This window comes from Gopherus flavomarginatus, chromosome 8 (assembly GCF_025201925.1).
Source record: "Gopherus flavomarginatus isolate rGopFla2 chromosome 8, rGopFla2.mat.asm, whole genome shotgun sequence".
NCBI classification, from domain to species: Eukaryota; Metazoa; Chordata; order Testudines; family Testudinidae; genus Gopherus; species Gopherus flavomarginatus.
The window spans coordinates 59,309,749-59,413,762 of NC_066624.1; the positions used below are offsets into that span (position 1 = coordinate 59,309,749).

The window sequence follows — 104,014 nt, forward strand, 5'->3', positions numbered from 1 at the left end:
TGGGGGGACTGCATGGTCACCTGTGCTACTGAGCTCGCCACGCTGACCAAACAGGAAATGAAATTCAAAAGTTCCTGGGGCTTTTCTTGTGTACTTGCTAGTGTATCGGAGTTGAAAGTACTGTCCAGAGTGGTCACATTGGAGCACTCCAATAATGTCCATTTGCATCTACACTACCCCAAATTTGACCCAGCAAGATCGATTTTAGCACTACTCCCCTCACTGGGGAGGAGTAAAGAAGTCGATTTTAAGAGCTCTTTAGGTCAGCGGAACAGGGTTGCTTGTGTAGGTGCATTCATTATAAAATTGACCTAACAGCTAAATTCGACCTAACCCTGTAGTGTAGTCCAGTCTATCTTGTCACCAGACAAACTGAACTTTGTGATAAAAGGTTGCTTAAACCTAAAATCGCACCACATCGTTTCTCCTAGTCCCAAGAGACCAGTCACTTACTCCGAATCAATTGGTACTCCAGATCTTACATCAAAGACAACTTGGCAGCCAATTCTATAGTAAATTAACTATAGGATTATTAGCTAAGAAAAAAGAATGAGAGTTATTGAGAGGTTAAATCATGTAAAATATAACAGGTAAATCACAGTTTGTAACGCCAAATGGCGGTAGTGATGTAATGAACTGCCGATTTCCCAAAAGTCCTTTGGGGCTATCCAGAATAATTCTGGAGTTCTCCGTCTTCTCATTCAGTTATTAGAATGCAAACAGGCCTGAAATATAGGATCTTTCAAGCTGACTCTCTCTAGCCATGTGGGCTTTTCTTTTGGTTACAGGTAGTTTGGAATGCACTTAGAGTCTTTAACCTCAAATATCACACACAATGATCACTTACTTTGAAAGTAGCATTTTCTGTTAAAGTCCTTAAATACTTGATTAACATTTCATAAGATTTCTTTGCTGGGTAATTTAGTTACAGGGTTATAATCAAATGTAAATGTTTGCTTCTCTATTACAACAGGAATAGATAAGCAAGAACAATACAACTAAGGACCCAGTCGTTTTCATGAAGTGGTTCTTTCTCACATGCTCAGGTTCCAATTGATCATCGTAAGTGGGGTTGTGAAGGAATTTTTCCCCAGGTTAGATTGGCAGTGACCTTGGTGTTTTTTTTTTTAAATGTGCCTTCCTCCGCAGCATGGCTCCAGGTCGTTTGCCAGGATCACTGGGGTCTCTCTCTATCATTTCCCTACCCTTGCGCACTGGTGCACCTCCTCCCTTCTATTCTCTGCTTGTGGCACATAATAGTTTAGTCTCCTGTGGGCTGTAATACTTTGGCCTGATTTGGTTATTGGGTTTAGTGTGCAGTCAGTAGTGTTGGGGACCTGTAATATACAGAAGCTCAGACCACATGAAAGAAAATTAAACCCACTAGTAAAATATTCTTAGCCCAGGTGTGGCAAACTAAGGCCCATGGGCTGGATCTGACTGGTCAGGGCTTTGGATCTAGTCTGCGAGATTGCCACCCCTAGCCCCATGTGGCTCCTGGAAGCGGCCAGCAACACGTCCCTGTGGCCCCTGGGGAAGGGGGTGCAGATGGTTCCGCATGCTGCCCTCGCCTGCAGGCACCGCCCCCTGCAGCTCCCATTGGCCAGGAATGGGGAACTGTGGCCAATGAGAGCTTTGGGGGAGGTACCCACAGGTGAGGGCAGTGTGTGGAGCCCTCTGCCCCCTCTCCCCCAGGGGCTACAGCGATGTGGTGCTGGTTGCTTCCAGCAGTGGCATGGGGCCAGGGCAGGCAGAGAGCCACTCCAGGTAAGTGGTGCCGAACTGGAGCCTGCACCCAGAATCGCAGCTCCCTGCCCTGAGCCCTCTGCCGTACCCCTCCTGCACCTCAACCGCCTGCTGTGAGCCCCTTGCCACACCCCTCCTGTTCTGAGCCGCAAACTCCTTGCCCTGAGCCTCTTCCTGTACACTGCACCCCCTCCCACACTCCAACCCCCTGCCCCAGCCCTACATTCATGGCTCTGCATGCAATTTCCCCACCCAGATGTGGCCCTCGGGCCAAAACATTTGCCTACCCCTGCTTTAGCCATATAAATAAAAAGAAAACAAGGAATGAAGAAATGGGATCTCTAATAACTGTGGTTGGGGTGGAGTATAAAGATAATCCAGGGATGGTCTAATACCTAAATGAATATTTTGTCTCAGTTTATAATAAGAGTAATGACTAGCTTGGGAACAGTGGCAGGATGGCCAATAGGAACAAGGACATAGAAGCTAAAATTACATCTGTGGTGGAAGTGAAACTCAAACATATCCAGGGGCCCTGGATTATCTCCATCCAAGAATATTAAAGGAACTGGCACATGAAATTGCAAGCCCAAGAGCAAGGATTTTCAATGCATCCATAAACTCAGGGGTCATATCCCCTGACTGGAGAATTGCAAATGTAGTATTTATATTTAAGAAAGGTTAAAAAAGTGATGTGAGAAACTACATGGCTATTAGTTTGACCTCAATTGTATGCAATTTTAAAAGAGAATGTAATTAAGGACATAAAAGGTAAACAGTAATATGGGATAAAATACAATATGGTTTTACAAAAGGTAGATTGTGCCAGACCAACCTGATCTTTGAGAAGATAACTGGTTTTCTAGACAAATGCAGTAGAACTAATCTGCCTGGATTTCAGTAAGGCATTTGATATGGTTACACAGTGGAAATTATTAGTTAAACTGGTGAAGATGGGGGTTAATATGAGAATCAAAAGCTTGGTAAGGAACTAGTTAAAGGGGAGACAACAACAGGTCATACTGAAAGGTGAACTGTCAGAGTGGAGGCAGGTTACTAGTGGAGTTCCTCAAGGATTGATCTTGGGACCAGTCTTATATCACATTTTCATTACTGACTTTGGCACAAAAAGTGGAAGTGTGCTAATAAAATTTGTGAATGACACAAAATTGGGAGGGATTGCCAATATGGAGGAGGACTGGAATATTGTACGAGAAGCGATGGAAACTGGAGTAATAGAAATGGGATGAAATTTAATAGTGCAAAGTCATGAGTTAGGGACTAACAAGAATTTTTATAAACTGGACGCGTATCCGTTGGAAGTGACAGAGGACGAGCAAAACCTGGCTGTACTGGTTGATCAAAGGATGACTATGAGCCACCAATCTGAGGCAGCTGTGAAAAATGCTAGTGTGGTCCTGGGGTGCATCGGACAAGCTATTTCCAGTAAAGATATGGAAGTGTTGTAACCATGATACACTGGTGAGACCTCATCTGGAATAGTGTGTGCAATTCTGGTCACCCATGTTTAAGACAGATGAATTCAAACTGGAACAAAGGTACAGAGAATGGCTACTAGGATGATTAGAGGAATGGAGAACCTACCATACAAGAGGAGACTTAAGGAGGTTGGCTTGTTTAACTGAATCAAATGAAGTCTGAGGGGAGATATGACTATACTCTATAAATATATCACAGGGGTAAATACCAGGAAGGGAGAGGAGTTATTTAAGTTAAAGGCCAATGTGGAAACAATAATAAATGGATATAAACTGGTCATCAATAAATTTAGGCTAGAAATTAGACAAAGGTTTCCAACCATCGGAGGAGTGAAGTTCCGGAACAGCCTTCCCAGGGGAGCAGTGGGACAAAAAAAACCCCACAACTTGTTTCAAGACTGAGTTTGCTAAGTTTATGGAGGGGATAGAATCATAGAATATCAGGGTTGGAAGAGACCTCAGGAGGTCATCTAGTCCAACTCCCTGCTCAAAGCAGGACCTAATCCCCAACTAGTATGAGGCGAGTGCCTGTAATGGCATACAGCCCATCCATGATGTCTTTTACCAAATATCTCTAGTGACCAAAGATCATACACTAGATGGGGAGGGCTTGGAGTTACTGGAAAAGCCCAGATATCTGGCTGGTGGGTCTCATCTACATGGTCAGGGTCTAACTGATTTGGGGTCGGAAAGGAAATTTCCCCTCAGATCAGATCAGCAGAGGCCCTGGTGGTTTTTTTTTGTTTTGTTTTGTTTTGTCTTCCTCTGTTGTGTGGAGCAGGGTCACTTGCTGGTTTTAACTAGCGTAAATGGTGGATTCTGTGTAACTTGAAATCTTTAAATGAAGAGTTGGGGACTTCAGTAACTCAGCCAGAGGTTATGGGTCTATTACAGGATGGGGTGGGTGAGGTTCTGTGGCTCAGCATGTTCAGGAGGTCAGACTAGATGATTGTGATGGTCCCTTCTGGCCTTAAACTCTGACTCAATTTTGCTTTTAAAAAACTGGCAAGAACCTGAGAAGAAAATGTATGGAGCTGAGAGGATCTGAAGGTGAAGAAGAATCAACTAGGGTTGGAGGCACAAAACTCAAGTGAAGAGAAGTGAAATCTTTTTAAAGAGGAAGAAAGTGTTTCTGAAAGAAACATGAACAAAAAATTTAAGAAGCTACCTTAGTTACAGAATTTTCTCCAAACTTGTTCTGTGGTGCAGGATTCAAAGATAGCAAACCTGGGTGGAGGGGGAGTGAAGGGAATTAGAGGGGCAGACAAAGCAGTATAAAGGGGAATAAAGAAGATAATAATAGAGAAGCAGAGACTATGGCCTTATCTACATAGGGGAAATTGACTGGTTTATTTATGACAGAATAAGCTGTTTTGCAAGGTATTTCAGAATAGCTCCCCACGTGGACAAGGCCATAATCTCTGCTTCTGTACTTTTCCAAGTGGTCATTTTATTCCTGAATTAGTGTCTGCATGTGGAGTTATTCTGGAATAGTTATGCTGGTCAATTTCCATGTGTATTAAAGGCATATGCTGTCAAAAGAGAGGTGGGGGGTAGAGGAGTCAAGGAAACAGCTGAGAGCAACAGAAGTTGGAAATTTTAATAGAGAGATTGCTTCTGACCTTGTGGATAGGTTTTAAAGTCTGCTACTTCTCCAAGGCTGTGTGGAACAAAGTTGTCTGATGGGTGGGAGAAGTTGGTGTTTCAGATTTTGAAGGAAAATCAGCTGTTGCATGAAACCTAGGGTGAAAGGAGAGCTTAGCAGAAGGGAGAGGTCAGGACATGTGGATGAGCTGGGAGGTCAACTGAAAGATTAAATCTGTGGTAGACAGCTTCTGGAGAAGCCATGGAGACTAAGCATGCTGTTCTCAGCTTCTCTTATTGCTGCACAACCTCCTCCTTCAATTTTGGCTGCACTTTTCCCTGCATCTCCTTATTTATGCACACCCTATCTGTGGCCCCATGAAGTTGCAAAACTGCCTCATCAGCCTCCTTCTGATGCTGGCCACGGTGGCCATCCATCATACAAGAGGAGAATGCTGGACAGGGAGATATTTTGCAATTGTGGGGCCTATTTCCATTTCTCCCTTTGCTCACGTATCTGGGTAGAGGGCCTCTGGGCTGCATCCACTGGCTCCCTAGACAACCTTCCTGGAGCAGTGGGCACTGTCCGGGATTCTCTGTTTGATGTCCCCCTCTGACTCCCTGTTCATGACCCTGTGACTCTCACTCCTGTTCCTGTTTTATAATTTGTAGCTCCTCCCCTTAGGTTGTGGGAGGGGCCTTCTGATATGTATGGGCTTGCACCCCTAGGGACTTCAATAGGTACTTTTACTGTTGCAGAACCTTCTCCTTCAGTTCTAGCTGCACTTTTCCCTGCACCTCTTTATTTACACACACCCTATCTGTGGCCCCACAGGGTGTGTGAGACTGCCTTATCAACCTCCTCCTGGTGCTGGCCAAGACAGCTGGTCACTACACCAGGGGAGGAAGTTGGATGGAGTAGGGGTTGCTCTGCGACTGTGGGGCCTACTTCAGATCCTCCCTTAAGTCATGTCTGAGGGAAGAGTTCTTCTGGGCAGTGTCCACTGGCTCCCTGGACATCTATGAGGAGCAATTAGTGCTGTCTGGGGGCGGGGGGGGGGGGCGGGGCGGTGTCTCTGCTTGGTGTCCCTCTCTGCATCCCTGATTTTGAACCTGTGTTTAGTTAATGTCTGGGTGTACCGGCTGCTCCCTGTAGGCTGAGAAGGGCCTTTAGATGTGGGCATGACCACATGAACCCATCCTGAGTGCTTCAAGGGGTGTTCTTACTGCTACTGCTATTGGCACCCCTGTGTTAGGAGAGCGGCACACACCAGTGAATGGTGGAGGATGGCAATAGTGGAAGCTGCTGCCATTTGTTCCCCCTAACTACCAGTTTGTTTTGATGGTGGAGTGAGGAAAAGCTGTGCAAACTACGAGCTGCAGAGACTGGTGGTGCCTAAGGAATGTAGAATTCTGCTCAAACAATTTGTCTTCAGTGGTGTCGACACAAGCATTAGTTCCCCCTCCCCCAAACACCTTAAGGGAAGAGGAAGGATGAGTAAAGTATATTTGTAGGGATGTGAGATGCAGCCACCTGGTGCTGCCAGACATCCTTTCATAACTTTGTCACAAACAGAATAAACTAACATTTTTTTTGTATTTCAGAGACAATGTGGATTTCAAGGAGACAATTTGTGTCCTCTGTCTCCAATTGCAATAAAGAAGCAGGATACCCACTCCTGCACTCATGGTAAATACATTTTATTCAGTACTCTAAGAAGTATTGAGGAAATATATCAAATTTCAGAAGAAAGGAAGACAGAGCTGAAGTGTGAATTAGCGATAGACAAAAATGTAGATGACCAGAACTTATACTCCATCTCTCTGTTTTAGAAAGCAACCAGCTCTCAATCTGTGTTTTGCCACATAGAGTAATGGTGCTATAGAATAATTAGAGAATGTTTGGATACTACTCAGGAAATATATTACTTAGGGAATTTTGCATTTTGAAGTAGTTAATTTCACAAATAACAGCCATCTGTAGGGACTGTAGGCAACTATCCAGAGGTGCCACAGGACTCCTCCTTGTTTTTATCCAGAGGCTTGTCTGTTGCTGCCTGTTTGGCTCCCATCCATATATGTCTATCAGTCTTCTGTCAGATTTCTCAGGCCCTCAGGACTTTTGAGGGTGAAGCAGCATTTCAGTGCCCCCTGGCTATTGGGGTTGCCATTTTAAAGTAACAGGAAATCAAAGAGCACAAAGATACGCAGTCCAACTGCAAGTTGGGGCTGCTGCCAAGAGCACACACTTGCACCTGGGCAGGATAGTATTTATCAAAAAAGTCTTTTTGCCTTAAAGGGAGAAAGAATTGCACAGCTCAGAGGAGAGGACTTCAGGCTTTTCCATAGTCTATGTGCCCACAATGAGAAATTAAAAAGCCTGCAATTGTAGTCTGACTGAGGTATGTATTAATACATGGGTTTTGTTTTAAATGAGGGAAATAATCCCCTCGTGGTAAGTGAATCCTATCCGTGGTGGCGGAGGGGGGCAAAGCTCTGTTTTTAGCTGCCTGGACAAGGGTGACCAATTGGGTGCTGCTTTAATGCCTGTGGGCAGGGTTGAAAGTAATTTAAAGGATTTACCGGTAGGCAGGAGTCCTGAGCAGGGGTGTGGCCTCAACTGGAAGAGGCAGGGCCTTTCAAGATTTAATGGACTTCAGGCTGTGGCTGGGAACCCCAGGGCCTTTAAATCACCCCAGAACTAACAGCTGCAGAGGTGGCTGGGAACCTCGGAGCTCAGTGAATTAAAGGGCCTAGGCCCTTTAAATCACCATGGAAACCCAGGTGCCTGAGCTCCGGCCGTGCTTTAAGGGGCCCCAGGATCCCCACAGCGGCCGGAGCACGGGGAGCTCTAAACTCCCTCTTGAGCCCAGCTGCGAGAGCTCCGGTGGGGATTTAAAGGGCCAGGGCTCCCCAGAGTGGCAGGAGCACTGGGACCTTGAAATCTTCGCTGCAGACGCCAGTCCAGTTCGGCACGGTGTACTGGCTCTTGCCGGTACCCTGTATCTGACCGTACCGGCTTCCTTGCACCTCTGCCTTTGGCTCTTTAGACAGGAACACGGAGATCGCTGAGGATCTTAGGCTCTGAATGGCCGCATAGAGAACACAGCCCCCCCGCGGAGGCCAGCATTTAAGACAAATGACGTACGGCTTATGGGGGTGGGGGGGGGTTGCGGGACCGCTCCGCTTCTGCCTGTGTCCCACGCTGGGAATCGGGGCCGGGCAGGTGCGGATTAGCTCCGCGCAACGTCGGCGGCCCGTGTCCGGGCAGCCCGGCCGCGCTGATGCATCGTGGGAACTGTAGTCCTCAATCGAAGCGCCTCCCCGCCTCTTCTCCCCCCGCATTGCCGCTGTGTCATGGGAACTGTAGTCCCCAAGCCCTGCGCGTGAACATCTGCGCGAGGGGCGGCCCCTCCCCCTTCCCCTCCTGGGCTGTGGCCACGCGCGGCGGTTCCGCTTCCCCCTCCGGCTGCCGCCGCCTCGGTGGGTCCCACTGCCGCCATTGCAGGAGGCTCTGTGCGGTGGCCGCGCCGTGCGATCGAGAGGTCCCGCCCGCAGCCCCCTCGGCGGCCGGCTCCTTTCCGGAGCAGCGGGCAACCGCGTCCGCCGCCGGTGAGTTCAGCGCCCGCTGCGCGCCGGGGCGGGGACCGGCTAAGGGGGCAGCGGGTGGCCGTTCCCTGCGCCGCGCACGCCGTACATGGCCCGGCCCGGCTAGCGGCTCGGAGTCTCCCACCTACCGAGGGGCGGAATCCTGGCCCTCAGGCTGGCGGATGGCGGCGCCTCCCCACCGCTTCCTCCTGAGTCGCTTCCTTGTTGGGGATCGCTGAGGTGTAGGCAGCGCCCTCTGTGCCCAGCCCCGCCGGGTGGAGAGCGCCGGTCCGCTCGGCACGAACCTGGTAGGATGGAGACCTGCGGCTCAGGCACCCGCCGCCAGGCTCCTGCAATTCCCCCAGCTGCGAAACTCCGCAGGAGGGTGCACTCCTCCCTGGCGGGGGTGGCGTGGGCTGGGTGGCGCGGTGGGGTCAGGGTTTTGGGACACCTGTGTGGGGTGGCGGGGGGACCCCGTGCGGACCTTACACTGCAGCCTTAAGGCTGTTAGGGTTTGGTGTCATAGGCCTGGTCAATACCTGGCTGCAGCTCAGAACTATGAAAAACTTTCCGTCCTATATGACATGGTGTTTGATCTAGTTACCGTCTCTCCGGGTGAATTTACTACAGCCATGGGAAAACACCTTCTGTAGTAAATTTCTATGCTACAGTGATACAGCTATAGATGCTTTTGGGATGGCTGCATAATAGTACTTGCACAAACATACTCGCAACAACTTTGTGCCCCACCATCTTGTAATCACTCGAAGAAGTAGCGCAGAAATAAGACAGAAGTAGACTTAAATGAGCCAAGATAGTCATGTTACTTCTCTTTAATACTGGTTTTAAAGTTGTAACAGATTTCTTAGTAAAGTTTTGCCCAAACTTAAAGTTTTTGTAAGTACTTTTCCAACAGAAATATTTCTGCTAAATAGCTGTGTTCTATTGGATTTCTTTTTCTGTAACATTCTCCTGTAGTGTAAGCAACTCAAATATTGCAGCATTCCATTAGTGTTGTTTTTTTTTGTTGGAGAATTCCTTGGAGGATCAGCACCCCATGTTTATTTATGCTTTGTCTCAATATTGTTGCCATTGTCTCTCTTTTTGTTTTGTCTGTTGATGTCACTTTCTGTCTTCTGGCTTGTTTTCTTCTTTTTAATGTCCTATTTTTGTTCTTATTTTTTTTTCTTTCTGCTCCCCTCCCCCCAGCCCAGCTCATGAGAAAGCTATAGAGTTTAAGGCCAGAAGGGATCGTTAGATTGTGTAGTCTTACAGGCCATTAAATTTCAGCCAAATACCCCTGTGTTGAGTCCAGTTACTTTAGATAAATAAAGCATTTATTTCTTAGGAGACTAAACTATTGTTTGCCACAGACAGAGAACGGGAGAGACAGGTGCCACCGAAGTCCTTGCAGTGGCAGGAAACTGATGAGGTGAGATGTGCTTAGATGATCTCAGCAGGCATTCTGTATCCCATACTGAGGAGGAAGGTGAAAATCCCTGCAAATCTGACCTGGGGGGAAATTCTTCCTTATCTATATCTGGCAATCAATTAGACCCTGAGCATGTGATCAAGACACACCTCTAAGACAGAGAATTTGGAAGCAAATACAAGAGGGTGTCTCTCTCTAACTGGGTCTCTGACTTACCCCATTGAGAGGGCTACCTTTAGTTCAGTACTTATCCTCTCCTGTCCTGTTTTTTCTTCTTTTGCTTCTCTCAAATTCTTTTTGGGTTGGAATTTCAACTCCTAAAGTGTTGTCTGAGAGCTGGCCTGAGCTTCCAGTGCCAGTATACTCTTGCTGCAGATTAGCAGATCATTAATTGAGGGGTGTCTGCTGTCGCCACAATGAAGATATAGTGGTTTTCAGAACAAGTCTCCTAGCTGTGTTTAAAGGGCTTATTGTTTTTCAATGGTTTATTTTGATGCCATCATTAAACCACATCAGTATCAAAGGGTCTGGCCCTAAGTTCCTTCTAAGTTGCACAGCCACACAGCAGGCTAGCAAGGGCTGTGCAGGTGCGCAGCCTGGAAAGGCACTTCTCGCCCCGGCCCTGGAGCTGCCACGGCTGTGGAAAGGCCCTTGTTCCCAGGTCCCAGAGCTATTGTGACGAGAGGGGGCTGAGGGGAGTCCTCTCTTCTGACCCCACCCCAGAGTCCCACCACCAGCCAGAGCCCTCACACCCAGCACCCCAGTCCTGAGCCCCCTCCAGCACTTCAAACCCCTCAGCCCCATCCCTGCCAGTCATCACCTCCATATTGGTGCACATAACAAAATTCATTCCGCACATGGATGGATGTAAAAAATTAGAGGGAACATTGGTCTGGCCTAGTAGTGGCATGAGTGAAGATGCTAATGCTGGAGTCTTGGGCTGGGACCCAAGCAGCATTTCGTAAACTGACGAGTTTGAACAAAATGTACAGGTCAGGAGAAAAGGAAGGAGGATAGGAGAGGCATGGAATTGGAAAGAACTGAGTTAGATGGGGAAAGTACCTGACTACGAAAAATGATTTGCTGAAGATCCCCTCAGTTATTAACAGCACGGACATATGTGGTGGGCTATGGAAGTTCTATTTAAGTACTTTAAACTTAAGCATTTAAAGTAATCTAAAGCAGTTTTTACCAGTGCCATTTTGTAAAATGACTTAAATGTTTTGAGCAGTAGTGGTTGAGCAGGTAGATAATTTATAGTATATAATTTGTAGGCTTGAAACTAACTTCAGCCAATCAGATGATCTCTCTTCTTCCAAGCTATTTTATAACTCCTCAAGGTATAAAATCAAATAGCTACAGGTATTTGTAACTTGTACAGGGCTGAAACAAATTATAAATGTAACTTTAATGATGTATATTGTTGGCAGTTCAAGCAGAGGAGAACCAAATTGTCAGCCAGGTGGTTGTAAAGCTTTCCATTAAAGAGATTATTCCAGAAACGTAATTACAATTATCAGTTTCACTGCTCTTTTTCTCTTTATGAAAGCAGAAACCAGCTGGAGCAGTAAGAAGGTGCAAAAAGAATACTAGCTTGCTATATATTCCTTTGAACCTCTCATGTTAACTAGGCAGTGTTTTCTTGGAAATATTGTAAGTGACTCTCAAATATAAGTCTGCAATTGCCAAGCAGAGCCTGGAAAATATTACCATGCCATAAATAAGAATTATGCATAAATTACAATTGAACATCACTAGAACAAGCATTGAGTCAGACCAAGGATTCTTGAGATGCTTTTCTGTTTAGGGGTAGGGTTCTTTATATCACTGTAATGTAGGATGAAAAGAAACTATGCTTAATATTCGTATTATGCATTTTGATGAAAGTATGAAGTGTTAAATGTTTGGCATTAAAATGTTAGTTGAGATAGTGAACTAGTAGTTTTGGGGCTTGGATCATTGTGTTATAAGTGGAAATAGCTAGCCTTGTACTTGAAGGCTTTACATTGAACAAGATTGAAATCTTCAAGCAAGATTTCATAGAAAGTCAGTTATGTTAGCTTACTTGGGTATTGGTGTGGTCTAGAGGGTAGAGCCTGGTACTGGGAGTTTGGAGACATTGTTTTTGTTCCTAACTCTGCATCCTTAGACAAGTCACTTCTTTTCTGTTTTCTCAGCTACGGTATGGGGGAATCAGGCCTTCGAAATTTCACACCTGTTAGCCAGAGTTAGCTATGAAGGTAGGCATAGCCCTCAGCAAAGTCCAAGGGCAGTGAGGCCCTCCTTATCTTTCCCAGCTATTGGAAAGGGAGCAGTTACTGGGTCTTTTTCCTGAAGCCTGATTGGAGATGTCATATTTTGTATCAGCTTCTTGCAAGTAGTTATCAGATAAATGTGAAACTGCTCTCACTGAGGAAGACACTTCCTGTCTCATCACCACCTTCAGAGCATCCTCACTGTTGCATGTGGGTTTCTGCTTCTCTACCCTTCCCATAGGGACTCTTTGGGTGAAGGGGGAGGGGTAAAGTCTTCATCACTCCTTCCCCAGTCAACCCTCTGCTTGGTTCCTCTTCCACTATGACTAGCTGCAATGCTTGCATTCTCAAACAGTAGTAGTGTATGATTGACAGTTTCACAGCTGCCCACTGGGTTCTGAATAACTGCAATAAATCTGACCAAAATGTTTTAAATTTCACTCTGCTGCTGCTTGGATAAGCCATGGCCAGCAGCAATACTGGAGCTGTCTGCAGATTCATTAAAACAGTACATGAGTTTTGGCTCTTCCAGAGGTCATTTCTTCAGCTGTTAGGACTAGAAATTTTTTCTTTTTTTTTAAATGAAACATTTCTGCAGAAATTGTTGGTTAGGTCTCATTTTAACTTGACAGTTCAGGCTATCTGCTTACCCAAAGCAAGTAGAGGTTTTTTAAAGCTCTCAGGTTAATGATCCTTCACCACCTTTTTTGAAGCACTTTGGAATTTGTGAATGAAAAGCATTATGTCAAGTACAAGTTATGTAATAGTGTTTAGAACCATTTTGACTAGCTTGCCTTGTTCATCTCTGGAGAGAAATTTTGTGTCGTTCTCAAACAAAAGATCCTCACTAGGTGCTTTACAGAATAACTAGAAAGACAGGCTCTTTTCCCAAAGATCTAAATCTAACTTCAGAGATGGCAGAATAGGTTGAGGATAACAAATAGGGAAGAAAAATGATGTAGTCCACAGTTGGATACTGAGTTTAATCAGGAGCATATCTAGATGCTCAGTTTTTAAAGAATGATTGACTCAGTATTTGTGGGCATCATTACAGACATATGCCTTAAAAATGGTTTTGAATGAAGAGAGGTTAATAGGTTGGCAGTCCTCTGTAGTTCCTTGTCATAAAATTTCAATACTGTTTAGAGCATGCTTGTCCTAGATATATTGGTAGGATAGGCAAAATGTTGAATGGGAGCTAGACATCCATTCTAGAATATTCTTGATAGACTCTGCTTGATTGCACATACAAAAACTACCAACTCAGATTTGCCCAAGGTTGCTTGTTTCACTTTAAGTCGATTACTTGTTACTGAAATATTTTATTCTTTTTCCAGAAAATTCGCTGTTACCTGTTGCCATCAAACAGCTGCTATATTTGAATCTTGCATCAGAGTAGTTGTCTCTGAGCTAGTGAAGTTGGTGGTTTTCTTTCCCTGCATACACTGTTGTGGTAAGACACATTTACTCTAACCTTCTACTGTAACTCCTCACTTAACGTTGTAGTTATGTTCCTGAAAATGCGACTTTAAGCAAAACGATGCTAAGTGAATCCAATTTCTCCAAAAGATTTAATGTAAATGAGGGGGTTAGGTTCCAGGGAAATTTTTTTCATCAGACAAGACTACATATATACACACATACACTGTGTGTATATACATATACACACACATAAACATACAAATATAGACACATACAGCATAAGTTTTAAACAAACGATTTAATACTGGTACACAGCGATGATGATTGTGAAGCTGGGTTGAGGTGGTGAAGTCAGAGGGTGGGATATTTCACAGGGAATGCCTTACTGCTAAATGATGAACTAGCATTTGGCTGAGCCCTCAAGGGTTAATTGGTTGTTAAAGTAGCATCGCTCTACAAGGCACCAGACATAGAGGGAGGGGAGAGAACATAGCAGACAGAGACACACACTGTGTGTCTGAGATGCACATTTCCCCTTTAAATAACTAACCCCTGTTCTAAGTATACTGCCTTGTTAATTAGATCAGCTTGCTGAGACCGCAGCTGCTGCCTTGAAGCTCCCTCCCTCCTGAACCCTGTTGTGTGTACCTCTTGCTCTATGGAAATGGGGTGCAGGAGCAGGGGGGAGGGGGACACCCTGACATTAGGCCCCCCCCCACCCTCCCATATAGAAAGCAGGAGTCTCTGGGAGCAGCTCCAAGGCAGAGGGCAGTGGGGGAGGGACAGCTCAATGCTGGCAATTGCTAGCCTGCTGGGCAGCTGCAGCACAGGCAACTTAGGGGAGCTGATAGGGGGCTGCCAGTCCACCCTGATTACAAGCCCTCACCAGCTAGTTCCAACGGGCTGCCCTTCCTGCAAGCAGTGGACAAAGCAGGCGGCTGCCAAACAACCTTAGAAGGGAGCATTGCACAACTTTAAATGAGCATGTTCGCTAATTGATCAGCAACATAACAATGAAACAGTATTAACCAGGATGACTTTAAGTGAGGAGTTACTGTACTTTTGTAGCTTTTTAATATCTCAATTTAATACAGGTACAGGGGTTGGGAAATCTGGTGTATTAGACTGTAGAATGATAGTTTTTATCAAATCTGAATTAGGAATGATGGCAGTTAACATAAAAATAGTCTTGAGTTTTATGGAAGCCAGTGTGACCCACTGGGTAATACTCAGGAATCCTGGCTCTACCACTGATCTGCTGTATGACATGGGCATTGCTCTGCCTCTGTTTCCCTTCTCACTATAGTCTTGTCTTTGTGATTGTAAGCTTTTGGGATGTGGATGTTACTGTGTGTTTGTACAGTGCCTAGCATAATGAACCCTTGTCTTGGTTGTAGTGACTGTGTTACACTATAGCGTCATAGACTTTAAGGTCAGAAGGGACTATTATGATCATCCAGTCTGAACTCCTGCATAAAGCAGGCCACAGAATCTCACCCACCCACTTCTGTAATAAACCCCAATCTATGTCTGAGCCATTTAAGTCCTCAAATCATGATTTAAAGACTTCAAGGTGCAGAGAATCCTCCAGGAAGTGACCTGTGCCCCACACCGCAAAGGAAGGCAAAAAACCCCCAGGGCTTCTGCCAATCTGCCCTGGAGGAAAATTCCTCCTGACCCCAAATATGTTGATCAGCTAAACCCTGAGCAAGTGGGCAAGACTCACCAGCTAGACACCCAGGAAAGAATTTTCTGTGGTAATTCAGATCCCACCCCATCTAACATCCCATCACAGGCCACTGGGCATATTTACCGCTAATAGTCAAAGATCAATTAATTGCCAAAATTAGGCTATCCCATCATGCCATCTAAACTTCCTGATGGTCAGTTTATATTCAGTATCATTTATATTATGGTAGTTCTTCCTTTGGTCACAAAATTGAATAAAAGAGCAGTGGTTAAACACACTTCCACAATCTGAAGAGTTGTCCCCCTCTGGAAAGAGAATAGTGTAAATTGAAAGTGTTTACATCTTTGCAACAAGTCAGAAAATTTCAGTTAAGCTTTCCTATGTGGTGTATAGGGGTGTTCCAGCTACTGATTTGAGATTTGATTTATTGATTGGAGTTACGGTTTTAGTTGTGACCCATGAGCTGACAATTGATTAAAAACAGTATCATGTTAACATTCTACAGTTATTTATCATAAGGTTTTCCATAGCTTCCATCTCTATAGTATCTAAATACACCTCTGCGCTGATATAACGCTGTCCTCGAGAGCCAAAAAATCTTACCACGTTGTAGGTGAAATCGCGTTATATCGAACTTGCTTTAATCTGCCGGAATGCGCATCCCTGCCCCCACTGGAGCACTGCTTTACTTCGTTATATCCGAATTCATGTTATATTGGGTCATGTTATATTGGGGTAGAGATGCAGTAACAAGTAGATGCAGGCATATTTAATATTTAATTGCATGATCAATTGAGAACTTTACCTGGACAGTTTATGTCTGTCACTTTGAAGAATTATGTCTGAAGGTAGGCAACCAGTAAGTAGTTATGACAGATTTAAATATAACTTAAAATGTGATATATTCTTTTCATAATAGGGTTTGGCATAATATGCGCTCTCTTCCTTTTGTACTGAACATTAGCTTGAACAAGAATGAGGACAGCTGGCAGATGCTCTAGTGCAGGAGATGCGACTGGGCTAACAAGGCCTTTATTATGCAGCTTCTGACTGCTTCTCTGAAATTTTCTCCTTCCTGTTAAGGTGAAGATAGTTACTTCACCTCTGACTCATCACATACCCACAAAAGTTCACAACTATCAGCATATGCTCATGCTTTCAGAACTTCTTTAATGTGATTCAGCCCTTTGGTCCAATATATGATGGTTTATTTCACAAATTTATTTGAGGGACATCACCTCATCAGTATTTTCTACCTTAGGGCAGATTAGTCCCTTCCCTGCAGTCTTTTGCTTCCTAAAAACCCAAATCATTTTTTCAATAGGCACCACATTTAAGGTGACACTGAAAAGGGGCTGTTTCTGGAATGATGCAGTTCACTCCCCCAAACCAAATTGTTTTGTCCTCAGAAATACTATTCTTATCATGTGTTATGGTAGCTGATGAGTCTCAAAAGTTTTATAGAAAGGACTCTCTGCTTGTCCTGGTGCTGATGCCTGATGCAGAATTCCAGGTTGAAATGTTACCCTCTATTAAAGACGCACTGTGAGGAACTGCCAGATGATATTCCACTTACTTGAGATCAGAGTTCTTCAGATGCTGAGGGTAGCATTTCTGGTGGTCTGGCACTTCGGTGGTGCCATGTGGTACCAAGGATTTTCTGACAAGGATCTTGATGTCAGCTCCAGCTGGAACCCAGTGAGGTTGGATTTCCTCGATCTTAAGGGTCCTGAAAAGTATAGGCCGCCTCCTGATTTGGCCTGGCAACCTCAGTTGTCAGCCTTAGGGTGCCAGTTGGGTATGTCTGGATAAAGCACAGGGGTCAACACCCTTTGAAGGTTTGGAAGGACTGGATGTCATAGCACTTGGAACATCAAAATCATCAGTGCAGAACCCCAAATACCACTCTGTAGCATCTGTTGGATTATTGGTTTAGGCAAGATTTTCTTCAGAACAGCCTTCCCTTAGCACTTTGTGGATGAGCTCTTGATCCAGTGGGAGATGGATCTGAATTCAGTGCTGTGGACTTCTCTGAACTGAAAAAAACAGGTGTCTTGCAATTCTCCTTCAGTTCTACATCTAGTTTGGGCCCATGAATATCATTTGTGCTTCAGTTTTCAGTTTGGACAGCTCTCAAGTTTAAATCTGTCAGACTTTTTTCCATCTGGTTACTGTGCACCTTTGGATTTTTGGCCTTATGGTACTCCAGCTCCTGTGTCAGTAGTCTCTGTAGGCTTGTCCACATGAACAATTAGACTGTGGTGAGCTGGGGTGTGACTCTACCCCATGCTAGCCTGCAGCAGGGGAACTATCTGTATGCACCCTGCTGACCTGACTTTGATCTAGTCCCATTTAAAAAAGATGTCTAGTTCAAAATGCTCTAACCAACGTCGTCTCCTATTTTTAGGAAGTCTCCAAGGAAGAGGTGAAGGCTGCTGTGGGCGTAGCTTTACCTTTTCTGCTGGAGTTCCATAGAGTTAGATCTGGTCAGAACTAGGTATGTTAGCCCTTAGTAGCCAGCTACTAGTATATCCACACTAATACAATCATGTAAACTGTCAAAGGCACAGTTTGCAGTGGTGGAGCTTGCACATGTTTGAACTTGTAGTAAGCTTCACTGGTGCAAATCCTAACTTAGAGAGACCACTTCCTCTCCCTAAGCAAAGTCAGACAGTACCTTAGGCTAATAGTGGATAGTGGCCATTGTCAGTACAAGGTACTACTTTAGGGTATGTCTTCACTGCACAGATAACCTGGTGATTGGCACCTAGGTTAGCCTAGCATGGGTACAAGCATCCCCCTGGCAAAGCCCCAGCTGTGTTACTATGGTCTTTACAGTTTCTGCATTATCCTGTGTATTCTTTGTGCTGAAACACCCTGTCAGTTGCTGGAGAATGTTTGTTCTTTGGGGAGAATTGTGGGAAGGGCACTGGAAGACTGATTAGTCAAATGATTTAGCCTTTCGCCTGCATCCTTACAGCAAAGGGGACCGGTTCCAGCCCATGTTAGAGCAGAGCTCAGATTCTGTACCCTCCCTCCAGCTCAACGCTAAACTGAGTAAGCTAGCCTGGACATAAAGTACCTCCAAACATGGGTCAGAGGTTTTACTTTGTGGATGATGTGGGGGTTGGGCTAAAACCTGGGAAAGAGCCTAGGTTAACTGTGCAGTGAAGACATACCCTTGCTCTCTGGATTGTTAGCAGCCTGAGTGTTATTTACAAAGTTCTTGATGGTCACAGACAGCTCTTCTACCCAAGGGATTGTGTATGTTGTATCTATATCTGAGTCAATGGCTAATAACAGCCCCATCTCAGTGAGGTAATTCACACCCTTTGGGTATCTAGGTCAGTCCAAGAGAGTGAACCAATAATCCATGTTCTCGACTCTGTCCACCAATCTCAAACCCTGCTTCAAACTCACCCTCTGCTGGCATCCGCAACCAAGATAGCCACATCAGTCTGTGCAGCTCCTGTGATCATATTTGGGATGAAAACTTTATGGCCCAGAGCATCCATCAACGTAATAACTTTAGTCTGTCTCAAATTTGTACGTATCCACATCCATTGTTACTCCTCTTTCTCTTCCCCAGTTTCATCCAGGACCCATAAGCAAATGAAGCTTTGCCAGTCTTTTTGGATTCCTGGTCGTATTTGTGCATAGTTTGTTTGTTCACATTGCCCAGAAGGTAGAGTAAATGACCATTAGAATGTTTTACCTGCATCAACGTGTCCTATTACCACTATCCCCGCACAGGGTCACACTTCACTGTGGTTCCCCTGTATTGCACTGAAACACTAGCTTGTCTGCTTCAGAATAAATTCACAGATGCAATCCAGGCAGTGGATTGCATCCTATTCTTCTTCAGGGCAGAGGGCCAGTGACATTTCATCTGAATGCTTCAAGTTGTAATGTTGGGCTATAACCTGGCTAGATGAGTAGTTCTGTCCTTGTGTCTGAACTGTGAATAAGACATCTGGCTAGGTAGCACTTCTGCAGAAAAGAACCTAGGAGTTACAGTGGTCTAGAAGCTGGATATGAGTCGACAGTGTGCCCTTGTTGCTAAGAATGCTAAAAGCATTTTGGGCTGTGTAAGTAGGAGCATTGCCAGCAGATCAAGGGATGTGATCATTCCCCTCTATTCGGCGTTGGTGAGGCCTCATCTGGAGTACTGTGTCCAGTTTTGGGCCCCACACTACAAGAAGGATGTGGAAAAATTGGAAAGAGTCCAGTGGAGGGCAACAAAAATGATTAGGGGGCTGAAGCACATGACTTACGAGGAGAGGCTGAGGGAACTGGGATTGTTTAGTTTGCAGAAGAGAAGAATGAAGGGGGTTTGATAGCTGCTTTCAATTACTTGAAAGGGGGTTCCTAAAAGGATGGATCTAGACTGTTCTCAGTGGTACTAGATGACAGAACAAGGAGTAATGGTCTCAAGTTGCAGTGGGAGAGGTTTAGGTTGGATATTAGGAAACACTTTTTCACTAGGAGGGTGGTGACGCACTGGAATGGGTTACCTAGGGAGGTGGTGGAATCTCCTTCCTTAGAGGTTTTTAAGGTCAGGCTTGACAAAGCCCTGGCTGGGATGATTTACTTGGGGATTAGGTTCTGCTTTGAACAGGGAGTTGGACTAGGTGACCTCCTGAGGTCCCTTTCAACCTTGAGATTCTAAATGGAAATGAAACTCTAAATGATTTTTTTTAAAATCGGATGGGGAATTTACGTAGCCTACAGTCACTTCATTTGTTCCCTTTTACTTTTCTGTCAGGCTGGATCATAGTGATCATCCCTCCTGAAGGAGATGGACAGCTCTCCCTCCAGGGCTAGCCACTGGGAGCTAGAAAACTGTTGCTCTCCTCACCTGAGATGAGCATGCTGCCTTCAGTATTTCCTGCCTCTGACAGCTAATTACCTCTGGATTACCAGACTAGCTGGTGTGATTTAAAATGAGGGCTTTGGAGCGGAGCCCGGAGCAGGTCCAGAGAAGTGAAGCTGCAGGTTTTTTGCTGGAGCGGAGCCGGAGCAAAGGTCCAAAGCCCTGCTTAAAACACTGTAATTTCAAATATTTTATTCATTGTAATTATATACTGGCATTCATTATGTTCAGAACTTGAAAAATCTGCTTAATATCAATTTAGCTGATGAGTAAGCCTACTTGCCAGGGTGATTAATATACTTGTCATTATGCCCTGTGCAGACACACCCCAAAAGTTTGAATTCTTTACTGGAGACTTGCTAGCAGCAGGGAGAAGCTACTGATGGAAAGGAAGACAACCACAGGTGAAGTGCAGAGACAGTGCTCAAAGCCCCCCGTTCCCTCCTCTTTCTGAGCACTGAGCGAGGATATTGTGTTCTTTATGAGAATGCTGTCCCTGGTCTCTGCTTAGAACTTGTTCTTTTAAAAAAATTTTTGTCTTAGCCTCTGGCTTCTGGGTGTTTGTACTTGAAGTAACATCTTCCTCTAGCTAAGGGGAGGAAGAGTTTTGTCTCTTGATGACTCTCTCAGGAGGTCTGGCAAAGTAGGGGATTGAATCCAACGTCTTGAATATCCAAGTACAGTGTTCACTGCCTTGACCCTGGTCACTGGGCAGAGGGGTCGACCTAAGGTACGCAACTTCATCTACACGAATAGCGTAGCTGAAGTCGCCGTATCTTAGGTCGACTTACCTGGTTGTGAGGACGGCAGTGAGTCGACCGCTGCCGCTCCCCCGTCAACTCCACTTCTGCCTCTCATGAGCTGGAGTTCCGGAGTCGAAGGGGAGTGCGTTCAGGGATCGATTTATCTGTGTCTAGATGAGACGTGGTAAATCGATCCCTGATAGATCGATCTCTACCCACCAATCCAGCTGGTAGTGAAGACCTGCCCTTAACAAACAAGACCATCCTTCCGACATTTTGTTGCTTTGGATCTGCAGGGCATCTTGGTAAGAGAATAAATAAATAAAGATAGGGAGGTGGTAGTGTTTATGCATTCCTTGGTAATTTAATGCAATAGACTGTTAAACCTCCTAGGTAGACACAAATGCATTTAAAATGCTCTAATTAATCTGCATTATAGAAGGTAGCTCCTTCTTGCCTCATTTACTGATCGCTTATCTGTGGTACACTGAAGGTGTGGTGCCTACTATCATAGCATATCAGGGTTGGAAGGGACCTCAGGAGGTCATCTAGTCCAACCCTCTGCTCAAAGGAGGACCTAATCCCCAACTAAATCATCTCAGCCAAGGCTTTGTCAAGCCTGATCTTAAAAACCTCTTAAGGAAGGAGATTCCACCACCTCCCTAGATAACCCATTCCAGTGCTAGCTGTGGAGGGTCCTTCAGACCCTGGCTGGGTTACACCAACACAGCCTTTGTGGTGAGAAATTTGTGATGTGGAATTCTAGGGGAAAAGAGAAATCCCGGAGGATATTCGCCCCTCACTAACAAACAATCTATTGGCTAAAGTGTTAAAATCCTGGGTTCCTTAACGGAATGGATTAAACTGATTTATGAGGAAATCTATGTAAAGAGAACTACTATCTCCAGCTATTGATATTGAAGTGATAGGCTACAGTTTTGAAACTAGTGTGCTTAAAATTAGGAACTTAAGCCTATTTTGGCACCAACCTAAGTGGCTTGATTTTCAGAGCTGCTCACCACCTGCAGCTTCCACTGAATTCATTTGGATGTGTCACTCAGGACATCTGAAAATCAGAGCCATTTTATTTAGGTTTCTGAATATGCTCTTAGGTGTCTAATTTTAAGCACCCTGATTTGAGAATTTTAACCACAGTCATTTACCAGGAGGAGAGGTTCATTTCTGTGCAGGTCCATTTCATATTGAATATATGTAAACTTTTGTACCTCTTGACTGTTGTTCTAATCACCTTTTTTGGCCAGTTTCAGCTCAGTGTTTCCAAATTGTTGAGTTGGAAATATTATTTCAGCCAACAGTTCAAACATAAAATAAACAAACTGGTATTAACAGTTGTAATTCATTTCAACAATATATTACTACATTTTTCCATGGTACTCCTTTACATAGGAAATAAGTACATGTTAATACTAAATGATTCATTACTTTGAGAGAGGCCCACTTTTCTAATGTGTGAAATAGCATTGAGTGTTTGGTACTCACAGTAACAAAAGCAAATTATCCTAAATTTCTACCGTAATACCCAGCTTCTAAAATCAAAATACTGAGTATGGAAATGCAGTGAGTAAAAGTATTTTGTGTGCTTGTTCCTTCTTCATGCCAAGATATAACTCAGTTGCAGGATTCTCAAGAATTTATCAGACCACAGCGCTGAATTAAAATTGGTTCCTGACATAGTTTTCATAGATTAATAGATTCCGAGGCCAGAAGGGGCCATTGTGTTTATCTAGTCTGAACTCTTATATAACACAAACTATAGAATGTCCCCCAAAATAATTCCTAGAGCAGATCTTTTGGAAAAACATCCAGTCTTGATTTAAAAATTGCCAGTGATGTCATGACCCTTGATAAATTGTTCTTATGGTTAATTACCTTCACTGTTAAAAATGTGCACCTTATTTGCGATCTGAATTTGTCTAGCTTCAACTTCTTGCTATTGGATTGTGGAGTGTGTTGATTCATGTGTCCAAACTTATTCTAGAGGGCCAGAAATAATTCTCTCTATTAAACAGAATCCTAACCAATATAATCAGGGAGTTGATAAGAGTATGAGTATGTCTCCTGGTTGTCATTTATTCAATGCTCTTCCGGTGCAGTTTCAGAGGGAATAGGATAGAAATTAGATATATCTGATCTGCTTCTCTTAGGAGCATATCTGCTTTTAGAAAAGGATTTAGAAAGGAATTGCCTCCTGTATGTCTTTGTCTACAGAGAATTTTAAGACTGTCTCTTCCAAAACAGCTTCTCACTATCCATTCACAAAATCTATGCTTTTTTTTATAGCAAATGAGGCAACTCTAATAGGAGTAGAGAAGGGATGGCAAGATCTTAACTAACATCAAAATACTAATTGGCATTAGGTAATACTACAGTATTATTAAAGCAGCTGTATTGAAAATTAAAGGTGATTTAACATTGTCTCCCTGGAAGTGTATATAAAACTGTTTTATGTTGTAGGCCAGGATTCAGACTTGAATATAGGTTAAGCAACATACATCGCCGTTTTAATAACCACCACCCCAAATTGTCCTACAACTGGATGTGTATAGGATGTAGGTTGTGTACAGAGGTGAGGGGTTGAATGCATTTCTGGAGATGGTAATTCAAATTTGTTCCCAAATTAATGTCTGGTTTATTAGTCCTTGTTCTGTCACAATACCATCATGCTATTTGACATAAATCTGCATGTTTGTCAATCTCTGTTCCATAGACTCTTGTGACTGGAATAGCATAATAGGGATTGAGGTCTATAAGATGGAAGCTTGTGCCAGAGTTTGTCTTAGCTGCTGTGTCAAGGCAATGCTACTAACTTCTCACTTTCATGAATGCTAATTCTTTCACATGTTTAGATTCTTCCACACTGTGTATGTATGGTTTGAGGAGGGTTGGAGAGAAGGCCTCTTTGTCTTTGTGACACGAGGGTTTATCCCTGAACTCTCCAGACCACAGGGGTTATCCTTCTACCCAGCAGGTGGAAATAGAAGAAAAAAATCTTTGTGTAGTCTACTATAAATCTTTACTGTTTCTTTTTCTGTTGCAAATAGGTCATGGAATCTGGGTCTGTCATACTCTTTTGAATTGACCTGTACTTCCTTCTGAATATTCTACCTTTAAAGGGTCAGTTCTGCCTCTGCTTCAGAATCCTGTGTGTGTCTTGCTCTCAAAGATGTATCATAGCTTCCATCCCTGTGGATGCGGATTAGATGGGGGCTCCCTTTGCAGTTTGTGGTTGGAATAAACCCCACGACTTGTTTTGTGTATGACACAGCCAGACTGGCTTGGTAAACTCTTATAGGCTATTGATGCTATAGGACAGGCCTGCACAACGTATGGCCTGCGGGCTGCATGCGGCCTGTGGAGCCTCACTGTGCGGCCCACGGGGGGGATTCTGAATCCTCGCACACACCGCTCTGCGGGCAGCCCAGAGCCCTTTGAATCCCGGCAGCGGCAGAGAATCAAAGGGCTCTGCGCTGCCTGCAGCCACGGGGAGCCCAGAGCCCTTTAAATCCCAGCCGTGGCAGGGAGTCAAAGGGCTCTGGGCTGCCTGCAGAGATTCCCAGCCGCGGCTGGGATTTAAAGGGCTCAGGGCTGCCCGCAGCGACTGGCAGCCCAGAGCCCTTTGAATCTTGGCGGCGGCTGGGGTTTAAAGGGCTCTGGGCTCCCCATGGCTGTGGGCACCCCAGAGCCCTTTGAATCCTGGCCGCGGCCACTGATTGCCCCTTCCCCACACCCCTGCCCCAACTGCCTCCCAGCACCCCAACCCCCTATCTAAATGCCACTGCTCCTTGCCCTCCGATTGCCCCCTCCTGAGACCCCTGCCCCTAACTGCCCCTTGGGACCCCAGCCCCAATCTAAGCCTACCTTCTCCTTGTCCCCAACTGCCCCCTCCTGAGACATCCCCCAACTTCCCCCCAGGACCCCACCCTCTACCTGTCCCCTGATAAACCCCTGGGACTCCCATGCCTATCCAACTGCTGCCTGTCCCCTGACTGCCCCTCTGAACCTCTGCCCTATCCAACCTCCCCTGCTCCCTGTCCCTTGACTGCCCCCCTGGAACTCCCTACCCCTTCTCCAACCCCCAGCCCCCTTACCGTGCCACTCAGACCAACGTGTCTGGCTCTGTGCAGCTCCAGACACGTTGCTGCCATGCTCCCCCGCAGAGCCCACAGTCTTCCCCCTTCCCCCCACCCCCAGTATCTGCCTTCCAGATTTGAACACCTCAAAATTCAGGAGTGCTCAAGCTCTGTTTGGGCAGCTGTTACTTCATTTCTCCCAAATCAAATATATTGATCCACTGTAACTTGCTGTAGAAAAAGTAGGATAAAATTGAGCAAGAAATGCTTATTAGGACTTGAATTGCTATTTTCAACCGCCATTGCCTTTTTGTTTGTTTGAAAGGAAGACAGTGATATTGCATTGACAAATTCCCCATAGAGAGAAAGAGTGGAACAAAAGAATAGTAAAGGCACCTCAACTTTTCCTCATTTATGGAGGACAGTCTTATAATATGCATCCAGATATCTTCCAATCACACAAGCTGAAAATTGTTCCACTTTACTGCAGCTCTATAACCATATGGTAACCAATCCTGTCTGTGTTTTGTGCACATCCAAAATTCCTGCTGAATGACCTGCCCTGGGAGTGAGTTACCAGTGACCCAGGGCTGGGGCGGCAGGAGGTGTGGGGGGGAGCCAAAGGCTGGGGCAGCAGCGGGGTGGGGGGAGGGCACTGGTGGGGAAGAAAGGGGGAAGCCCAGCGCTGGGCAGCAGGGGGTGTGTGTGGGTGGGTGGGGGGAGAGCCCAGGACTGGGGCAGCAGGGGGGTACAGAGGGGAGCCCAGGGCTGAGACGGGGGGCAGCCAAATTTTTTTTTGCTTGGGGCAGCAAAAAACCTAGAGCCGGCCCTGCCGGGTTCCCCCAGCCGCTGGAGCCCCGGGCCCTTTAATTTGCCCCTGAGGGCTCCCAGCCACCTCTTCAGCTGGGAGCCCCTGGTTGATTTAAAATAAAGTACCACCTCCCCACCCCCAACCTTCCTTTTTGGCCCACAGCTGTTTTGGTGGGGTGACACTGGGGAAGGAGGGTTTGTTTTCGCAGGGCTGGGCGGCCCTGGGGCGGGGTGTTTCTGTGGGGCCAGGAGGTTTCGGCCCTCAGCTGTTTTCTTTGGAGTAATGTGGCCTTTGCCGCTTTACGAGTTGTGCAGGCCTGCTAAAGGAGAAAGCTGTGAAACAAACTATATAGTCACGCTGTCACTAGATGAAATTGTGGAACCTATCAGAGCTCTCGGAACCCCAGTTATTATGTTTTGGTCTAATTTTTAAGATAATTTCTCAAGGAAAGCAAGAAAAGAAGCATTGATTGGAAGGAAGAAGAATGAGAGAGAAACAAAGAATAGACAACTTAAACTTTTTCTATATCCATTTAAAGCTAGTCTTATTTCCCTGGAATAACAAGTTACTCACTGACTTTGAAATGTGCTCTATCAGGATTCTCAGTCTTTCGCTACTCTTGATATTCAGTCATGTCTGAACACATTTTCTAGAATTTGTTACTGGCATATTTACTTTTTTCTAAGGTGGATTTGATTTACATGAAATTGATTTAAATCATGATTTGGTAGGGTCCTAAGCATGTTCCATGTGCTTAAGTCTGTCTTCTGTGTGTTTAGTCTCCCCTGTTGATAAACCTTCTCCAGTACCTGACAATTTCATTATTCTAGTGGAATCTAGCTCTTCTGGGATGTCATAGAGGGAGAAATGATCTCATGTATGGTAGGTAGGCCCAGTACAACACTTAATGGAGGCAAGACAGCAAGGCAGAACTGGAGACCAGAGCTAGTAACTTTTTCTATATTGCATTATTAGTTATGCCATCAGTGTAATGATATTTAAAAGAAACACCCCCCCATACCATTTCGTTTCTTCCACAATTGACTGAAAGAACTAACCATGCTCCTTTGATGATTTTTCAATTCACTCTGTATCAAACTGATGTGTGAGTATTATAGGCAGACCTGGCAGTATTGCTGTTTATTAAGGTTGCCCAACATTTCCCATTGTGACACCCTGTTTTCAGTTGATTGCAACATTGTCAGAATTTTGAGCCAAAATTTTCCGTATTGGGTGTCTGTCTTGAGGCTGAATGTTTTTAAAAGTTTCAGCCAAAATGGTTCTCAGCTGTTTCCAAGAGTGAGCTTAGGGGACTTGTTGTTTTACCATGTTTAAAATAAATAAATAAATACATCTTATTACCATTTCATGCTTTTAGGGATCTAATGAAGAGCCATTGGAGGACAAGATGGGCAGAGGAGCCAGTTTTTCATTTTTAGCCCACTCATTGTCTGAATTGTTGTGTAAGAACCTGTAAAAATTACTTTTCATGTAACAAAGAATAAATTACAGATGCCATGAGTTGTCCTCTGATGCAAAATGAGCAGAATTGGTTAGCAGAAGGTCAACCATGACTCACTGGTGTAGGAAGTCCTACTGAATGAAGCAGTGCACTAACTAGGATAAACAGTAAGGATCATAGTTCCTTACTATCGGAGTATAGTATTCACCAACTGTACCTTTCCCCTTGCGTATCCTTTAGCATGTGTCTGATTAGCTTTTTCTATACCACTCAACAAATTAAGTGCGTGAACCTTCTGAATATACCCAGAAGCTTAGTGCTAATATTTTTCAACCTGGGAACGTGGATATGTACTATATTATAAGTAGAACACCAACTAAACTTATTCTGATATGGTTTCTAGACTTTGACTTTAATGAATTGTAATTCAAGGAGTCATTCATTCATCCTTTCCCTCCCCTACCCCCCAATCCCTCCAAAAAAACCCCAAAACTTATTTGAGTAATTAGGTTGTGGGAGAAACTAACCCACATCAGTCTAAAATATATCTACTAATTTGTGTATGTGGGGACAGTTTTCCTTGGAGAGTTTAAATTGATTCTCCCTTTTTAAAAAAAAAAAAACTGTCTTAATTTACTTTTATTGCATACAGATTGACTGTGCTTTTCTGTAAACATAATTACACTGGTCCAAGCTTCAAACTTTGTTAAACCATAGAATAGAATTGCATCAGATCTCCTGCCTTCCTTGTACACAGATATTCTTTAAAGAAAAATAAAGCTTTAACTATCAGTGTGCAGTGTAGTTAGTGGAACTTCTTCGATCTTATTAGAAACAATATGAATAGCAAACTTATCAGAGTTGAGGACAGCATGTCCTAAGTGTCTAGCTTACATTCTTTCAAATGTAGTAATTTTCTGCACATTATCCATTTTTATTTACTATTACCATGCTTTGTACAGATTTTAACCAACACCTCTATACGTAGTCCAATTGTTTTATGTGCATGAGAAACTTTAAAAAACTTAGAGCAGTAGAAATTAATTTTGATTTGTCAGATTCAAAAATTGCCCTTTGTGCATGTGGAATAGTTTCTTAATGATCCATCAAAATTCAGAAGAGCATAATGTATGGCAAACTAGAATATTTTAAAATACATTCAAGTTTTGTGCATTGAATGAGACACAAGGGAGCTCTGTGGAAGACCTGCCTCATTTATGCAGCAGTAACATACTATATGCTATAAAAGAGTAGGTTTCATCATTGTTAAGCCTGAGGATTAATGTTAGTATAACTTACATGTCCTATTTTAATGTTTAGGTAGCTGTGCGTAAGTTGCACCCCTTCTATCCTTTGTCTGCTTGTTCATCTTTCTTTAGCTTGTGAGCATCCTAGGACAGGAATTATAATTCCTTTTGTTAGGTAAGTGCCTACCATGTAAGTGCTGTTTGAAAGAAAGAATAATGAATAGGTCAGGGTTAAGGTTGTACACCAATAATTTAACATTTCATGACTGAATGCTTATCCCTACAACCTTGGCTTTCTGAACAATGTCTTTTGTTTAGGCAGCAGCATAGTCAGTGGATGGGGCACTGGATCTGGATTCAGTAGACCTGACTTCTGTTTCTCCAACTGCTACTGACCTTCTGACCGTGGGCATGGTTATTTGCTTCTGTATGCTTGTTTCCCCAGCTGTAAAATCAGGATAATACTCATTGCTGTAGAACAGGGGTTCTCAAACTTCATTGCACTGCGACCCCCCCCCCCATGACAATAAAAATTACTTCACAATCCCAGGAGGGGCGGCTAAAGTCTGAGCCCCCCCTGAGCCCTGCTGCCTGGGTTGGGGGCCAAAGCCCAAGGGCTTCAGACCCAAGCATGGAGCCTGTAACCTGAGCCCTGAAGCCCTTCGACTTCAGCCCCAGGCAGTAGGGCTTGGGCTTCAGCCCCGGGATCCCAGCAAGTCTAAAACAGCCCTGGCGACCCCATTAAAATTGAATTGTGACCCACCCTGGGGTCCCAACCCCCAGTTTGAGAACCTCTGGTGTAGAACTTTTAGATATACAGATCAGTGTTGTTTAAGAAATTATTAAATATTGCAGCAAAATAAGTAGTCTTATATAAAAAAGTCACAATTTTCATTCTTTTGTAAGACATTGAAAGGCGTGCCTGTGCCCTTGTTGTTTAGGTTAATGTTTCCTCTGAAGCTGCTAATCTTGGATGTAGAGTAGGGCTTGAAACATTTATTACCCAGACACTTATTAGCAAAAATGGGAATATGAATGAGGTTGGGGGGCTTCCCCATTGAGTTCTTGGGAAACATTTTGGTGAGAACACACGCCTTCCTGCAGTTCTGAATTGCTATGAATGGAGAGGATGTCTGAATTTCTATCGGGGGTATTGCTCCTGGACCTTGCTAGGATGTTCTACCTGTCACCTTTGCCTCTGAAATTTGAGACTTAACCTCCGTCCAGCAACTAGAAGGGAGAAAAGGGTATTTGTATTTTTGCTCTGCCTCCCCACAAAGAGCTCTCCCCTGGGTTTGCTAGAGGTTGCGGAAATAGTACTGAATTATGCTTTTCTACCCTCTTTCCCGCCTCTGTATTTTTCATCCTGCTTTCCTGAGTAGCTCTAGCACCTGCCTTTGCAGTGGCTTGTACCTTTTCCAGACACGAACAGCAGCCTGAAATTCAAGGAATTTGTGAGTTTCATGGCTGCACATAGGGTTTTGATTAGCAGTGAAACTAAGAAGAGACTTTGGCAATGCTGAGCATCACCACAGGCAGTGGAACCATCTATAGACCCAGAAAGACATCCCTGTATTGGTTTGCCCTCATTTCACTTTTGGAAGATTATATTGGCAATTATGAGGACCAGAAACTATTTTTAATAAAAGCTTATATTTTGTATCGGTTGGTAATTTAGGCCTCCTGTACACATGCTGGAAAGCTTCCCCCTGTCCAGTGGCAAGTGGATTCTTTCAGGGCTGAACTGGGACATCATGTTCTGAGTAGCTCTCAAAAAGGACTGTAGCACCACAAAGCTGAATCACGCCGTTTGGGTGTCAGGACCATAAACTGAGTACTGGTTTTCCCTATGGAGATGACTCTTGATTTGTTATAAATTTACCGTGTATGCCTCCCATGTACTGCCTCTGCCTATGGTTCAGTTCAGAAAACAGACATGGGACAATGTCCCACTAATGTGTTTAAGATCACTACCATCACCAACATGCTCATGCTATTAGATCCACAGGTCTTGAGTTCAATTCCCTACAGATGGTGCTCATCCATCGTGGTGGTACAGAGTGGTGGCTTGTAGGGTGGATGGGTCACTTGTATCTGAAAACATGAGCTTCTACAGCTTGGACTGAAAGACTCCATCTACTAGCTCAAGTCTAGTAGCAAACTCATAAGCAAGTTACATATTCTAGCCACTGGCAAGGAGAGGGAAATGTGGGGGACAGAGCCATGCTGTTAGCAACTGTTATACCCTTACAGTGGCAGGAGGTGCTGGTCCCAAGCTTCAGAGGTCTGTCTCAACTCCCCATATGGGGTACCGTTGTGTAACTGCTCCAAGGACTGCTAGATGTAAAAGCATGAGCCTCTCTTGCCTGGGTGAAAGGAACTGGTCCATTAGCTCAGAGGTAGTAACACTCATAAACCTGCATCCATGGTCTCTAGCCCCTAGAACAGTTACAAAGAGCTGAATTTACAGCATGTGGGATAAATGGCTTTTTTTGGAGACCGGTATGCTCTATCTCTTCTCTCTCCAACCTTGCCATTCTTTCTACCATTTCTTCTAACGTGCAGCAGTTGTGGTGTCAACGCCAGTAGCACTATAAGTGATGGAAACCAAAAGTTCAGTTTTTCCTGCTTCTAATATTGCTACTAGCGATCCCCTGATGGGGCCAGCGGTAAGCCATGTTTCAAGGATCAATCATTTTACATAGGATTGTGATTGTACCCAGGATATAATTCTGTAGCCTGTTATGAATGCAGGCGGAAATATATGAATGATCAAAGTGCACAGGTAATCCATGGTGTGACACGCTCAATCCAAAATGTGATGCTCCAGAATAGTTTGTTCACTCAGTGCTTAAATACGTCGCATTTAGAATAATTGATTTAATAAAGACTAGGGCTGTTAAATGATTTAAAAATGTAATCACATGATTAAACAATAAGAGTACCATTTATTTAAATATTTTTTGATGTTTTCTACGTTTTGAAATATATTGATTTTAATTCTGACACAGAATACAAAGTGTACAGTGCTCACTTTATATTTATTTTGGTTACAAATATTTGCACTGTAAAAAAGAAAAGAAATAGCATATTTTAATTCACCTACTATAGTACTCTAGTGAAATCTCTTTATCATGAAAGTTGAACTTACAAATGTAGAATTATGTAAAAAAAAAAAAGGCATATTCAAAAATAAAACAATGTAAAACTTTAGAGCCTACAAATCCACTTGGTCCTACTTCAGCCATCGGGTCAGACAAACAAGTTTGGTTACATTTGCAGGAGATAAAGCTGCCTGATTCTTGTTTACAATGTCACCCTGAAAGTGAGAACAGGTGTTCGCATAGCACTGTTGTAACCGGCATCGCAAGATATTTACATGCCAGATGCGCTAAAGATTCATATGTCCCTTCATGCTTCAACCACCATTCCAGAGGACATGCGCCCGTGCTGATGATGGGTTCTGCTCGATAACAATCCAAAGCAGTGTGGACCGACACATGTTCATTTTCATTATCTGAGTCAGATGCCACCAGCAGAAGGTTGATTTTTCTTTTTTGGGTTCTGTAGTTTCCTCATCTAAATGTTGCTCTTTTAAGACTTCTGAAAGCATTCTCCACACCTCATCCCCCTCAAATTTTTGAAGGCACTTCAGATTCTTAAACCTTGGGTTGAGTGCTGTAGCTATTTTTAGAAATCTCACATTGGTACCTTCTTTGCATTTTGTCAGATCTGCAGTGACAGTGTTTGTAAATCAAACAACTTGTGCCAGGTCATTAGCTGAGACTGCTATAACATGAAATATATGGCAGAATGCAGGTAAAACAGACCAGGAGGCATACAACTCTCCCTAAGGAGTTCAGTCACAAATTTAATTAATGCACTATTTACGAACATCATCAGCATGGAAGCATATCCTCCGGAGTGGTGGCTGAAGCATGAAGGGGCATATGTATGTTTAGCATATCTGGCAAGTAAATGCCTTGCAGTGCTGGCTACAAAAGTGCCATGCAAATGCCTGTTCTCACTTTCACGAGACATAAATAAGAAGCAGGCAGCAGTATTTCCTGTAAGTGTAAACAAATTTGTTTGTCTTAGCGATTGGCTGAACAAGAAGTAGGACTGAGTGGACTTGTAGGTTCTAAAGTTTTACATCGTTTTGTTTTAGAGTGCAGTTATGTAACCAAAAAAAAAAAATCTACACTTGTAAGTTACACTTTCATAATAGAGATTGAACTACTGTTCTTGTATAAAGTGAATTGAAAAATACTTTATCATTTTTAGTGCAAATATTTGTAATAAAAACAAATATAAAGTGAGTACTGTACACATTGTGTTCTGTATTGTAATAGAAATCAATATATTTGAAAATGTAGAAAAACATCCAAAATATTGAATAAATTTAAATTGGTATTCTATTGTTTAACAGTGCAGTTAATCACTATTGATTTTTTTAATCGCTCTACATTTCTGAGTTAATCGTATGAGTTAACCGATTCATCGACAGCCCTAATAAAGACACATTGTGAGGGATGACAGTCACAGACTAGTGGTCCGAATCGCTGTGATATCGCAAACAATTAGTAGTAATTTGAGTCTTCTCTACCTTTAAACTTCAGGAAAACTTGGGCTTGGAAGAACTCAGCTTGTGCAAATAAGAGCTTGAAAGTGTTGCTCCTAGCTATTGAAGTATGAGCAAATGCTAGCAACCCAGACCTCTGCATTTGTTGGGATCACAGATGTTGGTGATATGAACACACTGCATGTGCTCCTCCCTCTCCCCTGTGTACTGGTTCTTGGGAACCTGTAGTGAATTTAAATGGATGGACATTTCCTTCTCTTTGATTCTCTACAGGCTCATATGGACAGAGTTTATGGGGGAGGAGCACAATAATATATATTTGCACCATGCACACATCTGCAGTCCTAATAAATAAAGCAACCCGGCTTGTTTTTGTTTATCCTACCCAATTTTCATGCCTGTCTGTCTTGGGTTTTAATTATTTATGAAACAAATGTGATGAGTTGACATTTGGAAGATGTAGATGTGATGAGTTGACATTTGGAAGATGTAGAACAAAGATATAGAACAGATAGACATATTCATGCTTTGTTCACTTATAATTCACTCACATTCATTAACACGCATCAGCTGTAACACTGTCTTTATATGCCAAATGTATATTTTATTTAGCAGAAATTATAATTAAAGATATTGGAGTTTGGTGTAGTTTAGTCATGGAAGAAGATACCAGAAGGTTTATGGTTGGATATTGAGGCTTTTGCATATGCCATCTTAGTGAAAAGCAAGATACGCACAGAGCATATCTTTTCTAATGAAAGATCTGTCAATGATTTAGAGTAGGAAGTGATTTTTCTCCAGATTTGAGTCTGTTGCCTTTTGGTTTTTGTTTTTTTTTTTGCAGAAGCTGTCCACACCACGAGCCATTGTTTGGCTTTTTGTTATAACTGAATGTGTAGATTTTGTGAAAATGAGGGCCACTGTGGCAACCTACTAGGAGCTTTAAGAGCAGTATATCTTTGTTTATTAATAATTACACAAAAATCATGCCTTGCTGTGCCAGCACTAAGGGGGAAGATTACTGAACAGCAGTGCTGTTTGCAGTACGTAGGTTGTGGGCCGTCTCGATGTGAAAGAGAGTGGCTTATGATAGCCATGGGTCACTTAGTAGAACTCTGTGCATGTCACTTGAAGTGCCCTTGATCGAAGATGACAGCATTTGAGCATAGTGTAAGATTTTGCACCTTTACACAGAAATGGCCTTAAGGGCGAAATATTTTATTTCTGTGTATTTCTTCTCTATGGCTCTGGAGTATGTTCTGCCTTATTTAGAAAGAGGTACCAAAACCTTTGCAATACTTTCAAAACACCTCATTATCAGAATATATTTCTTCTGTAGTTAAGTCTACTGTAGAGCATATGACCAGTCAGTTTTGGAGAGACCAAGTCCTTTCTCCATGATTAATGTTGAGGCTACCTTTCGGGTTTCTTTTATGCAGTATTTGTTCTGTCACTGCCTTATTTTTTTCTTGCCTTGTCCAGTTGATAACTAAATTCCAGCTGTTTATTTGCCCTAGGTTTGCTCCTTTACTTGTGAGTGTGCTAGCAAAAAAGATAGGGAGGAGTGGGAGCCTGAAAAAGGATAGAATGAAAAGAATTTGCCTGGGTAGCTATTGTGTGCACCATTTGGCTTGCTAGTTGTTATTTTGCAAGGTAGTACTCTGAACGTCTCCTGTATCCCTTGTAGATTAAGATTTGTCAAAGTGTGTAGCCCGGGGACAGACACATGAGGGAGAGACTGCCTCTGTTCAAAACATTTCCAGGCATGAAGTGGTGTGTGCGCTGTGGGAATGTGGCAGGAAAGGCTCAAGTAAGTTCACTGCTTTATCAGTGAGGAGGCCTCCCCTGCGAGTAAATTTAATAAGTTATTTCCCTTGCATGGGTTGTGAAGTGGTTAGATTTCCTCTGAGCTTTTATCCTAACACTGTTCCTTAAACATTTGAAGTTAGTCTTTTTCTGGTGCAAGTAATAACTGTTAATCAAACCAAATAAATCAATGAGGTGTTAAAATTCTTCACTTGGTTGGAGGGGATTAGAGTAGGGTTTGTTCCTTTCCCCCTGTGAATATCAGTGTTTTTTAAACATCCATCCTTTATCTCCTATAGCTGTGTAGTCTGGCATTGGGCATGTGCATTAGTTTATCTGGGACTATCTAAATCTGGTAAGACTTGTGGCAATGAACTCTGTTAAGAATGGTGTCTGCCTTACAAGGTCAGACGTATTTGACTTCAGTATATTAGTATATAGAAGCTAAATAAGTGGTGTTATGACTAAGTGGAGTGGATTACCATTTTGACTCCTAGCGACTGCTGTCAAGATTATTCTTGTTCTTGCTTCTCACAAGCTCCATTTTGGCAGATGGGAAGTCTGCAGTTGAACTTGCCAAAGTCTGAATAATCAATTCTGTGTGTGCAACTAGTATTTTTCCATAAATTTTCAGATGACCTAAAAGGTAGAAATAACTTTAAAATACTTGAATTTGGCCTCTTAGTATAGTTTTTGCTTCAGCTTGATCTCTAGGGATCCAATCTTACGAGACCAACCTGTTCAGCTTTTAATTGTTCCTTTTTGTGTTTTGCTTTTGGTATGAAGCAATCTGAATTTATTGGTTCATCTGAAACCAGATTAGAATTTTTCTACAGTGAGTAAGTCATTTTAAATTGATTAGCTACTGTGCTAACATGCTGGCTAGTAATGGGGCAGGAAGTAAGCTGTGGCTAGGTTACACAGGCTGAAATAAAAACTTGTCAGCAAACTGCTTTGAGCTAATCCCAGGGAGGAAGTGAGCTATGATTGGCACTAAGTTAACTAATTGTAGAAAACTTATTTTTCAATGGGAGCCTTTAAAAATATATGTGCACATACACATTCTGCACTTTGTCTTGTACTGAAAAACTGTTTGGTCTATGAAGATCTCTCATGAAACCAGTGGCCCCAAAATGAAGATTGGAAGCATCTATCACACAGCATCTATAACTGCTTATTGAAGGTCTGCCACCAACTTTACCTTTTCTCCTTTCACTTCCAGAATAAATGAACAAAAAAATCAGACCTTGTCCCATTCAGGAAATCTTTTTGAGATGATTGTTTCTCAGAAAGTAATAAACAAAGGGGCATGGAGGAATTGGCAATCAGAATCACTGAAGATGTGGATTGGAGCACTGAGAATAGTTCTTACAAGAACTTTGACAAGTGTTGCTATAACATGAACTGCATTTTGATTCTCACTCAGTGTTAAATCAATTTACTACGCCAGTCCTTATGAGACATTTCCTCCAGTCCTTCTTTCTAATAATTTAGACATTAGTTTAATAACACTGTTGAACCTTGTTAAAAATAAAAAAAAACCCACCTTGGATTTTAATAATTTTTGGCTTGTAATGTGAAAGCTTTAATATTTCAAATACTTGTTTTCTGAAATTATTATACATATATAGCTTCTTCCCCTCTCCACCTCTGGCCAAATCCTTGGATGCTATATAGCAGGATAAAACACAGTGCAGTATATTTAAAACACAAATGCTGCTGAAGTACAAGCACTCCAAAACAAGTGTCAGATTGGCCAGTTTTAACAAAGGAGATAAATGAATTTCAGGGGAATGAGATAAATATAGGGCTATGTACAGTTATTCTGAAAATACCTTTGGAAGAAAAAATAGCTTTAAAAAAACTGGCTTTTAGAAGTGGGGAGGAACCAAATGAGATTTCTAGTGTAGAGGGAGTTCTGTATCCTAGGAACCACCTCAGTAGCAAACAGGATGACCTACCCACTTGCAAAGGTGGAAACCATAAAAGGATGTCATTCGAGCTCAGAAACCAATGCAAACCAAAGCCAGTCTCAAAAAAAATTCAGGGCCAACACAATGAAGGGCTATATCTAACAAGTTTCCTAGTAAAGTACCCACTCTCACCCTAATATATTCCTCTTTTTCATGAGTGTAGAGTGGTCAGACTAGTTTGCTACACCAGTACACTATTTGATATCGTCCTTGATAACAGTAGTACACTTCTGAGAATGCTGCAGAATTCTTCTCAGGCTTTTCATCTTTATTACTTTTATATTCGACACATCTTCTGTTTGTCTCTTGTGTGAACTGGGTTACACAACAGGTTCTCAGACTCCCTTCCTCCCACAGAGAAAAACAGTCTAGTACAATAATTGACTATAACAGGTCAGCAACCATTGGCACGCGGGTAATCTGCTTGCGGGCCGTGAAACATTTTGTTTACATTGACTGTCCGCAGGCATGGCCCCCCGCAGCTCCCAGTGGCCGCGATTCGCCGTTCCTGGTCAATGGGAGCTGCGGGAAGCGGCGGCTTGCACGTCCCTGCAGCCCATGCTATCTTCTGCAGTCATCTCTTCACCAGACCTAAGATGCCCACTTGTCTGAGATTTCAAGAAATTAGGGAACAAGTCTAATGAATGAGTCTCATGCGCCTCACTGAAGTATCTTCAAGCCATCTGGATAAAAGTCACACAGAAATGTGAATTAGACTCCTGTTTTGCCAGTACTCAGTAACTACTCGTAAGTGTCAGAATTGTAATTTTCATGCTTCTTGCAATCATACCCATAAAGCTATGATTCAGCAATCCTGCCAGTGCATGGTGATGCAAGAACAGCTATGTCAAGATGTTGCTGAGTGAGACACCTTTCCCTTCTATAGTGGCAAGGATGTGTGGGGGCAGGGGGAAGAAGGGCTAGCCTCAGACTGCAGATCTTGCATGCACTCTACAGTTTTTGCTCCAGCCGTTGTACAGAGTGCCAGCCTCTCTGCAGTGTTTCAAAAACACTTCCTGCCTCTGTGCAAACTGTTTCCCTGCAGGCTGAATAGGGAAGGAGAGTTCACACCCCAGTCTCTTGCATGTAAACCTGAGTTACAGCATGAATTGTAACCATTAATAAAAATAAAAATCACTTTTACATGTATCATAAAATGAGCTGCTGTGAGTGGAAAATTGTTTAAAATATCACAAACTCAAAATTGTTTCCATTTTGTAGGGTTTGAAGTGGACTCCTTTTTGTTTAAACATTTTTTGTAACTTCAAAGGCTTTCATGAAAATTGATTTAATAAAAATTAAACATTTCTTTTGGGAAAAAAGTCATGCTTATAGAACGTGAGCTATAATTGCAAGTGGTTAAACCTGGGTGTTTAATTTAATACTAATGCTTTTGTCACATTGGCCTGCAGCTCTACTCTCCCTGCTCCTCCCCACCATGTTGCTTGGGATCATTTTCTTCCTGAATGCTCCACATCCTTCATTCGGGCAAGGTCTTGGGTGTTTTCAAGCATTCTGGCGGGAAAAAAAAACTAAACAGCTGATGAGCTGGGCTTCAGAAGAGGAGATCTAAGAAATTTGCACAGCTGCTGTTCGGTCATTTTTAAAGTGCCTTTTTTTCTTATTGAATAGGTGGCATTGGTGATTTCCCAGTGCTCTGTTCCCCTAACCCTGATTGCTTTATTCCTCATCTCCCTCCCTCTCCCCCTAAAAAGGAACAAGTAGTTCTAGGCTAAATATTTTAGTACAGTTACTCCTGGGGGCATTCTGCGCTAAATTTTTTTTAGGTTCTCTGCACAATATTTTAAAAATCTGCAAATTTTATTTGTCAAAATAACACTACATAATCATGCCAGTTAGTTATTTTGGTAACGTATTTCGAAATACCTGTCAGCAAGTATGTCTGTAATAATACATACACAGCCACAAATTTCCCCAAAAGTAGACAGTTAAAGAAACGCCTATGACACCTGTAGTAAGAGGAGGCTCTAAGATATAAACCTTGGTATCAAAGGCCCGGTATGAGGCCTGAGGCCTGAACTAAAGTAATGATCAAGACTTTGCTAACATAAAGCAAAGTGAACTCTGAGCCAGAGGCAGGCCCTGCTCATGCAAGCTGGCAAGGAAAGGGCTGATGCTGCAAGAAGATACGTACCTAAAAGGTACTGAACACTAGAAATCAGAATATTCACATACTTGCACATTCCACACAGATAACAAGGAACAGGCTGACCCATCCCAGTAACAGGACCAAAAGGGTAATATGATGGATAGAGTTGTTTTGTTCGAACCAACATGTACAAGGTGAGAGGCGGTACCTTACTACGTAGAGAGGTTGTACCTTGCTACGTGGAAGGGTTGCACCTCAATACGTCAGGAGTGATGTGTAACTTGTTTATACCTGTGTATACGAATACATCCCTGGGGCGGTGTCTTTGTCCGGCCGAGGGGGCAGTGGAAAGTCCCGCCACTGACTGAGCCGAGTCTTTTGACCGTGGGCACATATTAGTAGTATGCCTTTTACTAGAGTAACAATCTAGGGGAACTATCGTTGTGTCCAATATGGCAATAAACCTAGCCGACGTGCCTTCGTACCTTACTAGACTCTGTGGTCATTGGGGGTTCTCTTCGGGTCTGCTGTGTCAGCTATTCGCGCAAAGCTGGGGCAGCACACAGAGGGAACACACGCACGCAACCGAGTGATACCAACAAGGAGAGAGCAGAGCACCACACCGGTAGCTTCTGACAACACTAAATTTTTTTAAATTCTCTGCACAATATTTTAAAAATCTGCAAATTTTGTCAAAATAACACTACATAATCATGCCAGTTAGTTATTTTGGTAATGTATTTTGAAATACCTGTCAGCAAGTATGTCTGTAATAATACAGACACAAATTTCCCCAAAAGTAGACAGTTAAAGAAACGCCTGTGTCACCCAGTTCCTGTTTCTCTGCCCTGCGCCCCCAAGAGCCCAGCCAGGGGGCCAGACACCCACAATACCTGCCCCACAGAGCCCACCTGCAGGCCCTCCCAGCCAATATACCTGAACCCTCTCCTCCCCAGAGTCCAACTGCAGGTCTACACTCACCCCCCAGCCCAGCTGTGGAGGCCCCCCTTGCCCAGATACCAGTTCCCCCCCCCCCCAAACCCAGGGATTCAGAGGGAGAAACAGCCTGTTGCAGTTTATTGCGTGCTGCCCTCTCCTTCCCTTACTGCATGCTGGGAACTGCAGCTGCCAGGAACTCTCATGCTCCCTCTACCTCCCTGCCCCCAGCAGTGTCTTGTATCTCTGAGCCTGGGCTCTGCTGAGTCCAGTGGCCCATAGTGGCAGCTAGCAGCACTGCAGCCCATTTTGAAGGTGGGGCAGGAGGGAAATTCTGTGTGCACAATGTTCATTTTTGCTTCTGCATTGCACAGTGGTACAGAATTCCCCCAGGAGCATACAGTGTAAAATAAGTTTTTGATGTGAATTGGCTTAAGGTTGCTCATACAGCTCCAAAAAAAAAAAAAAAAGAAGCTTAAGAATTTTAGGCTTGCACAAGAATATTAGAAAAAATGTTTGAAATATAAGTTGTAAACTATTTAATATTTAGTGTGAACTAATTTTAATCCCAGAATTATGATATCATAAATTTATCTATACAGCATACTATCCAAACTTCCCAAAAGAAATAAGACAATAAAATATGTCCCCTGGATAGCTGCTAATCGAAACTGCACAAGAACAAAACACAGGACAATTGTTCAGTTGCAACAGGGGGTGAAGATAATATCAAGGCGCTCAAAAGAGAGGCATGTGTGCACAAGAAAAAAATGGTAAATATAAAAGAAAAAGCTGGCACTTATATTTCTGTCACTTTCTGCAAGTAAAGAACTAGTAGTTGCTGTTATAGACGCAGACTTTAAGGCCAGAAGGGGCAGTCATGATAATCTAGTCTGGCCTCCTGCATATTGCAGGCCACAGAACCTTACCCACCCATAACCACTGCCTGAGGTACTAAAGTCCTCTAATCTTGTTTTAAAGACTGTTATAGAGAATCCATCATTTACTCTAGTTCAAACCAGCAAGTGACCTCTGCCCCACTCTGCAGAAAAGGTGAAAAACCTGACCGGGAGGTCACGGTCTCTGGCAGTCTGACTGGGGGAAAAATTCATTATTCTGTTAGATCTACCACAAATTCCGCTCTAGAACTCTTAAAGAACGGGGACAGCGGTTTAAGGTAATCCTCATGGAGGCAACTCTATGCCCCCACTCTAATCCGGACTCAGAGGACCCGGCTCCTAACGCGCCCTCGACGCAGAGTGCCCTGGCACAGTTGTTAAGTTCAGTGCCAAGAACGGACTCATCCCAGGACGCTTGGCACCAGCATGACTCCTTGCGAGGCCCGGCTGAGAGCAGGCATGGATCCCATTCACCGGTGCCTCAGAAGAAAAAGAAGCCAGTCACTCATTCACCTCTGGCTAAATCCAGAGAAGTGAGACCTCAGACAGGCCACAGCTCCAGATTCCTTACTCGGGCTGTGTTGACTCCTGCCCAGGTGAGGCAGTTGAGTCTAGGTCCCCCAGGGTCACCAGTCCCTACACAACAGCTACAGCTCTCTTCCACGCCGGAGGCTTACCAAGCCACTCGGGACCTCCTGCACCTTACAGCACCATTCTTGCCCCCAAGGAGGGAAGAATCTCTAGTGCTGGTGGACGACCCCACTGCCGGCAACGGGCCCTCCATCTTCGTCGGTGCAGACCATTGGCACCGATGCTGCCCCAAGAGTCGAGGGATCCCCTGGGGGCGGATGGCAGGGGGATCTGCTCCTTATAAGTGCTTCCTCTTCATCATCTGATGAAGCATTGGCGGGTATAGCTGTAAGCCTAGCACTCGAGGACAACAAGGTTCTGCAGCAGTTGCTGCTCGGGGTCTGGGCATTAAGGCCGAGGAGGTAGTTGAGGCAGCTGATCCCATGGTGGACATCCTCGCCCCCTCAGGATCTTCCCGTATTGCCCTACTAATTAAAACCATTGTTGGACACCACCAAGACCCTGTGGCAGACCCCAGCTTCCTTGCTGCCCACCGCCAAGTGCAATGAGAGCCGTTATTTCATGCCCTCCAGAGGTTTTGAACATTTATACTCCCACCCACCCACCCCCTGACTCTCATGTTGTAGATGCTGTTAACGAGCATAAGAGACAAGGTTTCCCAGGGCCCTCCCTCAAAAGGCAGGGAGGCTAAACGACTAGACCTTGTTGGGAGAAAGGTCTATTCTACAGGGGGTCTGCAGCTCCATATCTCGAACCAACAGGGCATCATCAGCAGATACTCGTATAAAACCTGTACGGCGATGGCCAAATTTACGGAGCCACTCCTTTTGGACTCCTGAGCCGAGTTTTCAGCCTTGGTGGAGGAGGAGAAGCTAGTCTCCTGGGCTTCCCTCCAGGCCGCATTGGATGCTGCAGATGCCGCCACTAGTGTCATGGCGACATCTGCAGCACGAGGAGAGGCTCCAGGCTCCAAGTCTCGGGGCTCCCTTACATGGTTGAGCAAACTTCAAGACCTCCCATTTGGGGGTGTGACTCTTTTTTCTGAAAAGACAGACGAGGCTACACAGCTTGAAAGACTCATGAGCCACCCTCAAGTCGTTGGCCCTGCACACTCCTGCCACACAGCGGAGACACTTCAGATTTCAACCTCCTCCGAGAGGTTCCCGATGAGATGGTTTTCGGAGGAGGAACAGGAGTGGAAGGAAGAGGCAACACCAATCCTTCAGCCAGGGCTCAGAGGTCTGACTTTATGGCTGCCAGACTTGTTGATGCAAAACAAGAGCGTGACTTGGTCCTTCCTCTGCTTAAAGCCTTCTCATTTGTGACTATCAGTCCTGGTTGCAAGGGTGCGATCAGGTAACGTTTTAAAGCATAAACCAGTCTCGTCGCAGTTGTAAACTTGATTGGCTGTGTAGCAACCTTCCTCCAGCAACTTTTTAAGTTCAATTGCGTAGGAGTCAGCAGCCTCTTTATCAGCTGAGTGGATTTCCCCAGACCCAAGAACTTGGCTTATAGTGTGCCTTTTCTTGAATCTGTCCTGCCAGCCGTTAGTCGTCTTAAATTTAGATTCATTTTGGTTGATAAGGTGATCAAATTTCTTTGCTTGAGCTTTCAGAATAGGGCCAGAAATGGGAACTCCTTCTGAGCGAGCCCGGACAAACCATTGATACAAGGCTGAATCTAGGCTTTCGTCATTCGCAGACTTGACCTTTTTACACTGTAAACCAGTTTCTTCTTCAAGAATGCGGGGTAGGCTATGGAGCTTTTCTTTTTTTCCCCACCCTCGCAGAGTGGACTCGCTAATTCCTAGATCTCTAGCAAGCTGAGTTTGTTGTTTGCCCTTCTTTAGTTGATCCAGGGCGTACAGTTTCTCTTGGGCAGAAAACAACTTGCGTTTTGTGAGCTGGCGTATCCATAAAGGTATTTTTTTAAAATATAGGAAATTAATAACAAGTTCATAGGCAAACACCTTACATATATACAACTGAAGAACTAAATGCAATGGGCCTGCAATGGCCACGAGTCACTTTATCCTGTAAGACCGGAAGAATACAGTTTCTTTATAAATGTCATAAAAAAATTATTCCTGCTAAACGCGAACGGTATTACGGACTTAAAGGGGAGCCAACTTATGATCGCATTATATCCGAATTCACGTTATCGTGGGGTGTGTTATTGCGAGGTTTGACTGTGCCTCAGGTTTGTAGTCAACGGTACTCACTACCAATTTATGGTCCTCCTGTTTGGCTTGTCAACAGCACTTCGAGTCTTGCTGCGTTCTTGCGGAGGCATCAAGTACGGGTATTTCTCTACCTCGACGACTGGCTGATCAAAAACCACTTCAGAACCCAAGTGGAAGTTCAGTTCACGTTTATCAGAGCCACCTTTGACAGCCTGGGTCTACTCCTAAATAAAGCGAAATTGGGCTGTGATTCTGGAAGGAGCAGAACTGCTGGCACTTCCTATTGCATCGCGTGGCAAAGAGGTTTATCAGGGGAAACCCCCACCTCTGGAACACTGAAATTGTGACATCTGGGCAAAGGGACCACTCAGGGCTGAGGAACGACCTGCTGAGGTGGTCTGCCAGCTGGTTCTGTATAAAGCCTGCAGGTGAATTAAATGTTCACGACTCCAAGGTGCGCCTAGACTGACCCGACAGATGCTGCTAAGAGGGAAGCCTGCCTCTCCCGCAGCTGTGTTTGGAGGGCTCTTGTCAATTTCGAACAAAACATCAAAAATGCAAAATTTTCCATGAGAAGACTTTTCAAGAAAAAATTCCCTCTTCAGGAGAACTGAAACACAAATTTTTGCATTCCCAGCTGCCTTCAGAGCCTCATTTGAGGGATGACAAAGGGACACAGGAGGTAGAGAATCAGGGTCTTGGCCTTCCCCGAAAGCGTGTTTTGTTTTTTGTTTTGTTTTGTTTCTGTCCCTTTCACTGGGGGACAGTGAAATTGACAAGTGCCTTGCTGGCAGGTAGCTGCCATTTCAGTTTTTCCAGAAGAAATTTGAGTTTCTTGGCAAAACTAAAATTTTCCCAGAGAAACTTTTGGTTCTGCAAAAAAGACATTTTTGTCAGAAAATCAGATGAAAAATGTTCAACTAGCTCTGTTTGGCATGTCTTCAATCACACGTAATTATTGACAATATTTGAAAACAATTAGGCCTATGCAAATTGATGTATCATTTTTATTCTAACAACATTCCATACAGACATCTGTCAAATGGTGTTCAATTTGTTCTAAATAAATAGGGATTTAAAATAAAATCTGTTTTCTGCTACATGGGTGTCCTTGAATCAATAGCTCTAGGATTGTGAGTCCATGTATCCCCACCCCCACAGATATGCACATTTTTATCCAAGTTCCATTGAAAGCTAGCCATAGAGAGTCTGCCCTTTGAGTTTCACCTATGTCGTTTATTCCCAGCACATGAGATCTGGCACTATCAAGAGACCTCCATGCAAATTTTTCTCCTACTCTGCACTGTCCCTTTTAATAGGGATTCATGCTGTTCAAACACCTTCCATTTTGCTAGAATCAGTATCTCTCATGAAAATCTTTTTGTGTATGTTCATCATCCCTACCTTGAAATAATGAAATTTTGGAATTCTGTTGCCTCAGAATGTAGGTGTTGGAAAATAGAGAGGGTCCTGCATACAGCTACAAACATTTGAAAGCATCGATAAACTCAGCAAAGCTTTGGGCTTTGAAAAAGTCACTTGAATCTAAACAACTAACTCTCCACTGTATTCAGATATTGCAACCATATCTATTCCTACCTCATCAGAGAAAAGTGTCCTGAAGACAGATTCTTCTAGGTAGACATTATACAGCATTGACAGCTGTCCCACATCAATCTCTCAGATAGCAACTGTCCAATTTACCGTTAAGCTACTGGACCCTTGCATAGTACTACCTGGCATTATAAAGATATTTGTAGAGAAACTATATTACATAGATGTTTATGGCAACAATTAATTTATGCTCTATTTCAGACTGCATGATATAAGACATGACACTCTTGTGGTCTTTGAAGTGAGCCTGCTTTGTTTAGTAGTTAGGAACTGGCACTGTACAGCACTCATTGGTGAGAGGCTAGATGATGGCAATCAGTTTATAGTTTCTCTGCCAAGAACATGTCAACCTACAAAGATGCTATACAGCACAATATCTGTGCTGTGAAAATAAGATGTGTTGATAAAAGATGTCATACACATTTTACCCTGACTCCTTTAAATGACATGGAAAATGGTTGCTCTACTGGTGTGTGCAAAGGATCAGTCAAGTTCCGCACCAGTGTAGTAAAGTTGGCTGAACTGGGTGAAGACCTATGGGGTGTCCATTTTCCACATAGTTTTGGGGAGGGGGAAGAGAGGTGCTTAGCATGGTTTTCTTAATGAAGACAAAGAGTTGCAGGAATCATGAGGGAGCCATTTGCTTCTTGATTATCACCAAGATGCAGTTTAGTAAGCATCTTTCTTCACAGTGTATGTTTTCTATTAGTATGCTCCTGTCAAGGTATTATTCCCACTTTGAACTTTAGCATCCAGAAAGCGGGGACCTGCATGTACCCTTCTAAGCTTAATTCCTAGCTTAGATCTGATAGCGCTGCCACCAACCAGAAATTCCAGTGTTTGGTACACTCCTTGTCACCCAAAACCTTCCCTGGGGGACCCAAGACCCAAACCCCTTGGGTCTTAAAACAAGGAGAAATAAATGATTTCCCCTCCTTTCCCCCTCCCAGACTTTCCCCTCCGTGGGTTACCCTGAGAGACTACTGTGACCCAAACTCCTTGGATTTTAAAACAGAGAGGAATTAACCTTTCCCCCCCTCCTTCCCCCCCCCCCCAATCCCTGGTGAGTTCAGACCCAATCCCCTTGGGTCTTAAACAAGGGGAAAAAATCAATCAAGTTCTTTAATTAAAAGCTCTCTTTTTTAAGAAAGAAAAAAGTAAAAATTATCTCTGCAAAATCAAGATGGAAAATGTTTACGGGGTCTTCAGCTTATATAGACTAGAGGGACTCCCTCCCCCCTAGCCTAAGATACAAGTTACAGCAAACAGAGGTAAAAACATCCTTCCAGCAAAATATACATTCAAAAGTTAAGAAAACAACATAAGCTTAATCACCTAATCTAGCTAGTACTTACTATTTTGAATGTGAGACTGTTTTAGCAAGATTGGAGAAAGATCTGGTTGCACGTCTGGTCCCTCTTAGCCCCAAGAGCGAACAAAGAACGAAACAAACAGCACAGACAAAGACTTCCCTCCGCCAAGATTTGAAAGTATCTTGTCTCCCGATTGGTCCTCTGGTCAGGTGTCAGCCAGGTTCACTGAGCTGCTTAACCCTTTACAGGTAAAAGAGACATTAACCCTTAACTATCTGTTTATGACAGCTCCATATTTCATTATGAGTAGAGACAGTAAAAATCAGCAGGCTATTATGGGGGGAAATCCTGTGTGGGTTTTCCCAAATGTGGAACTTCTCATCTAGGTTCTGGCTCTCCTTGGCCTTTCTCCATTTTGGTATTAATGGAGGCATTTGAACACAAGGACACTGCTGTTTTTTTTTGTTTTTTTTTTTAAATGGGAATCCCAGTAGCAGCCAACCACTAGTAGCTCTCAACATTGTGCCTGTCTTCTAGCCCAGTTGTCTCAATTATCTGAATAATCAAGAAGCTAAAAGCACTGGTTTTTCTTTGTCTTGCAGGAGACAAGAAGCTCAGTCTTGTCATTTGAGCAGCTCCTGTTTACTTTAACAGTTAAATGTTTCTTAAAAAACAAAATGCTAAAGTCTTGGGAAATGAACAGTTCAGGGATTCTTTCTGTTGCTCGCCGCCTTTAATCCTTCATCACCTTGCATTCGTCCCACCTGGTTATACTGCCCACCCAATTTTAACATTACCGCCTATAATTTACAAAAATGCTTATCCACAAAAATCAGGTCAACAAATTACTAGACTATCAAATATCATTTATTTAAAAAAAATCAATTTCAAACAGCTTCTTAGTAATTGTGAATATACTTTTGCAAATTTTAGGCAATGTAACTCGGGGATAAGAGTGAGTGAAGGTTTATGAGCAGGGAAAATTGAATTATCTGGGTCTCAACTTTTCATTTGCAGATTTTTTTTCATCTTGAAGCATTAATGTGTTTTTATTTAAGCGCAGAAAAAAAAAGTGTACGTTGTACAGTCAGTTCAAGCAATCAAGCCTTTTGGGATCCAGCTGCATAAAAGGCATAATGGAAATGCAGGGCTATTATCGCTATCTCTTGTGGAAATCCCAGCATGCAAAATTTCATGCTGAAGAATAATAAAAAATTGTTTCAGAATGCTCCCAAGTTTGAATATTTTCTTAATTGATGTATGTTTCAGTATTGGATGTAAATACTTCAATAATCGTAATGGCTCTTCAGTCTGGGTCAGTTACTGTTTGCCAAGAGAGCACCTTTCATTCAAGTATCTTAAAGCATTTCCCAGAGGTGAGAAGACCCATTTTATGGACTGGCAAATAGGGGCAAAATGACTTTGCGTAGTGGAACTGGCTGGTTACAGATACCATTTATTACTGATGTATATTAAGCCACTTCCAGCCTCATCCATAAGACAGCCGAAGGATTGTTTGAGTCCTGGCATGCTTTTGAGGTAGAGTTCTGTCACATTTAATTGATGGTTATTTTGGAAGGACCCAGGGTAGCTCTTCTTGCCATGTTTTCTTTCAGACATTCCTTTTCCATTGAATAGGGGTAGTGTGTCTTGTAAGGGATTTGTATTGGAGGTGTTGTTTCTAGGGCGCATATAAAATTTTTTTCTATTTGTATCATTCATAATTGGTGGCTGCTGGAATTATTGTAATTAGTCTTTTCCTTATCTGCCTTCTGTGACCCTGATTAGTTTGAATTTTTGACTTGGTTTACTTTTGGAACTTCTCTTGCAGATCTGAGGTACCAGGAAGGGTGGTGTCTAGTCAGCATATGTAAAAGTAGGCCATTCAAAAGCAGGTAGTAGCAAATGTGCTGCTAGGCGGAGAGGAGGAACACTATTTTCATTAAATATCTACTTTAGTGTTAACAGAGTGCTTGTCACTGTGTGGAACCTAAATGCTGTCCCTGCCCCGAAGAGTTTGCATTATAAATAGGCTTGGTGGAATTCATTTAAACAGATATCAATGTTTGGTTTTAAGTATTTTGATTATTGATTTAAATTTTCACAGTTGCAGGAAATTGTGGTGGGGTCAGGCAATAATTATTTAACAATTGATGTTGAGATTCGAAAGGTTAAAACTTGATAACAGTTGAGAAACACAAATCCTCAACACCACATTTCAAAATATACAAAGTAAATGTCCTTAAACCAAACTCAAAGTACTCAAGCAGCAGTTTCCTTTCTTTGCCTATCTGTAAATTTGTATTATTGATGAAAAAATATTTGTCAGTTTGTGTACGGTGAAATTGACATTTACGACACCTAGAGATAAAAATATCCTTTGAAGCCTAATTATAAAATGGATAAGAAAAGACTTAGATCATGGTGTTAGCTTAGTTAACATGCCTGGTACACCTTCCAGTGGAAATGCATCCTCCTTCCTTTGTAGTTAGTTTTGCTGGCAGTTTGGAAGGAATCCGGCATTTGTTTCTAGTGCTTTGTTACCTTACATTTGCCAGTCATTTTTATACCTGTCTCCTATTTTCCATTTCAGGGCTTTGTCTAGCCATTAAGAGCCATGTCTGATAACGGAGAACTGGAAGATAAGCCACCAGCCCCTCCCGTCCGAATGAGCAGTACCATCTTCAGTTCAGGGGGCAAAGACCAGTTGTCTACCAACCACAGCTTGAAACCCCTGCCCTCTGTACCAGAAGAGAGAAAACCTAGGAACAAAATCATCTCCATCTTCTCTGGCACTGAAAAAGGTAAGAGAGCTCAGAGCAGACAAAACAACCGTCCATGAGTACTGGATATGTTTCCCCTTGTTCTTTCTTTATGCTGTGTGAGTGTTGCAAACACTGAAACAAGTCCATGCTATGAAGATTAGTGTCTATCAGATCTCATTATACTAGTCTTTCCAACTGCAGATAATACCTTCTTTAAGGAAGTGCTAATGTCCAGGATACACGTTTGATTTGGCTAAGAGGAAACTGAAGGCCCTTGAACGTGGACTGTTGGGGGGATGAGGAGGGGAGTGGGGAACGAGGACACTATAACTAAATTGGTAGCAGGCAGAAAAACCCTCCAGAATAAAATTCCATTCTACCATCTTAAATCACCCTTCAGAAAACCCCTTCTACCTTCTGCTCCCCTTACTCTTCATAGTGTCTGCTTTTTATCTCTAGTCCTACACTTAGGTTAAAAGCCCTTTTTGTTATGGACATGTACAGTGCAGTGTACTGTACTCTGATGCTTGATCTCCTTTTGGAGCCTCTGTGCGCCACTGCAATGCAAATAAATAACGCACTAGCCTTCCTTCCACATGCACCCCATTTATAAAATTGTATTTGAGCAAATAATAAATTACAGCCCTGGACGTTGGTTTTAGCCTTAACTTAAATTTCCCTGCATTTCAGAACCATAGGAAAAAAAATTAAAATCACCAAATTAATTTGCTAACAGAATCTATACCAAATAAATCCTGTTACACAGTGAGCCTCCTTTAGACCTAATATATCGCTGGGCCTTTTAGAATTTAATTAATGACTTTTTTTGTATGAGTATTCTCCTTTGGAGATTATTATTATATCTGCTAAGCATGTACTACTATCTGAGAATTAGAAATTGTCACTGTAGAGGAGCAAATATTTAGACATTAAAATAGAGCTATTTTAAATGTATTGGTATTAGCGTGGTTGGATTTTGTGGGTGAGGGACTAGAGTAACATGTTACTATCTGATGTTATTACTAGGAAACCAGTTTTAGCCTCACTGTTTTTACTTCTATTTAATATATTTCATTCTAATACCTCCTGGTTCTGCTCTTCCCCTCCCTGCTTCTTCTTTTGCCTGATATACGCAGCGGGACTGTTTCAGTCATGCTGACACAGGTTTCATCACCTTGCTTGGAGAGACTTTGTTCCTCTAATGATTTATTCACCATATTGAGTCTTTTTCCCCTAAGGCAGTTCTTACTTCACTCATCTGTCTGTCCCAATAGCAGTCAGTCCATGACTATGCTTTACCTCTTAGAAGAAACCCCAGAGGCAGGATCATGCATATTCATAAGATGGCTTTCAGTATTCTTCTGGAGTTTCTCTACAATGGATAACAGGCATTAACCTTGGGGAACGGACTATATATTCTGGAATAAGGTCACTTTTATTCTGGAATAGTGTCCAGACAAGTGAGTCATCCAGCAGCTGTGGTGATCAGTTTCCCTGTGTAGACAAGTCCTCAACAATGAAGGCCTTGTCTACACTAAAGGGAAATGTCGATCTAAGCTATGCAACTTTAGTTAGGTGAATAACGTAACTCAAATTGGCATAGCTTAGATCTACTTACTATGAGGTCCACGCTACACTGTGTTAACAGGAGACACTCTCCCGTCGACTGCCCTTACTCTTCTCAATCTGGTGGAGTATTGGAGTCGACATCTCAGCGATCAGCGGTTGATTTAGCGGGTTTTCACTAGATGTGTTATATCGACCCCTGGTGGATTGATTGCCACAGCATCAATCCTGCTTGCTGTACGAGGGAGAGGGAAGGAAGAGGAGGGCTAATGTCAAGGTGTCCTCCTCCCCTCTGCTCCTGCACCCCACTTACTCCATCTTCCATACAGCAGGGGGGACACACCAGGGCTCAGGATGGAGGGAGCTTGCAGCAGCTGCGGTCTCAGCAAGCTGATCTAATTAACAAAGCAGTGTACTTAAAGGGGAAATGCGCGTATCTTCCTGGATTCCTGCTGCCTCTTAGAGTGAAAGTGTTAACCCTTGAGGGCTCAGCCAATTGCTAGTTCATTATTTGGCAGTAAGGGAAATATCCCACCTTCTGACACCTCCACCTCAACCAAGCTTCACAATCATCATTACTGTGTACCAGTATTAAATTGTTTGTTTAGAACTTATACTGTGTGTGTGTGTGTGTGTGTGTGTATGTATGTATGTATGTGTATATATGTGTCTGTCTGGTGAAAAATATATCCCTGGAACCTAAAACCCTCATTTACATTAATTCTTATGGGGAAATTGGATTGGCTTAACATCGTTTCGCTTAAAGTTGCATTTTTCAGGACTGTAACTACAGTGTTAAGTGAGGAGTTACTCTGCCTAGTTGCCAGGGGATGCTCCAACCCTGTCCACCCCTTCCTGCAAGCTCCTTTCCCGCCTCTTCCTGCCCCTGCTCCTCTCCCCTCCGCCCCCTAGTGCTTCTTGGGTGCAGTGGAACAGCTGGGAGGGAGGGGAAGAAACTGATCAGCAGGGCTGTTGGCATGCTGGAGGGGGGAAGTGCTGACCTGCCTCTCTGTTCTTTTTTTTTTTTTTTTTTTCTTCTATGGGTATGGATGGTACATCTATCTATCCTCCAACTCTGTACCCACAGGAAATTTTATATATATAACAATTTGGAAATGTTTTGAGCAACTCATGTTAGGGGAGCTGTGGATCAGGAACCCCATGACACAATACACAGCAACTTGCTTTCCTTTGATCACTCTCAGTTCCCTTGTTTAGGAAACATGATTACATTATTCTAATGGCTTTTACTAGAGCGTTTCATTTTCCATCTGTTTGAAAGTAAAATCAGAGTCTGTACATGTATTTTAGAGCACTTTCAAATATCACTCTTACACCAGAAAATTTGATCACCGAGCATAACTTCCAGAAGAAGCCCCTGCAGAATTCAGGCAGAGAACAAGGAACATGCATAAGACACTTAAAAACTGCCAAGGGTAGAGCTTGAACTCATGCCGCCTGGTTGTAGTTCAGGTTCAATGACCACATTTCATCTTGAGCCACCCAGTTACTGTGATGACAGATTGCCTGGAAAACAATTTGCTGCAGATGAACATTTCTGCCTTTTAGACACGTCAGCATGGCATTTCCTGACCTCGAATTACAAATGTTGCCCTTAATAATTTATTCAGTACAATCCTCTCCCGCTCAGAGGGATAGTGAGTGCCATCCCTTAGCTGAGGTAAATCCTGAGCGAGTGAGATCAATTTGTGGGAGATCAGAGCCTTAGTTTAAGGTGAGTACAAAACAAATTAGAAGAACCAAGTGATTTTACAAAATGCCAGGTTTTTCAAGAAGTTTGTAACTTGAGATTCCAGATTTGAAATTCTAACCCTACTCCTCACCTCCATGAGGGACTGCAAATTTCAAGACAATCCAAGTCAATGTGAGGATGTAGAGCATGTAGAATTAATTCTTTTAAAAAGTAATTGACTCTCAACCTTAGTTCCAACACTCCGCTATAACCATAACACCTCTAGCGTGGGGCAGTTCTGTCAAAATAAATACATTTGCTGTGTTCACTCAATGTTGGTGTTCTACTTGTTGCCTTTTTAAGTGATCATCCTTGGAATAAGTCAGAACAAGCTTTCTTATGTGGAATATTTATTAGTGATTGAGCTAAGATTCCTTCAGTGTAATTTGGGGCATTTTTTAGTGTTTTTTAAAATATTTCATAACCCGGGGTTGTGGTTTTCTCCAGGATTTTACATTTCTGCTTGTTTTGCTCCCCATTAGCACCACCTTGAAAGATCCCATATTTTAACCTCCATCTGAGTAGTTCTGTGTACATGTCTTGCTCTCAAGCCTTTCAACCATGAAGGTAATTGGAAAATGGCCTGAGGGGTGCTCCCTCCTCTCCAGAGGCTCCGAACACTACTAATTCTGCAACACTCTGAGCTAGTGTTAGCGCTGAGAATAAGGAATCATATCTTAAACCGATTTGTGGTTTGAAACAAAGGTGTCACACTGTACTAAAGGGAGTCCCTTTTAAATACAGAACTGTAATGCAAATATAATTAGAGGTTCAGAAATAGGGTGGCCTCACAGTGGCCTTGTTAAGGAGCCTCAAGTACCTGCTGCCAAAGTGTGACTCATCGATACAGCCTCTTGGCTCAGTTCTGCTGCCTGTATTTGTTTAATGTATTTCTGTGGTCTGTTATTTCTGTGGGTGGAGCAATGGTTCTTAGAGTCTTTGCCCAGTGTACTAATAAGATGTGTATTTGATTTAAAGAAGAAGGGTTTATTTGTGTAGCACATGCCTGGGGATTTAAACACCAAGTTATGTCCTCTAGAAGCCATCAAATGCTTCAGACCAAGAGTCTTTTTGAGGAACATAAGTCATTTTCTGTTTCCACACAATTAGAAGCAAAAAGTTGGTCAAGGTGTGATGCCCTAATGCTTTCATATAAAGTGATAATCAGGTTTTCCTAGTCCTTTAGTTGAAGTATTTTTCTTTATAAGAGCATTTGTCAATCCATTTACATTTTGGCTTCCAGACCTGTGCAGCCATATTAAAGATATCCTGTTTATAACAGCAATGTCTTTCCAATATATTGTTCAGTTCTAGGCAGGCCACATGGCTTTTCAGTTCTAAATATAGTCCTTAATTCCCTTTCCTTTCCTTTCCTGTTAGTGTGAGGGTCTGTACAGTTGGAAATACAGTAAAAGCTGGTAATTAGAAACAAATCCTCGGCTCCATGTTTGAATGAATACCCAACTGTGAAACCCCAGTGGATAAAGTCTTATTTTTATTAACTATTGTCTGGCCCACTTTGCTCAACTGTAGCATGTGCTGTTCCCCATATTTCTGAATCTCCATAGACACATTACAGTTAAAATTGAGGCTGCTTATAACTTAACCTTTTTTTTTATTTATTTATTTCCTGGACTGAAATTTGACATAATGCTTAGTCTTAAGGTGATTTTAAAACAAACTAAATATAATTTGAGCTGCAATGTTTGTTTATTTTAAAATGTCTTTAAAATTTATAGCATCACCTTCACTGAAAAGGTTATTTTGTTTAGAAACTTGTAAAGCAATAATTAAGTCAGACAAAAATAGGTATTTAAAAATGGGTGCTGTGCATGCACTGTACTTCATTTATTATAATAAGCACAATGTGGCATTATTACTGGATTGATGCACGCTAGAATAAATGCAGCTGTTTATCAGTAAGTGGATCTAGTGTCAGAATCTGCAGTTGTTTCCAAGATCACACACTGAACATACCTGATGGTAGGTCAGGCTCCCCCATGCCCTGCTACCCAGTCCCCTCTCTTCAAAGAGATCTTGAAAGCCGCACCCACCCCCATTTCTCCCTCCACTAGGGAGTGACCACTAAAGGACACAAACTCTTCCTGGGAGGAAGAAGAGGGTAGTGGAAGCAGCAGTCAGTATACCTGTCAGTGTTTCTGGCTTACCTGTGGTGTCACCAACTTAATTGTGGGTACGTTTTTGTTTAAAGGAGACTTGATAGTTTGTGGAGGAGATGGTGTAAAAATGGACCTTGAGCAGAGTATGGCCAGCTTGGGGAAAAAAGGAGGTAACAAGGGAACTGATTTGTATTTAGGATTTTAATTTAAAAATATAAAAAAGGGAAAAGGCAAAGATTTTTGTTTAAAAGCCTGAAATTAAACAACAATGGAAATAACCTAATAGTTTGTTTAAGAAAATAGCTAATTAAAAATGTAATTGAATCTGAATAAGGCTGTACACATAGTTCATCTGTCTAACTGCATGATCTTATACATATTAATCTTTCTGATTCATCACCGTTTCCCCTTTCTGTGGCTTGTTACACCCACTTTTGCATCTTGTCTTAAATTAGATACTCTTTGAGACTGGAGAGACTTATGTTTTTGTACAGCACCTGACACAATAGGGTCCTGATTCTGATTCAGGTTTTGAGTGCTACTACAATATAAATAACTTTCAATGCAGTGAATTAGCAGTTCTTACACTGAAACTTAAACTAAAATTTAAATGTTGCAGGACTGTCTGCTCCATGGATTTATGAAAAGTTCATATCCAAATTTCAGAATAAATATAAGGATATATTACTGCTCAAAGATTTTCATTGTATTAAACATGGACAATGGGGATCTTCTATCTTGTGACTGAAACTTCTCTGAATTTAAGTGGATGGTTTTCAATGTTGTCTTTTAGGAAGCAAGAAAAAGGAAAAGGAAAGGCCAGAAATTTCTCCTCCATCAGACTTTGAACACACCATCCATGTTGGCTTTGATGCTGTTACTGGAGAATTCACTGTAAGTATACCTGTCCTAGAACTATTCAGAAAGCCATAGGGTTCCTTGCTGAAGTGAGGAGAATTTGTCACTTAAGAATAAGGTGTAAGTTAGTCTGTTCCTTTCCATCACAAGTCATTTACAGTGCCTGCCACACTGAGACCTTGGTTGGCCCCATAGGTATTACTGCAATATAAATGTTTAACATAGGTATGCTCACAGAATGTGCCAGGTGTGCCCAGGCATACCCTAATGCCCGCAGGCTGGATCTGGCCCCTCAGGGCTTTGGATCTGGCCCACGGGATTTGCCCCTTATGGTGCCGCAGGCCCGCTCTGCTCTCAGAAGCGGTCGGCACGGCGCCATGTCCCTGGGGCCCTGGGGAGAAGGGGCAGGACAGCAGAGGGCTCTGTCTGTTGCTCCAGGCAGTGCCCCCTGCAGCTCTCATTGGCTGGGAATGGGGAACCGCGGACAGTGGGAGCTTCGGGGGAGGTACCTGGAGGTGTGGCAAGGGCAGTGCGCAGAGCCCTCCACTTCCCCTCCCCCAGGGGCCGTGCAGGGACATGGTGAGTGGTGCAGCATGGGGTCAGGGTAGGCAGGCTAGGAGCACTCTGCTGCAGGTAAGTGGCGCCAAGCTGGAGCCCAAACCCTTCCTGCACCCCGCCCCCCCAACTCCTTGCCCTGAGCCTCCTGCCTGCACCTTGCACCCCTCCTGCACCCCAACCCCCTGCCCTGAGCCCCCTGCCTGCACGCCATACCCCTTCTGCACCCCAACTCCATGCCCCGAGCCCCCTGCCTGCACCCCTTCTGCACCCCAACTCCCTGCACTAAGCCCCCTGCCTGAACCTCGCACCCCAACCCCCTGCCCCAAACCTCCTGCCACACCCCATACTCCCTTCCGCACCCCAACCTTTATGATGATCACCTTTTAAAAAAAGAATAATAAAAAAATTTCCTGGGTGCACACCCTAATGAAATGTTTAATATTAGTCACTGGAATCCTGATGCTTTACTTTATACCACATGGGAGGAATTCTCACTAAAGGGTTCTATTAGCCTGTAGAAAAATGAAGTAGCTCCTTTGGTTAGTTCACTTCCATTTTCAGTAGATATGTACATAGAAAATCAGACTGAGCAATGAATGGGGAATGCCAGTTTAATGTACCTGATCAGGAGAGGGCATATGTAGGGGCAAGAGGCTGCGAGGAACACAACCTCTTCCTACAGTGCCCCAGTAGGCCAGAAAACCTGATAGAGCTATTGAATGTTTGTGCTAGCTTAGCTGAAGGCTTGGTTTATACTGTCACCTACACGTGTTCAACTCAGTGACTGAAACCCCTACCACATTTTAGTCACTTTAAGTCACAGAATAATGAAAACCCATTCTGATTTTTTTTAAATGACTTAAAAATATTAAGTATTAAGGTTGTCTGCTATTTCAGGGAATGCCAGAGCAATGGGCTCGATTGCTACAGACCTCAAATATCACCAAGCTAGAGCAGAAGAAGAACCCTCAGGCTGTACTAGATGTGCTGAAATTCTATGACTCCAAAGACACGGCAAAACAGAAGTACCTGAGCTTCTCCGCTCCAGGTGAGAGAAAAGTACATATGAGACATTCAGAGGAAGAGTTTGGTTCTTACAATCCAGTCTGCTCTTCCCTGTACGTCATTACTTAGAATTGGGAAGATAGGCCTGTGCCAAAGAATCAAACTAGTATCTAATGGGTAAGGGACACTCATAAATAAAGGTTCCGCTAAAGTTGCACTCTTTGTCTTGTCAGTTTCCTGTTTCAGGTGGGTAAGAGAACAAATGGAAAAGATAATTCAAAATAGCATTACCAGTCAGCTAAAATCAATTAATGAATGACCTGTCTTTATGAAGCTAGAACTATAAGACTATGATTAATTGGTAATGTTCTGTAAGGGTTATCACTCCCATTATCTCTAGTCAGAACACGCTTTTGAACAGTTACTGTGCAGTAACTTGCATTGGATCAACTTTCCCAAATGATAGTTTTGGGATAGCTCAGTGGTTTGAGCATTGGCCTCCTAAACCCAGGGTTGAGTTCAGTCCTTGAGGGGGCCATTTAGGGATCTGGGGCAAAAATCTGTCTGGGAATTGGTCCTGCTTTGAGCAGGGGGTTGGACTAGATGACTTCCTGAGGTCCCTTCTAACCCTGATATTCTGAGATAGGACCAAAGGTTCAGTGTAACTTGTCTACAACTTGCATTAGAAGTGATAGGTGTATGTGAGTGTCTGGGAAAAACATCTGATTTTATTTTTCCAGTGTGTGTGGTTCTTTTTAGCTGTTTAAATCAAAAAGATTTCCATTCTAAAAGTAGCCTGGTGGTAGGGGTTTTTCACATCTTTGTCTTATCAGTTTGGTCATAATCTTCTCTTTCGTATGCACATCAAAACCAGAGCACAATTTGACAAAAACAGTCGCCGTTCAGGTGAGATCCAATCATGTAGCAAGTCAGGATTTGAAAAATATATTGCCTGACCTGTGGGGGGAAGAAGTTTTCGTAACACCTGCCTGCATCTAGTCAAGGAAATAGATGTTTCATTCATCAACCCTGAAAATTCACCTGTTTGGAAGCAGGGAAATCTTATGAACTGCCCATATTCCTGATGTGTTGCTCATGTTTTCTATAAAGTCCACTTCTATTATTTATTATTCCACTAATTATTTATATTCACTTATTACTCTTCTTGCTGTTTAGAAAAAGATGGTTTCGCTTCAGGAACACCAGCAGTAAGTGTATTTATTATTGCTTGCACCCTTCCAAGCCTACTGAATTAGTGTTTTTCTTAATTAAATTTAATTTCATATTATATACTTCATAATAAATTTAGTAACGTTTTATTAAATTGTATTTTTTAACCGTTTCCCACAGGAAACAAAGTACCCGTAGGTGGTTTAATTTTAAGGATGTTTACAAATTCTTGTGTGTCTGCTAAATGCTTCCCATGGATGTCTATTTATTATTTAAAGAATGGTGAGAAATGCTTAACATATGCTTCTGGCAACTTAGAGTAGTAGAAGAGGTAATATAAATATTCAGATATTTCTTTTTTAATAAAAGTATTGTTATCATGAACATATCATATATGATCATGATTATATATATAAATGGAATGTAATAAACTGAATGTTGTAATAAATGTACTGAGACTCTTATGTCTCTCAGCATACTTACTTTAGTTCTAAATTACTAAGAATTCCTGGATCCTCATTCTAAAAATGCCTTAAAACTCATAAGCTGTTCACAGTTTTGGGGAAAAACAACAGCTTTGTTTCTAGGAAATAAATACTTTATTTCCCCTTTATTCCATTCAATAACAAAAATATAGCCCAATGCCAAAGGTTCAGAGCCCTCAACAGCAGTAGTAGAAGATGACGATGATGAAGAGGTTCCTCCTCCGGTTATTGCCCCTCGTCCAGATCATACAAAATCAGTGAGTGTTTTTGTTTTTTTTTTAATTTACTCTGGTATTTTTGCTTTTTTTACATTACTTTCTGGTCTGTCTATTGCAGGCTTCTTCCTATGGTCCCTGCCCACACCAGATTGGAGAAGATTATTCTTTGCAAAATTTCACTTTATTTATATTAATTTTATTTGAGTAGTCATGTTTTTTCCTAGCTATGGCTAACTCCCAGGTACCAGTTGGACCAGGAGTATCCAAATTAGTGCTATATTTTGCAGGTCTGCTTGGAGAGGGAAAAAAAAATCCCAAATTCATTTCCTCATCCTCTAAAACACATTATAAGGAGGATCATTAGAAAACTTTACCAATGTGCCTAGCAAATCCCAGATATTGTGGGTAATGTAGGTTTTAAAGAAACTTAAACTCCCATACTGTGTGCTTGATTTTTTCTATTAAACTATTATCCTATCACAAAAAACCCTCTGCATTGTAGTTAAGTGGAAATTTATTCCACCAACAAGAATATTATTAGTACTAAATTTTACATTTGAGAACTTAAACACTTAAGTTCTTAGTTAAGCTTTAGCACCATCTTTAACTCCCTCACCCCAACCTCCCTCCAGAGACCCTCCCTATGCGCCTATAAAGGCCAAAAGTCATCTTCTCTTCCACTGTTGCCTTTCTTTGTCTGAGGGGTAGGTATGGAATGTATACAATGTTCACAGAATATTGCTTTAAGAAATAGGCCACATGACGTTTAAATAAGGATATAGGTGGAACATTACATGTCTAAAGATCTGTAAATATTGCTACATGAGCAAGTATAACTCAATTTATGCAGTTTTTCAAGTGATGAACAGTTAGGTAGTTTAGGGGAGACCCATGTACAAATCTGAACTATCTTCTGCTCCCCAAAACCAAAAGATTGGGCTGTGCAAAGGTATCTGCTGCATCTTCATTTTACTATAGCTTACTACTTCATAGAATCTCCACAGATGATTTGTCCCACAGTTAAATAAAGAGCAGTTTCCATCCTCTTTGATGGGTGGGCATCATGTAATGTGAGGAAAGACTGAAGAAATAAGAGAAAATGTACAAAGGATGAAGGGACAGTCAAACCCTAGCCTCTGTTCCAGCATATGGTGTAATAAGGACATCCTATTAGAGAACAAATGGATAGAAAGCCTTCCCTCAACCCTGCAAAAAAAAGGTGGAGGTTAGACTACTGTGCTTAGTAATGGCTGTATTTCCAGCTAAGCTTTCAAATTAGCAGTTTATGGAGGTGAGAACCAGATTATGTAGTTCATGCTTCTGCAGTGTTTGGAGAGATTTCCACCTAGTCTGGCAGAGCAAAGCAATGATGTACCAAAATACATTGTAGAACAGTTTTGCAATGAGTCCCCAGCTGTAGAAACTATAGAAACTAGAGTCGTCGGCGATCTCTTTCCTGAGTAAATTGACCCCTAGCCATCTGCTGTCCAGCAAGTCTACAGGTCAGTCTTTCAGAATCAAGTAGTGTTGCAGTCATGTTAGCTAGTATTCAAAAACAGCAATTCTCAGAACAAGTGGTTCCTGGTTCCAAAAGTTTTAAGTGAAACAATGGTGGTAGTCAGATAAGAATTTATGGCAGTTGCAAAGAGAACTCTGAGCTCTAATAGTGCATGTTTTTTCTTTGCTCATAGATTTACACACGGTCTGTAATTGACCCTATCCCTGCACCAGCTGGTGACACTTGTGATAGTGCTGCCAAGTCGGCTGACAAGCAGAAAAAGAAGACCAAAATGTCAGATGAAGACATCATGGAAAAGCTACGTGAGTTGTATTTTTTTTAAAATACAAATTCCAGTATTGATGCTAGTTATCGGTAATTCCCTTATTTATAAGGGAGAGGTCTGTGCAGACCTCATCAGCACATTGCTTTGACCTGATAATACCTGTTGGAGTCTATTACAGAAAAGACTGCAGATATCAAATCAGCATGAACTGACGCTATTATAAAACAATCTGTACAGATGCTTGGTTGTAGTTTCTGTTAACCAGAAAATGGAGACAAATGACTAAGTCTTTTGACTAGGCCATCATCCCCATTTTTCATGTGTGTGTGATGTAGCCCAAAGACTTGGTTATTTTCTGTCACCTGCTAGTTGGGAGGAACTGTATTCAGGAATCTGGACTGGTCTTGAAGAATGGAAATTAACAAGTAAACAAAATTTCCCTGTTTGGCCCTAAAACAGCTTCAGTGTTGTACTTGTGGCTCAGTGATCAGCTTCTACGGAACTGTTCCTTTTAGTGCAGAATACAGTGGATCTTTGCTGTCCCTAATTTGATAATCTTCATAGATGCACTCATTCACCAAACCAATGCCATTGTCTAGTACAAAAGAGGCAATGACTTAGTTTAAAATAGACAGTACAATTACTGGATTTATTACTGATTCATCCCACAAAAGTGTTACAAGTCACAAATGTCATACAGAAGAATATCATTTAAATGAAGTGCAGTTCAGTATAAAAAGTTTTTATGTCCATAAGAATCAAAAGAAAAAAGTACATATTGTACTCTAATAAAAAGTGAAGAATGCTCCCTTAAGTCACTGGTTGGTTTTATGTTTTGTGTGGAATTTTTTTTCAGGGACTATTGTGAGCATAGGAGATCCCAAGAAAAAATACACCAGATATGAAAAAATTGGGCAAGGGTGAGTATTTGTAGAGCTGTCCAAAATTTTTTAGTGAATGAACCAGTATTAAAGGCATGATGTACTTTTGTCATTTAGCCACTATTTATTAAAGCAGAAATGTCAGTGTATAAGAAGTAATAATCAGATGCAGGAGACTTCAAACGGTAGTGGAAGTTTTGAATCTGTTCCTTTATGGGACTGTGCTTGTGCGTTAATGTCTCTTTGGAAACAAACCACTTTCTGGTGAGACTGGGTGGGAGTGAAAATGTATTCATTTAAGTGAACTTCTGTCTTTTTTCTGCTCTTCCCCTTCATGAGATAAACGTACCTTTTCACTAGTCATAACATTAAAAGAACAGAAAAGGGTGATACAAGGCAAGTTTTTCCTACCCTGGTCAACGTCCTACCAATCTAATATAATTTGCTCTAAATATTTCCACAAATCATTTCAATGTAAAAGTTCAGTTGAAGGATGAATACTGGCAGAGCTTGCATAATTTTTTAAATATAAATGTTGTTCTTACTGTGCTTGCATCCCCTCTAACGATATTCTGTGTGTGTGTAGGGGAATGAGGGGTGGACTAGGATCCCCTTTAGAACTGATTGTCTGTCTGATTTATCCAGTATTTGGGAATAGCACAAGATATAGGGATTTTGCGTACCCTGACATGCAAGCAAAGTAGTTTTCCTCTTACTATGTAAGAGGCTGGTCCTGTGGTAACTGGTATGCTCTTTCTGAGCTGGCTGGTATTTGTATTTAGTACTCCTTATTTGAGTACTCCTTGAATCCCCTTCTTTCTTAAGAACATAACAGCTGCTGTACTAGGTCAGACCATGGTCCATCTTGCCCAGTATTTTGTTGCCAGCTGTGACCCGTTCCAGAACTTCAGAGGGAGAGTACAGAACAGGGTAATTATGGAGTGATCCACCCCTGTCTTCCACTCCCAGCTTCTGGTGATCAGAGGTTTAGGGTCACCCCGAGCATGGGGTTCCACTCCTGACCATCTGGGCTAATAGGCTTCAATAGACCTATCCTCCATACACTTATCCAGTTCATTTTTTTTACCCAGTTACACTTTTGGCCATCACAGCATGCCGTGGCAGTGAGTTCTACAGGTTAGTTGTGCATTATGTGAAAAAGTATTTCCTCTTGTTTCTATGAAAGCTGTTTGCTGCCTGTTGATTTCACTAGCTTTCTAAAGGGAAATCAGGCTGTTCCAAACTATTAGAATTCTTTGAGAGAGTCAACACGTATGTGGACAAGGGTGATCCAGCGATGCAGTGTACCTGGATTTTTAGAAAGTATTTGACGAGGTCTCTCAACAAAGGCTCTTAAGGAAACTAAGTAGCCGATGGGAGGGAAGGTCCTCTCATGGATCAGTAACTGGTTGAAAGATAGGAAACAAAGGCATGGGTATACGTTCAGTTTTCACAATGGAGAGAGGTGAACAGGAAGGATCCCCAGCTATCTGTCCTGGGACCTGTGCTGGGTTCAACATATTCATTAATGATCTGGAAAAGGAGATGAATAGTGAAGTGGCAAAGCTTGCAGATGATACAAAATTATTCAAAATAGTTAAGTCCAAAGCAGACTGTGAGGAGAATTAGAGGGAATCTCTCAAAACTGGATGACTGGGTAACAAAATGGCAGATGAAATTCAGCATCGATAAGTGCAAAGTAACGCATGTAGGGAAAAAACAATCCCAACTATACATACGTGTATACATGTATTTACATATATGATGGGGTCTAAGCTATTACCTCCCAAGAAAGAGCTCTTGGCATTACCATGGATAGATCTCTGAAGATTTCCATGAAATGTGCAGTGGCAGTCAAAAAGAACTATTAGGAAAGAGATGAAAAATATCACAATGCCACTATATAAATCCACAGTGTGACTGACACCTTGAATGCTGTATCCAGTTCTGGTTGCCTGAAAAGAAATATGGTGGAACTGGAAGAGGTTCAGAGGAGAGCAGCAGAGATGTTCAAGGATATACAACAGCTTCCTTTCAAAGAGAGACTAAAAAGATTAGGGCTAGTCAGCCGAGAAAATATGACTAAGGGAGGGATATGATACAGGCCTATAACATCATGATGAATGATGTCGAAAAAGTGACTAGAGAAGTGTGTGTTTACCCTTTCACACAATACAAAAGTCAGGGGTCATCCAATGAAATTAATAAGCAGCAGGTTTTCTGCAAACAAAAGGAAGTATTTTTTCATACAAATGCGCAGTTCTTTACAGTTTTTAGGTGTGCAAAACTTAAAAAAAATCTTTGATCTGTCTGCATGTATATCCTTGTTAGATTTGAAATCATACAGCTGATCACATACCTTGTATTCACAGGGCTTCAGGTACAGTTTTCACGGCTATCGATGTGGCAACAGGACAGGAGGTAAGATCTATGTGAATATTTTCCATTTAAATCCGCATTTATGGGTGATGGAAGTGAATTGGATAGGTTTTTTTTTATCAGTGGCTCCCATCTCTGGCATTACTTCCCAGTAGAATATTCGTCATAGTCATTTGTAACAGTGCAGTCCTTGTTTTGTAGTAACCAGATGATGAATACTAAAAATAGGGTTTTGTTTGTCCAATGAAATGCAAAGGGACCAAGATGTTCAGAGTTGTGGGTTTTGAAAAGTGTTTAACCTCTAAGTGTTGTAGGCAATATTGTCTTGAATTCTGACCAATAATTTTGCATTTAGCCTTCTACATAGCTTCATCTGTGACCATGATAGTCTTGCCCATATGAAAATTGCTTCTCACCAAACAATTCCTTCTATTTTAATTAGACTACCTTCTCCATATCCTGTTCCCAGGTTCTTCCCATTGATTACACCCATACCATCTGGCAGACGTGGTGGCATCATTGTCATCTACAAATTGTTCATTAACCTTCACCATCCTATTTGCTTTGATGTTTTCCTTTGAACGTCTTTTACTTCACTGGTCCCCTGCAACTAAAATTCACAATTGTTGGCTTCTTTCTAAAGTCATCTTTTCTTTAATTGTTTTACCCATCAGCTCAGTCAGTCTCTCTCCTTCTGCCACCACCTTCTCTGGTACCTGAATGTTCATTTTGCTAATAGCTGAAATGTTCTCACCTGCAGTTTTACCTCTCACCTTTATAGCTGTTGACTTCTTCCGCTTTTCTACCTCTTCTGCTTAACCTTGGATGTAATGAGTAATTTTTCCCTGTACTTTCCTTTACCTGTCTCTCACTAAGCACTTTATGTGCTTGTCCGTCTGTAACAAAATCTCATACCTGGATTCTGTTTTTCTAGCCCTTCTTTACTTCCTGTTAGAGACAACTAATTCGCTATACATCTTTCAGGCAACCTACCCTATAAAAACACTTTCCATTACCTATCTCTCCAGAACCCATGGTACAATAATAGCTCAGATCCTTAAGCTCCCCCCTCATGCCCCCAACCCCCAAAAACCCCATAAAAAAAACCAAAAAACTAAACTAAAATTCTGGTGCACCAAAATGTACAGTATTGTCATGTTTTATTGTGAATATTACGTAGCCTCTCTCCCAGGTTTCCTTCTGATTTTCAGTGATACTACTGCTATTCTGTAATCTCCGGAGTCATTCTAACACTGCCAATTCAGTCCTTCACCCACTTGACATCTCTTCTACTCTGAACAGAGCTTACTATTTCTTCCACTCCAGAATTGCTTCTGTCTGTGGCAGTATCATATTGTCAGCTTTTCCCTGTCCCTTCCAATAACACTAGTGATCCTCTGTGTAGTTCCCATGAAATCTCTGGTGTCTGACCATTGATTGTGTCTGACGTCATTGATCCAACACTTGATCACTTCCAATCTCTTTCCTCCCTCTGGCAGTGAAACCATCTTTCACATGGCTTCCTCATTACCACTTTTACCTCACTGCAGCATTTAGACAATATGCAGTTGCATTCTCTAAAAGCTATTTTAGCTCTGGAGGTGATGACATATCAAACAGTAGACCATTCCTTCTCCATCTGTCTTAATTATAAGACATCTGCTTCTAACTCATAGATGGGCATGGTTCTTCTTGTCAAGAAGAATACCATAGTTATTAATCGTCAAACTCATTCCTCTCAATTTCTCAACCTTGATCTTCTTTTCAGACTTTATGGCTGTAATTTTGAAGTTGTCACCCCACCAAGCTCCTCTTTGTTCCTTGTCTTGCTATGCTGTGAAATTTCCTCTCACCTGTTTAACAGCATGTCTGCTTTTCTTTCATCACTCACTTTATTGAATCATTCTTTTGAGCATTGTCTCTTCACACCTTCATATTTGCAGCTTCTTTTGCCTTGCAAATGCACTTTCATTCAAATGCTAGTCTGTTCAGAACAAAACATATAGAAACAATCCTATTGCCTTGTCCTGGAAACCTTGCACTGGCTATCACTTGTATCCACTACAAAATCTCTCATCTTCAAGCCTGTTAATAGCTTCTCTCTTGATTCTGATTTCATTTCTGTCCCCCCAAACCCTTCCTCCACTTCTCTCTATTCTGATCTGCACTGTGTTGGCAGTGACTCTTTTGCTGGCACTGCATTTCCTTGGCTATGATGGAATCATGTTAAGAGCAGTGTAAGTTGCACATTAGTAATTTGGGGTAACTGGCGCTGGAAGGGGAATTAACAGCAGGAAGTGCAATTAACAGGATGATGTAGGAAGGTGTAAGATAAAGCAGATTGCCTGTGCCCGTCACATCACTTCATAGTTTCCTGTTCTTTTCTTGCCATAACCCTATCATTTGCTTCCCCTCATGCTGCAAGCTACTCCTACCTGCACCAACACTGACTTTCTGATGTGCAATTTAGATCACCATTTGTGTCGCTTCTGAATTTGGCTTACTGTCTGGAGCCATCATGCTGCCACTTTATTGACTTGCTAGACTTTTTTATAAAATACAGCTCCAGTCCCACCTGGCACATAGGCTACAGCCAGCAAGCTGTTGGACAGTTTAACAGAGCATTCCTTGTTATTACTAACCCACATGCCTTGTCTACAACTCTGTTCTAATCATTCAATGAACTTTTACTGTAATATTATAAATGTTTAGCGTTGCAGTGGGTTGGCACTCAGGTTTGTAGGACTAACACTCATCTTGTATTTTACTGTTTTTCCCTCGTTTTCAGGTTGCTATCAAACAGATAAACCTGCAGAAGCAGCCCAAGAAGGAGTTGATTATTAATGAGATCCTGGTAATGAAAGAGTTAAAGAATCCCAACATAGTCAACTTCCTAGACAGGTAAATGCAGACAATCAAACAGTTAATCTTCCTTCTCCCAGGAGTCAGGATTATAACCTGACATCTTCTATGATCACTGTGGGTACGATTACTGCTGCTTGAAGCATGCTTCCCAGCTCAGGTAGGCAGACATGTTAGCTTTGCTTGAGCTAGCACTCTAAAAATCACTACAAAAATAGCCATGTGGTGAGTAGCATGGGCAGCAGATTGAGCTAGCACCTTAAATACAAACCCACTTGGCTGGCCCTGTGCATATACTCAGGAGGTACAATGAGTATTCGGGTTAAGAGATTGCCAGGCAAAAGCCAGGTGTGTTGCAGGGCATAGGGCTGGTGATTCAGTAAGGAGCATTCTTTTCTGATTCGGTACCAAACCAATATCCCAAACTGGGGTTGGGGAGCACTGTGCTGCTGGAGGTGCTGTTTTAGATGAGATGCAAAACTATTACCCTGACTTTTTAGTCAGAGCAGATCTTCAGGCATTTTTGTAAGAGAAGCTTGGCCCCAGCTTTTAAATCCAGTCTGTCTACCTAAAAACTTTTTTTCTAATTGATCTAAAACTCATAGAAATGTAGGGCTGGAAGGGACCTCAAGAGGTTATGTAGTCTATCTCCCTGAACTGAGGCAGGACCAACTACACCATACCTAGCAGGTGTTTGTCTAAACTATTCTTAAAAATCTCCAATTATGGGAGTTACACGACCTCCCTTGGTAACCTATTCCAATACTTAATTATCCTTGTAGTTAGAAAGCTTTCCTAATATTTAACCTAAATCTTCCTCTCTGCAGGTTAAGCCCATTGCTTCTTGTCCTACCTTCATTGGACATGGAGAACAGTTGGTCACTGTCCTCTTCATAGCGGCCTTTAACATATTTGAAGCTTGTTATCAGGTTTTCCCCTCAGTCTTCTTTTCTCAAGACTAAACATGGCCCGTTTTTTAACCTTTCCTCATAGGTCAGATTTTCTAAATCTCACACCCCTTTTGTTGCTCTTATCTGGATTCTCTCCACTTTTCCACAATGTATCCTGAAGTGTGGCACCAAAAACTGGACATAGGACTCCAGCTGAGGCCTCACCAGTGCCAAGTTCAGGTGGACAGTTACCTCCTGTGTCTTACTGTTAATATACCCTGGAATATTTCCCCTTTTCACAGCTGCATCACATTGTTGACTTACGTTCAATTTGTGATCCAGGATCCTTTCCTGCAGTACTATTGCCTAGCCAGTTATTCCCCATTTTGTATGTATGCATTTGATTTTTCCTTTCTAATTGTGATACTTTGCACCTGTCCTTATTGAATTTAATCTTGTTGATTACAGATCAATTTGTCATGATCATTTTGAATTCTAATCCTGTCCTCCAAAGTGCTGGCAACCTCTCACAGAGTGGTGTCATCTGCAAACTTTATAGCATAGTCTCCACTCCATTATCCAAGCAATTAATGAAAATACTGAATAGTATTGAACCCAGGACAGACTCCTGTAGGACCCCATGAGATAAGTCCTCCCAATTTGACAGTGAATCATTGATAACAACTGAGTATGGTTTTTTAATCACCACCCACTTTAGTCATTTCATAGACCATATTTCTCTAGTTTGTTAGTGAATATATCATGTGGGACTTCCAAAAAGCTAAATAAGATAAATCATGTCTACTTCCCCACATCCACTAGGCCAGTACCTCTGTCAAAGGAGCAAATTAGGTTGGTTTGGCATGATTTGTTCTTTACAAATCCATGCTGGCTATTCCTTAACATCCTATTATAATCTAGGTGCTTACAAACTGATAGTTTAATAATTTGTTCCAGTATCTTTCCAGATGTTGAAGTTAGTCTGACTGATCTATAATTCCCCAGGTCCTCATTGTTCCCCTTTTTAAAGACAGGTGCTATGTTTGCCCTTCTCCAGTCCTCTGGGACCTCACCTTTCCTCCATAAATTAATTTGATTGCTAATGGGTCCATGATTGCTTCAGCTACTTCCTTAAATATCTTAGGGTGAATTTTGTCAGGCCTGTTGTGAAGTTTTATCTTGAACAATTGCTGCAATACACTGTCAGTCATTTATCAGTCCTGATTCTTCAATCCTGGCAAATGAGCTTATTTCTGTATTTTCTGCCTTTAGTTTTCTTGTAGGTGATGAATTGTTTGTTGTAATGGAGTACCTTGCTGGAGGGTCACTCACTGATGTGGTCACAGAAACTTGCATGGATGAGGCACAGATTGCTGCTGTTTGCAGAGAGGTGAGTGTTACGTTTCTGTGGGTAGGAGGTGAGAGTGCAATCTTTCCTCTCCCGTCTTTTGAGATACATTTATATTACTGGCCAGCCACTGATGTCCAGGCTTCATTTAATATCTTCACTAATAATCTGAAAGAGGAATTAAGCAGCATTTTAACTAGTTTCGAAGAGGATATTTAATTGGAGAGAATTCTACTGACACTAGTGATTGCAGGGAAATAATATGAAGATGAGATGTGCAGAAAAATAGCAAAATGACTAACAAAAAAATGCAACCTAAAAGATCTGGGGAAAAACCAATCCAAAGTAGTGGGAGGGGAACCGCTGATGGATAGAGCTGGCTAAAGGTGACAGCAGAAAGCAAATGAGACATGAGTTTGCAATGCAACATGACAATAAAAGTTGATGGAGTTTGGGGCTGGTATATAGATACCTCAAATCATGGAGCAATGGCGTTAGGAGTGTCCCTTTCTATTTGGCACCTGCAATATTATGTTCATTCTGGTTATCATGTTACCAGAAAGATACTGACAGGCTGGATGGAGTTCAGAGAAAGTTTCAGGTGGCTAGAGTGATTCACTTTCAAAGAAAGATTTGAAGACAAACCTACAGATATGGTGGTTTTAAAATGATCTGTCTGGAAACAATTTAACTTTGTATTTGGCATCTAGTTTCCAATAAATTGAAAATTAATACTCTGCATTTAACTAGCCGCCCATGAATGAGTTCAAACTTAAGCTTAAAACTTACTTAAACTCTTTTGACTTAACCAATAATTCTACTGCCCAACATGTAAATTCAGAATACTCATGACTGGTAAATCAAACCTACTTTTCTAAGATGAGCATATGTATTAATTCTCAGTAGGAGTTAATTTGTAGCAAGTTTCAAATCCAGCTGTTTTGGTTGTAGCCTTTTAAATATATATATATTTTTCTTTTTTTCTTTCTTTACAGTGAGGAAGAATGTAGGTTTTTTTTTTGTTTTTTGTTTTTGTTTTTTTACCTTTGCTGAACTCAAATACCTGGAGGGATTTTCCGCAAATAATACCTTTAGGCAGAAACTCAACATGGACAATTTCAGCCTAAAAAGTGAATAATTGAGAGAGCTAGAATTATGTAAATAATTTTATAATGGAAACTGTTTTGCACCCATCCCTATAGCAAGCACTACATATATTTAAGAGTGAAGCATTCTCCTTATAGTGAAACTCTGCCAAAGAAAACTGATCTCAGTAGTCAGTCAGGATTCCCCAACAACTGAAAAGCTGCGAAAAGTAACATTAGCAAAGTGAAAGTGCTTTGGAACTTTGGGGAATCTTGGATGATGCCTGGCTGGTGGGCACTTTTAGTTCATTTTGCAGTCCTATGATGTCAAGGAAATAGCGTCTTCTCTGAGGTTAAAGAAGCAGGTTTTGACCACACTGAATTTTGGATGACAGTAGTCTGGTTTCTCATCAGAAGAGCTTCCTCTGCTGGATATTTAAAGTAATACCTGCTACCTTTTTACACGTTGCATTATATGTACATAAATTTTGCTTTTTGATTCACAATACACAAACTGTATTTGCTTTTGATAAATGTTTTCCTTTTCCTCCTCCCCTGTACAGTGTTTGCAAGCACTAGAGTTCCTACATGCCAACCAGGTAATCCACAGAGATATTAAGAGTGACAACGTGCTTTTAGGAATGGATGGATCAGTTAAACTCAGTGAGTGCCAGATAATTGTTTCAACCTGCTGCTTCTTTTTAAACATTTTGCAATGAATAGTATGTTTGTAAGTGCATAGTTATCTCAGATGTTTGAGATGAATTTCTGCTAAAAATCAGCAATAGAATTCATTCTGCTTTGCAAAAAGAATTTTACCCGTTATAGTTGGTTTTGTAATTCTGAGCATCTGAAAGCTACTCACTTTGAGTATATCAAACAAGAAGGATGTTTAAGTAACTTTTTACCACATGAATGCGTTTGTAAGTGTGAGTTAATCTGCAGTGTAAAGTCAGATAAAGATACAAGGATTGCCAGTGAGGGAAGCTGGCGCTAAGTGGCGCTGCCTTATTGGCTCCTTTCAGATTCAAATGGTTTTGCACTGTCCATTTAATTGACAGGATGAAAATTACACATTTGTATTTCAGTACTGCCTAAAGGCTGCAAACCAGGTAGGGTCCTATTGTGCTGGACAAGGTACTTGTCTGAATTTTTTTTAACTACTGTTAAAAGTATCTACAACAGTAAAAATATTAGAGATCAGGGAAATATTTTTTGTTTTCAGTTTTATATTGTGCATTTGACAGCACTTATTGTGCAGTCAGTTGCTGTTGCGTCTTTCATACAGCAAGTGGGGAAAGAAAAAAATTTCAAAAATTTAGTGAACTTAATCTCAGAAGTTTCGAGGAGTGCTTAGGGAGAGGTGCATTAAGATTTACACACTGAGCACCTAAAAGTTTGCTAAGCGCTACACAGATGCCTAAAAAGACATGGGGTGACACTTTAAAAGCTGCTTTCTGGATTTGGACACCCGGGAAATCTACCACTGTTCCCTGTTCCAAGAGTTTGTAGTCTAATTTCAGTTATGATACAGTAACTCCTCACTTAGTCCTCCCGGTTAACGTTGTTTCATTGTTACGTTGTTATGTTGCTGATCAGTTAGAAAATATGCTCATTTAAAGTTGTGCAATGCTCCCTTATAACATTGTTTGACAGCCACCTGCTTTGTCCACTGCTTGCAGGAAGAGCAGCCCATTGGAGCTAGATGGTGGGGGCTTGAAACCAGGGTGGACCAGCAGCCCCCCTATCAGCTCTCCCTATCAGCTCCCCTCTCTCCTAAATTACCTGTGTGGCAGCCACCCAGCATGCTATCAGCTGCCGGGCAGTTCAGCTGTCCCTTCCCCCCACCCCCCACTGTGAGCTGCTCCCAAGAGCCTCCTGCTTGCTGTGCAGATGAGGGGAAGAGAGGTGCTAATATCAGGCTGTTCCCCTCCCCCTGCTCTTGTACCCTCATCTCCTGTACCTTATCTCCACAGGCAGGGGACACAACAGGGCTCAGGACTGAGGGAGCTTGCTGGCAGCAGCTGCAGTCTCAATTTGCTAATCCACTTAAAAAGGCAATGTACTTAGAGTAGAGTCAGTATACTTAAAGCGGCAATGCGCATCTCTATGTCTCTCACACACAGGATATGTCTCTCTGTGTCTCTCTGCCATGCTGTCTCCCCTCCCTCCCATTTGTGCTGCCTTGTAAAGTGTAGAAAGAACAAGGAGTACTCGTGGCACCTTAGAGACTAACCCACTTCATCAGATGCATACAGTGGAAAATGCAGTAGGAAAAAAGCTTCTGCCCAAATAAATTTTTTAGTCTCTTAAGTGCCACCCATGTACTCCTTGTTCTTTTTGCTGATACAGACTAACACTGCTACCACTCTGAACTTGTAGAGTGTAAGGCTACATTAACATGTTACCCCTTGAGGGCTCAGCCAAGTGCTAGTTCATCATTTAGCAGTAAGGCATTCCCTGGGAAATATCCCACCCTCTGACTTGAGCACCTCAACCAACTTTCACAATCGTCATTGCTGTGTACAGTATTAAATTGTTTGTTTAAAACTTATATTCTGTGTGTGTGTGTGTGTATTTTTATATGTCTGTGTATACACACACACACAGTCTTTTGTCTGGTGAAAAAATTTTCCCTGGAACCTACACCTCCCCATTAACATTAATTTTTGGGGGGAAATTGGATTCACTTAACATCATTTTGCTTAAAGTAGCATTTTTTCAGGAACATAACTACAATGTTAAGCAAGGAGTTACTGTACATCGGAGAGTTTGTAAACAGTAATGGGGAAAGGTGAACAGTGAAAGATAATAGGGTTACTGAGGTAAATTAAGTGCACATCCTAAGGGTATTTAGAAGGATCTGTCAGAATTATAGGACTGTGGAATTTTTGCTTTGTATACAAACTGAGTATTTGCAGTCTATCTTCCAAAAGAGGTGACAAGTGAAGGGAAGCAGTGGAAGGTGTGAGTGGGAGAGATTGAATGGAGGGAGGAGAGAGGAGTCTAGCAGTGGATGTATAAAGGGGAAAGATTTAAGGAAGGGCAGGGACATGGTGAGGTAGGTGATGGGAATAGGTATGAAGAAGAGGTGATTGCTGGAAGAGAAAAGGAGGAGGGGGATCAGCAGAGATGCCATGGGGAGGCAGGGGAAAGTAACTATAGAAACTTGCTAGCTGAATCAGGTGGCTGTAGAATCTGTTGAGGTTAATGGAATCTGTAATCCTCTATTTGGTGAAGGAGGCATGGGCTACCCACCTCACAAAACACAGTAAAAGAGCCACCATGGCTTGGCTTAACCATGTAAAAGAAGCAATGAGAGATAAAAAGGCATCTTTTAAAAAGTGGAAGTCAAATCCTAGTGAGGTAAATAGAAAGGAACATAAACACTGCCAAATTAAGTGTAAAAATGTAATAAGAAAAGCCAAAAAGGAGTTTGAAGAACAGCTAGCCAAAAACTCAAAAGGTAATAAAATGTTTAAGTACATACGAGGCAGGAAGCCTGCTAAACAACCAGTGGGGCACCTGGACAATCGAGATACAAAAGGAGCACTTGAAGACGATAAAGTCATTGCAAAGAAACTAAATGAATTCTTTGCTTCAGTCTTCATGGCTGAGAATGTTAAGGAGATTCCCAAACCTGAGCCATCCTTTGTAGGTGATAAATATGAGGAATCATCACAGATTGAAGTGTCATTAGAGGAGGTTTTGGAATTAATTGATAAACTTAACAGTAACAAGTCACTGGGACCAGATGGCATTCATCCAAGAGTTCTGAAAACTCAAATATGAAATTGCGGAACTGTTAACTATGGTTTGTAACCTGTCCTTTTTAAATCAGCTTCTGTACCCAATGACTGGAAGATAGCTAATGTAACACCAATATTTAAAAAGGGCTCTAGAGGTGATCCTGGCAATTACAGACTGATAGGTCTAACATCAGTACTGGGCAAATTAGTTGAAACAATAGTAAAGAATAAAATTGTCAGACACAGAAGAACATACATTGTTGGGCAAAAGTCAACATGGTTTCCATAAAGGGAAATCATGTCTTACTAATCTATTAGAGTTCTTTGAAGGGGTCAACAAACATGTGGACAAGAGGGATCCAGTGGATATAGTGTACTTAGATTTCCAGAAAGCCTTTGACAAGCTCCCTCACCAAAGGCTCTTACTTAAATTAAGCTGTCATTGGATAAGAGGGAAGATCCTTTCTTGGATTGAGAACTTGTTAAAAAAACAGGGAACAAAGGGTAGGAATAAATGGTAAACTTTCAGAATAGATAGGGGTAACTAGTGGTGTTCCTCAAGGGTCAATCCTGGGACCAATCCTATGCAATTTATTCCTAAATGATCTGAACTGCTCAAGATAGTTAAGACCAAAGGAGACTGTGAAGAACTTCAAAGAGATCTCACAAAACTAAGTGAGTGGGCAACAAAATGGCAAATGAAATTTAATGTAGATAAATGTAAAGTAAAGCACATTGGAAAAAATAACCCCAACTATACATACAATATGATGGGAGCTAATTTAGCTACACCTAATCAAAAAGATCTTGGAGTCATCGTGGATAGTTCTCTGAAGACGTTCATGCAATGTGCAGCGACAGTCAAAAAAGCAAACAGGATGTTAGGAATCATTAAAATGGGGATAGAGAATAAGACAGAGAATATCTTATTGCCCTTATATAAATCCATATAAATTCCCACAACTGGAATACTGTATACAGATGTGGTCTCCTCATCTCAAAAAAGATATACTGGCATTAGAAAAGGTTCAGAGAAGAGCAACTAAAATGATTAGGGGTTTGGAGAGGGTCCCATATGAGGAGAGAGATTAAAAAGGCTAGGACTCTTCAGCTTGGAAAAGAGGCGACTAAGGGGGGATATGATAGAGGTATATAAAATCATGAGTGGTGTGGAGAAAGTGAATAAGGAAAAGTTATTTACTTGTTCCCATAATATAAGAACCAGGGGCCACCAAAGGAAATTAATGAGCAGCAGATTTAAAACAAATAAAAGGAAGTTCTTCTTCACACAGCGCACAGTCAACCTGTGAAACTTCTTGCCTGAGGAGGTTGTGAAGGCTAGGACTATAACGGTTTAAAAGAGAACTAGATAAATTTATGGAGGTTAAGTCCATTAATGGCTATTAGCAAGGATGGATAAGGAATGGTGTCCCTAGCCTCTGTTTGTCAGAGGGTGGAGATGGATGGCAGGAGAGAGATCGCTTGATTATTGCCTGTTGGGTTCACTCCCTCTGGGGCACCTGGCATTGGCCACTGTCTGTAGATAGGATGCTGGGCTGGATGGACCCTTGGTCTGACCCAGTATGGACATTCTTATTTTCTTATGTTAGTATCTGTAGTGAAGATTGTGGTGGGTTGACGTGGTCCATGGGAAGTGATTGATGTGCACTCCTATGCTAGGAGAAGGGTCCTGAGCAGTTCTTGAGGGCATCTTGGCTCTCAGGATGGTACTGTGGGTGAAGGTATCTTTTTTTCCTGGAGTTGCTGTCTCTGAAGAAGCTGACAGTGGGAGGCCAGTGTGAATGTAGTGAGGATCCCCAGGCGGATGAAGAGTGGGTGGGCTGCCAGTGCCTGGTCTCCTTGAAATACCTTTCCTTGCATAGTCTGCAGAGGCTTTCACCTGCCTTCTCCCTGTTGGTGCTATGGAGGCTAGAAGGCTTTTCTGGGGCACCTGGGAATTGAGCTGCTGCTTCTGTCACATTTTTGAAGTCGCCTAGATTTCAGGTTGACTGTGACCCTTTGAGGGAATGTAAATGAATGATGCTATAGACCTAGAGGGGAAAGCCTTTATGAAAGAGCAGCAAGATGAGAGCTATTGGCTGCTGTTGCTTTGGAGACTGGGAAGGAGGTGGATAGTAGCTTGCTAAACTGCCCTTGGACAGCAGTTAGGGTTTTCAGGCATGAAACCCATTTGTCAGCACTATCTGGTACTAGCATTTGAAATGTAGGGAAAAGTATTTTTAAAGTTCGAAATCCTTTCTCTCAAACTAATGTAAATCTTAGGATGAACCCCAGCTTTTGCTGAGATTGTGTTGTCATTGGTGCTCTGCATGCCTGAAAAGAAGTGGGAGATCTGTGGGTTGGACAAAGTAGCAGGGTGGAATATGCATTGAAAATGCATTGTTGATGCATTCCATTCATTCCAGTAAAAATAAAGGGCCAGATTTTCAAGAGATTTTACATTTAAGCACTAAAATAATGGCCAGATTTTCCAAAGAGCATCATAGCACATTGGGTGTTGAGCTCTTTTGAGAACGTGACCCCTGGTAAATCTAAGTAAGCTTAAAATGTTCCATTTTAAAAAATGCTCCAACCTCCAAGTGTTTTAATTTTGAACCATAACTTTTCACCAATAATAATCTGATTAAAAAACAAAAATCCAAAAGGCACAGACTTTTTAAAAAAAAAACAAAACAAAACTATTCCTCATTGAAGAGGCTTTATTTTGCTGTGTCTAAGATCTGAGTTGATAAGAAAATGCACTTTTCTAGCCAGTAGGTGGAGACCTTGAATGAATCTATATAGAATAAGTATAGCTTGCTCTTCAGTTGTTTCCTTTTCTATGTGATCAGTTTGTTCCTCTAAGCTTTTTTCTGTTGAATATACTTTATAGTAGCTTCATATATCTAAAGTCTCACTTCCAAACCTCTGTTAACCATAGTGCAATGATTCAGTAGCTAAACCTGTGGTAAAATACTAAAGTTGGTAAGTGCAAAAATAAATATTGAAAACATTTTTGTATAGGATTACCATATTTCAGGTTCCCAAAAAAGAGGACACTGGTGGGAGGTGATAGGTGGAGATGCCCACTGGAGGTGGGGGAACTGTCGTTCCCTGTCATGGTGGCAGGGCGGCTGGCACAAGCCCAGGATACAGCGACAGCCATCAGTCAGCGCCTGCTTGTGGTACCCCTTCACAAGGGAGGAGAGATGGGACCTGGTTGGTTGGGATTTGACAGCTGTGACTTGTAGGGGAATGGACCAATCAGCTGACGATGCAGTGCAGGAACCAGTTGGGAAGTGGACCAGTGGCGGCTCTTTCTGAGCTGCAGCTTGTCTGCTCTTCAAAAACCTGGACATGGCTGTTACTTGAAAACCCTGCCTGGACAGAAAAAGGAGGCTCAAAAGAGGCTCTGTCCAGGAAAACCTGGATGTATGGTAACCCTATTTTTGTACTGGGGCTGGAGCCCAGTCTGATGATGTCACCTTCCGGGTTCAGGACCATTACAATACACAACGGAGGGCTTGTCTACATCACAAAGTTGCAGCGCTGGTGAGGGGGTTACAGCGCTGCAACTTAGGAGGTATACACATCTGCAGGGCACCACCAGCGCTGCAACTCCCTGTTTGCAGCGCTGGCCGTACTCCCGTTTTGTCTCGGGTGTAGAGGATCCAGCGCTGGTGATCCAGCGCTGGTAATCAAGTATAGACACTTACCAGCGCTTTTCTTGACCTCCGTGGAATAAGCAGGTATCCCAGCTGTAATAACCTTAGTCCCAGATTTGGACCTTAGCGTCCAAAATATGGGGGTTAGCATGAAAACCTCCAAGCTTAGTTACCAGCTTGGACCTGGTACCTGCTGCCACCACCCAAAAAATTAGAGTGTTTTGGGGCACTCTGGTCCCTCTGAAAAACCTTCCCTGGGGACCCCAAGACCCAAATCCCTTGAGTCTCACAACAAAGGGAAATAATCCTTTTTCCCTTCCCCCCTCCAGGTGCTCCTGGAGAGATACACAGACACCAGCTCTGTGAATCCAAACAGAGTGAATCTCCCTCTCTGTTCCCAATCCTGGAAACAAAAAGTACTTTCCTATTCCCCCAGAGGGAATGCAACATTAGGCTAGCAATCCAACACACAGATTTCCCCGATTCCTTCCTCCCACCAATTCCCTGGTGAGTACAGACTCAATTTCCCTGAAGTAAAGAAAAACTCCAACAGGTCTTAAAAGAAAGCTTTATATAAAAAGAAAGAAAAATAAGTACAAATGTTCTCTCTGTATTAAGATGATACAACACAGGGTCAATTGCTTAAAAGAATATTGAATAAACAGCCTTATTCCAAAAGAATACAAATCAAAGCACTCCAGCACTTATATTCATGCAAATACCAAAGAAAAGAAACCATATAACTTACTATCTGATCTCTTTGTCCTTACACTTGGAAACAGAAGACTAGAAAGTAGAACTACTTCTCCAAAGCTCAGAGAAAGCAGGCAGGCAGAAAACAAAAAACAAAGACAAAGACACTCAATTCCCTCCACCCAAAGTTGAAAAAATCCGGTTTCCTGATTGGTCCTCTGGTCAGGTGCTTCAGGTGAAAGAGACATTAACCCTTAGCTATCTGTTTATGACACGCCCCCCAAATTGCAGACAGTGGGGAAGCTCACTGGCGGCGATTTCCTTTTAGAACTTGAAAATAAACAGATTAATACAACACATACACCTTTACATATACTCCTAAGTATATAACTAACAGACTTCTACATTTTAAGAACACTTTTTAACTACTGAATTCTGGGAAACTCTCACGGGAGAGTGCATCAGCAACTTTATTAGAAGCTTCTGTGATGTGTTGAATTTTAAAATCAAAATCTTGGAGAGCTAAACTCCAACGAAGAAGTTTCTTGTTGTTCCCCTTGGCAGTATGAAGCCACTTTAGTGCAGCATGGTCAGTTTGTAGTTGGAACCGCCGTCCCCAAACATATGGGCGTAGCTTTTCCAGGGCGTACACAATGGCATAGCATTCCTTTTCACTGACTGACCAGTGACTTTCCCTCTCAGACAGTTTCTTGCTGAGAAACACGACAGGATGGAAGTTGTGATCTGTTGCTTCCTGCATGAGCACCGCTCCTATACCACGCTCAGATGCATCTGTGGTTACTAGGAATGGCTTGTCAAAGTCCGGGGCCCTGAGCACAGGGTCAGACATGAGCGTTGCCTTAAGTTGGGTAAAGGCCTTTTGACACTCATCAGTTCACTTAACTGCATTTGGCTGGGTCTTTTTGGTCAGGTCGGTCAGTGGGGCAGCGATTTGGCTGTAGTGTGGTACAAATCGCCTGTAGTATCCGGCCAAGCCTAAGAAGGATTGGACCTGCTTCTTGGACCGTGGGACAGGCCACTTTTGGATAGCATCTACCTTGGCCTGTAGGGGGTTTATGGTTCCTCGACCCACCTGGTGCCCCAGGTAAGTCACTCTGTTTTGGCCTATTTGACACTTTTTGGCCTTAACAGTTAGTCCTGCCTGCCTGATGCGCTCAAAGACCTTTTCCAGGTGTAGTAGGTGTTCGGGCCAGGAGTCTGAAAAAATGGCCACATCATCGAGGTAGGCAACTGCAAATTCTCCCAGTCCAGCTAGTAGACCATTTACCAGCCTCTGGAAGGTGGCGGGTGCATTTCGAAGGCCGAAAGGAAGGACATTGAATTCATACACCCCCGCATGGGTGATGAATGCTGACCTCTCCTTGGCAGGTTCATCTAGCGGTACTTGCCAGTACCCCTTGGTTAAGTCTATTGTAGAGATGAACTGGGCACGTCCCAACTTTTCCAATAGCTCATCGGTACGTGGCATTGGATAGTTGTCCGGACGAGTTACAGCATTTAGCTTACGGTAGTCCACGCAAAAGCGTATTTCCCCATCTGGTTTGGGTACCAGAACCACTGGAGATGCCCATGCACTGGTAGATGAGCGGATTATACCCATCTGTAGCATGTTCTGGATCTCCCGTTCTATAGCAGCTTGGGCATGAGGAGACACTCGGTAGGGTGGGGTTCTGATTGGGTGAGCATTACCTGTATCAATGGAGTGGTATGCCCGTTCAGTCCGTCCTGGGGTGGCTGAGAACAATGGGGCGAAGCTAGTGCACAGCTCCTTGATTTGTTGCCGCTGCAGACGTTCCAGGGTGGTTGAGAGGTTCACCTCTTCCACGCCACCGTCTTTTTTCCCGTCGTAGTAGACACCGTCAGGCCACTCAGCATCATCTCCCTGGACTGTAAACTGACAAACCTGTAAGTCTTTGGAATAGAAAGGCTTGAGAGAATTAACATGGTACACTTTAGGCTTTAGTGAGGAATTGGGAAATGCTATGAGGTAGTTTACAGCTCCCAGGCGCTCTTGGACCGTGAATGGCCCTTCCCATGATGCTTCCATCTTATGGGCCTGTTGCGCCTTCAAGACCATAACCTGGTCTCCTACCTTGAAGGAACGTTCTCTGGCATGTCTGTCATACCAGGCCTTTTGCTCTTCTTGAGCATCCTTTAGGTTCTCTCTAGCAAGGGCTAAAGAGTGTCGGAGGGTGCTTTGTAGGTTGCTTACAAAGTCCAGAATGTTAGTTTCTGGAGAAGGCGTAAACCCCTCCCATTGCTGCTTTACCAACTGTAATGGCCCCTTAACCTCGTGATCATACACAAGTTCAAATGGTGAAAACCCTAAACTGGGATGTGGTACAGCCCTGTAGGCAAACAGCAACTGCTGCAACACTAGGTCCCAATTATTGGAGAATTCGTTGATGAATTTTCGTATCATGGCCCCCAAAGTTCCATTGAACCTTTCCACCAGGCCATTGGTTTGATGGTGGTATGGGGTGGCAACCAAGTGATTCACCCCATGAGTTTCCCACAGTTTTTCCATGGTCCCTGCCAGGAAATTAGACCCTGAATCTGTAAGGATGTCGGAGGGCCAACCTACCCTGGCAAAGATGTCTGTTAGGGCCAGGCACACAGTGTTAGCCCTGGTGTTGCCTAGAGCGACTGCTTCTGGCCATCGGGTAGCAAAGTTCACTAAAGTCAGTACGTACTGCTTTCCTCTGGGCGTCTTTTTTGGGAAAGGGCCCAGAATATCCACAGCTACTTGCTGAAATGGGACCTCAATTATGGGGAGTGGCTGGAGAGGGGCCTTGACCTGGTCTTGAGGCTTTCCCACTTTTTGGCATACCTCACAAGACCGGACATACTTGGCAACGTCCTTGCCCATCCCCTCCCAGTGGAAGGACTTCCCCAACCGGTCCTTGGTCCTGTTCACCCCAGCATGGCCACTGGGATGATCATGGGCTAAGCTTAAGAGCTTCCCCCGGTACTTAGTTGGAACCACCAACTGTTTTTGCGGCTGCCATTCTTCCCGGTGTCCACCAGAAAGAATTTCCTTGTATAAAAGTCCTTGGTCTATAACAAACCGGGATCGATTAGAAGAGCTGAGAGGCGGTGGGGTGCTCCGTGCCGCCGCCCAAGCTTTCTGAAGGCTGTCATCCGCTTCCTGCTCAGTCTGGAACTGTTCCCTTGAGTCTGGGGTCACCAGTTCTTCCTCAGACTGTGGACTTGGGCTTGGTCCCTCTGGAAGCGATGTAGGTGATGGGGTTGTTTCCGTTGCTGGTGAACCGCTCTCCGCTGGTGCACCTGAGGGTATTTCAGGCTCTGGCCGAGCCTTTTGAATAAGGCTGTTTATTCAATATTCTTTTAAGCAATAAGGACTTCCCCAACCGGTCTTTGGTTCTGTTCACCCCAGCATGGCCACTGGGATGATCATGGGCTAAGCTTAAGAGCTTCTCCCGGTACTTAGTTGGAACCACCAACTGTTTTTGCAGCTGCCATTCTTCCCGGTGTCCACCAGAAAGAATTTCCTTGTATAAAAGTCCTTGGTCTATAACAAACCGGGATCGATTAGAAGAGCTGAGAGGCGGTGGGGTGCTCCGGGCCACCGCCCAAGCTTTCTGAAGGCTGTCATTTGCTTTCTGCTTAGTCTGGAACTGTTCCCTTGAGGCTGGGGTCACCAGTTCTTTCTCAGACTGTGGACTTGGGCTTGGTCCCTCTGGAAGCGATGTAGGTGATGGGGTTGTTTCCGTTGCTGGTGAACCGCTCTCCGCTGGTGCACCTGAGGGTATTTTAGGCTCTGGCTGAGCCTTTTGGGTATGGTTGTCTTTTGCTTCTGCCAGTTCTGGCTCGCTGGCACCCTCTGGTGTTGAGTTTGAAGATGGGGTTGCACTTGCTGGTGCTGGTTGCTGTTCCAGTTCCGGGCCTGGGACTGGAGATGCTGTGGCTGTTTCAGTGGTAGGCATAGAATTTGGGTCCACTACCTCTGTCTGGGTCTCTGGTAACACAGACGGGGCCTCTGTGGACGGTTCAGGAACAGGAATGGGTCTGGAAGCTTGCCTGGTTTGGCTACGTGTAACCATTCCCACTCTCTTGGCCCGCCTCACCTGGTTGGCCAAGTCTTCCCCCAGTAGCATGGGGATAGGATAATTGTCATAGACTGCAAAAGTCCACATTCCTGACCAGCCTTTGTACTGGACAGGCAGTTGAGCTGTAGGCAAGTCTACAGCTTGTGACATGAAGGGGTAAATTGTAACTTTGGCCTTTGGGTTGATGAATTTGGGGTCAACGAAGGATTGGTGGATAGCTGACACTTGTGCCCCCGTGTCTCTCCACGCAGTAACCTTCTTTCCGCCCACTCTCAAATTTTCCCTTCGCTTCAAGGGTATTTGAGAGGCATCCGGGCCTGGGGATCTTTGGTGTGATGGTGGTGTAATGAATTGCACTCGCATGGTGTTCTTGGGACACTTGGCCTTGATATGTCCCAGTTTATTACACTTAAAGCATCTTCCATCTGATGGGTCACTGGGCCGAGGTGAGTTACTGGAGACTGGTGAGGTTGAAGGGTAGGGTATCTGTGGCTTTACTTGGGTGGTATGTGGGGTCTTTGGCTGTCCTCGGTTGTAGGGTTTATGGTCTGTGTGCCCCCTGGGGTAATCGTTCCCCTTGACAGTAGCTTTCTTGCTTTCTGCCAGTTCCATCCATTTGGCTCCAATCTCCCCCGCCTCAGCGATATTCTTGGGGTTTCCATCTTGTATGTACCGTGTGATGTCTTCAGGAACACCATCCAAGAACTGCTCCATTTGTATGAGGAGGTTCAGTTCTTTCAAGGTTTGAATGTTGTTTCCTGTTAGCCAGGCCTCATAGTTTTTTGCAATGTAGTAGGCGTGTTTGGGAAATGACACCTCTGGTTTCCACTTTTGGGTTCTGAAGCGCCGACGGGCATGATCTGGGGTTATCCCCATCCTGTATCTGGCCTTGGTTAGGAAAAGTTTATAGTCATTCATTTGGTGCTTAGGCATTTCAGCTGCCACCTCTGCTAAAGGTCCACTGAGCTGTGACCTCAATTCTACCATGTACTGGTCTTCGGGAATGCTGTACCCAAGACAGGCTCTTTCAAAATTTTCCAAGAAGGCCTCGGTGTCATCACCTGCCTTGTAGGTGGGAAATTTTCTGTGCTGTGGAGCAATATTTGGTGCCGGGTTGTTAGGGTTGGCTGGCACAGGCAGCCCAGCTTTTGCCAACTCCAGTTCATGTTTTCTCTGTTTTTCCTTCTCTTCATTCTCTTTTTGTTGTTTTTCCATTTCTCGGTGGTGGGCCGCCTCCTCTTCTTCTTGCTTCCTTCTGTGGGCCAACTCATCTTCTGCTTGTTTCCTTCGGTAGGGCATCTCTTCTTCTTCTAGTTTTCTTTTGTGTGCTGCCTCTTTGATCTGTTCTTCTCTTTCTTTCATCTCCATCTCTTTTTGTTTTATTTCCAGTTGTCGCCTGTGTTTAGCTTCTTTGATTTGTTCTTCGGCGTCAATTTTTGCCTTAGAAGTCATGGTTCCTGTTTTCTTGTGTTGGGGTGCCCTCCGGTGTTTATCTTCTGAACTGCAGGTTCTCTGTTGCCTCCTGAAGTCTGCCTAGCAACAGTGCCTTTAGTTAATTTTCCTTTTCTCTCTCTAGCTAATGTTCAATGAAGGGAAACCAGAAAAACCACTTTATTTGCATGCATATAAGTGCCGGTACTTGCCTCCTAATGGGAGGGCTATTGCATGACAAAAGACCCTTAACATGCAAGCCACAAACTGCGAGAGAGAGCAGAAAAAAAAATTCTCTCTGGTTCCCTTTTAAAACCAACTGCTTCTCTCTGCTAAAAAGCCCTTAGCAGAGAAAAGAAAAATATAATATTTCTACTGGCTTCTGGGTTCTGTCTATCTCCCACCAGCTGCCACTCATGTAATAACCTTAGTCCCAGATTTGGACCTTAGCGTCCAAAATATGGGGGTTAGCATGAAAACCTCCAAGCTTAGTTACCAGCTTGGACCTGGTACCTGCTGCCACCACCCAAAAAATTAGAGTGTTTTGGGGCACTCTGGTCCCTCTGAAAAACCTTCCCTGGGGACCCCAAGACCCAAATCCCTTGAGTCTCACAACAAAGGGAAATAATCCTTTTTCCCTTCCCCCCTCCAGGTGCTCCTGGAGAGATACACAGACACCAGCTCTGTGAATCCAAACAGAGTGAATCTCCCTCTCTGTTCCCAATCCTGGAAACAAAAAGTACTTTCCTATTCCCCCAGAGGGAATGCAACATTAGGCTAGCAATCCAACACACAGATTTCCCCGATTCCTTCCTCCCACCAATTCCCTGGTGAGTACAGACTCAATTTCCCTGAAGTAAAGAAAAACTCCAACAGGTCTTAAAAGAAAGCTTTATATAAAAAGAAAGAAAAATAAGTACAAATGTTCTCTCTGTATTAAGATGATACAACACAGGGTCAATTGCTTAAAAGAATATTGAATAAACAGCCTTATTCCAAAAGAATACAAATCAAAGCACTCCAGCACTTATATTCATGCAAATACCAAAGAAAAGAAACCATATAACTTACTATCTGATCTCTTTGTCCTTACACTTGGAAACAGAAGACTAGAAAGTAGAACTACTTCTCCAAAGCTCAGAGAAAGCAGGCAGGCAGAAAACAAAAAACAAAGACAAAGACACTCAATTCCCTCCACCCAAAGTTGAAAAAATCCGGTTTCCTGATTGGTCCTCTGGTCAGGTGCTTCAGGTGAAAGAGACATTAACCCTTAGCTATCTGTTTATGACACCAGCATACCTGAGGAAGCCTCTGGTAATCAAGCTGGTCTCCTTCCCCGGCTTGCTCTCGCGTTCCCCGAACCCCGAGCAAGCAGGTCTCCTTCCCTGCGGTTTGCAGGGTGGTTCCGGGAACGCGAGAGCAAACCGCGGCGAAGCTGGTCTCCTTCCCCGGTTTGCTCTCGCGTTCCCCGTGCAAGCAGGTCTCCTTCCCTACGGTTTGCAGGGTGGTTCGGGGAACGCGAGAGCAAACCGTGGCGAAGCTGGTCTCCTTCCCCGGTTTGCTCTCGCGTTCCCCGAGCAAGCAGGTCTCCTTCCCTGCGGTTTGCAGGGTGGTTCGGGGAACGCGAGAGCAAACCGCGGAGAAGCTGGTCTCCTTCCCCGGTTTGCTCTCGCGTTCCCCGAACCCCGAGCAAGCAGATCTCCTTCCTTGCGGTTTGCTGGGTGGTTCGGGGAACGCGAGAGCAAACCGGGAAAGGAGACCAGCTTCGCCGCGGTTTGCTCTCGCGTTCCCCGAACAAGCAGGTCTCCTTCCCTGCGGTTTGCATGGTGGTTCGGGGAACGCGAGAGCAAACCGCGGCGAAGCTGGTCTCCTTTCCCGGTTTGCTCTCGCGTTCCCCGAACCCCCCTTGAAGCCGCCCAACAGCGCTGCAGTGTGGCCACATCTAACACCACTTGCAGCGCTGGTTGCTGTAAGTGTGGCCACTCTGCAGCGCTGGCCCTATACAGCTGTACTAATACAGCTGTAACAACCAGCGCTGCAAAATTGTAGATGTAGACATACCCATAGTATAAAGACTACACCAGTGCACAAAAATGTTTTTCCCCATGTTGTTTTTGGTCCTTTTTGTTGGAATTCTTGGTGGCTTGAAGAGGGATTAGACAAAATATCACTTTTTTTTTTTAAACCACAAATTACCTTTCTAAAAAAGAATTGAATTCTTTAATTAGTGTATTTTAAATAGGATATATTTTTCAGTGTTTGTTTGAACTTGCTGGTTAGACTTTCTGCTGTGACATGAAAAGCATAGGAAAACTTTGAGATTGCAAATGTACAGATGCAAAAGATGTTTCTATAGTAATAGAAAAATTTGTTGTTAGATAATTCGGGTTTGAGATGTGATCACAACAGACTAGGATGCACTGAATTAATTATCACTAACTAATTTCTTTATTGTCATGTAGCCGACTTTGGTTTCTGTGCTCAGATCACCCCAGAGCAGAGCAAGCGCAGCACCATGGTTGGGACTCCCTACTGGATGGCTCCTGAGGTGGTCACACGGAAAGCCTATGGCCCGAAAGTGGATATCTGGTCTCTGGGTATCATGGCTATTGAAATGGTGGAAGGAGAGCCCCCATACCTCAATGAAAACCCTCTGAGGGTAAGATATTTCATCCTTTAGGCGTGCTGCATCAATCATGCATATAAAACAGTGGCTCAGAAATGTGGTGAAGAGATTTGTGATCTTTAACTTGTAGATTATGGGTTTGAATCCGAACCAGGTTAGAAATGTTTAAATGGTTATCAGCTGATGGCTGTTTAGTAGAGTCAAGGCAGTTCCTAATGGACAGGAATCTACATGAAAAAATCCAGGGTAATTAATGCAGGGAGTTCCCAGTATACAGGATGATGATATAATAGACATGGAGGAGGATATTACCCTTTCACCCTGAGAGATGGTCTCTCCAGAACATGGTTGAGGCATATTGACAGTACCTGTTTTTAGTTAAACAGTAGAATTCATCTCTGAGTACTGACAGTCTTTTGCCAGCAATAAACTTCTGTAGGCTCAGAAAAGTAAATCCAATTAAATTACAAAGAACAAAGTACAAAACATGCTCCAACAAACAGACTTGTACTCTCTCTCCATATATAAAGATATGTTTGTTATAGTGTCCATCATCCTAATTTCTTACTAACAAAAGCAAGTGACAGTTGCTAAAGCTGGGCAATGCTACTCTTACAGCATCTACCAATGTGAGGAGAAGCAGGTTGTATTCCTTCTACCCGTCAAGAGTCAGGCCATGCCTACATTATGGGTGCTACAGGGGCACAGCTAGGCTTCTGTGGCACTGTGCTGTGGAAATGGGTTTGCCATCACTGTAGGAACACCACCTCCCTGAGCAACAACTATTAGGTTGACAGAAGCATTTGTCTATTGACCTAGCTGTGTCTGCACTGGGGGTTAGATCAGCATAGCTACAGCACCCAGAGAATGAGCTATGCCTGCCTAATTGAAGTGTAGACCAGGCCTACTGCATTGCCTCTAACATTCCCAGCCTTTAGTGGAGAAATGAGTTCAGAAGTTGTGCCCAAATTTTTAACCAAATCAGGTGTGTGTAGTGTTGGTCTGTCCACAGTTTGTCACACAGCGCAATCCCCTTTATCTCTGCATCCTTGTGGTGGGAGTCTGTTTTTGGGCTGCTCTTATTCCATAGTTGCTCATTGACATTGTTTTGTAGCATGAAACCTGCCCATGTATTCATTTGTAGGAGCTTGATTAGTGGTGAATAGTGGTTGCAAAGTATACAAAGGGCATACTATACATACTCAAATGAGGTACCCTGCCTAGGTCCATCATGCATATTCATGTTTTATCTTCTTAAGGGAGAGAATTTATATGTGATTAAAGTCTACATTATACTAACCATGTAAAACAACCAGGAAGTAAATGGTCACAACAGGAAAAAAGAAAAATGACATTTCAGTACCTGCATGAGGCATCCATTATGGCAGGCATCCAAGTTGAAGATTCAGCAAGAAAACTTAATTGTCATATGCTAGTCAGTGTCTGCATTTTAGTCTTTTCCTTTTTAGATGTACTTCAATAAATGCTGCTTCTAACTTGAAATACTAATGCGTTGCAAATCACATCTTTTAGAATTTTAACAGACAACTTGGGTGTAACGGCCCACCTCTCTCTCTCTCTCTCTCTCTCGGTTTGCAGGCTTTATATTTAATAGCAACTAATGGCACACCAGAACTGCAGAATCCAGAGAAACTGTCCCCAATATTCCGAGATTTTCTAAACCGTTGTTTGGAGATGGATGTAGAGAAAAGGGGATCAGCCAAAGAACTGTTACAGGTAAGTATATGTATGTTGGATTCTTTCCAAAAGCTTGAAATTCGACGATCACTAAAACAGTAGTCAGCTAGTGCTGACATCGGCTTGTCTTTGTCTTCCTTTTTCCTATTGAAAGATCATTTAATGGAGAATAGTGGGAGGGAAACACAGGAATCAAAATTTGCAACACAAATGTGGATGATTCTTCTTCTGCAATCACTACTGGCTGCTTTCTGCCAGTGGCGATTCTTCAGTGACACCACAGCTTAGGTAAACAGAGAGGCTGCTGTAGCCAGCGCAGTGAACACAGAACAGGATAGAGGGAAAAGATTAAAAAAAAGGAGTATCTCTGCATGGGGAAGGTTGTTGAAGAGAGAAGGGCAGGGGCTAGCCAGAGTTATTGGATATTGCTATGTGGAGGAACAGCTGTCAACAAATCTGTGCTACTATGGGCATATCTATTGGGCATATCTCCTTGAGGTGCTGCGTATTGGCACTTTTATGAAGTGCTTTCTTAACTTGGGATAGAAAGTGCCATGTAAATACACCTCTACCCCAATATAACGCGGTCCTCAGGGAGCCAAAAAATCTCACCGCCTTATAGGTGAGACCATGTTATATCAGGTCCAGTCCGGTACGGCATACTGACAACAGCCAGTATGCCGTGCCGGACTGGACTGGGTTCCCTAGAGGTGATTTAAAGGGCTTCAGCTGTTGCAGGGAGCCCCGGGCCCTTTAAATCACCGCTGGAGCCCGGGATGGGATTTAAAGGGTCTGGGGCTCCCTGCAGCGGCCGGAGCCTCTGGCCCTTTAAATCGCCGCCTGAGCCCAGCTGCTGGAGATTTAAAGGGCCCGGGGCTCCAGCCGCTGCGGTGGGGCCCTGGCCCTTAAAATCACTGCCAGAGCTCTGGCAGTGGGGATCAGGTGGGGATTTAAAGGGCCCAGGGCTCCCCGCTGTTTTACTGCATTATATCCGAATTCGTGCTATATCGTGTCGCGTTATATCAGGGTAGAGGTGTATAATAGTTTATTTTTGGAATTTGATTCTTACTAACTTACTGTGTTTCTCTATTCCTGGCAGCATCCTTTCCTGAAATTGGCCAAACCTCTGTCTAGCTTGACGCCATTGATCCTGGCAGCCAAAGAAGCAATGAAGAGTAACCGCTAACATTGTTGACATGGTGTTCGTCTTTTTTTAAAAATCTTTATAATATATGAAAATTGTTACTCTTGTTAGGGGGGTTGAAAAAGTCTGCAAAAGGGAAAAATGCTCACGCAGAAGACACCCGAAATGAAATATGGTGACTTTTAAGTAAACCCTTTTTAGGGTCTAAAAGGAATTGCAGACTGAATCACTGGTCTTTCACCTCTTTTGCAGACAGCCCAGGAATCCTGCTTCCCATGCCTGGGGTTTTAAGTTTTTTGATGACTTCGCTGTAACAGTTCCCATTCATTGTGCTCTCTTGGGGACTTTCAATACTTGAATGACAGATTCAAGCTTTTGGAGAGAGGCATTAATTTTATCTGCTGATCTTTCCTTCTCCTCCCCTTTTCCTGTCGTCTTTCAAGTTGCTTTGGCCATCTCCCATATGACTAGATTAACAGCAAGTGTGACAGAAATGTGAAGGTACAATTTACCCATCCCCCCCCACACACCCTTTACCATACAATTTAGCTGTGACTGTACTGTAGAATTAATGACTTGGATACTTAAGAAACTAACTTTAAATGAAATCTGCTTGTAAGTAGAGTATAGGGAGAGGGGGAAGAGAAGAGTTCAGCTGTCTTTCTGATCTGTAACTGCTCCGGGGATATCTAATCTAAGAGAGAGACATCTCAGTGTAGCAAATTGTGGTGGGTCAGGTTTTTGGAGGTCAGCCTACACATATAAGGAGAAGGGAGCAGATGTTTGAGGAAAGAAACACCCCCACCCCCTCCCCATTATATTCCTTTCTATTTCCATCTCCCCACAACTTCCTGAGACTTGTTGGCCAAGGCAGAAGGGATGTCTTGTGTGGTGTAGTGGGTTGTCTTAAAACCAAGTGTTGTATCTATGCTCTTTCTTGGGCTTTGGGATTTATGCTGGTGCCTTTGACTTTTTTACATTTCCCTCCTTTGTATCAAATGAATTTTTGTATATGTTGTAATTTTATTCCCAAAAGCAAATAATGCATCAACCTAGGAGTTGTCAAGATTTAAGTATTAGCTATTTTTTTTCCATTTTTATATGTGCTCCTTTTCTACTAACGAAATCAAAAGAACAAATAATTCATCAGAATGAAGATCCAAGACTTTTTTAAAAAATAATTCAAACAGGAGCTTATGAACACCTGGGAATGCCAAAGTGCTGTTCTATGGAGACGAAGTCTGAGGCAAGAAAGTAACTTCATCAGACATGAAAGTGGCTTACTTGAGTGGCTGATGTGTGACTGGAGAGAGTCATCATGTCATGATGGCCCCTTTTTCACTAAAGACATTTTACCAGCTAGGATGGCAGAAGACAATGTTTAGTACAAGAAAAAAGTGCCTTCCTGTAAGAGCTAGTGAGTAACTTGAGTTCTTGAGGTGATGCCAACTGAAGTAGTAACAGTAGAAACCATAGAAGTATCCCTGGTCCCTGATTTCAGCCACTGAAATTGCTGCATTTATACCTATAGATTATTTTCATAAGGAGCTGTTTGTTACTGTAATGTGCCAAACAATGCGAATGAGAGAATAGCTACTAATTTGGTGCTAAGCAGTTATGTTGCATTCCCAACTGGCAGCGCATGTCAAGCGGAGAGAGTCCAAGTCCTGGGGTGAGATGATTCCGTTTGGTGTCTGACAAATTGCATAAACCAGAGTTTTACATATGTTCTTTTTACTGTGGGAAGGCCCTTTTCTTCTGTGTATGAATAATTTCAATATTTATATGTGGATAGAAATGGCGGTTCTGGGTTTTGGTTACCAAGATGTAGCTCTGCCTAGAGCACCTGAAAAAATTAGCTTTCACTTCCTGAGCCTATATATCATGGGGTTTCATTCTCTCAGAACTTATCCTTCAACAAATTGTGCTAGCAAATTGCTTTGCACCAACAAGATACCTTATTCATGTAGGAAATAGAACCACCACACTTCAGTCTGAGTTCTTGTAACCACTAGCGCAGGGGTGGGCAAACTTTTTGGGCTGAGGGCCACATCTGGGAATAGAAATTGTATGGCAAGCCATGAATGCACACAAAATTGAGGTTAGAATATGGGAGGGGGTGAGGACTCTGGTTGGGAATGTGGGCTCCAGAGTGGGGCCAAAAATGAGGAGTTCAGGGTGCCTGAAGGGGCTCCGAGTTGGGGTGTGGGAGTGGGGGGGAGGTGAGGGCTCCGGCTGGGGGGTTGCGGATTTGAGGTGGGACTGGGGATGAGGAGTTTGGGATGCAGGAGGGTGCTCCAGGCTGGGATTGAGGAGTTTGGAGGGCGGGAGAGGGATCAGGGCTGGGGCATGGGATGTGGGGAGAGGCTCAAGGGTTTAGGCTCTGAGCGGCGCTTACCTCAAGTGGCTCCCGGAAGCAGTAACGTCCCTTCTCCTCCTCCTATGCGGAGGCGCAGCCAGGTGGTTATGCATACTGCCCTGTCCACAGGCACTGCCCCTGCAGCTCCCATTGGCACACCAGAGGGGGCTATTGGAGTGCATAGGAGCCGGAGGGGGGCCAAGGCAGAGCTTCCGGGAGCCATGTGGTGCGGCCCCTGACTCAGCCCTGGCTGGAGCGATGGAGCAGGGCCATTCATCTGCTTCTGGGAGCCATGTGGCGCGACCCCATACCCTGCGCCCCAGTAAGCCCCAGGCTCCACTCCCTAGCAGGAACTCAAGGGCCATCTTAAAACAGCTCGTGGGCTGTAGTTTGCCCACCCTGCACTAGTGTAACAGGTGCCAAGCTGAATTACTTTAACAAGGATAACATCAAAAGATACGCAGCCCACTAGCCATAAAGAACTAGAATGCTGCATTCCAAGGAAGGGTCATGTCATGGTCTGAATACTCTAGGTGTGCGTCCCCTCTTACAAACTTGGTATGTACTGAAAGCCATTGATACCATAAACCTGGCAGTGGTCACGTTTAAATACATGTGTCTCAAAGTAAAAGATCTTCCTGTCCATAGGGAGAAGCAAGGAGTACTGGGTTATATTTTATCTTTTCTCATCAGTGGCTCCCTGTCCATTGCTGGCAGTGGACTTTGTGAGAACCAGACTCCTGATGCAGGAATATAAGTTGGCTTTTTCCCCACCGGTAGCAAAACCTAGTCTACCATATAAATATAATTTTATTCTGATATTAGCAGGAAAACTTAAAATCAGTAAGTAATTTTAGCTGATTAGTTCAATCTTAACTGATAAAGAAAACCACCTCCTGATCTCACAATAGCAAATCTGTTCAGATCAGTATCTGTAGCTCTTAAAGGGGGTGACTTCTAAACTTTTAATTCTTTTTCTAAAAAATAAACCTCATCCAGGAGTTACCAAAATGCATCCCAGTGCTTCTCATGTGGCCTGGACTACTGTGAACTACAGTTAAAAAGCGCACAAGAGCCCCCCATATATGATTCTACAATAAGGTTTCTTTTGCTCCTGTTGCCAGAAGGTAATCAGGGCGAAGGAGAGAGGTCAAAGGCGGAAGATCAGAAATATAGGGAACATTTAATTTCTGCAGCAAAGTGAGGGAAAATAGTTAAGTAGAGTCACTAAGCTGGCAAAGTCCGGGAAGTTGCTGCTCTGTGCTTCCTTATGTAACCACTGCAGTTTGCATGTCAGTAGGTTGACCATCAATCTTCTAACTGAACATGTGTTGCATATGTCTTCCAAGTGTCCATTTTTCCCATGAGGGACCAGGTTAGAACTGAGACTAGCTCATTTGTTCTGCCCAGCCTAGATGAATAATTAGTGCAGGTTCAGAGAGAATAGCCAGAGTTGAGTGGATGCTGAAAGCAAAATATCACTTCAGAACATACCAGAATTCCCAAATCTCTAGCAGTCATCTCAGATGACTGGCACAATTACAAATATGAATATGAATAAATGCTACGGTGGCACAACACAGTAATTAGAGTTGGGAGTAGAGATGGGCAGCATACTGTTTTGAAAGCAAGTGAACAGGGAATGTTTGTCTCCCAGGATTTTTTTTAGCACAGAACTTGGAATAAACCTGACTTCCCACCAAGTAGACATGCTTGGTCACACATGAGGTCACACATTCTCATCTGAATATTCACTATATAAGTACTGCTGAGTAGCTGCAAGAGATGTGCTTCAGAGCAGTGTAATTGAACTCTGCTGTCATAAAAGGGTGGGAAAATCGAGAATACTGTTAAAGGTCTTTATAGCTGAAATTGTAAAACTTCTCTGGTCTGCTTTCTCTCTCTCCTTCACTTTGCCGGATGGAAATGGATGTAGGTTCAAGCTTTATTTTTATTACTGTATCCAGATTTTAATGTTTTCTTTTGTTTAATTTAATCTCATTCTGTTATTTAATTTTCTGCAATATTAACTACTGTATTTGATTACTTTATTAACTTTGTTCTTTCAGGGCTAGAAATAAACTTTTTTAAATGTTTGTTTTTCTCCTTCCTGAGTTTATATCTTTTTAAGATCAGAGTAGTGTAAAAGTCATGTAAAAATGGTTAGCTATCTTAAAGGGTTTAGGGGAATGTTCTCAGTGTTTGTGTAACTTTGAATTTAAGCAAGAAATGTAAATGTTTTACGCACACTTTCTTTTCAGTGTGATTGATTTTTATTTTGAGGTGTATCTCAGCTTAGTTATCCTTTGTCTTAAAAATCTTCCTAATCAACGATAACAGCAACACCAGATGGTAACCGCAGGCTTTTCTTGCTGAGCTCCATTTGCAAGTCAGTCCTGCCTCCAATAACCGTTCCTGACTGTTTGAAACCAGGAGATTGTCTTCCCTTCTCTTAATGGAGCAGACAACTAACAGGGTCTTTCTGGGAGGCTGTTGCTAAAGCAGCACCATTAGTAAAGAACTGACCAGACTGTCTACACTGCATCTTCTAAGACCAGAGTTCTATAAAGTAGTATTTTGTAAGTGATGATATTTGGAATTGACAAGCCAGTAGTCATTGATCAAGCTGCTGGCAACATAAAGTTTTTGTGGGCTTGCTCATATCCATTCCAGTTAGGTGTGTGTGCGCCGCGTGCACATTCGTTGGAGACTTTTTACCCTAGCAACACTCGGTGGGTCAGCAGGTCGCCCCCTGGAGTGGCGCCGTTATGGCGCCTGATATATACTCCTGCCAGCCCATCCGCACCTCAGTTCCTTCTTACTGCCCGTGTCGGTCGTTGGAACAGTGGAGCGCAGCTTAGCTGATCTCCACCTCCCTAGCGATTCGCTCGTTTTTATAGTATCGTGTATATAGTTCTTTTCTGTAGTTCTAGTTAGTATTAAGTTAATAGTTAAAGAGGATCAGGGGCTCGCCCCTTCTCCTCCCCCGGTACCGGAGCCCATGCCCGGTTCACCGGGCTTCAAGCCTTGCACGGCCTATCATCGACCGATGCCCGCAGGAGTCCCGCACGACTCCTGTTTAAAGTGCCTAGGCGAATCCCACCTTGCGGACAAGTGCCGAATCTGCAAGGCATTCAAGCCCCGGACAAAGAGAAAGCGGGACGTTCGCCTGAAACAACTTTTGATGGAGGCAGCTCTAACTCCTCCATCCTCAGCATCGACTCTGGCACCGGGAACAAGTGCCTCGGCACCGATAAAGGCTCTTTGTCACCACCATTCACCGGCCCAACCCTCCGGCTGGCACCGCTCCCTCTACCCGAGGAGCAAGAAGCACAAGGCTCCTGCGGCACCTATAGCTACACCGCAGTCGGAGCGTATCTCCAAGACGGACCGCCCAGCACCGTCAACTGCCGCGGCACCGCTTGTCTCCACACCACTGATTCCGGTTTCACAGGAGCCGTTGAGTCCGGTGCCTACCAGCTCCCCAGCATGCACTGTGGTTGAGCTTGTAGTGCCCTCCACGCCGGAGACCTTCTCCGCAGCGTGGGACCTCATCGCTCTAACAGAGCCCGAACTGCCCAAACCCCCGGCACCGCCGGTGCGGGTTATTCAGTCGATGAGCAAGCCCACCAGGGTGCGACCACCTTCACCGGGCACCACTGAACACCGTCGGTCCTGATATAGATTCCGCAATCACTCTCGGCCTCGACATCGTTCCCGATCCCGGCACCGCTCGCAATCCCGGTACCATTCTCCACGGTACCGGTCGTACTCGCGGCACCGCTCGAGATCCCGGTCGCCATCGTGGTACTCTCGGCACCGGTCCAGATCCCGGCACCGACGTACTTCTCGCAGCCGATCCCGGCACTACGATATAAGGCACCGGTCAACCTCCCGGCACCGCGCTGGTAGCAGGTCCTGGTCCTGCTCCCTTTACCACCACGGTTCCCGGTACCGTTCGCCGGTACCACGCAGAGACGAGCTCTATGGGCGCAGAGACCTGGCCCAATCAACTTCAGCTCCTCCGTGGCCGTCGCGTCACCCGTCTGCTTCCTCTCATGCGGACAGCGCCTCCTATGCGGGTTCAGATGCGCAGGCCTACCCGGACCATGGACCACCTCAATGGTCTTTTTGGACACCTTGGGCCTATCACCAAGCCCAAGGCGAACCAATGGGCCCAGCATGCTCCGGCCACTCAGAGCATCATGCACCAGAGGCCACAGTCAGCAGGCATCCCCCTGCTGGTACGGAGGAAGACTCTACACATGCACCTGAGCAGCATGATGTTCCGGAGACGGAGGTCCACCAGGATGAGGCGTCAGTCCAGGACCCACTCATCCCAGGATTATCATCATCCTCTTCCCCGGATGAGGCGGTAGCGGGCACATCATCATCGGGGCCCCCGCCAATTGATCTCCGAGCACACCAGGATCTTCTGCGACGTGTTGCCCAGAATATCAGTCTTCCCGTAGAGGAAGTTCCTGAGGTGGAGGACCCGATGGTTAGTATATTATCGGCGGAAGCACCAACCAGGGTAGCCCTCCCCTTCATCAGATCGATCCAAGCCAGAGCGGACACCATCTTGCAGTCCCCGGCTTCCATCCCACCCACAGCCAGGGGAGTAGGACGAAAATACATGGTGCCTTCTAAGGGGTATGAGTACCTCTACGTGCACCCTGCCCCCTGCTCGTTGGTGGTACAATCAGTCAACGAACGGGAGCGCCATGGCCAACAAGCCCCTGCGCCAAAATCTAGGGAGGCCAGGCGCATGGATTTGTTGGGCCGGAAATATACTCTGCTTGAGGCCTTCAGCTCCAAGTGGCGAACCAACGGGCCATCTTAAGCCGCTACAGCTAGAACACTTGGGAGGCTGTCGGCAAGTTTACAGAGTTGGTTCCCCAGGACTCCTGTCAGGAGTTTACAGCTCTCCTAGAGGAAGGAAAGAGGGTCGCGAGAACCTCACTAGAAGCCTTGTTAGATGCCGCCGACTCTGCAGCCAGAACGGTCGCCTCTGGCATACCTATGCGCCGCATATCTTGGTTGCAAGTATCCGGCCTGCCACCTGAGCTACAATACACCATACAAGACTTGCCATTTGATGGACAAGGTTTATTCTCGCAAAAGACAGATCCCAGACTACAGATTCTGAAGGACATCCGGGTTATTATGTGTTTGCTGGGAATGCATACACCCCAGACGCAGAGACGATCCTTCCGCTCCCAACCTCAGCGCCCTTACCCCCCACCTTGGCCAAGACAGATCTTGCCCGAAGATGAGGTCGTAATACCCGCAGACGTCAGTCTGGACCTCAAGGGGGCAACAATTCCGGTCCCGCAAAATCATCACCGGGACCCAAAGCAAACTTTTGAGGGTGCGCCCGAGAGCAGTGTACCAATTCCCTCCCTGGATCCTCTTCACTTTTACAACCGCCTTTCTCCGTTCTTCCAGCGTGGTCCCAGATGACCTCAGATCGTTGGGTCCTACGTACGGTGGAACTTGGATACCGTCTTCAGTTTATTTCTCCCCCTCCCTCCCACCCCCCCTCGTCCCTCTTCAGGGACCCCTCTCACGAGCAACTCCTCATTCAAGAGGTTCGCAAACTCCTCTCAATTGGAGCTATAGAGGAGGTACCAGAGGAGTTAAGGGGCAAGGGGTTTTATTCCCAATATATTCTAATCCCCAAGGCAAAAGGGGGCCTCCGGCCCATCCTGGACCTGCGAGGACTGAACAAATTCATCAAAAAGTTCAAGTTTTGCATGGTATCTCTAGGAACCATCATTCCTTCCCTGGATCCCGGAGATTGGTACGCCGCTCTCAACATGAAGGACGCATATTTCCACATTGCAATTTATCCCCCGCACAGGAGGTATCCGCGCTTTGTGGTAAATCGGGGTCACTACCAGTTTGCTGTCCTCCCTTTGGTCTTTCCTCTGTCCCTCGGGTCTTCACGAAGTGTATGGCGGTCGTCGCTGCTTCCCTGCGCCATCGTCGAATACACGTCTTCCCTTACCTCAACGACTGGCTTATCCAAGGGGCTTCAGAAGCACAAGTCATCAGCCACGTCGCCATCATCAGGGAGCTGTTTATGCATCTAGGCTTGATCATCAATTTGGACAAGTCCACCCTGGTGCCTACGCAGAGGATAGAATTTATCGGAGCAATGCTGGACTCCAACCTTGCAATGGCCAGTTTGCCTCTACACCGGTTTCAGGCCATAGTCTCCCTTATCGAAAGTCTTCAGAGCTTTCCAACCACCTCTGCTCGTACTTGCCTTGCTCTCCTGGAGCACATGGCTGCATGCACTTTCGTCACAAGGCATGCCAGGCTGCGAATGCGCCCTCTGCAAACCTGGCTCGCTTCGGTCTATCGACCGGGCAGGGACGCCATAGACACTATTCTGACAGTTTCGCCGGATGTTCTAGGCTCCCTCGACTGGTGGAAGATGTCATCCCGAGTGTGTGCGGGCCTGCCGTTTCATCCTCCCCAGCCCTCCATGTCCCTAACAACGGACGCGTCCTCGCTGGGCTGGGGTGCCCACCTAGGGCTCCTGCATACCCAAGGCCTTTGGTCACCCCAGGAGCTGACGCTCCACATCAATGTACGAGAGCTGAGAGCGGTCTGGCTGGCATGCCAAGTGTTTCAGCGCCATCTACACGTCTGTTGTGTTGCAGTGTTCACGGACAACACAACGGCCATGTATTACATCAACAAGCAGGGTGGGACACGGTCCTCCCCTTTGTGTCAGGAAGCGATACGGCTGTGGGACTTCTGCATAGCCCACTCCATACATCTAGTGGCCTCCTTTCTCCCGGGGGTACGGAACACTCTTGCAGATCACCTGAGCAGATCCTTCCTATCACACGAATGGTCTATCCGTCCGGACGTTCTCCATTTGATTTTCTGGAGGTGGGGCTTTCCCCACATAGACCTGTTTGCATCCAGAATGAACAGGAAATGCCTGGTGTTCTGCTCCCTACAGGGTCGCTCCCCGGGCTCCCTGTCGGACGCGTTCCTGATTCCGTGGACAGGCCACCTCTGTTACACCTTCCCACCGTTCCCTCTCGTCCACCGAGTCCCGCTCAAGCTCCGCAGGGACAGAGCCCGCCTTATCCTGATCACTCCGGCTTGGCCGACGCAGCACTGGTACACCATGCTGCTCGACCTGTCGCTGGCAGACCCAATTCCCCTGCCGCTCTGGCCGGACCTGATCACACAAGACTTCGGCAGGATGCACCATCTGGACCTGCAGTCCCTTCATCTGACTGCATGGCTCCTGTCTGGTTAAACCAGTCAGAGTTGCGCTGTTCCGCTGCAGTACAGCAGGTGTTGCTGGGAAGCAGGAAGCCCTCTACGCGCTCGACATACCTCGCAAAATGGAAGCGCTTCTTCCACTGGTGTGACCAGCACGGCCATTCTCCGCATTCTGTATTAGTCCCCACTATCCTGGACTACGTGTGGTCTCTCAAAGAGCAGGGGTTGGCGATCTCCTGTCTGCGAGTACATCTTGCGGCTATATCCACCTTCCATCTGGGGGAAGCTGGCAGTTCCGTTTTTTCCCACCCTATAGTTTCCAGATTCCTCAAAGGATTGGAGCGGCTATACCCACAGGTCAAACGCCCTACCCCTACCTGGGACCTGAACCTCATCTTAACCAGGCTCATGGGGCCCCCTTTTGAGCCTTTGGCCACATGCTCGCTGCTGTACCTGTCCTGGAAAACAGCCTTCCTAGTCGCTGTCACCTCGGCTACACGAGTGTCAGAGCTTCGTGCATTGACTGCGGATCCTCCATATACTCTGTTCCATAAGGACAAGGTACAGCTGCGACCGCACCCGGCATTCCTCCCTAAGGTTGTCTCCGCCAACCAGGACAACTTTCTGCCAGTCTTTTGTCCAAAGCCGCATTCATCATGACGAGAGCAACAGCTCCATACTTTGGATGTCCGGAGGGCCCTCGCCTTCTACATCGAGAGGACCAAGCCCTTCCGGCACTCAGCTCAACTATTCGTGGTGGTGAGGGAACATATGAAGGGCATGGCAATCTCCTCCCAGCGTATTGCATCTTGGGTTACATCGTGTATTCGGGCTTGCTATGACTTGGCTCATGCTCAAGCGGGCCATCTCACCGCCCATTCTACTCGGGCTCAGGCTTCATCTGCCACGTTCTTGGCCCATGTTCCCATACAGGACATCTACCGTGTGGCCACCTGGTCTTCCATCCATACCTTTGCATCGCACTACACATTGGTCCAACAGTCTAGAGACGATGCCGCCGTCGGCTCAGCGGTCTTACATTCCGCAACATCTCGCTCCAACCCCACCACCTAGGTAAGGCTTGGGAATCACCTAACCGGAATGGATATGAGCAAGCACTCGAAGAAGAAAAGACGGTTACTCACCTTTGTAACTGTTGTTCTTCGAGATGTGTTGCTCATATCCATTCCACACCCGCCCTCCTTCCCCACTGTCGGAGTAGCCGGCAAGAAGGAACTGAAGTGCGGACAGGCCGGCAGGGGTATGTATCAGGCGCCATAGCGGCGCCATTCCAGGGGGCGACCTACCGACCCACCGAGTGTTGCTAGGGTAAAAAGTCTCCGATGAACGTGCACGTGGCGCGCACACACCTAACTGGAATGGATATGAGCAACACATCTCGAAGAGCAACAGTTACAAAGGTGAGTAACCGTCTTTTCCTGTGAAAGTATTCCTAACAGGAGTGCAATATTATTTTATTAAAAATTTCCTCAAAAGTGCCACATTTAAGTGTTACACAGAATAGACTGCAAGAAGCATGGAGCACAAGTGCTACCCTTTCGTCTAAACAGACTATGATCTCCTTATATCAGCTTTTTGCTAGCAGTGAGAAGTCTTCAGGAGTGGATGACTTACCTGGGCTTTGGTATTGGATCAGAAGTGCCTGTTGATAGACTGTCAGGATTTTCTTTTTAGTCACTGTTTATCAGTACTGAAGTTTGTCACTAAGAAAAGGACAAACGAAGTGAACCTTTCTAGGGGCCAAGGTTGGTTTGGTTGAAATCTGGATGAAGTTTCCATTGTTAAACATTTTTCTGCTGTGAATGTCAAGGATACATCATGCATATATCCATTACTGTCTTCTTGCTACATACTTCAGGAAATAGCTTCTCCCTCTTCTCAAATGTCCAGTCAGCAAGAGAAGTGTGGAAACAAGTGGTCTTCCAGAAATGTTTACAACCTCGAAACATTGGGGCATTGGATTGTGCAGTATTCCTCCTATTCATATTTTCCTTATCATGGTAGCTTTGGTTTTATGTATGCAAGATCCCTTGTGCATTTGAATTCATGTTCTTAATGTTGTATTAGATCTTGAATTTAATTTTAAGGTTTTTAAAAATTGGGAAGAGAAACTGCTTAATATTTATATAATCCATGTGGACGTTAGAGTTCATGCCTCATTAAAGAGAGCTAGACCTTGTCTGCATAGAAACTTGCACTCTTGTTTCCGTTTAAGTCCTTTTTAAACCTATTTCTTTTTTAACTGGGGTAATCCAAAATAAGCTTGGTCTAAACCTGAAACAATCACATCCACAGAACTTTTTGCACCTGTTTAACTAATTTAAAATTGCATATTAAGTTAAATTGGTGCAACTCTGCGTGCAGAGAAGCCCTAAGATTCAGGGGAAATTGAGTTCCTACTTTCATTGTGGCACTTTAGCTGGAAGAAGTTTCCTACAGGGCTGATCTGGAGCAGATTTCATTTTTGCCTAAATATTGGCTCAGATGATAGAGAGGAAGGGCTTGTGGATTCTTTTTATATATTTTTTTCAGTTTATTCAAAGAATCTTTTATTTTGCTTTTCATGGAAGCATCAGTACCATTTTCCATTTAATGCCCCCACTCCAGATCAGCCTAAAATTGGCCATATGCCTAAAATAAGTATTTGAAAATAATTGCTGCAAATTTTGACAGCCCTAAATATAAATTCAGTGTAGGAGAGAAGCTAGGATTGCTAATTTAGCTCTGTCTTTGGAAACCAGGAAAGAGGGGAAGGGCAAGTGAAAATACAGAGCTTTGGTTCATTGGAAAAGGCTAAAAAAAACATGACTCATCTGTAACTGCATATTTAGGCCTTTTTTGTCCCAAAGTATCCAGTATTGTGAAAGTGAGAATCTAGCTGATAAAGGTTTCCCCTGGGTATGGGTTTCCAGTATAACTGCACAGGTGACTTTGACTCATTGCTCTCATTCAGATCAATGCCAAAGCTACTGTTGATTTTCAATGAAAATGGGAACAGGGCCATATTTATCAGGCCTTGAGCAATAATATTTCCAACAAATGGCGCAATCCTGGACTGCTTCTCAGATGTCTTTGCCTTTGTATTTCAATGAACTCCAGGTGTGCTGTATACCCTGTTCTGTAGTTTTTCCTGTGCAGTAACATGAGAGAGGAAACTAATTGATACCATAACTGTCATTACATAATTTGGTAATTATAGAAGTGTTTGTTTCTTAGTAATTTCCAAGTCCTTTCTTGAGCCTGAGTTAAGTGCCATACAGTTGCAGGATATGCCATACATGTTGTTACAGGTTAGGTACAGGAAATAGCTCTGAAGGCCTCAATGTGATTTCCTCAGCCTGGCTTTTCAAGCATGCTCCAAGGTAGTTTTACTTTTAAAATGCATGAAATGGGCAAGAATGAGAAGGGTTTGTTTTAAAAGGAACAGATGTTTGGACTTTTACCCTTTCGGTCTTGGAAAAGTTTTGGCATAAACCATCCCTCATTCTGCTGAAAAATATATTCTTGCTGTAAGCTAGGAAGAAATTAGGTAGTTTGGCAGCTTGCTCATGTGGCTGCTTTTTGTAACAGTGGTTAAAAATGTTTATTTTTAAGGATCATATATTAACATCAGTCTGTTGACCTGCACGAATGCACCCTACAGTCATATCTACACTGGAAAATTGAACCATCACAATAGAACTGTTTGTTTTGGAAGTGTTACGGCTTTCTGTGCTCTTATGCTTATGATGTTGAGCTGAGCCACTGTAGCATGAGCCAAAAGACACCAGAATCCATGTACTTAAGGAGAGAACTAGCATGACCTACAACATCTTCTGGTCCACTCTTGTAACTGCAGAATCAAGAACTCAGATCAGATCAGCTCCACAATGCGTATGTCCTCTATAATGGTGTAGGCTGAGCCAGCATTCATGCTTGCTGAATAGTATTTGATACACACGTACTCCAGGAGGTGGGACATGGGATGTTTATATGTCAGCAGGATCAAGGAGTTCTTAGAATGGTAAATTTTCTAGCCTAGACAAAGCTTGTGTGTCTGGAATATTAAACCCACCCTTTTGTCTTGGAACCAAGATTCAGACAGATTGTCCTTCAGGACATATGTGACATTCAGATGTGAAAAAAATCTTGTGGGCACGCTGGCTCGCCACTCTTCCTGCTCCCAAGGAAGCGGTCATTCTCTAGCAACGCATTCGAGTTACTTGGTGGTGGCAGAGTTGGGGGGTCACTAGCTGCTAACTCCTTATAAGGAGTGTGGTTTTGTCCCGAATGGTGGTTGCGGGCAACCTCTGTTTAGGGGAAGTGAAGTATTCTGATCTCAGGAATTGTCTGCTCTGGATTGGCCTAACCAGTAGTGTGCTACCACCAGAATCCCCTTCTCTGAGCCAATAAGTTACTAACTGTACAAACAGTCTTTCAACCTTCTCTCTTCAGACACTGTGACCTACCCTTTATGGTGGTAAGCCCAGTTCTCCTCCAATTCTTACTCATGGGGAGCTCCTGTTGACTCCCGAAGGAGGTTTTCCCTGAATAAGAACTACAGGATTTGATGTGTGGTGTGTTGTTCCAACTGGAGCTGCCCCTCTATACTTCCCGGTGCTTTTGCACCTCCTCACAGGGCCTCTTGACAGGTCAGCTGGGTTTAGGTGGAGATCAGCCTGACTGCAGCATTATGAGCTTGAAAAGCTTATGCAGAGAACCCAGTAGAAAAGGCTTTTCTTTTTGGGGAGGCGTTCCTTAGAACTCCCCAGGCTGGCTTTCTGCCCTTTCAGGGGCCCAGCCCATGATAGGGAGATCACACTGTCCTATACTTTGAAAATAAAAATTTTCTAAAACAAGAGCACCGTGCTGCTGCCATGATGGAGTGCCTGGGTATTAACAGACATGAGGGGGAATGGCTGGAACAACATATGCTTATTTCAGCAGCAATCAAAGGTGAAACTAGAGGGACAAGTGTTCTTTCTGTAAACACCAGTGTGGGGAAGAAACTCAGGATGGTTGTGTTTATCTTCACAATTAACTGCTGTACCTTCACTGAAAAGAACCCTTGTTTCCTTTACACCACAATAACAATTAAGTGGGAGGAGGGGTCAAGGAGTTCTGTGATTTG

At 43.6% G+C, this 104,014-nt stretch overlaps 1 protein-coding gene across 6 annotated transcripts; it reads left to right on the forward strand.

The window, feature by feature from the left end:
• The first annotated feature begins 8,293 nt into the window (after window positions 1-8,293).
• On the forward strand, window positions 8,294-93,728 carry PAK2 (p21 (RAC1) activated kinase 2). Of its 6 annotated transcripts, XM_050965543.1 has the most exons (17): window positions 8,337-8,441; window positions 9,791-9,849; window positions 13,442-13,557; window positions 49,043-49,253; window positions 55,447-55,547; window positions 56,967-57,117; window positions 58,251-58,282; window positions 58,882-58,986; window positions 60,639-60,768; window positions 61,588-61,651; window positions 63,985-64,033; window positions 66,780-66,892; window positions 69,016-69,133; window positions 70,740-70,839; window positions 86,268-86,464; window positions 88,031-88,168; window positions 89,229-93,728. In XM_050965543.1, exons 4-17 carry the CDS (start codon window positions 49,067-49,069, stop codon window positions 89,313-89,315), a joined length of 1,572 nt encoding a protein of 523 aa, XP_050821500.1. In that variant the 5' UTR covers window positions 8,337-8,441; window positions 9,791-9,849; window positions 13,442-13,557; window positions 49,043-49,066; the 3' UTR covers window positions 89,316-93,728. The 6 variants fall into 6 exon arrangements, with proteins under 6 accessions (XP_050821503.1, XP_050821497.1, XP_050821500.1 ...); XM_050965544.1 differs by lacking the exon at window positions 13,442-13,557; XM_050965541.1 differs by lacking the exon at window positions 9,791-9,849.
• Window positions 93,729-104,014: the final 10,286 nt, after the last annotated feature.

What these genes read in the sequence shown, in the direction of transcription:
- PAK2 (XM_050965546.1), top strand. Translation starts at nt 49,067, where the DNA reads ATGTCTGATAACGGAGAACTGGAAGATAAGCCACCAGCCCCTCCCGTC. An exon ending in ATGTGGCAACAGGACAGGAG is followed by an intron (nt 64,034 to 66,779) that starts GTAAGATCTATG and finishes CCTCGTTTTCAG; the next exon opens with GTTGCTATCAAACAGATAAA. An exon ending in CAGCCAAAGAACTGTTACAG is followed by an intron (nt 88,169 to 89,228) that starts GTAAGTATATGT and finishes TATTCCTGGCAG; the next exon opens with CATCCTTTCCTGAAATTGGC.